General features: G+C 43.3%; 4 protein-coding genes and 1 pseudogene across 14 annotated transcripts; 2 read left to right on the top strand and 3 right to left on the bottom strand.

Annotated features, from left to right (window-relative positions):
* The first annotated feature begins 2,685 nt into the window (after positions 1-2,685).
* On the top strand, positions 2,686-17,224 carry Clk3 (CDC like kinase 3). Of its 6 annotated transcripts, none has more exons than XM_046427978.2 (14): positions 2,718-2,800; positions 2,943-3,443; positions 6,327-6,478; positions 7,156-7,372; positions 9,477-9,573; positions 9,851-9,917; positions 12,286-12,402; positions 13,130-13,296; positions 14,627-14,721; positions 14,811-14,940; positions 15,175-15,257; positions 15,779-15,858; positions 16,101-16,191; positions 16,815-17,224. In XM_046427978.2, exons 2-14 carry the CDS (start codon positions 3,429-3,431, stop codon positions 16,989-16,991), a joined length of 1,488 nt encoding a protein of 495 aa, XP_046283934.1. In that variant the 5' UTR covers positions 2,718-2,800; positions 2,943-3,428; the 3' UTR covers positions 16,992-17,224. The 6 variants fall into 6 exon arrangements, with proteins under 6 accessions (XP_046283938.1, XP_046283934.1, XP_046283935.1 ...); XM_046427979.2 differs by having other exon boundaries at positions 2,724-2,800; positions 2,943-3,112; XM_046427982.2 differs by lacking the exon at positions 2,943-3,443 and having other exon boundaries at positions 2,686-2,800.
* A 364-nt stretch (positions 17,225-17,588) lies between these two features.
* Positions 17,589-67,183, bottom strand: Edc3 (enhancer of mRNA decapping 3). Of its 4 annotated transcripts, XM_058573811.1 has the most exons (8): positions 67,026-67,120; positions 56,923-57,000; positions 55,778-55,959; positions 54,680-54,999; positions 39,886-40,221; positions 23,989-24,142; positions 22,128-22,345; positions 17,589-19,847 (listed from the first exon to the last, which is right to left on the bottom strand). In XM_058573811.1, the coding sequence occupies exons 3-8, from the start codon at positions 55,939-55,941 to the stop codon at positions 19,513-19,515; spliced, it is 1,527 nt and encodes a 508-aa protein (XP_058429794.1). In that variant the 5' UTR covers positions 55,942-55,959; positions 56,923-57,000; positions 67,026-67,120; the 3' UTR covers positions 17,589-19,512. The 4 variants fall into 4 exon arrangements, with proteins under 4 accessions (XP_058429794.1, XP_046283933.1, XP_046283930.1 ...); XM_046427977.1 differs by lacking the exons at positions 56,923-57,000; positions 67,026-67,120 and adding an exon at positions 67,160-67,183; XM_046427974.2 differs by lacking the exon at positions 56,923-57,000 and having other exon boundaries at positions 67,026-67,156.
* Positions 67,184-81,165: 13,982 nt separating this feature from the next.
* Positions 81,166-82,248, bottom strand: LOC124081689 (ADP-ribosylation factor-like protein 3; annotated as a pseudogene).
* Positions 82,249-84,135: 1,887 nt separating this feature from the next.
* On the bottom strand, positions 84,136-90,202 carry LOC124081691 (cytochrome P450 1A1). 2 transcript variants are annotated; one of them, XM_046427970.2, is made up of 7 exons: positions 90,049-90,202; positions 86,567-87,429; positions 85,945-86,071; positions 85,771-85,860; positions 85,554-85,677; positions 85,327-85,413; positions 84,136-85,162 (listed from the first exon to the last, which is right to left on the bottom strand). In XM_046427970.2, exons 2-7 carry the CDS (start codon positions 87,398-87,400, stop codon positions 84,853-84,855), a joined length of 1,572 nt encoding a protein of 523 aa, XP_046283926.1. In that variant the 5' UTR covers positions 87,401-87,429; positions 90,049-90,202; the 3' UTR covers positions 84,136-84,852. The 2 variants fall into 2 exon arrangements, with proteins under 2 accessions (XP_046283926.1, XP_046283927.1); XM_046427971.2 differs by having other exon boundaries at positions 86,567-87,426; positions 90,049-90,179.
* Positions 90,203-102,463: 12,261 nt separating this feature from the next.
* On the top strand, positions 102,464-108,595 carry LOC124081692 (cytochrome P450 1A2). 2 transcript variants are annotated; one of them, XM_046427973.2, is made up of 7 exons: positions 102,464-102,607; positions 103,413-104,252; positions 104,884-105,004; positions 105,439-105,528; positions 105,810-105,933; positions 106,720-106,806; positions 107,961-108,595. In XM_046427973.2, the coding sequence occupies exons 2-7, from the start codon at positions 103,422-103,424 to the stop codon at positions 108,253-108,255; spliced, it is 1,548 nt and encodes a 515-aa protein (XP_046283929.1). In that variant the 5' UTR covers positions 102,464-102,607; positions 103,413-103,421; the 3' UTR covers positions 108,256-108,595. The 2 variants fall into 2 exon arrangements, with proteins under 2 accessions (XP_046283929.1, XP_046283928.1); XM_046427972.2 differs by having other exon boundaries at positions 102,466-102,607; positions 103,410-104,252.
* The last annotated feature ends 4,655 nt before the right edge of the window (positions 108,596-113,250 follow it).

Here is a 113,250-nt window from a genome sequence, read left to right as displayed (position 1 = left end):
TCTGAGCAGGGGGGACCCTGGTCACCTCTGACATCCCTGCATCAATCCCAGACTTGTCACACCTCCCATTCCCACTTGGGGCCCAGATTCCTGCAGCCCTTCTTGATCTAGTTGTCTCCCTATGTGTCACCACCTCCCAAGACCTCAATGAAGGCTGGCACCTGGTCTCACCTCCCACACCCTGGCACAGCACCTACAACTCCATCCTACCTAGGTATTCCTTCCCAGGTAGCGGTGAGGAGCTTTCCATGGCAGCCTGTGCCCTGACTCAATCTGAGCTGAGCTTCACTTAGTTTCAGAGGGGCTCACAGTGGGTAGAACTGGGGGGTGGGTATTGGCCATATTTTGGGGGCATGTTGAGCCAAGACAGGGTGGCACCCCATGCTGTAAGAGAACAGGGAGGAGCCTGACTTCCTTTTCAGGATTCCAGGAGGGCTTTCCAGGGAGTGACCTTGGGGCTGAGACTCAAAGGAGAATCAGCTGTGCTCAGGGAAGGCAGAGACGAATGTGGCAGACAAGAAGAGCACCAGTACAGCAGGACTAGGGTTCAGAGTCCAGGAACCTGGGGATAAAAGGGAGACCAAGAGGTGCAAGAGGAGCTGTGGGATTTGCATGAAAACAGGGCAGGAGCATCTCTCTGGTGCCTTGGATCCCGCTGCAGACTTCAACCACGCAGAAAGGACTTGATGACCACAGGGCTGGAGACTGGAGAAAGCATGGGTTGGAGGGGCAGGAGTTGTGGAGCAGCTTCCTCTGGGGGTGGCCCCAACCTGGAGCTCCCCTCTCAGCAAGGAGCACTGGAGGGGTGGAGGAGTAGGACTGGAGTAGTTACCAAAAATTCACATGGGGTTGTCACTCTGAAAGGTGTGAGTTCTTTTAGGAAGAAATAAACAAGGAATGAAACTCTACTGGTAAACTCTCAAGCAGGAAGACCTCCAGACTGCAATGTTCCAGGGTGGAATGGGGCTGGGAGATGACTCCTGTCCCACCTCAGGGAAAGAGTGCTTCTTTGTTGCTGGGAGGCAGGGACTCCTGGATTCCACAAGGTAGGAGGGCTGGTGAGAAGACTGCCTAACTCACCCCATCAGAGCCTGGCGCCTGGGGCAGGGTGAGGGACAGAATCCTCTCTGAAGACTTCTGTCCTAGCGCAGATGCAGATATGGTTTGGTGTCCTGCAGCCATGGAAACTGCAAGCAACACTGAGCGGTGTGGGAAGAGTCTTCCCGCCTCTTCTGATGGGAAGCAATACTGCTGTTGTGGCCCAGGCCTCTAGATCCCTGAGGGGCGGGATCTAGAGGCCGGCACAGTTGGGCTCTGGGTTACCGAAGTACACACTGAAGTGACTCCTAAATGTCTATATTGTGAGGGTCGGGAGTGGCGGTGGTTGGGTACATTTGATTGGAAGGGTACTCGGGGGGGTCGGTCTTGATGCTGCACTCAGCTTTTAATTTCTGTTGTTTACTTCAGGTGGGCGTGGTGCAGCATGGCGGAGGTTTTTACCCAAGGGGTTATCACTCAAGTAATAATCCTCCAAACCCCAACTTCGGGAAGAGTAAGAAGCTGCGACTGCGGCTCCGGAGGATGGGTATACTGCCACAGAGCCTACGGGGCCGCTCATCCCCAGTCCTCAGTGGAAAGGGAACCGGCGGACCCGCGCCCTGGCGGTGCTGGGGAAACCCCAGCTGTACCCGTGGAGCCGGCCCGAGGAGGGGCGGGGCCTGGAGGTACACTACACCTGGGCACTCCACTCCGAGCCTGCGGTCTGGCGCCCCTGGCCCCCGCCCGCCCGCTTGGCTGAGCGACGCCGGGGGCGGGGACGCCACTGCGGGAGCGGGCGGGGCGCGCACGCTCACAAAGTGAGGTTTCCCAAAAGACCCCAACCTGTTTTCGCCTCTGGAAATGTGCCTAGTACTCCCCTTGGCCCTGATCTAGCGCGGGCCAGCAGGTGGACGGGGTTTAGTTGGCCCCACACTCAAGGCCACTGTCAAAGGGGGTCTTCGAGTTACTCGTTGAAGAAGCGGCAGGGCATGGGGCTTGGGTTCCGCGGGAGTTTAAGTAAGAATCAGTGCTCATGGCAGTAAGACGCCCCAATGGAGTTCAAACAAAAGGGGGACGTCCTCTTCCCCAGACCACTGCCCCGCCAAGGGACCCCGCCGTCTTGGCTCGCTCATGGGTGTCCTCCCAGAATCTGCTCTGCAAGCACGAGCGATCTTGGGCGTGCCGCCACGGCTTTCAAAAAACCCGCACAAACCGAGAGAATGTGGTTTGATTCTTTCACTTAAGCGGAGTCGCGTCCCACTTCTCGGAGCCCCGACGCAAGAGCCTCTGTCGTGTGCTCTCCAGGTCGCAGGGAAACAATGCCAGTCCTCTCCGCGCGCAGGCGGACACGGCGGGGCAGCGACAGCGGAGAGGGCAGAGCCTGGTAGTCGACCGGGCTCCACCTTTTGGCTCCAAGCGTCCTGTCAGCCGGGGACGCGCACCTATCCGGCTTTTAGGGACTACGTGCGTCGAGACACGGCGTGGAGGGCCGGGCCGCTGCCCGGAATGTCCCTTCGGCCCTCCCGGAACTAGTCTTCACAGCTGCAGCACCGGCCGGAGCCGAGGAGGCTGGTCCCCCAGAGCCTCCGAGTTGGGTGCTAGAGCGGCCAGGCCTCTGGGCCAGGTCGAGCCCGGGACGACTACGGCTGCGTCACGCGGGATTGGGGGGGCGGGGCCGCCACGGGCGGAGGCCGGAGCCGGAAGCGGAAGAGGCGCTCGGAGCGGGCAGTGGGGCCTAGCCGCAGCCCGAGCCAGGGAGACGGTGAGTGTGGGCCGGGGCCCGCGGCGGCGGCGGCGGCGGCGGCTGGGGTGCGTCGGCTGGGCGGGCAGGCTGGTGTGGGTACCCGTGCTATCGGTTCAGTCTCGGTCTACACCGTTTCTTTCTCCTCATCGGCTCACCTCAGGCCGCGGCCCCGACCTCTCACCCCTGACCTGCCGCTTCTCTCCCGGAGGGCGGCCACTGCAGACCCCAACTTCTGGATCCCGCGGTGTTGGAGGCGGAGCCCAAGCGGCCTCTGAGGCCCCTGCGAGGATCCGGTTTCTGCCCTACGTCTGCCCGCCGGATGAGTTCGGGGTCCGACCTAGAATAGCCTGAAAGGGCTTCGGGACCGCTTCCCTACTCCCGACTCGAGGCTTAGTCCGCAGGCTCTTCTTCCCCGCGCCGCCTGGAGTTTGATTCTAGCCCAGGCTGGCCGCCTCAGCCCGCCGGGTCTTCCTTCCGTACCACTAGTGGCGGTTACCGGGGACCGGGCGAAGGAAGGGATGTGATCGAGGGCCTCGGGTCCCATCGTGTTTTGTTGTTATGATGGAGCCGCTTCAGCCCAGGAAGCAGGCCAGGCCAACTTGACTGTACAAATGCCCAGGCTACTCCTCGGTCCGGCCGGGAGTCTATGCTCCAGTTCCGGGTGCGGGTGCCCTGATGTGGAGCCGGGGTGGGAATTGCTTGAGCCAGGCCCCTGTCAAGGCGGAGTTGGCGGCCTTCCAGCTTCCCTCCTCCGTGCCCTTGAAAAGGAGGAGCGTTTCACCCGGCGGCGGCCGTGGCTTCCGAGGTGGCAGGTTTGAGGTTGCAGTGGTGGGGCAGTGCCAGCCAAAAATAACCATGGGGCACTGGGGTGGCGTGAATCCGGGAGGGCAGCCGCTGACCTGGCTGGCTGTTCTTGTCAGCCCAGTTCTTTGGCCAGGAAAAGCAAAGGAGAAGCCGACTAGGCCTGTGCTCAGAGAAAAGCTGGCATCCTTGTCTTGGTTTCCTTCTCATTGCTTTTTCATTGTGCAGAGCCTCCCGATGCACAGTTGTGTCCCTTAGCTTCTTGAAACTACCTGCTTGCTGAGGTCTCAGACAATCAGTGACAGTTGGTGAGAAAAGGGATCTGCTAAAGCCCTGGCTGAGAGGATGAGGAGAAGCACCTGGTGTTTCTGTATTTCACCTGCCTCCAATGTTATAGGAGAGATTGTCTTCTCTATTATTGCTTTATGTGTGGTACTTTATGGCTCTCATACTTGCAATTCCTTTGCCAGGCTGGTAGGTGTTGTCTTATTTTCCAGGCATAAAAGTGTGTTATCTTTATTTTCCCAGGCCTAAAGTGACTTGTCTAAGGTCACAAGGCCAGTAAGTAAGTGGCAGCACTGGGATTTAGTCAGGGTTTTCTGCCAGAGGTCTCTTCTCTCAGATCCCTTGAAGAAGAGGCTTATAAAATGTCCTTAAGACATTTAATAGGGCTGGGGCTGTAGCTCAGTGGCAAAGCACTTGCCTAGCATGTGTGAGGCATTGGGTTCGATCCTCAGCACCACATAAAAATTAACAAATAAAATAAAAGCATTCTGTCCATCTACAATACAAAAAAAAAATTTTTAAAAAAAAGACATTTAATAGCACTGAAGGGTTATATGGAACCTTTTTAGTGTTAATGAAAAGTGCCTTTAGTACCTCTTGTGGGCCCAAGGTATTTGACTTATAAGAAAGACTTATTTAAGAGATTACTGTTTCTTTGTTGTAAGAGGAAGCTAAAGATCAGGTAGTTTTAACAACTTACCCAAAGGCAAACAGCTGGCAGTGGCATTGTCACAATTCAGACTGACATCTGACTCCCCCTCTACGACTTTCCATTCATGTAAACATGTGTGGACATAAGAAACTTTTAGGTCCTGGAATGAAGGGATGTGGATTAGACCATATCCACATCCAGATTTGGTGCTTTGTCTGCTCAGTGAGGTTGGACAGGATTACACTTGCCTTGTGGGAAGGAGTGTGCCCTGACCAGTGGAGCGTCTTCTGGGTTAATTAGTGGAGTGAAATAAGGCTTTCAGTCCATAGCTTGGGCACCTGACCCAGGGTAATTGCAGAAAAACAGTGAGACATTAGTCAGATCATCATCAGAACAACAAATATAAGTTCTGTCACTGAGTTTACATAGTGTTTATCTCCAAGGATTGCTAGAGACCAGGCTTTCAGGTGTGTTGAAGGGGGTGTTGCTACTGGGGAGATTGAGGGCATTGCCTTTCTTAGGACCATGGAAAAGCTTCCAGGGGCAGTGGCAGGTATGCCACATCATCCTGCTTATCCTCGGGGAACTGTTTCATCCTGATAGACTGCACTGGAGAGATGTGGTAGCCTTGGTGGATTTGTCCAAAATGTGCTTGGTTGGGCAAGCCCAGGACTGCCCAGGATGGGAGACTGGCTATGGCCAAGTAGATGCTTGGAAAGAGGCTGTCCAAATTTCTTGCCTAGCCGTCCTGTGGAAGTAACGTCAGAAGCTGGGATGCAGGTGGAACAGGGAGCTGGCCTCACATATCCACCTTTCTCAGCTGATGGCTGATCCAGCTTGACAGTTTCCTTTGGTGGATATAAGTTGCCACTGGACAGGAATATTGAGGTGGGGCCCAGCCTATCTGTGTAGACAGGCTTGCCAGCCAGCTAGTCCTTTAGCTACTCCTGAGATGGGCATAGAAGAGGTTGCTGGAGCAGGCAAGATAGAAGAGGGGATGGTACCTGTATTGTTAGGGAAACATAAGGCACCTTGGCATGGCACTGCAGGTGGTCTGGGGGTGGTAAATGGACCCCAGGCAAGCAACTTAGGCATTCTGGGATCCTGACATCCTGCTGGTGCTGAGACCTAGTGTGGGCCAAAAAGGGTTGAACAGGTCCACGTCCACATCCACATCCACTTGGCTAGACCCTCGTATAAGCTAGGGAGTGCCGGTGAGCCACTGTGTGCCTCTTTTTCCAAGGGCTTGTTTTCTCATTTCTGCTGTGGCTCCTGGTGCTGACTTGTTTTACTGCCTTGAATGAGTCCAGTTTAGGGCCTCAGCCAGGTAACTTTGAGCCTCTCAAACCAGGCTTTGGCTCTTTGCTCTGTGTGTTGGCTCTATGCCAGCTGCCCTTTGGCCTCAGGCTTTCCAAAGCATTCAAGTCATGGAACCTCACAGGCAGAAGGGAATTGAGTACAGGAGTCTCCCTTTTTTCCCCCTACCTTGGCATCCCTGTGATAGTGCTCACCATCTTTACCCTGTATTCCCACCTTGGCCCACCCATTTCCCTGAGTGCTTGGGCCTCAGGCCATGCCAGGGAGGCAGCTGTTTATTTGTTCACTGGCAGAGAAGGGAGTTACCCATTGTCTGCTGTTTGGCCAGTGTGACCTCAGAGTTCTTCTTCACTTCATAAACCCCTGGGAGGGGCTGCCCCCAAACATAACAATGGGCCTCTTCTTCAGGAGCATCTGGTGTGCCCCACGCCACCCTGTGGCTGGAGGCAGCAGGCTGTGTGTTGAGCAGGGCTCTTTCTCACTGCCTAGATGCATCACTGTAAGCGATACCGCTCCCCTGAGCCAGACCCGTACCTGAGCTACCGCTGGAAGAGGAGGCGGTCTTACAGTCGGGAACATGAAGGGAGACTACGTTACCCAGCCCGAAGGGAACCTCCACCCCGAAGATCTCGATCCAGAAGGTGAGTGGGAGCTGGGTAGGAAAGAGGGACTCCTTTTACCTGGGCAAGGAAGATTGTCTGGAGGCTTTGGCAGCCCCAGTCTCTCCGAGATGACTCTACTTCTGCCCAGCTCTCCTTCCCCCCATCCCTGCCCTAACCCCTCTGGGCTCCTTGTCTAATCTCAACCGGCATTTTCTGGCCTTAAGTAGCAGCCTTCCTTGCCACCCTTTCTTTGTCCTGGAGTGTCTCTTTCTCTTCTCCCTGTACATTCTTCATTTTCTAAGCCAGTGTCTCCCCTGCCAACCTCCTGAGCCTTCCTCATTGGGAATTAGGAACATAGTCTCAGTCTAGGAAAGATTGGTCCCTGATCCTGTCTCAGGCCCCAGACCAAAATTATAGTCATAGCAAGCTATAGGTAACTTCAGAGTGTTTTGCCCTCCACATGTTCACCTTCCCCTGTCCTCTGCCTTCTGTGGCACTGGAGGGATGCTGTCATTAGCCATGGTTCTGGGGGGTGAGCTTGGTATTTTCACACCTTCCCCTCCCCTGCTCACTTACCCTCAGTCTGTATGCCTCTCCAACAAGCTTTCCCTGAAAGCTCTTTTTAGGGACCCACAGGTCTCTTACCTGCTAACAGGGACCTGGCTAGTGGGAGCAAGCGCCACACTTGACTGGTATCCCCATCCCCCTCTTGTCAGCCACGACCGCCTGCCCTACCAGAGGAGATACCGGGAGCGCCGAGACAGCGATACATACCGGTGTGAAGAGCGGAGCCCATCCTTTGGGGAGGACTGCTATGGATCTTCACGTTCTCGCCATCGTCGGCGGTCTCGGGACAGGGGGCCATACCGGACCCGAAAGCATGCCCATCACTGCCACAAACGCCGCACCAGGTCTTGTAGCAGCGCCTCCTCGGTGAGTGGTGGCCAGAGTGTGCTGGCTGGGGCCAAAGGCCTCATCTCTTTTTAGCCTCTCTCAGGCTGGCTGGTCTGGGTGAGTACTGCCAGCCCTGCGCGCTGCTGTGCGTGCATGTGTGTGTGTATGTGTTGTCTGGTCCAGGTGCAGGGCTGAGTAGGGACCTTGGCCCTCTGTCTTCTGGCCCATTGCCAGGGGCAGCTATAGGGCTTTGGCTCCAGCTCTGGCTGGTCCCAGCCTGTCTGTGTCTACACACTACTCCAGACCTAGGCCACATGGTGCAAGTGGCCAGGGACACTTCTCAGGGACCCCAGTAGGTTGTCAATATGTGACCTTGGGCTACATGACCTGGTCCTTCCTACCAGAGATCACCCTCGATGTAGCTGAGTGCTCTGACATGTGGACTGCACCCACCTCTGCAGTCTGATTTCCACACTCCTCCCCAGAGGCCCTGAGGCCACAGTGCCCCCATGGAGAGGATGTCAATCAGCTCTGACTTTTTTCTTTCTTATGTGCTACTGGGACTTGAACCCAGGGCCTCACACACGCTGTACAAGTGCTCTACCACTGAACTACATCTCCATCCCACCCATCCACCTTTTTTTGTTTTTTTTTGGTATGGTAATTACTGTGTTGCCTAGGCTGGTCTTTGAACTCCTGAGCTCAAGCCATCCTCCCGCCTCAGCTGTGACTACAGGTGTGCGTCACCATATATGGTCAGACAGCTCAGATTGGGAGCTTCCCTTTTGACTTCAGCCAGGCCCTCTTCAGCCTCACTTCTTTGCAGGAGGAACAGTCACAGGAGGGACAGCTGTCTGTATGATGGGACTTTGGAAGAAATGGCAAAGAGGTCCACAGCCCAGGCAGCTCAAGGCCTTACCCTGTTGCAGGCCAAATACTAAGAACAGGGCTGGCCAGTGTTCTGATGTGGAGGGTGGTACAGATCTCGGCTGAGACCAGGAGCCCATACTCCACTCAGTCCCCTGGGAAGAAAGCCAGTGTTTGTTCTGAGGTTATGTGCTGTTTTCTCTTCTCCACATCCCTCTTCCCTGCCTCCCTTCTGCCGTCCATAAGGCTCCTGAGGATCAGTGGAGGGGCCAGGCATCTTCTCTGCCCAGCTCTCTCTGTGACTTCTTTGAGCGGCCATGGGTTGATGGTTGACTCTCTGCGTGCAAATCCGTCGTGGCCATGTGGCCTCTGTACAGTGCCACATGCTGCCACAGAATGGCAGTGCAAGTCTGTGGCTCTGCTTCTTCTCTTTTGGTGCCCTCTGTGGTTGTAAGGCTTGGGATGGGCCTGGCCTCTGAGCAGCACAGGTGCCAAGGCCAGGGCAGGAGCTGACTTGGGGCCTGTGTAGGCCAATCGTTGTAGGAGGACTGGAGGTCAGCCATCCCAGAAGATCCCAGGTTCCTTTCCTGCTTGAGACTGGTGGCAGGAGGACTGCTAATGGAAGGCTGTCTCTGGTAGTGTGGTTACTTCTGGCCAAGGGTGCCGTCTGGGGGCAGGTAGCAGCTTGGCTCTGTGTGGCAGCTGTCAGGCATGTGCAAAGAAGGCTGTGTGGGTGAAGGAGGCAGGCAAGGACAGGCTGGACATTCTGCAGCTGAAGCCAGGGTAGCCCTCCGACCAGTCCAGTTGGTCAGACCCAGGCTGGGCCAGCTGCCTTCTTGTGCTGTTTCTCACTGTGTCTTTAGCTCTGGCTAAAGGCACCATGGGAGGGCCAGGGAGGGGGAAGACTCTGAAGAAGAGGGAGTCAGGGCTGAGGCTGTCCTTAGGGCCCGGCCCCTTGGCGGCAGAGGCTGGACATCTTTCTGAGCGTTTGTGGCGCTCCTCTTATAGATAATGTCCGAGTTTCTTTACATACCTGTAGCTGTTTTTACTTTTCTGTTTTTGAAGTCAGTTTGTGTCTTGACGTGTCCCTTGCAATATCCCTATCGTTATATATGCTGTGTGCCTTATGAAATGCTGGGATCTGGAAAATCCAACCAACCAACCCACCGGCTCCTCACCGTCTCCACCTCTGCCTTTGACTGACACTTCAATCTGTCAATCGGAACCGCCTACCATGCGATTGGTCGGATGGCGTTTCGGGGGGCGGTGCATGCAGAGAAGCCAACAGAGCAGTAAGCGCAGCAGCCGGAGTGTGGAAGATGACAAGGAGGGCCACCTGGTGTGCCGGATCGGCGATTGGCTCCAAGAGCGATGTACAGCCACCTTTCGTAAAACTTTACCTCTCTACTTTCTACCCCCCTTGTTAGACGAGACCTCTCCTGCCTGGAGGGGCCTCTAGTGCGCGTGGCGCCTTAGTGGGGCCACAGTAATTGCCTGAATGACACAGACACTAGACAACTTCCGTTTTTAAGAGAGTAGCAGTGAGAAAGAAACCTCTTTTGTTTTTGAGAATTTGAATGCTGTGAACTTGCAGGAGCCGCCGACCTCCTGCCCTTCGGACTCTCATGCCCCACTTCTTTTCTCTTGTAGATGAGATCGTGGGGAACCTAGGTGAAGGTACCTTTGGCAAGGTGGTGGAGTGCTTGGACCATGCCAGGTGAGTGAGCTGGGGCAGCACAGCTGGCTCCAGATGTCATCCTAGGAAGAGTTAGCTTGAGGCTCTCAGGAGTGATGGCTCTCAGAGTTTTGAGAAAACTCTTTGGTGGGATTCTGATCTGTACATGTTGGAGTTTTGCTGACCTCCTGAAATAAGGGAGAAATCTTGAGGTTCAGCAGGCATGTGATGTCCCTGCCCAAGAACTGCTCGATAAATGGCGTTGCCCCAGTTCTTCAGGGCTATGATGGTAGATATCAGAGCAGAGCTGAGGTTCTGGCTCCTCTGAGGCCTGGAGCTGCTTCCTGTGAACTCATTCAGGTTCTTGACCTGTCAGGGGTTTGGGAATATTGCTAAGTCCAGCCCAGAATTGACAGCCACCTACCCTAGTCTGTTTGAAAGGCTGTGCAAATCCTGGTTGAGAGAAATAAGACTCTGGACTTTTACCAAGCAGGTCACTGCCTTTCCCAGTGTGGCTAGAGTCTCATAGAGTCCCTGCTGAGTGTCAAGGAGAGTGGGATGGGTATACTTATATATATTGTGCTGCTGGGAGCACTCTGCTCCCTCCCAGGCCTAAGAGTGTAACACCTTTGTCCTCTACCATTCCTCAAGACTAGAGGAGTAGTTTCCTGTGTAGCTCTGGGTTGGGGAGGCTACCCCCTGGAAACCAGTTGCCTCCCTGCCTTACTAGGTCTCTGAACAGTAACCTTAGCCATGAACTGCTGGTGCCTCATTTGAACTATGAGCCATGTCAGTCACTCTTTTAAAGAATGCTGCACAGGGTTGCATATCTCAGCTATTAAGGCAGATCTGGGAACCCTGTGCTTCCACATTAAAAGGGTTGCTCAGCTGCGTACAATGGTGCATGCCTGTAATCCCAGCAGCTTGGGAGGCTGAGGCGGGAGGATCGTGAATTCAGAGAAAGCCTCAGCAACAATGAGGCACTAAGCAATTCAGTGAGACCCTGTCTCTACATAAAATACAAAATTAGGCTGGGGATGTTGCTCAGTGGTCAAGTGCCCCTGAGTTCAATCCCTGGTACACCACCCCACCCTGCCCCGAAAAAAAGGGCTGCTCAGTGCTGGGGTGTAGCTTAGTGTTTGAGCACTTGACTAGCTTGTGCGAGGTCTAGCACTGAAAATAAAAGAGGACTGCTTACAAAGGATAGTTAGACCCAGGAAGCAGCCATTTCTATGGGCATGAGGTAAAGCAGTGATATGACTGAGAGGAAACTTCCTTTTTCTCCCAGTTCCCATTTAAACATGCATGAATCCAGTGTGACCCAAGAGGTTAGGGTGGGGATCAGTGAGTGTAAGGATAGGACAGATTCAAGAATTGTGACACATAAGGGCAGCTGAGCTCTCTGGGCTGGAAAATGAGCCTGAGGGAAAATGAGCCTCTGAAGTCGTTAAGGAGAAGACATAGGACCCAGAGATCCTTCAGGGGACCTTAAAGGGAGGCAAGCCTGGCAAAGTGATTTTGTGGACGCTCAATGAGAGGAAAGCCTCATCCTCAGAGCCAGTAGGCCTGGTGGGGGCTTCTCTAAAAGCCTTATACTCCCTTTGTTCAGGATTGAAGTGCCATGGCAGGATCTTGTGCTGGGAGGCTGGGGTAGTTGCCTTTGTTCTGAGGTCCTGAAGGTCTGAGGAGAACAAAGTAGGGTATTCTCTAAAAGGTGCCTTTGCCTTTGGGCCTGTGGACCTATCTATACCTAGGCACCAGGAAGTCAAGAACATTGATGGAGGCCTCAGAAGATACCCTTGTGGGTCAGGGCCAATTCATTGTCAAGTCACCACTGGGCATCTGAACATTAGCTGTCCTTGACAGGTCCTCAGGAGGTTTTCTTCTCTCTTCACATCTGCAAATAGCATACTGAGGTGGGCAGAGCAAGGATTGTTTAGATCCTTCTTGGACACCTAATAAGAGTTCCTGGTACTCTTCAGTTATTGGTAAATGCTGTGGCTAATAGGCAGGCAGGGAGGAGGGCCTGGGAAGGTATGTACCCTGGCCTCCTGGAACCCTTGCCCCCAGAGGCTCTTTGGCTTGTAGATGTGCTTAGGTCAAGAGGTATAGTAGGGAGGGCTCTGAGTGGGACAGCCTGGCCTGCAGCTTATTTCACTGGCTGGGCTCTGAGAACCTAAAAGCCTGAGATCAGCATGGAGCCTGATAGATCTAACTCAGATGTTAGGCAAAGTTGCTATTAGGTGACAGATCTGGTAATGCATCGTGCAGGCTGGGCCTCAAGTGTCTATTCTCTTCAGGCAAGCTATTCATGGAGCCTGTTTGTTGGGAGTTGCTAGGTTAGGGTGGAGGGTGAAAGAGGGGCTGGGCAGCCACTGATGAGAACTTATGCTTCCTTCCTGTGTGCCAGAGGGAAGTCTCAGGTTGCCTTGAAGATCATCCGCAACGTGGGCAAGTACCGGGAGGCTGCCCGGCTAGAAATCAATGTTCTCAAGAAAATCAAGGAGAAGGACAAAGAGAACAAGTTGTGAGTGTCTGCAGTATTTGGGAGGGAAGCCTTCAGGGGACAGAGTTTGCTCCAGCCCCAACTGCTTGGGGTTTCACTGTGTCTTGTCACCTCTTTGGCACTGTGCCTTCTCAGCACACTCCAGAGTGAGTCTTACCTAAACAGCTGTTGGACTTTAGTCCAGGCTTCACACCAGCCAGCTTTGTGTTCTGAGGCAAGCCCCAGCCTTGCATTTGTGAATTGGAGACTTTGCTGGTTGCAAAACTGGGGACCTCACATAGTAGGAGACCTCCAGAGGAGAGCCTTCCTTTAGCAGATAGACACTCACTGAGCACATATGTCCTCCCCCCCTAGCATGGTGCCTAGCCAAGCTTGGACAGAGGGCCAAGTCCACACAGGCCCTCAGGAAGCTCAGTAGCAAGGGGGTGTCCTTTGGTATATGGTAGGCTGCCACTACTCCACCTCACCCTCAGCAACTCTGAGGCAGGGCTTCTCTCATCCTGTAAGTGAATGAGCTCAGACCAGAGCCCTGGCCCTCTGTGCAGCAGGAAGTTCAGTCTTGCCCAGAGTTCATCTGGGTGATGGATGGCCAGTGGGGAGATGTGCTCTGGCTCTGCTCTCTTCACATGTATCTGCATTGTGGTGTACAACCCAGTGGCCTACGAGTGGGTGGGGGCTGTCTTCATCTGAGGAGCAGTGAGGCAGCCCCCAGCACAGAGCCTGAGCCCCACCCATCCTTCTCCCCCAGCCTGTGCGTCTTGATGTCTGACTGGTTCAACTTCCACGGTCACATGTGCATCGCCTTTGAGCTCCTGGGCAAGAACACCTTTGAGTTCCTGAAGGAGAATAATTTCCAGCCTTACCCCTTACCACATGTCCGACACATGGCCTACCAGCTCTGCCACGCCCTTAGATGTAAGTGTCCACCCTCAGATGGAGCGTGGGATGGCTACACTCCTGCAGCAAAGTCACCTGGTTATTCTTGACTGCCCCCATTCACTCCAGAGCATTGCTAATCATTGTGTTGGGCCTAAGAGACCCCCAGGGGCCCTAGAGAAAGGTCTTCTATCTTTAGGTAGGAACCTTAGTGTTAGGGTGGAAAGGCTAGTCTCTCCCCCTCCTCCAGGGACCTCTTGGGCTAGGCTCTGCCCCCAGGTGCTCAGGAAGAAAACAGGGAAGGGCTGCTTTAGATTTGGCCCAGGAGCCAATCCTGCCACCCATGTTCATGCATAGGAGAAAAGGTAGAAACTAGACCTGATAGACTCCTCTACCTCTGTCTAACCATCTGCCTGCCAGCTTTGAAGAACATATTTGGTGGTGCAAGTGTTCAGCACCATCAGATTTGTGACAGTTATAGTAGAACATAAAGGACTCTTACATAAAGCAATAAGATATAGATCGAGGGGGCTGGGGATGTGGCTCAAGCGGTAGCGCGCTCGCCTGGCATGCGTGCGGCCCGGGTTCGATCCTCAGCACCACATACAAAAAAAAAAACAAAGATGTTGTGTCCGCCGAAAACTAGAAAATAAATACTGAAAAATTAAAAAAAAAAAAAAAAAAAAAGATATAGATCGAGGATGTGTGGGGTCTGGATGGGTAGCAGGAAGAGGGACAATCAAGCACAAGGGGAACAGCTCAGCAGAGGCCTAGTGCAGCATGCTTGAGACTCACTCCAGTGGAGAGAGGGCTTATATTGGGAAATGGTGGGTCACAGAGTTGTGAGGGTCTTATATGCCAGATGTGATTGAGTGTGAAGCCACTGTTGGTGGGCTGAAGGCAAAAGGCTTCCCTGCTTAGGGCTGGCTTCATGTGTGAGTGATCCTGTGGTCAGTTACACTTCAGTTTTGAGCAAGGGGCCTGTGTTTTCATTTCACAACAGACCCTGCAAATTACACAGGGAGTGTTGGGGAGGGGAAGCCACCTGAGGCTGTTTGCTGTGACTTTGGTGAAAGACTGGAAAGGAGGCCTGGTCTTTGCAAAGGAGAGGAGGAAGGAGGTTTGGGGGATGGAAAACCTGCCCTTCCCTGTCCTCCTTCTAAAGGCAAACCCTCAGAGTCTCAGGTAGAGCTCTTGAGAGGGATGCCAGTGGGGAGATAAGATCAGGTCCAGCTCTCTGCTGAGGATGGGTATGCACGGCTCTGGCAGTTGCTGGCTTTGGAGGAGTCTAGGCTAGAGCTGGTGGGAGAGCCAGAGGGGAAGACAAGGGTCTCAGGGTTTGCTTCTCCCTCTTCCCCTGCTTCTCTAGTTCTACATGAGAACCAGCTGACCCACACAGACTTGAAGCCAGAGAACATCCTGTTTGTGAATTCTGAGTTTGAAACCCTCTACAATGAGCACAAGGTAAAAGCATTGTTGGGGCATGGGTGTGGCACTCTGGGGCTGGTTTACCACCTGGTAGACTGACCTGGCTGGCCTACCTTGTCTTTCAGAGCTGTGAGGAAAAGTCAGTGAAGAACACCAGCATTCGAGTGGCTGACTTTGGCAGTGCCACCTTTGACCATGAGCATCACACAACCATTGTGGCCACCCGTCACTATCGCCCGCCTGAGGTGATTCTTGGTGAGTCAGCCTTGTTACACCTGGCAGTTAACCCTGGGTGGGCATAGAGGTGGTGGCATGCCTGTTAGTCTGCCACCAGGGTTGGCAGTGTCACAAGACAGGTTGACTTGGCCTTGTAGGAATAGCCTTAGAGTGGGCCTTGTACATTTGGACAAGAGTCCCTTCAGCCAGAGTGGCAGTAACCCATGACCTCTAGGCTAAGTCTCACAGCTTCTTACTCATTTTGGCTTGCAGAGCTGGGCTGGGCACAGCCCTGTGATGTTTGGAGCATCGGCTGCATTCTCTTCGAGTACTACCGGGGCTTCACACTCTTCCAGGTACACTACTTGAGCTGAGTGCTGCAGGGCCCTGGGGTGGGAAGCCCTGAGTGGCTGAGGGGGACAGGTGTCTTCCACCCCCCACCAGTCATGTGAGATCCAGACTGTTCAGAATTGTGGATGCTCATGAAAAGGCAGAGATTGGCACACAGTTGGAACACTCAGGAAAGAGCTTTCTGCTAGGACAGAAGACATGGGTGGGTGGGAGAAGCGAGTTGTAGGCAAGGGGGCACAGCATGAGTGCAGGCTTGAGAATGGATCGGGATTGGGCACCCAAACTGAGGAGAGTGAAAAACCAGAGTGTTGTGTAGTCAAGGCCTAGTGCAGCATGCTGAGACTTACTCCAGTGGACAAGTTCACCTGCAGAGCTGCCTCCACATCAGAGGTTGGGAGGTTCCATTGGTAGATGTGCATTTCCTGGGCAGGGAGACTACTTGCCCATCTCTGCTCACTCTTTGTACTCCCTGAAGGGGCTGAGGCTGGGACTGACCCCTACTTGCTCTGTCCCTGGCCTTCTCTAGACCCATGAAAACCGAGAGCATTTGGTGATGATGGAGAAAATCCTAGGGCCCATCCCATCACACATGATCCACCGTACCAGGTAAGGAGCCCTGGTGGTTCTCTCAGGGCAGTGGAGGGCCTTTTCCTGGCTGTGAGTTAGCAGGGCACTTGAGATATGTACAGTCTTTTTTGGACATTACATGGCCCTCCAACTGAATTGGCACAACTGCAGCCCAGACTTTCCTGCCCTGCTGACCCAGACTGCTTCTACCTTGGGTTCAGCCAGGAGCTGCCATTCCCCATCTCCCACCACTCTTAAATTCCCTCTCCCTTAATTTTTAGAAAGCAGAAATATTTCTACAAAGGGGGCCTGGTTTGGGATGAGAACAGCTCTGATGGCCGGTATGTGAAGGAGAACTGCAAACCTTTGAAGGTCAGTTTCTGGCTTCCCCCAGCTCAACTCATGCCAAGGAGACCCCAGGCACCAAACAGCAGAGACAGAACGGGCAGCTAAAGGCTGCCTCCTCGTTCCGGCTCTGTGGGAGACAGCACCCAAGACTGCTGGGTGTTGGCAGTGAGGCTTCCTGCAAGCTGCCCCAGAGGGGCCCTTAGCCCTCCCCCTTCCCCACAGGGTGGCTATGAATATAATTGGGGAACACCAGAAGAGCCAGATGTCAGAGACCCTGCTGCTTCCTGACCCTCCCTCTCATCTCAATTTTGGGAAGAACTAGGCAGGACTGAGGCAAGGGGGAGGGAAGATGTAAACATGGCCAGGAAGTCTGTCAACTGCATCTGGTGCCTGGACAAGTGAATTTTGCAGAGGTGATTTCTACCCACCTGTCAGGACTTTGCATGTGGGGTAGAGGCACCAACCCAGCAAGACACCCAGTAGCCTAAGTTCTGAGCAAAAACCTTAGAACTTGGGCATGAAAGGCAAGGAGCTGCTGTTGTCTGTCCCAGAGGGCGGAAGTAGAGTCCTCCAAGGAGGCATCCCAGAGGCAAGGGGACTGCTGTGGACCCTGCCGTGACACTGAGGCACCTTGTGTCCTTGAGCAGAGTTATATGCTCCAAGATTCCCTGGAGCATGTGCAGCTGTTTGACCTGATGAGGAGGATGTTAGAATTTGATCCTGCCCAGCGCATCACACTGGCGGAGGCCCTGTTGCATCCCTTCTTTGCTGGCCTAACCCCTGAGGAGCGGTCCTTCCACACCAGCCGCAACCCCAGCAGATGACAGGAGCAGGCCCATGCTCAAGGAGACGGAGAACGGGACTGGGCTGCCAGCCCCTTTTCTCCAGCCTCTTCCACCGGGCCTCGGCCAGAGCCACTCGATGAACAGTGCAATGTGAAGGAAGGCAGGAGCCTGCAGGGGAGGAGACTTGGTGCCCAGCTGCCAGAAAGCACAGATTTGACTCATGCTATTTATATGTTGTAAAGTTATAATAAAGTGTTTCTTACTGTTTGTAATCCCTGGTACCAGTGTGTCCATCTCCAGGCTCCTTGTCTTCTCCCTTCCCCTGACCTTATTAATAAAGTCTTTCTTAGCAGCTCAGCTTGTGGAGAGCTAAGTGTGAACTGGGCCAGGCACAGAGGGGTGAGCCAATGAACAGACTAGACAAAAGGCTGGGCCCAGGAGCAAAGCAGTTCTAGCCCAACATGGGATTGAGGTGGCAGGCAATAAGACCCAGAAGGCTCCTGTACCCCTAATCCCTGTCATTGGTTGGGACAAGCTATACATACCCAAAGACTGGTCTATTGAGGGTATAAGATGATCCAGGTGGGCTCCTAGATTGGGGAAGGCAGCTTGCAGAGCAGTTCATACAGCACAGGACTCGGTCATTCAGCTTTATTGTAGTGCTGGTTTTTGGTTCCCAAAAGCTGCATGAGTGATAGACTTGACCACCTGACTGAGGCTCTTGGGACTGGCCACTGGGCAGGATGCCTCCCAAGAGGGCTGAAGGTAGAGGAATTGCATCCATCTTTAATACCTATGGGGATGTACAGGCTGAGGGCAAGGAGAAGATCTAGTGCCACTTGCAGAAGCAGGGAGAGGTTTGGGCACAAACTCCCAGTGGCCCCTCAACAAGGCCATCACCCCAGAGACAAATTATTGGCATTAACAGTCTTTAGGACCAGAATTTAGCTAATTCTCCACTACACCCAGTCAGGGGGCCTGTATTTCCAGATAACCAGAACCTGTAACTACTGCTAAAATGCCTGTCATACAGACTGCTCCCCAGACTGGCCTTGCTTCTACAGAAAGAGGGTCTCATCTTGGGAGCTTGTCCCTGAGACTGAGCAGAGGGCTCAGGAAGGATACACAGCACAAGGGTCCCAGTCCCTGGCCTCTTCACACCACTGGAGACAACACTGGAGGGTTAATGAGAGGAAAGGAGGGACCAGCCCTCTGCCCTATTTGGAAAGAAAAGTGATAAGCAGCCTGAAAACCTACAACACCAGGGCCTATACTGTGTCCACAATCCTTGGCAAGCCAGCCCATGCACTCTTCAACAAGTGATGCATACAGAACAAAACCAAAGGCTTTAAAGCTTTTTGTAAGGGACCTGGCCAGCTCTCCAGATATGGATCTTGTCCTGCCAGCCTCCAGGGACCAGGCATGTACTGGGGCTTGGTTTCTTAAGATCTGAGTAGTAGGTGCTCCCATGGCCACGCCCCACCACCAGCTCATACAGAACCAGCCTCATTTGAGTATCTGAGATGGGCCACTGGCCCCAAGTCTGTATCTAGAGTAGACGACCTGAAAGGATTCAAAGCCCAGAAGTAAGGGCAAGGGTGGAGTCCAGGCAGGAGAGGGACCCTGCTCTGGGACAACAGCTGCAGAGGACCATTTCAGGAAATGGGCACATGGAAGTACAGGCAAGGAGGCAGCAAGTGGTGGCCTAGGACTGAAGCACCAGGGAGCCTCCTATGGCTCAGCACCAGGCTCCCCCAGGGCTTTCCGAATCCTGGACGTTAAAGCTGCACACTGAGGAGTCAACCCTCAGCTAGGGGGTGGGCACTGCTGGCAAGATGGGCACTATGGTAACATGTGACCTTGTACTGAAGACAACAGAAAACCAGCTTAAAAATCCCAACAGTTAACACCATCCAGATGCATCCCTTTCCCTGCCTCTCAAAATGAAGTGGAAAGACCCAAAGAAAAATCCCAGTGTAAAGTTTGGATCCGCTCAAGAGAAAGGTCAAAATCTGTGGTAGGGCAGAGGGAAGGCCTAAGCTGCCACAGCCCTCAAAACGGATGGAGAGCACAGGCCTACCCTCTGGCAGTCAGCTGCATGCAGCCTGGTCTACATGATTAGAAGGGCTGCTTGGTGGGAGGAAGCAGAGGAGACAGTATGCCATAAGCTATAAAATAAAGCAGGTGTAGGCCCCCTCCAGAACCTGGCCCAACCCCCAAGGCGCTCATGCAGGCCCAAGGGCTGTAAACCTGAAACACAGTCTCAGAGCTGCCTATGTCTGTAAACAAAACCCCACCTGGCACTCAGGGCCAGCTAGGTGCAGAGACACCTGGAGCTGGGGTGCTCAGCCTGACCCCGCCCCACACCCAGTGGGAAAGCCTTCCTTCCCTAGCCACGGGCAAGTGACAGGTCAGGTTTAAGTATGTTCTGTTCTTTTACAGAAGAAACAAAGAAAAACTTAACAATAAGGTCCATGAAGCTTCACATCCTTAAGGCGTTCATCGTCAGGTTTGGTGGCAGGAGCAAGGGACTGCAGAGTCCAGTCTGCCCAGGGCCCCTCTAGGCAGAATGTAGAGGGATGACAAACTTGCAGCCAAAGGGTGAATGGTAGTTGATGCCCACCTCCTGGAAGACTTGCTGGGGAATGCCAATGTCACACAAATAGACACGGCCTGCGTGCTCCCCCAGTGGCAGAGGCAGGCCCAGTGCCAGTGACCATTTGGCATCGATGCCCTGTTCGACTTCATGCACAGGAGGGTCTATGCTGAGTACTGGTGCCCGGTTCTGGTTGGCCCAGGCCACGGCTGCTTTGTACCAGGGCTGATCCCGCAGAAAGGCATTCTCTGGGCAATCCAGGCAGTTGATGACCAGGTCAACAGGGCTAGTGGGCAGATCTGCAGGTGGAAAGAAAACTGTCTGAGTACCTAGAGCACACAGCAGCCAGGTTGTGCTGAGAGCGTTAAGTGGACCCAAGAGGGTCTTGCTTACCAGACATCCATCCAAAAGGCCCCGGGAGTTCCAAAGCCTGGATGGACTGGGTGCCAGAGGCTGAGAGTATGTCATCTGAAGAACCACTTCCCTCATGGGGTTTTGAGGCTGAAGTACTAACCTGACAAGAGTACAGAGCTTCTCAAGGCACAAGGCCCTCACCACCTCTGCCTTGAAGACAGGCCTCTGTACGCCCACTAATCTGGGACATTCTAAGCTCTGGGAAGGTAGTAGAGTCCACTGTGGAGTCAGCCCTCACAGGGAAACCCTGATGGGGTCCAGGAGAAACAGGAGCTGATGACCAGCGAGCAGGTGAGAGCATAAGTGCCTACTCATTCTACTCTGGTTAGCCTGCCTACTATGAAGCCCAAGTTTAAGAATGGGAAGAAATAATCACTGCTCTCCCAGCATTTATAAAGGCACCTCTGCTTGATTGAACAAGGCCCCTGGGACAGTATAAGAACAGGATATCTCAACAAGTACACATATCTTAGACTAGCTTAAGAAGTTAAACCTGAGAACAGCTGAAGACCAAATTCAAAGGTTGTTTCCTGAGTCACATCTCCTACAGTAGCTGGATTATGAAACCTTTTGGGACTCCAGAGAAAAAAACTGTCTGAAGAAGGCATCACGTTGGAGACTTCAACTCACACCAGTCCCCAATCCCAGCTCTCAGCCCACAGTAATGACATTTCTCATGGCTTCCCTCTTATAACACATCAGTATGTGGAGTCCTTGTGGGTCTTGAGACACTAAAGAGTGGTGCCCACAGACTGTTTTAGTCCAGGCTCCACCCTGACTTGCTTCTGCACTCTGGCAAGGCCCTCTCTCTGGATATTTGCTCCAATTTTTCTCCCTCCATTCTCACTTAAACCCTGGTTCAATTAGACTCTGTCCCCACCACTGCACATGAGACTGCTAAATCTAATGGTTAATTCTCAACTTTCCTGTAAACTTAACCTAGAATGGATCATGGACACATCTGACTACGTTCCTTTTCTCACCTGGCGCTTGGATGCCACACTCTCCTGCTCTTCCTTCTCTCTCCCTGGCCATTCCTTCTCGTCTCCTTGGCTAGATTCTTAGCTCCCTGACTCTGAAATAAAGAGCTTACTCCTCTGACCCTCTTTCTACTCTCTTCAGCTAAACACTTGGGACTCAAAGCTAGACCCCTTCTTTTCACTCTAGGTTCATAAACTTCCCACTGAATAACTGACAGTCATCTCAAACAGAGCCTCTGCTCTTCATCCCCACACCCTCTCCTCTACCAAGTCCCACCTCAGTGACAGGCCCTCAGTTACTCAAGCCAAGAACCCAAATCATTCTTAGCTCTCCTCTCATTCCCTACACCCAACGTGTTGACTCTATTTTCAGAACTGATTCAGAAACTAACCACTTCCCACCCTTCTACTGCCACGCTCAGCCACCATCAGCTCTTGCTCCAAGTCTCAACAATAGCATCTCAGCACCCCTATGTACTCTGATCATGAACTCTAAGCACCAGACTGCTCATCTGAAACCTGAGTCCAATTAGACCATTCCTTTGCCAATTCTTTCAGTAACTCTCCAGCCCACCCTGAGTAAAAGCCCAAACCCCTCATTCAGGGTGATCTGTGGAGCCCTTCATGGCTGACCCTGAAATGCGTGTCTCCTACTCCCCATCTAACCTCCCAATATTCCTTTTCCCCCTTCCCTGCTATTTCACTCCATAACACTTACTATCATATGACCTAGTGTGTTAATTATCTGTGCATTTACCTCTCCTAACCAGAATGTGAACTCTATGGAAGAATGGATTAAAAAAAAAATCTGTCCCATATTCCCAGTACCAGGAACAGTGCCTTTTCTGTAAGTATTTGTGAAATGAATACGTTGGTCTCCAGAGTTCTCTGTATGGGTAGTGAGAGAGGGCAAAGGGAGACAGGATAGAAAATAGGCCACCCACCAGGTTTCTTCCCATAGGCAGCTCCAAGACTCCTTACAGGCAGAATACTGTCTTGTATGCATGTGGAACCTTTCTTCAAGTTGCCACTAGGTGGCACCACCAGACCATCAAACTACCAAGGAGGTAGGCGCTCTTCTGCCCCCTCCTCCATTAGAGTGGGTTTGTTTGCTGTGCCTGGAACCCTAGCCCTCACACAGACAAGGTGAGCACTCTACCACTGTTCCCCAGCCCTAGGGCTCACCTTTGAGGCTAGACACTTGCTGACCCTGGGTCTTGCTGAAAAGAGACAGCTCGTTGGTGATGGACTCTAGCATCTTGACAAAATTGGGCAAGAAAAGGATGACCTGCACATCATGGTTGGCTAGGTGCCTTCCGCAACTAATACCCTGAGCCCCCTTCACATGGGGCCCACACAGCAAAGCCACTGTGGGCCTCTGGTGAACATTCTTAGGATTCAACCTGGAACAGAAAAAAAAAAAAGGAGTTAACAATTACTCTTACATCCCAATAACAGACAAAAAGGCACTTGCTGCTATCAGGGCTCTCTCCCCTGCTCACCAAGTACCAGGCTCCAAAGGGGCCAAACGCCGTAGCAGGCCAGGCCTATAGGGTGTTGTTCCCACAGTCCCACACCCTGTCACTTCATTGCTGGGTCTTCCGATCAAGGAGTTCACCCAGATCTCATTGCATACACTACCACTTTCTGACTCAACACTGCTTAATGATTCTTCCCTGTCTGACCTGTCAGGTCCAAGCTCTGCCTGGCAAAGGTCTTTCTATCCCTGTAGCTTCCACTGGCCTTCATTCCTAAAACATTGCTCCACTCAAGCAAGGCTGGTCTCCCTCTCTCCAGCACCTGTAAGGCTCTTTTTCTGCTTATATGCAAACCATGTCCCCTGCCCAGAAAGCCCTTTACTTTTCAAACTCCTACCTACCTTTTGAGTTCTGACTCAAGGTTTACTACTTCTGGGATTACTCTAGCTTGCACTAATTTTTCTCCTTTTCTCAACTCCTAATAAACTCACAGCAAGTACCAATATAGGGTAGTTCTAAATTGTCCTCAATCCACTGCCAATCCAAGTTTTCTTTTCCAAGCTGCCAGTAAGCTAAAAAGGATGATGCCATAGTTATTACTAGTTTTTTAGTACCTACTTCATTGGACACTATGTGGACTGATGGATGCGTAGCACTTAGAAGTGCCAGACGAGTTAAGAAAGTACTTGACTATGTAGACCATGGAGGAAGCAGCTGCCTTAGATAAAGCAGTCACTGTTCAAAGCTGAGATGCCTCTGGTCTCAGAGAAACCATTAGAGTAAGGAGGTGTGGAAGATGGAACTTCCAAAGCCCTGGATCTATGCCCAACTATAGGCAGCATGGCTGGCTCACAAGGCAGGAAGGTGTGATGGACTACAAAGCTATAAGTCCCTGCTTAGGGGCAGAACAATGACAACCATCTCCCGAAGGGAGGAAGATGTTGTCAAACCAAAGAGGAGCTTTATAACCACCTCGCTTTCCAAATAAGTTTTGGGGGAATTGAGCAATGCATTCTACATAGATGCCAAACCACTCATTAACCCCACTCTGTGCATCTGGATGATCAACTTGTTGTTCTTGGTGTTCCTAGTGTTGAGGACATGGTTATCAGTATATGAATACAAGGGCAGGTGGGAAGATGCCACATCTCAAATTGCCCTACCTAGCAGTCAGAGTGGTTCTACAAGTTTTCAGGTATGGAGCTCAAGACTGAGTTGTATTCCCAAACACTGAAAGTGACTGGTGAATGTCAAAGGAGTTTCAAAGCCAGACAGTTGCTGTCATGAAGGAAAGGAAGAATGAGAGAAGAGTGAGGACTTCCAAGAGACAAGTGAGAGGAGGAACAAAGAACCCTGTTGCATCACATTAAAAGAGAACATGCTTTTCCAAAACTGAGGGAAAAGCCATCGTAGGCAGTGGGTTTTTTTCAAGTGACTAGAGAGGCTCACAAGACAGCCTAACTAGCTAACTCTAGCTAACTCTCCTGCACACATGTAAGGCACTGTGGGGGTGACTAGGCAGGCTTTATCACCCCACATTCACCCTTCCCAGTTCTAGAGGTACTTACCTATTAGGTCCTCCAAGAAGGGTAAGCGCCATCTGACTGGCACATACACCTGTCATCTCCAGTCTCCGCTCCAAGGTCAGCCCATGCTTCTCAGCTACAGATAATAGCTTTTTATGCAGTTCATAGGAAACACTTGGGACCACCAGGCCAGAGTCTATGGTTCAATAGGAGTCAAAGAGATAATGGGAAAGTGACTATGGGAAACCAGATCCAAAAGAGGTACACTGTATTCTGAATTCTGCACATGCCAATATTTTAAGACTAATCCTCTGCTGGCTTATCATCTTCCTCTTCCTCTTCTGGGACTGAGGCATACCCTGCAGTCTCCAGAACTTAAGTAGAAAATGATGAACAAACTTGTTTCATATCAAACTCATCTTCCCTTAGGAGTTTAGCTTTAGACCATGAAGGACAAACCCACCATGTGTTTTGGGTACTACCAAAACTCGTTTTAGGTCCTATGTTCTCAGCTATATTGGATTGTAAACTCTTCAAAGTAGGAAAATATGTCTTTTACTTCTTTGGCCCTCACCTCCCCAATTTGTTCCAGCCACACTTATCAACATAGATTGAGTTTTCATCAGGTGCTCAAACATAAAAATGATGGAAGCCTTGTGCTATTTTGGAACTCACCTAACTTTTAAGGTTTAAATTTTCAGCAAATTTATTACCATCTCATTGACCCAGAGTCCTGTATAAAAAACTTGGCCTCTTCATTGGTCATTTCAGAATAAATTTTAAGTTCTCCCAGATATCCAGTCCCATCTACAGAGATTCTGAGCACCACGGTGAGGCTATGGCTGCACATTTTAGCAATAGGAAGCCAAGCACAAAGATTGATCCTATAGCATCCAGGTCTGTATCCTCTTAAGACAGCAGAATGAAAACAATTTAAGGTAATTATAATAATATAAAATGCCTAATATATTAAAGACTATTCTACTAATGCTTTCCTCTACCTGCCTAAGTGCTATTTCTGTTTAGAGCAGAGGCAACAAACAGTGCCATTAGGTTGGAGTGCAGAGTCTCTCCTATCACCTTTCTGAAATGTCACACACTGGTGTCCTAGCTGCCAATGCTGGAGGCAGCAACCTGTCTTTGTGTGTCAACAGCTGATTAAAAGAGCCATTTTTATGACCCACTTCAGACATGCAAAAGTTATCAGAACTCACTAGGAACCCTTGATCACAGTGTGAAAAAGTTGGCTAAATTCTCAAGAGTCTTAAGCCACTAACAATCTCAAACTTGTCAGACAAGTCATGCACCTTACCTACTTCAAACACTCTCTTTATGTACAAACTTACACAAGGTAGAACATTCATCCAAGACACTGCATTCCTCTATCCATTCATCAGAACTTTCTCTGATGAATCTGAATAGGTGAGGGCAGAGTTCTTGGGCTGCTACCCAACAAATCAAGCTCCCTTCTGGGTCTGGCTCCTACTGCTAGGTTGTTCTCTCGCTTCCAACATCTCTGTGGATAAGCAGAGCCATTGCTGCTACCTACCCCACCTTGGCTGGCTAGATGTACAGCTGGACATTGAGCTTCTTACCATCTCCCCACCAGTCTATGTTGGGGTGGGGTGGGTGGAGGCACTGCTGATGAACTGACATATTTTTATAACCTAGACTGCTCACAGTCTGGCAGTAATGGGGTTTAGAACTCCACTATCCCTTACTCTGATTGCTTCTCTGAAAGCAATGTGCAGCACCAATTTCTTATTTTAAACATTTACACACTAGTCCAACTAGTAAAACTGGCTTATCAGAAACAGGCAGAGGGAATAAAATAAACTCCAAAGGAAAGGAACCAAGAACATAGCGTGTAAAATGCAAACAATAACACTGTCAAAGCCTGAACATGTGCCAAGTCTAATTATGTTTGGGTTGGAAGGTGGATCTTTATTGTTTAGGAATCAAGGCAATAAAATCAGTTGAGGTTGCTCTGAATATTAATATGTATTTTACAGCTGTAGATGAAACAATAAAGGGAGCTATAATTACAACCAGTTCGTGACATGCAGAGCACTCCTTAGGATCTGATTAACCTTAGGGCATCAAAGCAAATGACTCAAGCACAAGCAGGTCAGTCGAGGAAAGAAGATTCTCCCTGCACAAACCCATTCCACAGCATGGCTACCTCCTGAGGCCACAGATCCAGCAGCCTAGTCCAATATTGCATGTGCCTGACTCTTGCCATGTGTTCACTTCTATTCTGCTCATTACAGTACCACTGAGGCCTTTCCCTCCCCATGGATATGTGAGCACATTCTCATACCTTCCATGGCACCTCTCCTCCCTCAGACACCTTGTTGCACCATATCCAAGCTCTTTCTTCCCAACTTCCCCAGCCTTTCTGCTGTGTAACAGACTCCCACAACCAATTGCTCTCTCAGATCTAACTCAATTCTCATCTGGACATGGCCCTCTAGTTGGAAAGGCTGTGTGAGTCCCAAGTCTCAACAACAAGAAAGAGCAGAACTCATTAATGAGCATGGAAGTTCTCTAGATCTGTGAATTCTAATTCCATTCTGCAGTAGTCACAAAATGGGGCAGTGATATCACACACTTTTGGGATACAAAACCACTGGCAAATTGGTGCCATAAAGACAGCCCAGCAACATAAAGGCAGTTCCTGGAGCTTTACATTATAGCTACCATAAAATACAATTTGTTGTCAAATGTATCTCATAAAGAAGGATTCACCGTAAAGACTCTATAGTCAACTACTTTTTTGGCCCATAAGACATTCCATAATTTGGCCACATCTTTCACATAACCTTGACCTTGTACCCAACCCCCACCAAACCCCAGACACCTTGGCTGCCTTCTGGTGCCTAAATACTCCAAGTTCCTTTTGGCTTCCCTCCCCTGACACTCTCTTCTTTTCTGATGCTACCCACATAGTGCTGGGTTTTCACTCTTGGCTGAATATCCCTTCATCTCAGCATGTTAACTTATTTCCTTCATTGTATTTAATACATCTGTAAGTAATTTTTTAAAAACTTTTTAATTCACCTTGCTATACTGCAAGCTCCACAGAGGTGGTAACTCAGCCTTGTTCATTGCTGTAACCCTTATTCCTCACTTTGCCCTTAATAGCACAGTGTTTGGAGAACAGTTTTCTAGAAAAAAGTTACAAAAGTATGTTAAATTACTGGAAAAATAGGGAGGGAAACCTGTACAACAGATCTGAGGTCAGCCTCAGGGCATTCCATTCTTCAGTTGGATAAGGACCCAGCTGTAATCAAAGACACTGGAGTGCAAGATGTTTCTGACTCTTACTCCACTCCTTCTCTTTCCCAGTTATAACTGCACCAACTTTCTTATTCATATTGGGCCTCATTCTTCCAGACCAAAGCTCCCCAACTATTCTCAATAAGATAACTTACTAATTATGAGAATGAAAATTATCTTTACAATGAAAAAAATCTGGAGGAATTTTGACAGCTTATCAAGTGATCAAATGTCCCAATGATGAGACAATATGATATGGGGTGATGGTGATGCTTCAGAAACATATACAGAGAGCACCACTCCAATCCTGGACAACATGTTTAACATGAATCAAAACAAAAGGAAACAAAGAATTAAAACTAAAGGATATTCTACAAATCAACTGCTTTAAAAAATACGGCTATAAAAGACATTATTGGGACAATTGGGAAGTATTGCATATAGAGTATTGTAAAAATATTACATAATATTTTTGTGCAGAATGAACAGATAAGGGTACAGAAAAAGTATAGAAGGATCAAACAGAACTAATTTCAGGGGACAGAGGGAATCTATGGGGTAGCATGACAAACTAACAGATTGTGAAAATTTCAAGAAAAATTATGAAGGAAACAGCAAACCTGGAGCCAGAATATAATTCAAGGTTATATCCTTGAATATAACCAAGGATAAAGAGAAATTTTCTGCTTCAAAAGGAATCCACACTGTCTACCATTCAATCAGAAAAAAAAAAAAAAATGGTCTCCTTTCTTTCTTTCTTTTTTTTTTTTTTAGATGGGGATGGTCTTGCTAATTTGCCCAGGCTGGCCTCAAACTTGTAATTTTCCTGTCTCAGTCTCTCAAATAGCTGGGTTTATGGGTATACATCACTGTGTCTGACTCCAGATTTGAATATTTATGAGAAGGAAAAAGAAAAAGTGGCCCAAAATTTCATGATGGACATCTGAAGAACAGTGAGTATGAGGATATAAATGGGAATGCCAAGGAATCAGGGTACTAGCGGGCATGAACAACTCAGCTTTGGTGTGCTGAATTTGAGGAAGATGGTGGATATTTGCAATCAAACTCCTTTCTTACTCTGGCTAGACCCCTGTGGTTCTGAGGACACATATTAGCAAAGTAGCCACATGAGTAGAGATCAATGCAGTTCTGGTATGAACAATCGGGAGGCATCATCAAAAACTCAGGTTGTGGCTGAGGATGTGGCTCAGGAGTAGAGCACCTGCCTAGTATGCATGAGGGCCCTGGATTCAATCACCAGCACCATCAAAAAACAAAAACAGGGACTGAGATTGTGGCTCAGCGGTAGAGCACTCGCCTCGCACATGAAGGACCCTGGGTTCGATGCTCAGCACCACATAAAAATAAATAAATAAAATAAAGGTACAAAAAATTTATAAAAAATAAACAATAATAACAAAAATAAAACTCCATACCCCCACCCTCACCAGGCCCCAAACCCACAAAATACAAAATAACCCGCAGGTTATCAGACTATACTGTGCTAGGCTTCCGATCCTCTAGTTTGCAATTAAAACTCTTAAAATTCTGGCCATAGCTGCTATGAAGTCTTTTCCAGTGGAAATCTGTGAGAAGTACAAGGTTCATTACTGGGGTCATATTCCAGCCAAAACACCTATCTTAACTGTGCAGGCCTTCGTAAGACCTCATGTGATTGCCAATAAACACAAGCAAGCTCTACCATCTGCCTGATTACATAGGCCCAGAAGCTCTGAAGGTTTTTAAGAGAGAAATGGGAGTAATTACTACCTGCATTCCCTGGCACTAGAGGATCTGCTAGAACATGCTGTTCCCCAAATCAATCACAACAGTCTGTTTGCAGAGAGACAATTTCAGAAACTAGGCTCATTAGCTCTGCTAAATGAAAAGTTGTGCCACTTGGTATAGATGTACAAGGTCATTCCTCCAGGCATCCTAGTCCAGAACACCTCTATAATTTATTATCCCCTACTGTCTCCTATTTATAATTGTTCCTCAGAATGCCCTCTGTGCAACACCTGATCTAACCTCTGAACATAGGATGGAGGAATGAGGTAGGGCTGATGGTCATGGGGAGACTCTGCTAGGAAGCTACGTGGATCAGAGTCTGCGGACCCTGATGGTTTGAGGAGGCAATAAGATGACAACTCAACACCACTGCAGCAGCTGCATGATTCTGAGTGAGCAGGAGCCTGGTCAGGAACACAACAGCTGCAGAAGGATGCATTCCTATCCTTAAGGTAAAATTCTTCAGTGGCTACTTCTAAAATCTAAATTTATTTCTTCATGAATTAAATCACTCCCAAACATATGTGCATACGCATGCATGCGTGCATGCACCCACACACTTCCTAACTACCTGTTTTGAGGAGATAAAAACACTGCTGGTCTTAGAAGCATCAGAAGGCTTCTTCAGGGAATCTTAGTGACAAGAAACAGAATAAAGAGGTCAAGGCTCAGAGGCAGAACGGAATGCCAACTGTAGAAGACAACTGCCAGAATGGAAATGTGACTGGTCTCAAAAGCAAGAGACATCCCCATCAAGGCTCAACAACTTGGCTAGCCAAGGTGGGAAGAGTACAACCATAAAGCAGCAGGGATAAACCAACAGTGGCTTCACCAGCTACCTCCCTTTGGAGCACAGACCAAGAGAAATCAATCTAGGTAAGTGCTGCTAGAGCATAAACCAGAGTGCTTCACTCAAAACTCTGTCTGGATTCTTTGCAAACTCTAGTTCAGGTATTGCTGCTCCCTAAATCCCAGCAGACATAGTATTGAGACAGAGAATCATTCTTCAAGCAAAGCTGATGGAACACTGCAGAGATGCAAAGCCTGCACCAACAGTATCCTACTGCTTTCCATCTGCGCTTCTACATACTTGAGGACAGAAGAGGCTACAGAGTGCAGAACAGATGGTGGAGGCTTAATAAAAGTCCACCTCAAAGGAAAAGCTCATGAGTAAAATTTTATTATAACCCAGAAAACAAAGAATTCAAGTGACTATTTTTTCCCCTGGTACTGGGGATTCAACCCACAGGGGGGCATTAACAACTGAACCATACCCCCAGTCCTTTTTTTAAAAATTGTATACTTATTTATTTGTTTTTATGTGGTGCTGAAAATCGAACTCAATGCCTCACAACATGCCAGGCAAGCACTCTACCACTGAGCTACAACCCCAGCTCCCCCAGTCCTTTTTTTCATTTTAGGACTAGGTCTCACTAAGCTGCTGAGGCTAGCTTTGAACTTGTGATCCTCCTGCCTCTGACTCCTGTGTTTCTGGGATCACAGTCGTATGCCACTGCATCTGGCTCAAGGGACTTTTAAGTCACTTCTAATCAAAGGTTTACTGGAACACTTAGCTCCAGCTCCAGCAAAATGGAATAGATAACACAGAACAATACAACCTCATAGAGATGCCATGGAAATTAAGTGAAGTGAGAACATGAAGTGTTTTAGAAAAATGAGCATTACCTGTTATGTTGTTGATTATAATGCTGCTGCTTCTCCTAAACTAGGTCCTTATGCTCCCCATTCTGCTACTGCTAAGAGCTATGTCCACTTTCTTTTGGTGCTGGAGATTGAATCTAGGGGTATATAACCACTGAGCCATACCCCTAGCCAACCAACCTCGATTTGGAAACAGGATATCACTAAGTTGCTTAGGGCCTCCCTAAGTTGGGGAGGCAGACCTCAAACTTGCAATCCTTCTGTCTTAGCCTCCTGAGTTGCTGGAATTACCACTAACGCCTGGCTAAGCCATATCCACTTCTACTACTTCTGTATTTATACATTTGGCTGCCCTATACTCTAAAATCCCTGACTTAGAGACACAGCCATGACTTTCACAGAGTATCCAATGTGTGGCACATGGTTGGTTTCTATGAATGTTGATGGTTTGAAGTAACCTTACAAGACCATTTGCAATTCACATTTGAAATTTGAGGGGTGGTGGTCTTGTTATATTGTTAGTCTAAAATTCACGAGCTCAAGTGATTCTCCCACCTCAGCCTCCTGTGTCATTGGGACTATAGAAGCCACCGCACCCCCTTTGAAGTCAAATATTCATTAACAATTACAAGCTGGGAATTGTGCTACCTGCTTTTCTATAGTCTCATTTACCTGACAAGTAATATCCCACTTATCAATAAGGGAACAGGCTCAGTAATCTCTCTCTGATCTCAAAATTCAAGTCTAACTTTACAGAAACCTCCTCACTGAAGCTCTTAAAACCTACCCCTCACCTCTCTATCCCTCAGTGTAGCAATTTTAATTACTATTTGCTTCCTCTGATCTCGGTCACAAAGCATGGGAGGAGGAGAAAAAAAAAAAACACACACAAGATAATGCAGGTCACTGTCATTCTTCCTTCCTGACTCCCCTTGCTCATTCAACTGTTGCCCACACTCTACCAACTGAGCCATGTTACCAGTCCTTTTTATTTTATTTAGAATCAGGGTCTCATTAAGTTGCTGAGACTGACCTCGAACTTATGATTCTCTTGTCTCAGCAACTCTGAGTCACTGAGATTGCAGGCATGTGCCATCATGCCCAGCTGTTCACCTGTTTTCAATCATCATATTCTATCAAATTCCTTTTTGTCACTTCTCCCACATCTCTGTGTGTGTGTGTGTGTGTGTGTGTGTGTGTGGTTTTTGTTTTTTGGTACTAGGGACTGAACCAAGGATGGTTTACCACTGGCCTCCAGTTTCACCCCTTTTTATTTTGATTTTGAGACAAGTTCTTGCTAAACTGCTGAGGCTGGCCTCAAACTTGTAATCCTCCTGCCTTAGCCTCCGGAGTCACCCGGATTCCAGGCATGTGCCACTCCACCTAGCCCTTTGTGTTCCTTTCTATTCAACAGTTCAAACCCTTGGCATATTAATTGTTTAATGGGCATATAAATGGTCCTGCTCTTGTCTCCTCCTCCCTGTTCTACCCTGAATTCTACTGAGACCAGTATTTCTAAGGGAGATTGGAATCATATAATGTTCCCAATTCAAAATCCTTCAAACATTCCCCATGGTTGTAGAACAAAGATACCACTGGCTCACAAGGCCCCCGTGCTTTGGTGCAAAGCTACTTTTAATGTCTTTTACTCACCCAAATTCTGCTGTGTGACCAGTTTCACATAAGGCCCTTTACTCCCACTATCCACCAGCACCAGCCTAGCCTACCACAAACAACTTCCTCTTTCACTCTAGCTGATGAAATCCTGCCCATGCTCCAAAGCTGCCATTCCCACTCCTTTACTGAAGCATTCCCTGATCCAGCCTCCAGGAGCCCTCCTGCCTCTCAATACCTGGTACACTAATATCCATACCTTCACTGGACTCTGGGCATATAGAGTATCTTTGCATCTCCATCACATTTTAATAAACTGGAGGCAAGGATTGTCTTATGAATGACTTACACATAATAAACACAGCGTTTTGACTGACCCAAATTGTCCTTTAGAATGTTAGGAGTGTTAAGCGAAGATTTGTCTCTGAAGTCTTACCACTCTCCAAAGCAGTGTTCTTTGGGAACATCTCACTACCACAGAGTACTCATATGATCTAGCATTTTATATTTAAACTTAATATTCATCAATAAATAGATGAAAAAAAATGTTCAACATCTCTAGTAATCAGAGAAATGTAAATCAAAACTACTTGAAGATTTCATCTTATGCCAGTCAGATTGGCAGTTATCAAGAATACAGACAACCATAAATGTTGGTGAGGATGTGGGGGGGAAAGGTACACTCACACATTGCTGGTGGGACTGCAAATTGGTGCAACTAATCTGGAAAGCAATATGGAGATTCCTCAGAAAACTTGGAATGGAACCACCATTTGACCCAGCTATCCCACTCCTCGGTCTATACTCAAAGGACTTAAAACCAGCATACTCTAGTGACAGCAGCCATATCAATGTTTGTAGCAGCTCAATTCACAATAGCTAAACTGTGGAAGCAACCTAGATGCCCTTCAATAGATGAATGGATAAAGAAACTGTGGTATATATACACAATAGAATATTACTCAGCATTAGAAGAGAATAAAATCGTGGCATTTGCAGGTAAATGGAGGGAGTTTACTTCATGCTAAACAAAGTTAGCCAATCCCCAAAAATCAAAGGCCAAATATTCTCTCTGATAAGTGGATGCTGGGAGGGGAGAGGCATGGGAAAAATGGAGGAACTTTGATTGGGCAAAGGGGAGTGAGGAGGGTAGGGAGGGTGCATGGGGGCAGGAAAGATGGTGGAATGAGATAGATATCATTACCCTAGGTATATGTGGTGTGACACTAAATTGTGTACAACCACAGAAATGTAGTGCTGCAATTGTGGACAATGAATCAAAATGCATTCTGCTGTCATATATACCTAAATAAAATCAATAAATTAAAAAAAAAAAAAAAAACCTTAGGGGCTGGGGTATAGCTCAGTTGGTAGAGTGCTTTCTTTGCATGCACAAGGCCCTGGGTTTAATATCCAGCATCACCAAAAAAAAAAAAAAAAGGCCTTAATATTCATGTGGGTGTACACACACACACACACACACACACACACACACACAGAATATGTCTCCCAAAATTTCAAATTACAAGCTTGGAGCCAGAAAGATTCTAATCAATTCAGATGAACAATGGACACCATTATTTTGCCAGGTAGGCCCAAGTTAGAAGAATGCCTGACAGTCTGTGATTGTTGGAGACAGCAACCCTGCCAAAGGACATAAAAGGACTTTCCAGGGAAAAAAGATTTGGATGAAACAAAGTGCTAAATTTATTTGCTTCCTGAATGTTTTCTCAATCAAAAGACAGATTATAACATGCCCCCTCCCACACAAAGTTGGCAAAGAGTATTGCCAAAAGGAATATGAGCAATTAGCAAATAATGGCTTGTACACTGTTGACACCACTTAGCATGAAGTCAATATGTAGGATACCAGCAGCAAGCTGTCAGAATCCCAAAACCCAAACCATCACCAAATGGGTAATAAACATGTTGTTCTTTTTTGCTACTCTGGGAATTAGTAGAAAATATTTAGTATTCTAGGACATGAAGGTCAAAAGGCCAGACTGGAGCACTATCCAGGAAACTGCTGATCTTAACTGGACTGTATCTGTGAGACTATTAAAAAGGATGTATGGGCTGGGGATGTGGCTCAAGCGGTAGCAAGCTCGCCTGGCATGCGCAGGATGCTGGGTTCAATCCTCAGCACCACATAAAAATAAAACAGAGATGTTGTGTCCACCGAAAACTAATATATATATATATATATATATATATATATATATATATATATATATATATATATTTAAAAAATTCTCTCTCTCTTTAAAAAAAAAAAGGATGTAGCCTATTTTGCTATTAAACTAGCCTTCTCATACTACATCCTTTCCTCTTTAACTTATCCACATTCAGATGAGAAAAAGAGATGTGATGGGTAAGTTAAGAGCTTTTGCCTCTCTGAGTCTCGTGTCTTCATCTGTAAGATAAGAAAATTACACTAGATAACCAAGTAACACTAATATTTTATGGCACTAAATTGTTCCTTCAAATATTCTAAATATTCTAAATACTTTGCCTTATTCTGATCCTAACACTTAGATAATAATTTCAACTGAAAAAGTGTCCTCAGCTCTGCACTATCTGAATACTGCTTGGTAAAGATGTGCTCGAGGTGAATACACCTTGAAGCTGAAGCAGAGATGAAAGCCAGTCACAAAAGCTACTCAGCAAGATAACTGCTGCTTGCTCTATTTCCAGCAAAACAAAGGGGCTTTTATTTCTACCCCTTATCACTGTTAAGAACAAAAAGATGGCCTGATATAGGATACCAGCAGCAAGCTGTCAGAATCCCAAAACACAAACCATCACTGGATAAGAAGTTGCTGGGCTTCTTGTCCCCTCACTGTTATGCACAATGTAGAATGTCACTGGTCACTACAAACCACAAGATGCCGTACCCAGGTTCTTGGCCTACCACCAGCATTTGTGGTTTATACTGTTTGCTGATGGCAATTTTAGGAAAATAGTTTCTTGAGAGGAGACAACTTGATATCTCTTGTCATTTAAAACAAAATCAAGGGGGCTGGGATGTGGCTCAAGCGGTAGCGCGCTCGCCTGGCATGCGTGCGGCCCGGGTTCGATCCTCAGCACCACATACAAACAAAGATGTTGTGTCCGCCAAGTACTAAAAAATAAATATTAAAAAATAAATAAATAAAATAAAAAAAAATAATAAAAAAAAAATAAAACAAAATCAAGTAAAAATCAAGTTGGGGAGGTGAATGCCAAATAGGAAAGATGTCCACCTCTTCTTTTATCTACTTTAGTTAAGTGTTTTCTCAGGCTCTTTTAAATCTGAGAAACTTTGCTACTTCACGCTGTTATTATCACCCTTTTAGTCATTTGACTCCAAGGCAGAACCATAATCTTCCCCAACTCAGGAATTCCTGCAGTGTAAATAAATTTCAGGATATCACATATTGTATAATCCAACAACATTAGCAGCACCACCCAAGTAGATAAAGAGGGCTACCAGCAGGAGCAGCTTCCTTTACAACTGAGGAACCAGTCAGAGGTGGACAGTTGGTGAACATGGGAATAGTGATTAATGGATAACTAAATGCCTTTGAAAAACAAAACCTTGTAAATTAATTAAGTCTGATTCTGAGCAAGGTCATTTATCTTTATACAGATGGTAAAAATCAAAGGAGTTCAGCAGTCACACTCCCAACTGCCATGTCAGGGAATTTCCTTGGTAAAGAGGTATATGCCTACCATAATCTGCTGGTGACGAACAAATAATTTTCACCTTTTTTTTTTTTTGAGAGAGAGAGAGAGAGAGAATTTTTTAATATTTATTTTTTAGTTTTCAGCGGACACAACATCTTTATTTGTATGTGGTGCTGAGGATCAAACCCAGGTCGCACGCACGCCAGGCGAGCGCGCTACCGCTTGAGCCACATCCCCAGCCCTTTTTACCCTTTCTTAATCTGGCAGTCTGCTTATTTTTCACATTGAAAGCACATGCAACATAAAAACATATTTAAAAAACAGTGCACCTCAATCAAGGGGGGGTTCATCCCAGGGACGCAAGTTGGTTCAACATATGGAAATCAATAAATGTAACACATCATATCAACAGACTTAAAGACAAGAATCATATGATTATCTTAACAGATGCAGAAAAAGCATTTGACAAAATTTGGCATCTATTCATGTTCAAAACACTAGAAAAACTAGGGATAGAAGGAATACACCTCAACATTATAAAAGCTATATATATGCTAAATCCAAGGCCAACATCATTCTAACTGGAGGAAAACTGAAAGCATCTTTCTAAAAATTGGAACAAGACAGGGATGCCATCTTTCATCACTTCTATTCAATTTAGTCCTGGAGACTATAGCCAGAGCAATTAGAAGAAAGAAATTAAAGGGATACAAATAGGAAAATAAGAACTCAAACTATCCTTATTTGCTGACTACAAGATTCTATATTTAAAAGACCTAAAAACTCTACCAGAAAACTGCTAGAACTCATAAATGAGTTCAGCAAAGTAGCAGGATACAAAATTAACACCCATAAATCAATTATGGTCCTACACATCAGTGATGAACCAACTGAGAGAAATTTAGAAAATAACCCATTCACAATAGCCTCAAAGAAAAGAAAATATCTGGGACTCAATCTAACAAAAGAGGTGAAAGACCTCTACAATGAAAACTACAGAACACTAAAGAGAGAAATTGAAGAAGATCTTAGAAGATAGAAAGATCTCTCATGTTCTTGGATAGGCAGACTTAATACCATCAAAATGGCCATACTATCAAAAGCACTATACAGATTTAATGCAATTCTTATTAAGGTTCCGATGACATTCTTCATAGAAATAGAAGAGGCAGTCATGAAATTCATTTGGAAAATCAAGAGGCCTAGAATAACCAAAGCAATCCTTAGCAAGAAAAGTGAAGCAGGAGGCCCCACAATACCAAACCTTAAATTATACTTCAGAGCTATAGTAACAAAAATGGCATGGTATTGGTACCAAAACAGACATGAAGACCAATGGTACAGGATAGAAGACACAGAGCAAAACCCACATAAATACAAACTAGACAAAGGTGCCATAACATGCATTGAAGAAAATGCATGCAACAAATGGTGCTGGGAAAACAGGAAATCCACAAGTAACAAAATGAAATTAGACTCCTATCTCTCATCCTGCACAAAAATCAACTCAAAATGAATCAAGGACCTAGGCATTAGACCAGAGAACTTGTACCTACTAGAAGAAAAAGCCCAAAGCTCCATCATGTCATCTTAGGAACCAAATTCCTCAACGAGACTCCTAAAGCACAAGAAGTAAAATCAAGAATAAATAAAAGGGATGGTATCAAACTATAAAGCTTCTTTACAGCAAAGGAAACAATAAATAATGTGAAGAGAGAGCCTATAAAATGGGAGAATATATTTGCCACTTGCACTTCAGATACAGCATTAATCTCCAGGATATATAAAAAACTCGAAACACAATCAATCAATGAATGTATGAAAAAATGTTCAACATCTCTAGCAATTAAAGAAATGCAGGGGCTGGGATGTGGCTCAAGCGGTAGCGCGCTCGCCTGGCATGCGTGCGGCCCGGGTTCGATCCTCAGCACCACATACAAACAAAGATGTTGTGTCCGCCAAATACTAAAAAATAAATATTAAAAAATTCTCTCTCTCTCTACCTCTATCTCTCTCACTCTCTCTTAAAAAAAAAAAAAAATAAAAATAAAAAAATAAAGAAATGCAAATCAAAACTTTACTGAGGGACAGGGGTTGTGGCTTAGTGGTGGAGCCCTTGCCTGGCATGTGTGAGGCAGTGGGTTCGATTCTTGGCACCGCATATAAATAAATAAATAAATTAAATAAAGGTACATTGACAACTAAAAAATATTAAAAAAAAAAAAAACCTATACTGAGATTCTATCTCACCCAAGTCAGAATGGTAATTATCAAGAATACAAGCAATAATAAATTAATAAATGTTGGCAAGGATAAGGGGGATAAGGTACACTCATACATTGGTGGTGGGACTGCAAATTGGTGCAACCAATCTGGAAAGCAGTATAAAGAGTCCTCAGAAAACTTTGACCCAGTTATCCCTTTTCTCAGCATATATCCAAAGGATTTGAAATCAGTGTAGTATAGTGATGCAGCCACATCAATGTTCATAGCAGCTCAATTCACAACAGCTAGGCTATGGAACCAACTAGGTGCCCTTCAATAATGTGGTACACATACACAATGGAATATAACTCAGCCAAAAAAAGAATATTTGCCAATACTTGGATGGAACTGGAGACTATCATGATAAGTGAAAATAAGCCAATCCCAAAGAACCAAAGGCCAAATATTCTCTCTGATATGTGGATACTGACTCACAATAAGTGGAAGGAAGGGAGGAGTGGAGGTTCACTGGATTGGGAAAGGAGGTAATGGGGGAAAGAAGGAGGATGGGAATGGGAAAGATAGTAAATGAATCAGACATACCTTTCCTATGTTATGAACATATATGAGTACATGACCAGTGTAACTCCACATCAAGTACAACCACAAGTATGGGAAGTTATACTCCATGTATGTATGATACATCAAAATACATTCTACTGTCACATATAACTAAAAAGAACAAATTTTAGAAAAAAGAAAACACATGCAAGCAAGGTCTATATTACCAAATACAAAAGAGCTCTACTGTTGTCTACAAAAAAAGTCATGTGTGCTTTTCCTCCAAATACAACTAAATTGCCTCCACAATTTTCCGTGTTAACAACTATAAGCATTTAAGATTTATATTTCCTACATTCCAAACTTCAAACCAAAATGAAAATATTGTACTTGGTTCCATCTCTACTTCTTAAATGATAATGATTTTCTATTCAGCTCTTAGGATCACTCAACAACGATGGTTTGCAAACCATATTTCAAGAAACTCTGTTAATAACATGGCTTTCAGGAAGGGGTTGGGCCAGAAATGAGGTGACCCACTCCTCCCATAGGTGCTTATACCTGCTTCACAGGCCATAAAGAAAAGGATCTAACAACACATACACACACACACACAAAAAGGAACAAAAAAGACCAGTGAGGTAAAAGACCTAACTATCATCTATAGTGACCTACATTAACTACCAAGGCACTACTTTGTTACACGAAAATTATACTAGCCAAATTCTAGAACAAGGACAAACTAATTTATTGAGAGACTAATTTTAGCCAGTGGTTTCAATTACCCATCTTCAACTGTTTTTTATACCACAAGTAACCAGTAAAACAAAATTGAACTATACAGGCAATCTCAGAGAAGCCAGAGTGACAAAAGATGTGACTATCCAAATCTAGATGTCCCTAAGCTTTGTTAATCATAACTTACTTAACAGCAGATCGGATACAGGATATACATGGACAGACAGAGGAATTCCTGCTTCTCAGTGGTAGGGTGCTGAATTGGCCACAAACCCCAAGTAACAATAATACTAGGCCAATCACCGAGCCCCTTAAGTTACTTCCCAGTATAAGATTCTAACTCAAAAAGCTGTTTTTCTTCTGTTTCAAGCATAATAGAAATCAAAGAACAGTCTGTGGAATGTGACACCTGGTAGTGCAACTCACCTGTGCAGAATTCCTTGCTCACATTGTGGGGTACTGTGATCCGTCGGTAAACAATGGGCTCTGATTCCAGGATGTTCTCGTCATGGCGGTACCGAGTAGGCCTTTCATTTGGGATGCCCCGGGGACGGGTACCACTTCTCCTCTCATAGGTATCAATCTCCTCAAACACAGCTGCCTTGTCAAAAAGGGCCAGGTTCCCTTCAAAATCAAAATCTGTGTCTGGGATCTCCTCAATATCATCCCCGAAGCACTCGTCATCTTTATTCTTCATTTGGCCATTCTTCAAACCACTCTTCTTTGGAGTTGCCTGATTTGGGTGCCTGCTACTAGATGACCCTGGAGAAAATATAGGGACTAAAGTCAGTGTGCTCACAAATTGCTCAGTGGAAATAGAAAATACAGTACATTAGTCATTTGTGGAGAATATGATGGGAATCAAAGGAAAAGGTAAATTATTTCTAAATCATAGTAAGTAGCACAAACTACCACAAATCTCATGTGGAATAACAGATTTCAAATATTACCCACCTGACTAGCTGATGAATACAATAAGCAGTACTATTGAAAGTCTTCACCAGTTCTGTCCTTCTTAAAGAATGACTGACACTTTCACAACTGAGTGTCAGAAAAGTGGGAAGGCAAGAGCAGTAGGTAGCTTCAGTTTGAATGTCTTTCAATCATATAAGAGCATAATACTTCTACAGTAAAAGAAGGTCAAGCCCTCATAACATGAAACTCACAGGGAGATAGTATTCAACTGGCTCTTATTCTGTGCTTTCCCAGGAAGCAACTAAGGCTAGATCCCAATAGGAGGGAATACTTGCTTTAGAAAACAGATTGCAGATCTTGGGCCAGGCATACTCCTACCACTATAAACTGGTATTCTGACTTTTAAGGCTGTCTTTAGACCTTTTCTTTAAATTCTTTCTTCAGCATTTTTTCTCTTCAAGTAAGCAGTTTCTGAACCTTCAAATAATGACAAGGTCCATATTAGGCTGATCCTGTAGAGACCCACCAAGATACACATCAACATCAGAACACCCAACCACCCTCCATTGCTGAGACCCTATTTGGCTACCACACATCAGTCATCAGTCAACTACTAATCTACCAGCCAAGGCAGAAAGTTCCACAAAATTCTCCAAACCACCCATCCCAGAGAATCCTGAATTAAATTTATACTCTTATCCCCACCTGACTACCCTGAAAGGGTGAACTAAGGGACTGCTAAGCACACTGGACCTCTGTCTTAATCTAAATAAATGTAATGTACTTTCTTTTGAGAGACGGAGTTCTTCAATTACTGAAAACCCTTGAGTAGCAATTGGAACGAGAAGGAGCAAACCCCCCTCACAAATTTCATCCCAGCTACACTGCTCTAACTCTCCTCACAGCACTCCCCATCAAAGGACCAAGTGTGAGAAGCCCTATCAATCAGTTACAGTTCTATCATTAAAATGCTATATAATCTATATTCATCATTCAACTTCTTAGGGTCTCAATTTCCTTGTATGTAAAATGTTCACTGTGGTGTCCCCCCAGCAGAATGTTTAGGTAATCAGCAAATATTTGTTTGACAAATTAATCAACATGAGCAAAACCAATTATAATGATTACTCTAAAAGGTATGCACTATTCAAATATACTCATGTTGAAATTTTCCTAATGCCAAATATTGGTATGGAAAAGTTAGATGCTAAAGATACGATTTAAGTTTCCAGAAAAAAAAAAATGACAACCAAGATTATGAAGGGGAGGAAGAGTGGCAGAGATACCACAAACAGTTTTGATTATGAACCACTATAAGAGAAGCCAAAGTTTGGGTTAAGTTCCATTTTCAATGTGTCAAAGTATTTACTGAGAACATGCAGTGTGACAGAGCTAGGGTGTGGTAACAGTATATAACCAAGACATGCTGCTCAACAGCAAAGGAGGAGAAATATGTATGCAAATAGTGACAGGCAATGTGATTCAAGTCATGAAAGAAGTTTATATATAGAGTGCCACAGAAACATAGATGAGAATACATCTATACAGAATATAGATTAGGAGTGGGAGAACAGGTATGAAAATACAGTCAAGATAAGATACCATTAGCAACATGTCAGTAAGGGAAGAACAGTCCAGCTTTCAGGATTATCAATATACTGACTCAATTTTTTTTTTTTTTTTTTTTGTAGTGGGCATTGAACCCAGAGGTGCTTTACCACTGATCTACATCTCCAAGTCCTTTTTATTTTTTTATTTTGAGATAGGGTCTCACTAAGTTGTTTAGGGCTTCACTTAGTTGCTAAGGTTGGCCTTAAACTTGCAATCCTCCTGATTCACAACCTCCTAAATTGCTGGGATGAACCACCACAACCAGCTATTCTGCCTCAGTAGTACATCAAACTACCTATCAGGAAATAGGTGTCTCCCTCTAATGTATGTTCTCATCCCCCGGGGGTATAGAATGATCCACTGGGATACAGAAAGATGCTGAAAATTCTAATATTTTTCTTTTATCTAAAAATAGTAAGAAATTTAACATCATGAATTTAATGTACTGATGAAAACAGGCACCCTTATGAGGTTTCATGCTAGCAAATCACTGAGTACTTGAGATATCTGAGGAAATGCAACATTCCATAACAAAAGTCTATCAAAGTGGATTTACATCAACTTTTTTTTTTTAAATTGTGAGTTATGAGTCAATGATGGGGACACTCCTAGGAAATGTGTTAGGCAATTTCATCATAGTTTGGACATCATAAAGTATACTCATACAAATTAAGACTGCTATGTCACTAAGTAATATAATCTTTTTTTTTTAAGAGAGAGAGAAGGGGGGGGATTTTTTAATATTTATTTTTTAGTTGTCAGTGGACACAACATCTTTGTATGTGGTGCTGAGGATCGAACCCAGGCCGCGCGCATGCCAGGCGAGCACGCTACCGCTTGAGCCACATCCCCAGCCTTAAGTAATATAATCTTATGAGACCACTATTGTGTATGTGGTTTGCTGGTGACCAAAACGCCATTATGTGGCACATGACTATACACACAAAATTTACTATTTTAACCTTTTCTTGTTGTTGGCTGTTTGTTTTTTGTAGTGCTGAAGATTAAACCCAAGGCTTTGCATACATTAGGCAAGTGTTCCACCACTGAGCTACAACCCCAATCCCTTAACCATTTTGAAAGGGTATATACAGTTCAGTGGCATTCAGTATTTCAACACTGTACAACCCTATCAATTTTTAACTAAAGCATAGGAAAATGAATACCTGGCTTAAAAGAATCCACTGAAGAAACTGTAGTAGGGCTAGTGGTACTTGTAGCACTTGCCTAAGCGTGCCTTAAGTCCTAGATTTTATCTCCAATATGAGAGGGGGAAAAAAAAGAAAGAAACTGTGTATCAAAGGTAATAAAAATGCCCATCATATGTGAACAGAAGAACTGTAGAACTAACACTTTTCCTATTCCTCTTTTTTTTTTTTTTGTACCAGGAATTGAACCCACGGGTGTTTAACCACTGAACCACTTCTCCAGCCCTTTTTAAATATTTTATTTAGAGCCAGGGCCTTGCTAAATTGCTGAGGCTGACCTTGAACTCACAATCCTCCTGTCTCAACCTCCCAAGCCACTAGGATTACAGGCATGTGCCACTCTACCTGGCCCCTATTCCTCTTTATAGGTCTTTTTGGGACAGAATGAGGCCCTTAAAAATTAATATAATCAGATCTATAAAGATGCCTTCCCGAATTAAAAAGTATCAGCTGGGGGGCTGGGGATGTGGCTCAAGCGGTAGCACGCTCGCCTGGCATGCGTGCGGCCCGGGTTCGATCCTCAGCACCACATACAAAGATGTTGTGTCCATCAAAAACTAAAAAAAAATAAATATTAAAAAGTATCAGCTGGGTTCAATCCCTAGTCCTTAAAAAAATAATAACTATCAAGCTTATTCCAACTATTGAATTCACACTATCACTAATTAATATAACCCCAAGCTTCTATTCTACACTGAGAGTCGGCAAACTATAGCCTATGGGCCAAATCCAACCCACCACCTGTGTTAAAGTTAAATTAAGGCTATTTTTGTGCCACAAAAGCAAAGTTAAAATATTTGGAACACAGACACTGTGGCCTGTAAAGCCTAAAATATTTGCCATCTCACTCTTTATAGAAAAAAATCTGCTGACCCTGCTCTACATCATGCCTCTCAACAGTATTCTTTCCAGCTACGACTGCCATTAAAAAGCAAATAAAACAAAATTCACTGAACTTTAGACCAATTCTTTGAATGTTTCATTCAAAATGTTAAGTACAGGGGCTGGGGATGTGGCTCAAGCGGTAGCGCCCTCGCCTGGCATGCGTGCCGCCCGGGTTCGATCCTCAGCACCACATATAAAAATGTTGTGTCCGCCGATAACTAAAAAATAAATATTAAAATTCTTTCTCTCTCTCTTTAAAAAAAATATTAAGTATATCACTTATTAATCCACTGTCTTTTAAGTCCACAGTCTGATGTCAGGGATATAACTCAAGAAACTGAATTTCTCATTTGTGAGCTGGTTTCCTATTACATTCCACCACCAGTAGTGGGTACTGGAAGAAACTAAAAGGAAGAAGAAAGAGGGAAAAGAGCAATCACCAGTGTTGCCCTGGCAGTTATTTCCAGTCTCCAGCTTTTATTTCTTGCATGAATAGACAGAACGAGAACTAGCTCACTGCACCCCCTCATAAGTAGGAGCACTAGCTCTATGAAGCCTCTTCTCTGAAATCCAAGGTTCTGATTGCTATTTTCCTTAGTGGCATACCAACATTTGAAAAATCAACAAAAAGTGAGCACAGTGGTGCATGCCTGCACTTCCAGCTACTTGTGACGCTGAGGTTCAAGGAACACCTAAGCTCAAGAGTTTAATTAGCCTAGGTAACACAGAGACACCCAGACTAAAAAAAAAATAAAAATAAAAATAAATAAATAAATAAATAAATAAATTTTTAAAAATCAATGACTCACAGTTAATCACTCTGCCCTATGTCTTAATAAAAAAAATTTTGAATCATTAATATTACTGCAAAAATAGATCCCTTCATATTTATTCCTTTTAAATTTTGTACTTTTCTGTCTAATATCTAATGTATAATATGTAGTTATAATAGAAGTTAATAAATTAGTGAGCCAATCAAGGGTTCATACTAATATTACAGAAATGTCTCGATCCAAAGGAGGAAATTTAATGAAATTATATCAATATTATGAGTCAATATTTAATTTTTATTTTAAGGCACTATTCAGGCCAAAGCATAACTCCTTTGAAGCCGGATACAGTTTATTTGTAAGAAAAAAATGGGAGTGGTCTTTACGAGTCTCTTCATTTCAGCCAATCTCATCTATAATCACACTGATTGCTCACTAAATCCAAAATACCATTTCGTTCATGAGAGTACTCTAATCAGCAATTTTTTAAATTAATTCATTCACTCAAATATTCATTAAACATCTTCTATGTGCTGGGACCTGTGTCAGGTGCTAGAGATTCAATGGTGAATAATACAACCAGAAGCTCAGTCCTAATCTAATCATCATTTCGAATTATCATCCTATCATCATTCCAAATTATTTCTGCATACCTAGTAGTGAAATTACCTATATCTTTCCAACACAGTATTTTCAAAAGGCTCTTGCCATAGGTAAGCAATTTTAGAGTGAAATTTTTTCCCTGTAGAAGATCTTATTGTTGCCTATCCAACATCCAGACCCCCTCTACCATCAAAACAAAATCCCACTTTTTTCCCCCCAGATACTTTTCCTCTCAGATAAGATTAATTTCTAAATCAGTCATGGTGGTACTCATGCAAATAACTGATTTAAGCATGGGCATGTGAAACAATAGGCCAAGAAAACATGATAGAGCAGGAGTTGAAGAAGGTAGTAGTATATTCTGATTAAAAAAACAAAACAAAACAAAAACCTCCTCATTCCCAAACTGCTGAATCAAAGTCTGATAATTTTGCCTCCCAGTTGGAAGGATTTTTTGTTGTTGTTGTTGTTTAGTACTCGGTATTGAATCTAGAGGTGCTCCCAACACAGAGCTTCTTATAAATTTTGATAGGATCTCCTTGGGTTGCCAAGGCTGGCCTTGAACTCCTCCTACATGATCCTCCCGAGTAGCTGGGATTAACAGGCATATGCCTGGCTCCAAAAGGAAAGCTGACAATACGGGAAAATATCTTTGGTTGTTACAATTGATGGTGGTGAAGGTGCTGCTGGCATCTAGTATACAGAGGCCAGGAATGCTGCTTAATATCCTAAAATACACAGGACAGTGGTTCCTGCAACAAAAAATTATATGGCCCCAAATGCCAACAGCACTGAGGTTGAGAAACCCTGCTAAAGATGATAGATTAGAAGAGAAGACCTCTTTTTTCAATTGTGTCTGGATGAGACACCCAAGATCTGCTAAAGCCAGCAATTATCAATTTGAGACAAAACCAATACACAAAGGAGAGCTTGGAGAAATAAGATTAAAGACCTGACTGTACTACGCCTGGAAATGACACCCCTGGACTTAACTGTGATAAAATTTCTTTATTCCCTAAGTCGTTGAGCAGGGTTTTCTATTACTCACACCCAGAACATACTAATATAATCAATCTGGCATTTTAACATTTACCTGAGCTTTTTTTTTTTTTTTTTAGCTTTATTTATTTATTTTTATGTGGTGCTGAGGATCGAACCCAGGGCCTCACATGTGCTACGTGAGTGCTTTACCACTGAGCCACAACCTCAGCCCTTACCTGAGCTTTTTCACAAAATTATTTTAGTTCTTATAATATTTCAAAGTATTAGGAAGCAGAAAAATGTTGTTATTGTCTATAGTCATCTACTAGCTTAAAGGAAGAAAGACACTAAAAACTTCCATTACTTGTCATCCTAGTGAACCTATGTTGTTGACACAATCTTATTAGGCTTTGATATACATGTTATCTGTTTGTTTCTATACACCTGGTTAAAATTGCCAGTCTATAAATGAAGAAACTAAGGGGGAGAGGCTAAGTACTCTATTCCAAATTTACACAGCTAATAAATGTTTCAATTAGGATACGAACTTTATCAGATTCCAAATTCTATACTATTTCCACATATACAGGAGTAGGAAAACCATGTAGCTCAGACAGATCTAAGCAAAGTTAAAAGAACCAGGACAGAGGAACAAGTTTAGAAATTCAGCACACAAGGCAAAAGCAAAACATTCAGTACAGAACATGTAGCTCAGTGGCAGAGTGCTTGCCTGGCATTTGAGGCACCCTGGGTTCAATCCCCAGTACTGCCAAAAAAAAAAAAAGCTTCAGTACAGCACAACTGTAAGATTCAAAGGCAAAGTTTTGCATCCTGCTTTTTTTTTTTTTTGCTTAGGAGCATCTTCTTCCTATCTCATAAAATAATTCTTCAAATCTTATGACTACATAAATTACATATTATACTATATTATTATTGAGTATATAGATCATCCCTACTCATGATCTTTTAAGCTGTTTCTTATTTTTACTGTATTGACTCAACCAAAGTACACCATCTTTGATTACTCCTGCTGGAAAAATCACTCCCACGTGAGTACTCATGACCCAGCACTTACTCTATATATAACTTTCTTTGTTTTGAAATTGATCTGTAATCTTGCTCTAACTCACTAAGGAGTTTATAAACCAACAAAAGGGCAGGAACCATGTCATTCATACCTGTCACCCAACACTATATCTGGTCTACCATTAAGTAAACAAATCTCTACTGAATTTAAGAAATCAAAACATCTATATTAAATAAAATAAACATCAACCAAACAAAAGTTCAGAGTTTAAAAAGAGGTTACAAATTAAATCAAAACAGCTATATCAAACAAATATCAGCCAAACAAACAAAAGTTCAAATCCTAAAGTGAAGTTATAAAAGAAAGGCAACTTGAGATTAACTATGGAGAAAGAGTGAGCCACCAAAAATTATGCCAAGTTTGTTGCGTGACTGAAAAAGACAGCAAGATGAAGTTGTTGACAGTCTGATGCAAGGGCTTCAGAGAAAGAAAGTTCAGTCATGTCCAACATGAACAGATAATAAACTATCCTGAACCATCACAATGACAGATGAAGATAAGCAATTGATCAATGAGGGCAAAGGTAGAATAAAACTTAGAGGGAAAAAGATACAGATATTGCTTAAAAAAAAAAAAAAAAAAGAGAGCCAGTTGTAGGAGAAAACAGAAAAGAACAAAGTCTTCAAAGAGCAAAAAACTGCAGACAGTTCAGACTTCACAAATGACCTTAGCAAAAGGCCAGTTATTTGAGTGTTAAAGTCTATTTAAACAACATTATCAGTTGTTTCTCTTAACCACTAGTCCAGTGTTTAGGGCTAATAAACATTAAACTAATATCAATATTAGTATTCAGAAGTACTCGAAGAGACGAGTACAGTGTGGAAACAACACATTTTGCTCACTTGAAAAAAAATGAGTTTATAAACCAACAAAAGGGCAGGAACCATGTCATTCATACCTGTCACTCAACACTATGTCTGGTCTGCCATTAAGTAAATAAATCTCGACTGAATTTAAGAAATCAAACATCTATATTAAATAAAATAAACAGTATCTACTAAATGGTATCTACTTCATATCATGCCACATGATGCAAAGAAAAGCATAAAAAGGCAAAGAAAACAACCATGGCTGGCTGTAAAGCACTTCTCAGCATGTTGACAAAGTGTCCCACTCTAAAGACCAACAGGATTTATAATGGGTGATGCCTTAAATTGGCCCTAATGATCCTGGGCACTAGGCACTATTTCTGGCTGTGCTGTAGTACTCTACAAATATAACTTGTACTAAACCCGGGGCTGTGAATTTAGAAGGTCTCAGGTTTGTCGTTGTTGTTTTTCTGTGTGTGCTCTTCTGAATGTAGAATTTTCCATTCCTTCGAAATCTATATACTAAGGACCAGCTATGTTTTAAATACTGCCAGAAAAGCAGAGTGAAAACATTTCCAAGAGGATGTATAAGTTAGCAAAGAAAGATAATACAACATAAAATAAGTAAAAATCAAGCTAAAACATTCAGTTGTTTTGTTCTTCCCTTTCTTCATATGTTACTACAAAATTAGGAAGTCCTGGGTGAATAAGCTATTTCAGTATTTAGCTTCCTCAGCCCAAAGTGCCTGGCTTTGTATTAAACAAGGTGGCCTTTGGCCACTGGCAAAGTGAAACACTTCCTTTGGAAAAGATGAACAGTGCTTCCCACACTACCTTTTGATAACAAGGACCAAGCATATGTTAAGACTGGAGGCTGGCCACCTTCCTGTGCCATTTTTCTGCCAGCTTTTGGCAAAGAGACCTTTTGGGCAGGACATCTTGTAACAAACCCATTGTTGTGTAACCCTCAGTGCCACTAATTTATTGGTTTTTGTCACACACACATATTGTAAAGGGAAACTTTGTCCTGTACTTAGCATGCTAAAGGGTACCTGATTGTCAAACTGCAAGTTTTAGTGCCAGACTCAACAGACTTTATGAAAAGATGACTGATAATACCTGGGACTTCTGATTATCTCCAAAATTCCAGGTCCTGCATTTTAGTCTGTTTGATATATGAAGAATCAAGGAGATAAGTCAAGAGGACTTCAGTAGGACCATAAAAACTCAAATTACAGCTTCTGACCTCAGATGGTGGGATGACTGTTACCCTGAACAGACTATTGTAGGCCAACCACACTGCAACAAGATAATATACTACATCTTTCAATTTAAAATGTTTTAATTCCAGTTCTTAAATTCTCTATACCCGGAAGGGGTAAAAGAAAGGGAAATGTAACTATCTCTTCCTATGTGCAAATGAGCTAAAGGCTAAGCTATCTACTTTCATATTCTTCAGGCCTAAGAGCCTTAACTCAGCCATTAAATTTTTATACAACTGCACATAGCCAACGACAATTTCACAAACTGAAATTTCAGAAAGGGTTGCCTTTCATCTGCCATTAATGGTTATCATTTTTAGCTATGAGATGGAATTCGACAAACATGATTTGCATCCACACACAGACCTAAATCCTCAAGCCTTAAGTAGTTTCTATCCACTGATATTCCATCCCTCCATTTTTTTTTGGCGGGGGGGAGTTGTGGGGGTACCAAGGATTAAATTCAGGGGCATTCAACCACTGAGCCACATCCCTAGCCCTATTTTGTATTTTATTAGAGAGAAGGTCTCACTGAGTTGCCTAGTGCCTCGATAAATTGCTGAGGCTGGCTTTGAACTCCCAATCCTCCTGCCTCTGCCTCCTGAGCCTCTGGGATTATATGCGTACATCACTGCACCTGGCCCTCCATCCCTTCATTTCATAAGTATTCTGTTCACAGAAATTGGGTTCATAGAAATTATTCACCCCCACCACCAACCTGAGGAAAGAGATTAAAGTCTGCTTGTGCTAAGTTTCTCATCAGTGAATTCTGCGTGGAATTAGGTAACTAGAACAAATTCCTCAACAACTCAATGCTAACCTTTAAAAAACACTTAAAAAGTCAGAATTGAAGAGATTACATTCCTATAGTTTCATCAAACTACTACTCTCAACATCAATATATACTGAAGAAAATCCTAAGACAGATTTTCTACTCATAGGCTCAAGGAATGGATAAAAAAGGGGTTGGGGTCATAGCTCAGAGGTAGAACAATTGCCTAGCACATGTGAGGCACTAGGTTCAATCCTCAGAACCACATAAAAATAAAAAATTAAGGATTTTTAAAACTTATTTTCTATAACAATAACAAAAAGGAATGGAACTTTATTTTCTACCAGAAACCAATTCTGAGCCACCTCTCATCATTAACGTCCAAGATCAGACATTTTCTGTACTAATCTAGATTCTAATAAAGTTCCCTGAAAGAGAGTAACATTTACTGCCTCATGATCTCCTTACCTTAGTAGGTGCAGTTAATCTAGAAAAAAAGAATTGACTAAACAGCAAAAACAGAATAAGCATCACCTACAGTATGCTCTTCAGAGTGACTCCACTTATTTATGTAACAAAGGGACTTGTTAAAGGTCAAATAAATTACTGTTTTGAAGCTAAATGCATTCTTTCAAGTGAGTTGGTACAAACGTTAGTAATGCAGGGGGGCGGGGGCGGTCAAGCAAAAATTCTTATTATAAATCAGCTATTGCTCTCCTAGGTATTTAATTATACTGAAATGAAATCTATGTCACAAAAACTTGCACACAAATGTTTACAGCAGCTTTATTCACAACCATCAAAAGCCTGAAGCAATCAAGAAGTCCTTCAATATAGTTGGATAAACAAATGTTGACATATCCATACAGTGCAATATTATTCAATAATAAAAACAAATGAGCTATCAAGCCACAAAAGATATGAATGACATTTAAATGCATATTGCTAAGTTTGAAGCCAGTCTGAAAAGGCATATATATATATATATATATATATATATATATATATATATATATAAAATGATTTTAATTATGTGCCACTGTAGAAAACAAAAACTGTAGAGATGTTAAAAAAAGATCAATAGTTGCCAGGGTTAAGTCGGGTGAAAAGACCCAGAGAACTGAATAGGTAAAGCACAGGAGACTGTTCTAGTGTAACTATTCTGTATGATATTTTAATGACAGATACATGACTGTATATTTGTCAAAACCCACAGAACTTCATAGCATACAACCCATAGAACTTCTTCTCATTCTCGAGACTTAATATATGCAAATTTAAGAATTAATTCAGGAGGATGGAGAAATCCCAGGCTGGAAAGCAGAATGTGATAATCTAACTGTATTATGAAAACAGAGAAAAAAAATCAATGAATTGGGTAAGAAACCTAAGTAACTCTATAAATATACAGTCTAAGATGAAAGGCAAAGAGACTCTAAAAAAAACACTGTATTTGACAGTTTCCCACATAGGTAAGAGGTAAAGTTAACAATTCTGATACAGGGTTGAGTACCCTTATTTGAAATGCACAGGAACAGAAGTCTTGGATTTCAGGAATTTTGAAATATCTGAATATACATAATAAAATATCTTGGAGATAGGACCCAATTCTAAACATGAAATTCATTTATGCTTTATATACACCTTACAAACATAGTCTATAGTATTTTCAGTGCTTTTGCATTGTCAGAACGGGTATGCAATTTTCCAATGAGACATCATGTCAGTTGCTCAAGTTTCAGATTCTGGAGTACTTTGGATTTTGGATTTTCATATTAGGGATACTCAATGTGTACCACTATACATATATACTGAAATTGAATAAATGAATGACAGATGGTAGGAGACAAGTTTCTCACTTTTGCAGTGGGAGGTTACAGCAAAAAGAGGTTAGAATGATCAATGTGATAATGGATTAAAGTTGAAGACATAGTATGGACTCACTTAGCACAATATAGTATATATAGTTATAAACAGAAATATTTATATATCATAAATATATATACTAGCTAAACATACATATGTATATGTCCTTGCCATAAGCTATAAGGACAACACTCAGTAGCAGTGAGAACATCTATGCCTAGATATTGGTAGCTAATACCATTCTACATTAAAAGGAGACAGGACTCCTTGTTGACATGACTGATTTCAGGGATAGGACAGGAAATATAAGATAAGCCTTGCTGGGCTGGATGGCACACGCCTGTGATACCAGTGGCTTGGGAGGCTGAGACAGGAGGATCACAAGTTCAAAGCCAGCCTCAGCAACTTAGTGAGGCCCTAAGCAACTCAGCAAGACCCTGTCTCTAAATAAAATTTTAAAAAGGGCTAGGGATGTGATTCAGAGGTTGAGCACCTCTGGGTTCAACCCCCAACACCAAATAAATAAAGTTAAGTCTTAGAAACTATCACAGCCCAGAGAAGTTGTGACTACTAAATGTGAAGTGGTATGCTAGATGGGATTCAGGTATAAGGACATCAGATACAAACTAAGGCAATCTAATAAAATACGAACTTTACTTAATAATAATGTATCAATATTGATTCATTAATTATAACAAATATACCACACTTACTCTAAGATATTAAATAAGTATGCAAGAAAAATAAATGCACAGGGAAAAATTATAAATTGTTAGAATATTTGAACTATTAACAAATCAATATTTTTGGTTAAAATTTTTTTTAAAAAGAGGTTTTTTTTCAGAAGAGGCTAAAATCTATGTGGAATGGGTCATTTCCTATCCAAGCATTCAGAAGAAGTAACAACTGAACTTCAATCATCAATTCAGATAGTTGTTTCCCAGGCACTTAAAGAAGTCACTTTGACAGGAGGATTGCAAGTTTGAGGCCAGCTTAGGTGACTGAGTGAGACCTCTTCTCAAAATTAAAAAAAAGGACTGAAAATGTAGCTCAGTGGTAGAGTGCCCCTAGGTTTAGTCCCCAGCACTGGCTGGGGAAGAAGAGCATACACTGGTGGTGGTAGGGTGGGGGGTTGGGGAGGTGATATGAGATGAAATGAGCTTGAGGGGGAAAAAAAGGAAATGACTAGTATTTACATAGCACACTAAGACCTGGGGACCACAGTTCAGGAGCAATAAAAGCAACAAGAAGCATCTAGAACAACTTCTTACATGTGGGTTCCAGAGAGACCTAGCTCACTTTAAACTATCTTTTAGAAGGTATTGCCAAGGTATGACTCTAGCTTGTAACTTTATATGAATTAGGTAATACTCATTTAAAATTCCTAGTATATCTTGCCACTATTTCTGAGTATAAAACTAATAAGTAATATTTAGAATATTTTGTAATCTAGAAATAATCTTTTTAAAATTTTTTTTTAGCTGTAGTTGGACATAATACCTTTATTTTTATTTATTTATTTTTATGTGGTACTGAGGATCAAAATCAAGGCCTTACACGTTAGGCAAGCGATCCACCACTGAGCCACAACCTCAGGCCCAAGAAATAATCTTTTAAAAGAACATTAATATTCATTTAAGGACCTAGCAGATACAAGTGAATCTGTTATGATTCACTGTTACCACATTACTCTAGTGAATATAATAAAAAGCATAGCAGCTTCTAGGGAATTAACTCTCATTCTAAAATCAACAAATGGCATTCAATAATCCATTATTACCAAACAAAATTGGGAAGCAATATGCACAAGTGCATGTTCTCCTTGATGTTCTAGGAAGGAGAGTAAATACAACAAACCTAAGTCAGAAAATGAAAGATCAGAGAGGTCTACACCAATTCCCACCTCTCCTTTAATTGAGGATCGGAGCCAAGAAACAAGAAGAAAAAGCCACTCAAGAATCCCCTAGAACAGCCCAAGTGCAGGTTCAATTCAGATGTCACTTACCATCATCAGGTGTCATATTTAAAACAACATCACAGTCTAAATGAACTCTGAATAGATCCCTGACTTTCCCTGAAGGAAGGATGGGAGTGGGTAGGAAGCTTGAATGCATCTGTAACAGCTCACTTCCTTGCCCTTGACATTTTGAGGAATCAGACCCAAAATGAGAGACCCATGTTATATATTTATTAAGCTCTATCACATCCTTTTTTAAAAAATATTTATTTTTTAGTTGTAGTTGGATACAATACCTTTATTTTATTTATTTATTTTTATGTGGCGCTGAGGATTGAACCCAGGGCCTCGCACATTCGAGGTGAGTGCTCTACCACTGAGCCATCCTTTTTTTATTAGAGTAATAAAGGACTTATTTAAAAAGCAGCAGTAGATAAGAGCTTACAGTCTTGAAATATTAAGTTAAAAAGAAATAGCAACATGACCCTACTTACAGGAGTTGTGCCGCCGACGGAAACTTTTGGACTGACTCAGGGATTCCATGTGCCTATCCACATAGCTCTTTGAGCACTGCTGCTGCTGGGGAGAAATGGTCACATCTTGGCTCTTCACATCTGTCCTCTTAGGGATGTTCTGAGGGGCACTGCTGGAAGAGACTGGCTTCTTGACCAACTTGCCCATGCCATTGTGATTGATACCTACTTGGCAGCCAATACCAGAGGGACCTAATTCTGTCTGATGAAGGTCTCCAAAATGCTGGTTATCTCCAGGACCTGGTATCTCCAGAATTTTTAATTCTGTTATATCACCTGCCCTGAAATACATAAAAGAGTCCTAGTTTTAAAATTATAATAGTGATAACATGAATGAAAATGAAATCAACAACAAATGGCTACCCCTTACAAGTCTGCATTTTTAGTGTGGATGTAAGCATTAAGAATGGATATAGCCATAGAAAAAGGTTATATGTGAGTATGTGTAGAGAGAGAATTAAGGAACTATTCAGAAAATCAAGGAAGGAACTCTTGCCTGACGGCCTTCAACTTTTTATTTTTATTTATTTTTTTTTTTTGGTACAAGAATGGGAAGTGTTACCAACTGGTGAAAAGATGTACATGAAGACACAATGAACCTGAGACTTGTTGGCAAATAACAGAAAAGGACTTTTCTGAAACTAAGGACTTTAGCTACTGCTTCTGGGGATAAATTATAATACAAATTTACAAAAAGAAACATTTATGTAGGAGAAAAATTAATCAGGACCCTCAACATGAGAAAGCATAAATAATACAAAATTGAGAAAGGAAACCTGAAACCATAAAAGAAAAAAAAAGTTATGCTGAATTTAAATAATATAAAGATTGTGTGCTTGACAGAGATAAGAAACAAGATTCATAAACCCTGAATTATTATCTGAAAGCTAATTACAACACAAAGGCTCTGCTGAGAACAGCAGCTAGACTGTAAGACCTAAGACTGCAAAATCTCACACCTGACAAGACTCTACTCAAAAGCAGTCCCATCCAAAAGAACACTGGCAATCAAGCACCATGCATCACCAGGCTGGATTTGGAAGAAGTCAAGATCCTCACCTGAAGGTGACTTCTGGCACAAGACACTTCACTCCATTGTGGAAAGGCCGGGTGAGAGAAATGGTCTGGCTGACCTGATCCACTGCTGATACTCTTCCCTGATAGACACCCAAGCTATCTCCACAATTGATGGACACAATACTGCCCAGCCAATCCGTAGCCATGTTTTAGATGTGATACCACTGTAAAGAGAAGAAACCATTCAGTACACCCTGAAGAATAGACATTTTCAATTAAATTCAACAATTATTAAGACATATTCTGTCACATCCTTAACTGAGATAATAAAACAAAAAAATTTTCAAAATTTTTCCAGGAATATGCATATTAATAAGCAGTATTAATGTATACAAAGATATAATTGCTTTAAAGTGCATACATTAGATAGTGACCAGATATCAAATCATACAAATTACTTTATTGTTTACATTATGTTTTATAGACTTATATATCATTTAATTATATTCTAACAAATCTTTCATCAAAATGATTTCAAAGAGAATATGTTGTCTGGAAATAATTCTAGTTATAAATTCTGAACTCCAGAAAAACCCAACTGAAGGCACCATAGAACACTACATCTAATAACTACAAAATATACTTTTTTTTTTTTTTTTTTTGGTACCAGGGATTTGAATCCAGGAGTGCTTAACCACTGAGTCACATCCCCGGCCCTTTTTGAGAGAGGGTTTCACAAAGTTGCTGATGCTGGCTTTGAACTTAGGATCCTCCTGCCTCAGCCTCCTGAGTCACTGGGAACATAGGTGTGGACCATTGCGCCTGGCAGAATATATATACTGTCTTATAGTCCACAAGTTCATCAACAAATGGTGGGCCTTCAACAAGTACCAATAAATTTCAAAGGATTGAAACCACAGAGTGTATTCTGTCCACAACAAAATTAAATTTGAAATTCATAATAACAAAATATTTAGAATATGCCCAAATATTTAGAAATTAGGTAAGATGTTCCTAAATAAACTATAAGTCAAGAAAGAAATTAAAAGTTAGAAAATAGTTTGAACACAATGATAACAAAAACACAACATACCAACATTTGTGAAATGTGCTTAAAAGGAGAATTTATAGTTTTAAATGTTTCTTTTAGAAAAGAAAGATTCTGAGCCAGGTGCAATGGCACACACCTGTAATCCCAGAGACTCAGGAGAGGTTGAAGCAGAAGGATCACCAATTGGAGGCCAGTCTCAGCAATTTAGCAAGACCTGTCTCAAAATTAAAAATAAAAAGGACTGGGGATGTTGCTTGGTGATAAAGCACCAGGGTTCAAGCCCTATTACCCCTCCCCCCAAAAAGGAAAGATTTTGAATATTTTCACCATAAAGAAATTACAAATGTTTAAGAAGATAGATATGTTTATCCAAACATTACTTGGTACTCCATATAAATATGTAAAATTATATTTTTTTGTGGTCCTGGGAATTCATGCATGCCAGGCAAATGTTCTACCACCAAGTTATACCCCATCCCTTTTTAAATTTGATTTTGAGATAGGGTCTCGCTAAGTTGCCCAGGCTAGCCTCAAACTTATGAACCTTCTGCCTCAGCCTCCCTAGAAACTAGGATTATAGTCAGACACCACCATGCCTGGTGATATGTATAATTTTTATGCTTTTACATATCAGTTAAAAGTTTTAATTAAAGAAAATAAATTTAAAGTCAATGATCTAAGCTTCCATCTTAAGAAGTTTAGGGGAAAAAAATTACACATCAACCCAAAATTAATAGAAAGGAAATAAAGAAGATTCAGTGAAACAAGAAACAATATTAACTCTTTGAAAGTTATTAACAAAAGTTTTTAATCAAGAAAAAAGGGGCTGGGGATGTGGCTCAAGCGGTAGCGCGCTTGCCTGGCATGCGTGCGGCCCGGGTTCGATCCTCAGCACCACATACAAACAATGATGTTGTGTCCGCCGAAAACTAAAAAAATAAAAATAATTTAAAAAAAAAAGAAAAAAGGTAATATGACCAATATCAGGAATGAACAAAGGTACAGCAAGAAATTTTAAAAGGTACCAATAATTTAACAACTTAGACAAAATGGGATGTTGCTTGGTGATAATGTCTCTGAAAGACATTATGTTATCAAAATTGACACAGAATTAGAACCTTTGGATAGCTCTGTATCTGTTTTAGAAACTGAATTGGCCAAGAGAATATGACAAGCCACAGGCTGAGACAAAGCATTTGAGAAAGAAATATCTGATAAAGAACTGTTATCTAGAGCTGGGGTTATAGCTCAGCAGTAAAGCACTCGCCTAGCATGTGCAAGGCCCTGGGTTCAAGCCTGAGCACCACATTAAAACAAACAAACAAATAAATAAATATCTTGAGTCCAACTACAACTAAAAAATAAAGATTTTTAAAAAAACAACTATGATCTAAAATATACCAAGAACCCAATTTAAAAATGGGCAAAAGTTGGCCATGGTAGAACACAACTGAAATCTTAGTGACTGGGGAGGCTGACATAGGAGGACTGCAAGTTCAAGACCAGCTTCAGCAACTTAGTAGGCCCTAAGCAACTTAGTGAGACCTGTCTCAAAATAAAACATTAAAAAAGGGGTTGGGGTTGTGGCTCAGAGGTAGAGCGCTTGCCTCACACATGTGAGGCACTGGGTTCAATCCTCAGTACCATATAAAAATAAACAAACAAAATAAAGGTATTGTGTCTATCTAGAACTAAAAAAAATTAAAATTAAAAAATAAAACATAAAAAAAAGACAGGGAATGTGGCTCAGTGGTTAAGCACCAGTGGGTTCAATCCCTGGTACCCCCACCTCCCAAAAAAAGGCAAAAGGACTTGTCACCTCATTAAAGATATACAACACGGCAAACAAGCACATGAAGAGACACTTGATATCGTATCATTACAGAAATCAATTTTTAAAAATGAGTCACCAAAATCCAAAAGATTGACACTTTAAATGCTGCCAAGGATATGAAGGAATGAGAACCCTCATTCACCACTAATGAGAATGCAAAATAGCACAACCACCTAAAAAAGTCTGACAGTTTTTTACAAAACAAAATGTATTGGCTGAGCATATAGTGGAGGCTTGGTGGGAGAGGCAGGGGATGTACATAAACTCTGTGCTTTCTGTTCAATTTTGCTCCAAACCTAAAACTGCTCTAAAAAAACTGGATGTTCTAAAAGAAAAACAAACAAAAATGTCTATTTAAAAGAAAGAAACTTATATAAATTCAAATCTTCACATGATGAAAATGCTAAACCTAGATGGCATTACAGGTTAATTTTATCAAACATTTAAGGAAGAAATACTGCCAATCTTACACAAACTTTCAGAAAAGGAGCCTGTATAGTGACATGTACTATTGTTCCAGCAACTTGGGAGGCTGAGACAGGAAAATCACTTGAGCCCAGGAGTTTAAGACCAGCCTGGGCAACACAGTGAGACCCCATTTCAAAAATAAAAACCAAAAAACTTCCAAAAATATAGAGAATGAAATATTTCCCAGCTTGTTCAAGGCCAGTATAACCCTGATGTGAAAACTTCCCCACAAAAGCATTAGAAGAAAAAATAAAAACCCATACCCCACACAAATACAGACAAGATATCCTCAACAAAATATTAACAAATCAAATCCAGCAATAATTATGAATCATTAAATACCATGATTATTTAGATATTTACTCCTGAAATGCAAGGTTGGTTTAATGTTTAAATCATTTAACAGAATGACTTAAGTAAAAATAACTTAAGTAAAAACAGAAAAATTATTCTGATACCAAAACCAAAGAGTACAAAAACTCAAAACCTACAAAATAATACCCCTCATGAGCAGACACAAAATTCCTCATCAAAATACCAGACAACGGAATTCAACAATAAATAAAAAGAATTCTACAGCAAGATCAGGTGGACATTATTTCAAAAATGCAATGTTAGCTCAAAATTAGAAAACTAATGAACATAATCTACTGTATTAACAGGCTAAAGAAGAAAAGTCCTGTGATTGTAGCAGAAAAGTCATGACAAAATTCATCACCCAAGAATTAAAATTTTAAAAAAACTCCCAGAAAAAGGGAATAGAGGAAAATTCCTTCAATTTGATAAATTATCTAAAAAATCCTATAGCTAATATTCTACTTAGTGGTGAAAAACTGGATGCTTTCCCTCTAAGAAGGTTCACTCTCACAACTTTTATTTATCACAGCACTGGAAGATCTTGCAATAATTCAATTTTATTTCAATATACTAGTAATGAACACATGGACACTGAAAGTAAAAACATATTATTTACAATTGCTCAAAAACTGAAATACTAGGAGTAAATCTAGCAAAACATGTACAGGAGATTTGCATGCTGAAAACTATACAACAATGACAAAAAAAAAAAAAAAACCAAAGTGTTATTAAATAAACTGACAGATGTACCACATTAATGGAATGAAAGATTCAACACAGGGATGGGGCTGGGGCTCAGGCTCAGTGGTAACGCACTTGCCTGGCATATGTGCGGCCTGAGTTCGATTCTCAGCACCACATATAAATAAATAAAATAAAGGTCCATCAACAACTAAAAAAAAAAAGATTCAACACATATCCATTTTCCCAAAATTGTTATACAGGATTGATGCAATTCCTACCAAAATCCTAGCACAATTTATTGTAGATATAGACAAGATTATTCTAAAATTTATATGGAAAGGAACAAAAATAAATCGATTTAGTCAAGAAAGTGTAAACAATCATTGCACCTGATTCTAAAACTTGGTTATCAAGATTATATGGCATTTGAGGAGGAAAAGACATATAAATCAATGAAATGGAATAAAGAACCCAGAAACAGATTCACACAAATGTGCCCAACTGAGTTTTGACAAATATAGAAATAATCCAATGGGGCAACAGAGCTTTTACAATACCGGAATGAATGGACACTTATCAATGCAAAAAAGAAAAAAAAGGAATCTCAGCCTAAGTCTCATGTTTTATACAAAAATTTACTCAAAATGGATTAGAGACTTGAATGTAAAACACCAACATCTGAAACTATTAGGAAAAAAAAAAATGTAAGAGAAAACTTCAGAATCCAACGCAACAAGGAACAAAGAGTTCCTCAGACTTGATACCAAAAACTCAATTCACAAAACAAAAAACTAACCAACTGAACTTATTGAAAATTAAAAACTTTTGTTCTGCTAAATATTTGTTATAAAGATAAGACAGGCTAAGAGAAAATGTTTGCAAATCACATATCTGACAAAAACAAAGTACTGGTATCTAGAATACACACAGGACTTCAAAACCAATCTAATTGGGAAACGAGCAAGACATTTCACCAGAAAGGATATACAGATGGCCAATAAGCACATGAAAATGTTCAACATCATTAATTAGGAAAACGCAATTAAAACCATAGTGAGATACTCACTACACTCTTTTCAAAATGGCTAAAATAAAAAATAGTGACAATATTAAATGCTAATAAGTTGTAGAAAAACTGAAGCACTTATAAATTGTAGGGGAGATATTAAGTTTGGTGCAGCCAGTCTGGAAAACAATTGGTCAGTTTATAAGAAATTTAAGCATTATCTAAGAGAAAGAAAAACAAGGGGCTGGGGCTCGACAGTAGCGCACTTGCCTGGCATGTGTGAGGCACTGGGTTCAATTCTCAGCTCCACATATAAACATATAAATAAAATAAGGTCTATCAACAACTTTAAAAAAAGAAAGGAAAAACAAGTTCACACAAAAACCTCTGCAAAAAAAAAAACAAAAAAAAAAAAACTGTGCACAAATGTTTACTCATAATAGCCACAAACTAGAAACAACCCAGATGACATTCAACAAGTTAATAAACAAACTGGTATAGACATACCATGGGAGGTAAAGTAAAAAAGCCAACTTCCAAAGGTTACATTTGTATGATTATGTTTAAATAACAGACTTGAAAAGACTAAGTAATGGAAATGAAGAACAGATTAATGGTTCCAAAGGTTAAGGGAGGCATAGGGTGGAAGGAACAGGACTTCTGCATCTTGACAGTATCAATGAAAGTGTTCTAATAGTGATATTGTACTATGGTTCTGGCAAAATGTTAACAATGGGGGAAACTGAGTAGGGTACACAGAAATTCTTGGCATTATTTCTTAGTACTGCATGGGAATGTAGCTCAGTGACAGAGTGCTACTGGGTTTAGTCTATATGGGAGAATTAACATTCAAGTTCTTCAACCTCTAAATGATAATCCTCTCTCCATTTAAATCTTTTAATTTCTCTGAGCAATCTTTCATAGTTTTCATTATAGAGCTCCTGCAAACTTGTTATTAATTTATTAGTATTTTATGCTTTTAATGCTATTATAAATGGTATTTTAAACTTCATTTTTATTATTATTTGGTACTGGGGACCAAATCCTAGGGTGCTTAATCACTGAGCCACATTCCCAGCCCATGTGGATCCACGGATCAAATATAAGTATTAATCAAAACCCAAGTTAAGGTGTTGGAGGTTTCAGTCAGTGATAGAGTGCATGTCTAGCATGCAGGAGACCCTGAGATCAATACCCAAAACCCATAAATGGGGAATTTATGGGTGGGGAATTACTACCTTTTTGGAGAAATTGAAAAGCTGATTCTAAAATACATATGAAAATACAAAATACTAAGAATAGCCAAAACAAGATGAGAGAAAAATAGAGATGTTTTACACTATCATATTTCAAGATTTTTCTAGAAGGCTAGAAAAACCAAGACACTCCCTTTTCCCTGTTCTCCAAACACAAAGCCCTTCTTAATACTCCTCAAATACATCAGGCTGTTTTCCTCTAGAACTTTGCACCAGGTAGTATTTCCAGAACACTCTTTTCCCAGCTCTATGAATAGCTAGTTCAACCTTGTCTTTCTTTTACCTGCTAAAATGTTACCACCCCAAAGAAATCTTCCCTGGCTACCCAGTCTAACATGGCTATTCATCAGCACTCTCCAAACTTCACCTTCTGTAATTACTTTGAAATGAAATCACCATCTATATTTCCTTGTTTGTTGATATTGTGTGTCACTCCACAAAAATAGGGCAAAGAATATCTGTCTTCTTTAGCCAACAAGACAGCCTGGAATGGAAGAGGAATTCAATAAATAAATATTTACTATTTGGATTGGATTTCTGATTTAAAATATTAAATGAATTATACATAATAAATGTGTCTTAATCACTCAAAAGCTAATTTTAGACATACACTTACAAAAAATGTAGAATCCAAAAGAAGGAAAAAGGGGCAGAGGAAGGAATATAAAGGAGCAATTTTTTTAAAAAAACACTCCTATAATAAAAAGAGTATGTCTTGTCAGAAACACAGAGCATGAAAGAGCCAGCTCTAAGATTAATCAAACTCATAATTGTCTATGATCTAACTAAGCAAGTATCAAAAAACTATATTAACAGGGGCCGGAGTTGTGGCTCAGTGGTAGAGTGTTTGCCAACATAAAATATAAATAAAATAAAGTTATATTAAAAAAAATATGTTAACACAATAGAAAATAAAAGCAAATGAACCACTAGGCTCATCCATATTTTTAACATATTATAGAAAATTTCAAACGTACATAAATGCAGAGAGAACAGCATAATAAGCCTCATATACTCATCACAGGGTTGCAACAATTATCAACACATGAAAGAATTTAAGGGGCTGGGGATGTGGCTCAAGCGGTAGCACACTCGCCTGGCATGTGCGGGGCGCTGGGTTCGATCCTCAGCACCACATAAAAATACAATAAAGATGTTGTGTCCACCGGAAAAACTAAAAAATAAATATTTAAAAAAAAGAATTTAAGAAATCAGGTGAATTTCGAATGCTATGTAACTGCCACAATGATATTGATTTAAAAAAAAAGAAAAGGCACAAACACTTGAGGTTATTTCCTCTTCCTGATCAGCCTTTGCCTATTTAATGTCACAAAAGTACCTATTTTCTTCCCTATTATACTCCATCCCAATGCTTAACTAAGATTGATGTAGAATAACACAATATATATAATACAATATTTAAAAACACCAGAAATTATCCAGATAGGAAAAAGTTTTTACTTCTCCATTCAACATGTATCTTTAATATCTTGATGTTCTACATCCAGGTTTATACTATACTAATAATGAAATTTAAAAAAGAAAAAAAATCTTTTTCTTCTTTTTGGGAACAGAGGATTGAACCAAGGGACACTTTATCACTGAGATACACTCCCAGTCCTTTAGGGCCTCACTATGTTGCTGAGGCTGGCCTCTGAACTTATGAACCTACTGCCTCAGCCTCCCAAGTCACTGAGATTACAAGTGTGCACCACCAGGCCCAACTATAAATCAAATTTTAAATATTCTGAAAATGTGGATGTTAGTTGACAAGTGCAGTTTTTCTATTTAGTTCTATATTAATTGAAACTTTTTAAAAAGTAATTGCTAGAGCTAGGGCTGTAGCTCAGTGGTAGAGCACTTGCCTAGCATGTGTGAGGCACTTGGTTCAATCCTAAGCATCACATGAAAATAAACCAATAGAGCTGGGGATATAGTTCAGTTGGTAGAGTGCTTGCTTCGAATGGGTTCAAGGCCCTGGGTTCTAATCCCCAGCACCATGTAAAAAAAAAAAAAAATCTGCCCTTGGGGTAGACTCAGCAACACATTGAAGGCAATAAATAAAGGGAAAATAAATAAACTAAAGGTCCATCTACAACTACAAAAAATAAAAATTAAAGAAACATACTAAATGTGTAACAATCTGCCCCTTCCTTTTATGGGAAGTTCCTCTGTAAAACACATTAATGCTTTATTCAAAACTCATCAGATATGTTTTTTTCCTATAAAGAAAATTCCTAACAGAAGGGAGACCAGTAGGTTTAGAGAAAGGGTTTTTTTTTGGGGGGGTGATAAGGGGAGAGAATGGAGAGGAACTAAGGAATGAAACTGAGCAAAGTATGTGCATGTATAAACATGCCACAATAAGGTCTGGGGATGTGGCTCAGGCGGTAGCGTGCTCGCCTGGCATGCGTGCGGCCTGGGTTCGATCCTCAGCACCACATACAAACAAAGATGTTATGTCCCCCGAAAACTGAAAAATAAATATAAAAAAAAAAATTCTTTCTCTCTCTCTCTCTCTCTTTAAAAAAAAAAACAAAAACATGCCACAATAAATCCACTGTTCTGTATAATTATTATGCACTAATTAAATTCCTTTTTCTACACAAAACTCTAAACCTAAATTAAATAAGAGTGCCACCAACTGGGTTCAACAGATTAAGACACTAAGGAAGAGCGCTTCATCCATTAAGGGATGAATAATTCTATGTCAAAAGAGTCCATAGCTGAAACCGGAAACATAGGAGCTACAAAGGAACTATCTTTGATGCTTTTTGTTTTCTATGTTTCTGTCAAGTTATGATATATATAGCATGTTTACATGTTTTAAGTGAACAGCTCCATGAATTCTTACACATTAATTCACCCATGTAACCACCATCCAAATACCCCTGAAGGCTCTATTGTACCCCACTAAAGGTAGCCATTATTCTGACATAATGAAAACCCAGTTTGGCCTATTTTTGAATTCCATATAAATGGAAGCATAAAGACTCTCTTTAAAGTATTTGGCTTCCTTTGCACATACCAAAAGTTAATTTTTTTTTTTTGCCTGTGCCATATACTGTAAATAAGCAAATAATCCACTCTAGTGTTGATACAGTAGGGTTATTTCCAGTTCCAAGTTAGTATAAATAATTCATATTCAGATATATGTTTTCATGGTTGGCAAATGTACTCATTTCTTTTCCTTTTTTTAAAATTTATTTTTTCACACAAATGAAGCACAACTTTTCATTTCTCTGGTTATACATGATGTAAAATGTACTCATTTCTGCTGTGCATATTACACAGGAAATCAGAATAGACACAGTATTTGGCTTTACTAGAAATTGCTGGTTTTATTTATTTTTTTTTTTTAATGAAATAGAGGATGTCAGAGGGCATCATTTGTAGAAAGGACAGATAAACTTTCTATTGTTGTGTGTGCACACCAGCAGGGAGTGACAAGGTAAAATACATGAAACATAGGCCAAAAAGTTTGAGAGACTTTTCTAGTCTACAGCCCTAACCCCACAAGGAAGTTCCACCAAAAAAAATTTTGGCAATTAATAACTCATGCTCTTTGCAAATCTTCACATCACACAGAGATAACAAGCCCCTCAAAGTAGCCCACACCTGTCATCCTGGCTAACTGGGAGGCCAAGGAAGAAGGATTACAAGTTTCAGGGCAGCTTGGCAATAGCAAGACCCTCTCTCAAAATAAAGTAAAACAAAAGCCCTAGAAACTGACAAGAATTTTGTACCAAGTACAACTAACATACCATTCATTCACTTGAAAAGAAGGACCAAAGTAAACTTCTTTTCTCATAAGAAAAAAAAAAGATGACATTCATCTGAGGTTTCCAGTTGAAATACAAAACTGCTCAGAAACATTTATATTGTCGGAATTAAGACCCATATGTGACAGATGGCAGAATTAAATAGTTTAGTCTGTGGCTAGGAAGAAGAAACATTCTTGAGTTCCTAGTTCCTCCCCTGTACCCACAGAAGGGGATTAAGACGACTCCAAGCTCCGCCAAGTGGGAGACTGAATATCAACTGGTCAAGCCAACAAGGGCCATTCCTTCCACACACCAAAACACCTGAACCACCCAACAAGTCAATTATTGATAAATAGAATCGACGTCACACAAAGAGTACTGATAATAAGAACGGCAGACTTACAAAGGTCAAGAATGAATCAAGGGAAAGTCAGTGGGGTGCCCTGTCAGGTATCAATTTCTCAGTCACCCTCTCCTCCCACATCCCGTTCACCTCTGTCCTCAAGCTATCAGTCATGGATGTGGTGCTCACGCTCGTGCCTGCCACTTGTCTCACTGTCCAGACAGAAACGGAGGCACGAAGCAGTGAGCGGCGACAGCCACGAACAAGGAGAACCCAGAGCCCAGGCCTCTAGTACCTCACACAATCCCCACACTATTCGGAATCTCTCTGTTCTCGGCCTGCCACTTCTAACCAAAATTCTGGGGCCACCCCTAGTAATGTGGACCGCTGCGAACTCGAAGGGACCCCCTCCCCCCTACCTCGCGCCAGTCTCTATTAAGGTTTACAAGACCGGAAACCCTACAGTCTAAAAGCAAACCCCGCTGGCAACACCGGAAGCCCCCTCCCACGAGCACCCACAAACCGACCGCCTACTCTCGCTCCCAGCTCCGCGCCGTCTGGTCTGGGCCTCCTCCACACACCACACCAAGCCGACCCCGCACCGCGAAAAGACCCACAGAGGGGGCTTCTCCACCCACCCCCACAACCACGATTGCCGTACCGGAAGCGACCCCGCGTCTTCACGCCGCCGTCATGAGGTCACTTCCGGCGCGACTCCCTGGAAAACTGAAGGGCCGGCAATTGAGGCGCGGGGCGCCTGGGAAATTTGAAAGGTTGGGACTACGCGGTGAGGGCAGGCCTTGCGACCCCCCCCCAGAAATGTGCAAAACTTCCCGTTCTACACGCCCCACCTGCTTATATTCCATGGGATCTGGCCTGGAATCGGGGTTCGGCACCCTCACTCCTTGGTGCAGGTTTCGGGGGACCAGCCACCTTGCAAATCTCCACCACAAGCTCCTGCTTGGCGTCCTGTCTGTCCTCCGCCAGCGCCAATCGCGCAGATAAAGTGGAGTACTTTTAGATTGCCGCGTTCACGTGGGACCCTCTCCTTGCTAAATTGCAGCTATGGTTTGCAATGAATAGACCACCTCTCGCCCGAACGGATTAAAGGAAATAAATGTCGACCCAGAGTTGATCTTCAAAGTTTATTAGCTTCAGCCCATTTAAAGCTTATAATAAGTTAGTCGGTGCCTAACTCCCCCCCGCCCCCCAGCGTTCTGTACACGGGCTGATGCGTTTCTCCGCCCCTTGGAATTGTAGGGTGTAGGTAACCTTGATTTTGAAAAAAAGTTTACCCGTTGGGCAGAGACCATACTTGAAGTGTTTCACGTGGGCAGGCATCTTAGAATAGGGTAGTACTGTAGTTCCAGACAAGGCTCTGCTACAAAATCAGGAACTTTTAAAATTCTCTAGGGTTCAGGAGGCTAAGGCAGGAGGATTGCAAGTTAAAAGCCTGCCTCAGCAACTTAGAGGCCCTTAGCAACTTAGTAAGACCCTGTCTCAAAATAAAAAAAAAATGGGCTGGGGATGTGACATGCACAGTGGTTGAATGTACCTGCGTTCAATCCCTGGTACCAAAAATATCCTGAGGAACTGCTTCACCACCCTCCCCATCCCTTGTCCCAAACACATAACAATCACCTTACTATTGAAAGACCCCAGCCCAATAACTTTAGGCCCAGTAATAAATCACCAGGGCTTGCTTCCGCACCTGCACAGACGTCAGATGTATTTTTCAGAAAATCAGTTAAGTGTAAACGATTAAGAAAGGACAGGATGGTTGGGAAAGGAGCCGGCACGGTTGGGCAAACGGGATCATACAATGAAAAAACCATACAATGAATAACAAATGGTTTTTATGTGGTTTTTCCAGGAACCTATAGTGAAAAACAAGTTTACCCTTTAAGTGACCTATATGCTGGATTCAAAAGAGCCAATGAGATACCTGTTACTGTGCTAGGAGGAAAACTGACCACTGTACCCTATAAAAGATCTGTACCCCAAAGCCCGGTGTGCCAGTTCACCGAAGCTCCGGCTGAGGTTTCGCTGAGCACCCGCAGGCGCCTGTGTATCAATAAATCACCTCTTGCTTTTGCAGCCAGTGCCTCCTGCGTCTTTCTTGGACAGGGAATCGGCGGGTCTTTCACTATTACTAGAAATTCCCTAAGTCTGGAAAGGCCGTGGCTGGCTGGCTGGCTTTGTTTTGGTTTGGTTTGGTTTGGTTTGGTTTTCCTCCTTCCAAACTTTAATTTTAGAGCATTTTTAGTTTCAGGGCAAAATTGAGCAGAAAGTACAAAGAATTCCTACGTATCTTCCTTACACAAAAACAATTCCCCATGGACATCCTGTGCCACAGGTAGTATATTTGTTAACAATTGATGAACCTACATTGATAGATAATTGTCACCCAGAGTCCATAGTTTACATTAAGGTTCATAATTGATATTGTACATTCTATGGATTTTGACAAATCTACAGTGACGTTTATCCACCATTGTAGTGTCATACAGAATATTTTCTCTGCCTTAAAAATCCTCCGGGCTTGGGCTGGGTTATAGCTCAGTGGTAGAACGCTTTCCTAGCACATGCGAGGCACTGGGTTCAATCTTCAGCGTCACATAAAAATAAATTAAATAAAGGTACTGTGTCCAACTACAACTAAAAAAAAAAAAGTCTCTGGGCTCTATCTAGTCACCCCTCGCTCCTCAACCTCTAATAACCACTGATCCTTTTACTGTCTCCATAGTTTTGCCTTTTCCAGAATATCATTTAGTTGGAATTGGCCTTTTTCATTTAGTAATATGTATTTAGTATTCCTCTGTGTCTTTTCACGTCTTGATAGTTTATTTTTAGTACTGAATTAATATTCTGTTATCTGGGTGCACAACAATTTATCCACTCGCCTACAACAGGACATTTTGGTTGTTTCTAAGTTTTGGCAATTATGGATAAAACTGCTGTAAACATCCATGTCAGGATTTGGGGTGGACATAGTTTTCATTTCCTTTGTGTGACTACCAAGGAGTGTGACTGCTAGTTCATATGCTGTCAAACTCTTTCAAAGTGAATACACCATTTGGCAGTCCCACTAGCTGTGAAGAAAGGTTTCTCTTGATTCAAATCCTTAACAGCATTTGGTAGTATCAGTGTTTTGGGTTTTGGCCATTATAATAGATAAATTTGCAATTTCCTAATTACACGTTTCTAAACATCTTTTCACATACTTGTATGCCATGTGTATCTTTTTTGGTAAAGTCTGATCAGGTCTTTTGCCCATTTAAAAATGCCCAATTAAAATTGGATTATTTTCTTATTGTTGAGTTTTAAGATTTCTTGTGTTATTTTGAAGACTAGGCCTTTATTAGGTGTGTCTTTTGCAAATATTTTCTCTCAGTCTATGGCTTGTCTTATTCTCCTGACATTGTCTTTCAAAGAAGGATGTTTTTTATTTTACTGAAGTCAGCCTATCAATTATTTATTTCACAGATCATACTGTGTGTTGTACATAAAAAGTCATTATTACCCCATGGTCAATTAGGTTTTTTCCTATGCTATCCTCTAAGAATTTTGCAGTCTTGTATTTTACATTTAGTTAATCCATTCTTTTAAATACCTTTATTTTATTTATTTTTATGTGGTGCTGAGGATCAAACCCAGTGAATCACACATGCTAGGCAAGTGCTCTACCACTGAGCTACAGTCCCAGCTCTTGGTTAATCCATTTTGAGTTAATATTTCTTTACATTACATTATTTCCTTTTTTCAACCTTTATTTTATTTATTTACTTTTATGTGGTGCTGAGGTTTGAACCCATTGCCTCACATGTTCTAGGCAAGCGCTCTACCACTGAGCCACACCCACAGCCCCATTTTGAGTTATTTTTTTTTTTTAAAGAGAGAGAGAGAGAATTTTTTAATATATATTTTTGTTTGTTTGTTTGTTTTCGGCAGACATAACATCTTTATTTGTATGTGGTGCCGAGGATCAAACCCAGGCCACACGCATGCCAGGCGAGCGGGCTACTTGAGCCACATCTCCAGCCCGAGTTAATTTTTTTGAAAGGTAATTATCCAGATGATTTTTTTTTTTTTGCATGTGTAGGTCCATTTGTTTTGGCAATGTTTCTTGAAAAAAAAAGATGTTTGCTCCATTGTATTGCCTTGCTCTTTTTAAAAAATCAGTTAATTATTTATGTGCTGTCTATTCTGTTCAATTGATCTATTTATTCTTTCACTAATACCACACTGTTTTAATTACTATATGTGTAACTCTTGAAGTCAAGTAGTGTCAGTTCTCTAATTTTGATTTTATCCTTCAACATTAAGTTGGCTCTTCTGGGTCTTCGGTCTCTCCATATATATTTTAGAATCAGTTTGTCAATACCCACAAAATAATGTGCTGGGGTTTTGATTGGAATTGACATTGAATCTATAGATCAGATTAGGAAGATCTGACATTTTGACAATATTGAGTTTTTCTATCCAGGAACATGAAATATCTCTCATTGTATTTGTTCTTTGATATCTTTGATTAGAGTTTTGTGGTTTTCCTCATATAGTTTTTTTACATGTTTTGTTAGATTCATACCTAAATATTTTATTTCGGGAGTGCGAAAGTCAATTCAATGCTTTAATTTCAAACTCTACTTGTTCATCACTGATATATAGGAAAGCAAATTAAGTGTGTGTGTTAACCTTGTATCCTATAGCCTTACTGTGTTGGCTTTAAAGATATTGTATCCATCTACAACTAAACAAACAAACAAACTTTGAAACTTGAAATAATTTTTTTTAAAAGTACTTGACAAGAACAATTTAGAAGAGGAAAAGTTTATTTTGGCTCCCAGTTTCAGAGGTTTGGTTGGCTGACTGTATTGCTCTGGGTGGAAGGTGAGGCAGAAGGGCATGGCAAATGAAAGCTGCTCAGCTTGCAACCGCCAGAAAGCAGAAAGAGGGAGCAAGGATCAAGGGTCAAAATATAATCCCAGAAGCCTTGCCCCTAGTAACCTACTTCCTCCAGCCACACCTTACCAGCTATAGTTACCACCCAGTACAGTAGCCTTTTCAAATTATTAATCAAATGGATTAATCCACTGATTAGGTTACATCTCTCATGATCTAATCATTTTGCCTCTGAACATTTCTGCCGAACCATAATACTTACTATAATCACTTATTAATTCCAGAAGACTTTTGTCACTTCTTTCAGATTTTCTATTTAGATGAACATGTTAACTGTAAACAAAGACAATTTGATTTCTCCCTTCTAATCTGTACACTTTTATTTCCTCCCTCTTTGCCAGTCTCTGTCAATCACTAGTCTGCCTTTCGTCTCTATGGATTTGCTGACTCCGGATGTTTCATATAAATACAATGAATCGTACAGTATGTGGCCTTTGTGTCTGGCTTCTTTCACTCAATGTAATATTTTCAAGGCTTATCCGTGTTGTAGTACGTATCAGTACTTCATTCCTTTTTTTTTTTTGTACAAAGTGTGTTAGTTTACTATACTTTTGTTATACATTGGCAACCTCTTTAATATCTAGAGGCTATATATTATAAAATTAAGACTCATTTGTCCAGTATATACACAATATATATATGAAAGCAAAGTTAAATAAAATGCACATTGCAAGGCAATGGGTAAGCTGAAATTGTCCAGCACGCTTAACAAAACCTTTTGCAACTTCCCTCCTGCCTCCCTCAACCCAGTGAACAAGTACAGACAGTGTTCTGTTCAGAGGTGGTTTAACAATTCCAGACACAGTATTTCCCATCAATTTTTAAAAGCTATTTATAAAAAGTTTTATTCTACTACTTCTAAGTTCATCAAGCACTTCTAAATATATAGAAGGACTAGATATTCCACATAAGAACTGTCCACTATGCACACAGATTACCATGGTTGTAATCAGAAGTATCTTCTAATATTTTGTCCTTGAACCTTTCAGTCCTCATTTCCTTTCTCTACTTTCAATCCAGTGAACAAGTAGAAACATATGAATGCTTAGAGCGAATTCACACCCAAAAGTTGTTGATAGAGGAAAGCTTTCCTATGGATTTCAACAGAAAAATGTACAAAATGTGCTAATTTTTCTAACTACTTGGTCATACACTCTTTAACATCTAGAGATTAGATGTTACAAAACCTGGGCTCGTTTGTCCACCTATATACTAGATACACAACAAAACAAAATGCACAAAACATATAGAAAACTCATGTCTGAACATGTTTTACTTTGCTCTGTATGTAGTGTATATAAAGGACAAATGAGTCCTAATCTAGTCCTTTCTAGATGTTAAAGAAGTTGCCAGTATATGACAAAAGTAGAATTAATAAACAAATTGTGTTTATTTTGTGTTAAAATACCTAGGAAAGATTGTCTTCTGAAAATTTCAGCATTATAACCCACTGGGTCAGTGAAGAACCAGAATATTCACATTTTGAAGACATTTTCAAAATAGAACTATTTTTACATGTGTGCAATTTATTCAAGACTATCCTGTACACAGTGAACAAACTGAGTTCTTACTTGAAACTCCTAGTCTGTCTAGATGTTTAGAAGTGTCCATTGTATGTTAAATATAGAGGTAGTAAAATATCACTTTGCTAAAATTCACATAAAAAAATATTGTCTTTTGGTAATGGAACTCTGAAACCACCTCTGTGAGCAGTACAATACTGTCTGTATTTGTTGAGTGATGTAGACGAGGGCAGGAACAATTGCAAAGAGTAATATGGTCATGTGTTCATACTTAGACATGTTCAGACTTCACTCCTTCTTATGACTAAATAACAACCCACTGTATGGATATACCACATTTTGTTTGTCTATTTAGCAGGTGATGAACATTTGGGTTATTTCCATTCTTTTGGCTGTTGCAAATAATACAGTCATAAACATTCCTATATGAGTCTTTGTTTGAACACCTGTTGTCAATTCTTTTGAATTGACCTAGAAGTGAAATTGTTGGCCTTTTTAAAAAAAATAATAATAATCTGGGTGTTAGGGAATTAGGCTACTCATTCTTGAATTGGTCATTTCCCCTAACACTTAGGAAGACAGACAGGATGAGTTCATTAAACTTAACCATTTCTATGTTTCATCTGTATCTCTTCTTTTCCATAACAAAAATTCTGGTTCCCCAGGACAAAAGAGATGATTAAGTAGACTATCTTCATTAATTACCTATTTGTTTAATCCTGAATCATGCCACAGTCTGGCTGGGCACAAAATCACGAGCCACTCAAGCAGGAACAAAGTTTATTTTTTGAAACTGCCACCAATGTCCGGTACCGCCCGGGAAGATTTTTTCCACCCACGCGGCCTCCTCTCACAACCGAAGAGAGCTCCTCCCCCGGAACTCCCTCCTACTGTACTTCCCCAACCAATGGGAACTCTCCAGGAGTCCCGTAGCCGGCCTAGGTGAACAGCAGGAGTCCAATATCCATATGAATGCAAATCTTAACATAATCATATCATCTCAATGGCTAGCTGGCCTCACCTTTCGACCAAAAATGCCATGCATCATATACTTGGCTCTTAGCATCTCCCCCCTTCTGTTTAAGTAACAAGCAATCTGGCTAGGGACCGTGCCTGTTAGGTTTGTCCAATTCAACATATGGTTCTTACCCGTCATCGGAAAACTGACTTTTAGGCGTCAGCCTCCTGTCTTAGGTTGATACCACTGCAATTGGATCATACCCGTCACTGACTACCGGTCCAGCATATAGCCATACTTGTGGATAGGCCTATGTACCAGTGGGGGGGTGAGGTTCTTTGTCTCACCTCTGTTGGCCCCCAAATTTGGCCTTGGTGCCGGTGGGGGGGTGAGGTTCTTTACCTCACCTCTGTTGGCCCTCAAAATTAGACCATCACTAGTAGAAGGGAGGAGGATACAGAAATGTCATGACACCAAGTCAATTAACGGCTCCTAGGAAAAATTGCATCACTGGTGACACATCAGCAAAGATACGCTAGCACTACCATAATTTGCTGCATCAACAAATAGATCACAAAGCATACAAGTGATACATAGTCCAGGCAAGTTCTGTAAGCAGTTCAAAGCAGAGGAATCTATCAATATGTCCATATCCTCTCAAAATAAAGCATACAAGTGATACATAGTCCAGGCAAGTTTTGTAAGCAGTTCAAAGCAGAGGAATCTATCAATATGTCCATATCCTTCCAAAATAAATCGACTCATTGATTGAGCATTACTTGTTGAGTTATAAATCATTGATGTATCAGTTTACACGGTTTGTTGTGATAACTCTCGAAGAAGTTGTAGTTTGGTTTTATCTTTGTCTTCACCGGCACTGGGATGAAAATAGGAATTTTGACAATGATGCTAAAAAAAATATGTAACATTTCAACAGGTACTAAGAAAACAATATTTAGAACAATTTACATTATCCTGAACAGAATTATTAAACATAATGAAAAGGAAAGGTGAAAGTAAACAAACAGATCTGTTAATCTTCTATTTGTTTATATATTAAAACAATCCTCAACAGCTGTCTACCCAAATTAAATTAAACTATTAAAATCACGTGAATAATAAAAAAAAAAAATTTTTGGATCCATGTGCATGAGCGCTCCTCATATGTGATATATGGACATACGCACATACAGACATACAACACAAAACAGAAGTGTGCACACGTAACATATAACACATAAGACAATAGTAAAGGCCTTGTAGCTTTACCTAGGTGAAATCTCCATTGCAGTGTTCAAAAACTCCACAGTCAAAAAATAAAACTGATCAGAAAAAACATTAACCTAGGTCTGTATGAGCTCAAAAATAAAATAGAACTTTATGATGTGGGAAAAAGCAATAATAAAATAGATATTGAAAAAAACATCCTGGTTAATCACTCTCGCAGATGTAAGAATAGCCAAGCTGGAGATCTGGATATCAGCTGTTATGGATTTGAGTCAAATCATCTTCCTTTTGGTCTGTAGAAATTGTTTTAGTTAGTCTCTCTGGAATCCAAATCGGCTGCTGTTCTTCCTGTGGAAAAACACAAACAGAGCCCAGACTCCAGACTATCACTGGGTCAGGACCTTTCCATTGTCCTGTTAGAATATCTTTCCAAAGTACCTTAGGCTTATGTACATTTTTTGGATACAAATGTCTTTCCGCAGCACTAAGCCCTGATGAATCCAAATTTAAAAAGTTTAGAGTAAAAAGTGTTATTTTAAGTTTATCTTTGGGGGATATATACCCCTTTCCAATTCCCTCCTTTTGTTTTAATAAGTACATTTTAATAGTTTGATGAGCTCTTTCAACTATGCCTTGTCCTTGTGGATTGTATGGAATTCCTGTTATGTGAGTAATGCCAAATGATGAGCAAAATTGTTTAAAAGAGGTGGACGTATAACCAGGACCATTATCGGTTTTTAACTGTTTTGGAACACCCACAGTGGCAAAATTTTGTAAGCAATGAGCTATAACATCTTTAGTTTTTTCTCCGGCATGAAGGGAGCCCATCAGAAATCCGGAAGAAGTATCAACTGTAACATGTAAATATTTTAATTTTCCAAATTTTGGCAAGTGTGTGACGTCCATCTGTCAAATATGGTTAGGTATCAGTCCTCTAGGATTGACTCCAAGATTAACTTGTGGTAAAAATGTCACACAATTTTGACATTGTTTTATTATATGTTGGGCTTGTTCTTTAGTTATTTTTAAACGCTTTTGTAAAGTATTAGCATTGACATGGAACCTTTTATGAAAATTTATAGCTTCTTTTATTGTGGAGAAAATATGTATGTCATGTGTCGATTTATCTGCTAACTCATTGCCCAAACTAAGGGCTCCAGGCAATCCTGTATGTGCCCTGATATGTCCTATAAAGAATGGATCTTTTCTGTCCCAGATTAGACTTTGTATAGTAGAAAACAAAGAGAAAACAGTAGAAGAAGGGGAAATCCTACCAGCATCTTCAAGGGATACTATAGCATTAACTACATACTGACTATCAGAAAATAAATTAAATACAGAATCTTTAAACATCATAAAAGCTTGTAATACTGCATTAAGCTCTACCTTTTGAGCTGATTGTTTGGGTACTAAAAATGTAAAAGTTTGATCAGGGGTAACTACTGCTGCTGTACCATTATTTGACCCATCAGTGAATATATTTGGAGCATTTATGATAGGGTTTTTTTTTGTCATCTTCGGAAAAACTACAGGATGTTTAGACCAAAAAGACAACAAAGGATTAGACAGTAAGTGATTATCAAATGAAACATTAGATTTACACATGGTTATTGCCCAAGTATTTAACTCATTAGCTAACTCATCAATTTGATCCATAGTATATGGAGTAATAATTTTATTGGGAGAAATTCCAAACACTCCCTTGGCTGCCTTTATTCCTTTGAGTATTAACTGTCCTACAGCCTCAGGATATCTAGTAAGAATAGTGTCAGGAGAATAAGATAAATGTATCCACAATAATGGACTTTCTTGCCAGAATACTCCTGTAGGAATATTTTTTGTTGGCAGTACAATAAATAATAAAGGCAAACTTATATCAATCCTATCCAAATGCATATTTTCCATATATGTTTCAATGATTTTTAATGCCTTTCTTGCTTCAGGCGTCAACATGCGGGGTGAATTTGGATCTGATGGACCTTTTAGAATATCAAATAAAGGTCCCAACTCTCCTGTTGGTATGCCTAGATAAGGCCTTATCCAATTTATGTCTCCTAATAACTTTTGAAAGTCGTTAAGTGATTTGAGTTGATCTACTCGTATTTGAATTTTGGGTGGACGGACCATGGTTGAGGATAATAAAACCCCTAAATAATTAATTGGAAGATTTAATTGTACTTTATCTACTGCTATCTCTAGATTATAATTTTTTAATAAATTTGTAAGTGTGGCATAACATTCTAGCAATGTGTTTTTAACTTTATGTGCCAATAACACATCATCCATATAGTGAAATATTTGTAGTTCAGGATTTTGATTTCTAAGTGGCTGGATTGCTTTGTTAACATAAATTTGACACATAGTTGGACTATTAGCCATCCCTTCAGGGAGTACTTTCCATTCATATCTCTGATCAGGACCTTCATGATTTAGTGCAGGGATAGTAAATGCAAAATGTGGACTATCCTCGGGATGAATTGGAATTGAAAAAAAACAATCTTTAATATCTATAGCTAAAACATACCAGGTTTTTGGTAAAGCAGACAATTGGGGAATCCCTGATTGAGCAGGTCCCATAATAACCATCTCATTATTAATGGCTCTTAAATCTTGTAATAATCTCCATTTACCAGATTTCTTTTTAATGACAAAAGTGGGAGTATTATGGGGAGATACAGAAGGTTGTATATGTCCCTCCGCTAATTGTTGTTTGACCAGGTCATGGGCTATTTGTACCTTTTCTTTAGTCAGGGGCCACTGAGGAACCCACACTGGTCTTTCTGATTTCCAAGTAATTTTGATTGTCTCAGTGGCCCTTTCTGAAAACCCAATCCATGTCTATTTGTTTTTTGATCTATTTGAATTGGTGCTGTCATACCTTGTTCTTGTTCTCTTAATCTTTCTTCTTTCCTAAAGCCTTGTCTAGCCCTGGTAGTGGGCGCATTAGGATTGATGTTATTTGTTAATGTCAAACCTAATTGATCTAGGACATCTCGTCCCCATAAATTTATAGGAAGATGATCCAATACATAGGGCTGTATAGTTCCTTCACATCCTTCAGGATCCTTCCAATCTAATACCATTGCACTTCTATGGGGATTAGTTGCCACTCCTGGGCCTCGAAGCGTTTGAGTGGCTTGTTGTAATGGCCAATGTTTCGGCCATTCTTGATGAGATATGATGCTAAGGTCTGCACCTGTATCAAGTAGCCCATTAAAGTCATGTCCTTGAATATTTAGTTTTAGTATTGGGCGAGAATCTAGATTTAAAGACAGCGTAGCCCAATCTACACCTGTGGAGCCTAATCCCCTGGAACCTCTTTCTACAGTATGACTGGAAAATTTATCATGTAGGCTGGGTATTATTAATAACTGTGCTATTCTATATCCTGGTGAAATTACTGATATACCTCTTGGAGAACTAGCTATAATTTTTATTTCACCTTCATAATCGGGATCAATTACCCCAGGACTTATCATAAGTCCTTTTAGTGTTGAAGAACTGCTTCCCAATAATAAGCCTACTGTTCCTTGGGGAAGAGGCCCTTTTACTCCTGTGGGAATGATTTGAACTCCCATCTCTGGAGTTAGTACTGTTCTGGCAGAGGCGCAGATGTCCAACCCTGTGCTCCCTCTAGTTTGTCTGATGAGGGATTTAATGGATAATGCGTCCTGGGCACTACCTTGATGGTGTTGCTGGGTTCCTCCACTCTCCCGTATATTTGTGGTTTTGGGCCCCAGAGCATTGGGCCCTCCAGTCCGTTTTTTGGCAATGGAGCCTGATGTCTTTCTCCATGATATCGTGGGTAAACACTTGGTCCTTGTCTGTTTTTTGATAACGGAATACCTTCTATGGTGGTTTGAGAATGGCATTCATTAGCCCAATGTTTCCCTCTACAGCATCGTGGGCATTCTATTCCTTTGATACCTAGCCTTGTTAAACCCTCCTCCTATGGGGCAACTCCTTTTAAAATGTCCTGTTTGATCACAATTATAGCATGTTTTTGGCCTGGCATCTAAAGCCTGTTGTACTGCTGCTAAGACTTGCCCTTGTTCATTAATGTCTCTACATAATTTAATATATGTGTTTAAATCTTCATGTTTCCATGGTCTGATGACCTCTCTGCAGCAACGATTTGCTTGGTCATAAGCCAGTTGTTTTATAAATGGCATTGCCTGTTCTGTATCTCCAAATACTCTAGATGCTGTCTGAATAAGCCTATCTACAAATTCAGCGTAAGGTTCATTAGCTCCTTGTATTACCTTAGATAATTGTCCTCGTAAATCTCCATGCCCCTGTAAAGTTTTCCATGCCTTAATTGCATCTACAGCAATTTGTGCATATACGCCAGGATCATATTCAATTTGTTGTCGTTGACCCTCATAAGGTCCTTTTCCTAATAACATATCTAGATTTCTTTGAGGGTAACCGGCTGCTGCATTTCGCCTAGCTGTTTCCATGCAAAATTCCTCATTGGCAACCTTCCATAACAAATATTGTCCTCCATTTAGCACAGATCGACACATGTTAGCCCAATCTGCTGGCGTCATGTCTAAGTTGGTAATGGATTCGACCATGCTCACAGTGAAGGGTGCTTGTGGCCCGTAGGTTGTTACAGCCTCCTTTAATTGCTTCACTGTTTTGAAATCTAAAGCACGGTGAATTTGTTGCCCTCCTGCCTGCTCAAGTACAGGGCATGCTAATCTTTGGGGTCCTGCCTCAGGATTCCGTCCATCAACTATGGGAGTTGAGGGCCGCTCAGCTGTAGATGGAGCTGTTGGTTGAATTACGCCCTCTGGTGATAGAACGGGGTTAGTAGCAGCCTCCTGTTGTAATTCCCCGCCTGATGGTTGTTTTTCCTCTAAGCTTTCTTTCTTCAAATCTTCCTCTGTCTGACTAGCTTGAGAGACCTTCTCTTTCGCTTGACCTAATATGTTTTCTACCATAGTCTGGACCTCTAACAATTTACTTAACAGTCTTTCGGTTTGTTTTTTACTAGTTTCTAATCTATTATAAAGGTAACGCAACCCAATAAGATAGCATAAAACAAAACCGAAACAGAATGAAACAAAAACTGAACAAAGAATAGTTGTATCAATTTTCTCTTTCTCAGGGCCGAACAACTTCAAACCTTGAGCCAACCATTTTTCCCAGTTTGCCTGAGAAAATTCTAGGGATAGGCAGCTTGAAACAAAAACAAGATAAATCAAAACGAGAACACATTGTTTTTTGAAATGGTCACCCATTTTGTTGCCTTCCCTCAGGGGCGAGCAATTTTACTCACCTCCAAGCTTCAGGCGTTCCCCGTACGGGCCACCAGTTGCCGCAGTCTGGCTGGGCACAAAATCACGAGCCACTCAAGCAGGAACAAAGTTTATTTTTTGAAACTGCCACCAATGTCCGGTACCGCCCGGGAAGATTTTTTTCCACCCACGCGGCCTCCTCTCGGAACCGCAGAGAGCTCCTCCCCCGGAACTCCCTCCTACTGTACTTCCCCAACCAATGGGAACTGAACAGCAGGAGTCCAATATCCATATGAATGCAAATCTTAACATAATCATATCATCTCAATGGCTAGCTGGCCTCACCTTTCGACCAAAAATGGCATGCATCATATACTTGGCTCTTAGCAGAATCACACTACAATCTTTTTTGTAAAGGAAAAATATAATTTCTTTATTTGAAAAATGATACTTAGGGTTTGGGGTTGTGACTCAGTGGTAGAGTGCTTGCCTAGCATGTGTGAGGCACTGTGGTTCAATCCTCAGTACTGCACATAACTAAATGAGTAAAATAAAAGTCCATCAACAACTAAAATTTTTTAAAAATGATACTGAACCTTTGAGGTCAGTTAAATTTACTGCTGTAATGAGGATTCTTTTTAAACTGTGTTGTTCCCTCTCTTAAACAGCTGGAGCTGTACACAGATGGAAAAACATTTGGTCAGTGTTTTTCAGGACCCAATGAAGTCCCCACAGCTCTGCATTTGTCTAGATTTTATTTCTTCTTTGCATTGACATTTTTTCAGACCCAATTTATGCCATTCTGACTCTCTCTCCTGTGCTGAGCAAGACTGGATCATGGATGGTGTGCAGACTCAGTCCTTCCTCAGTTTCAGAGGCAGGGGCCACTATGAGAAAATCCTGCTTATTAGCAAAGATAAGCACTGACATGCAACTCAGCTTTTCTTCCTCTAGTAATTCAGCTAGTTCCTGACCAGTCTCTTCAAATCTTTTTCTGTCTGTACTGTTAATTAAATATATAAGGATATCAGTATTTTCAAAATAAGTCCTCCAGAATGATCTGATTTTCCTCTGTCCACTAGTGTTCCATACATTCAGTTTAAAACCCTGTGATTTGTGATTGTACACTTCTGATGTTAAAACCCTGTGTAGAGGTGATATGGCTGATGTCTTCAGACATAAGCTGCTTCAGCAGAGTAGTCTTGCCAGCATCATCCAAGCCCAGGAGAAGGATTCTCACCTCCTGGTCTGGTGCACTTTTCAACTTGTGCAAAATGAAGAGTAAGCCTATCCTCCCACTGAGTCCCTCTTCCTCCTCCTCCTGTCTCCCTAACTACCACATCACACTATAATATTAAAAGAATAATACTTTTTTTTTTTTGGTACTGAGGATTGAACCCTGAGGGGCTTTATCACTAAGCTAAATCCCCAGCCCTTTTTTTAATTTTTTATTTTGAGACAGGATCTCACTAAGTTGCCTAGGGCCTCACTAAATTGCTGAGGCTGGCCTCAAACTTGCAATCCTCCTGCCTTAGCCTCCAGAGTTGCTGGGATTACAGGCCCACACCACCGTGCCCAACTCAAAAGAGCAGTATTAATATTACCCTTACCAATGTGATTACTGAAAATAGGTTTAATAAATTGTTTTGTGTGTGCTATTTCCATTCCTCCTTCCCCATCTTTTTTAAAGTGAATCTTTTTTTCTACCATTTTAACCTGCATAACCCATTGGTTTTTAGTATATTCATGAGGTACAACCATCACCACTATCTGATTCTAGAATACCTCTATCACCCCCAAAAGAAACCCTGCACCTCTCATTTCCCTTACTTCCCATTCCCTTGCAAACGCTAATCTGCTTTCTATTTCTACAAATTTGCATTTTCTTTTTTTTTTTTTTTTAATATTTTATTTTTTAGTTTTCGGCGGACACGACATCTTTGTTTGTATGTGGTGCTGAGGATCGAACCCGGGCCACACGCATGCCAGGCGAGCGCGCTACCGCTTGAGCCACATCCCCAGCCCCAAATTTGCATTTTCTGATGTTTCATGTAAATAGAATCATTCAACATGTCCCCTTTTTTCTCTAGCTTCTTTCACTTAGCATGTTTTCAAGGTTTATCTATGTTATATGTTATTTTAAAAAAATTGGGGGGTTATCAGGGATTGAATTCAGGGACACTCAACCACTAAGCCACATTCCCACCCTATACTATATTTTAGAGACAGGATCTCACTGAGTTGCTTAGTGCATCACTTTTGCTGAGTCTGGCTTTTACCTTGAAATCCTCCTGTCTCAGCCTCCCAAGCCACTGGGATTACAGGTGTGTGCCACTGCACCTGGCAACATATGTTATTTAAAAAAAAAAAATATATATATATATATATATATATATATATATATATATATATATATATATATATTTAGTTGTAGATGAACACAAGGTATCTTTATTTATTTTTATGTGGTGCTGAGGATCAAACCCAGGGCCTCATGCATATGAGGAAGCTACAGCCCTAGCCCCCAACATATGTTATTTTTTAAGTGAAAAAAAAAATCAAATCAATATAAGGGTGATGGGTACCAAAAGCTCATCTCCACACACAAAGAGTTTGCTCCTGCTGATTTCAATTTGTTCCTTATGGTGACCTGAAACCTTTGGTGAGTGGGAGCCATGTACATATGCCAGACAGCGTGAATGGCAACTGCTACCCAATGTTCAGGAGGCAGGATGGGCTGGGATAGGGCTGGGAGAAGGTCAAATCCCAAGATGTGTCTCCCCTTAGCCTCTTAGTCAGAATGGCTCCTGGTGATGTGGGTCTAATTTCCACCTCTACAGGATACTGCAACTCTGCTCTTCCAAATGGATGGGGATTTTCAGCATTGAAATGTGGGCTAATGAGAACACCACAGTCAAAGACCTTGTTCTCCACCTGATTAGCTTTGGGGTATATTATGTCTGCAGAATCACAGCATGAATACAGGGGAGCAAGTTACAATCTCTGAGCTGAGAGCCCTTCTAGTGTGATTGCTTCCTGTCCTTCATGAAAGGCTTAGCTGAGATATCCCCAAGACTTGGGAAGTCTCTCAGCATCCCCTTTCCCAGCCAGCCCCACCAAAAAATAACATATTGCCACCAGAGCTCTGGACCCTCCCCTCCTATGTGCATGTCAGGTAGAGCTCTGATCACCATAAATTGAGTCAGTCTCCTCAACCAGTCTGGGAGACTCTTGAAAGCAGAGATGGTTGTTTTAGTTTTCTTTTTTTTTCCCCCCTTCGGTACTGGGGGTTGCAACCAGGTACGCTTTACCACTGAGTCACATCCCCAGCCCTTTTTATTTTTTATTTTGAGAGAGGGTCTCAATAAATTGCTGAGGCTGGTCTCGAATTTGCAGTCCTCCTGCCTCAGCCTCCCAGAATAGCTGGGATTACAGGCCTTTGCCACAGTGCCCTGGCCAGAGACTGCTTTATTCATCTTGTACTACCAGTGTCTGCTTCAGAGAGAACTCTCCATCAAAGTGTGATAAGTTAGAGAAGGAGGAAGTCAGTGAAATGACAGTCTTGTCCCCTACACAGGCTGCCTGAGAGCAGTGACTTCACCTGTCCACTGCCAGCTTCCCTTCGTCCCCCCAATAGGAAAACCTAGCACAAGACTGGGTGGGAGGTGACATGCACCGGACTGATGGCTTCATCCAAACTCAGAAAAACACTCATCCATGGGACTTGTGGGTAACATTTTTTATTCAGTTCAATTAAATATTTCCTGCACATTTCTGGATGCTTGGGTTAGAATTTTATCTATTGCAATAAATAAATTGTTCTTAAGCTCTTATATATGACAAATGCACACATGTAAATACAATGTAAGCTAGAATAAAAAGGTCATTGTATACAAACTTTTTTGTTTAAAGTTGTAGATGGACACAATACCTTCATTAATTTTTATGTGGTGCTGAGGATCAAACCCAGTGCCTCATACATGCCAGGAAGGTGCTCTACCACTAAGTCACAACCCTAGCCCCAACATTTTGTTTTTTTAGTTGTAGTTGGACACAATACCTTTATTTTATTTCTTTATTCGTATGTGGTCTGAGGATTGAACCCAGGGCCTCACATGTGCTAGGCAAGTGCTCTACCACTGAGCTACAACCCCAGCCCCTGTATACAAACGTTTTTAAAATAATATTTTATTCTGACATAGAGAAAGGAGACAAGGAGAAGGTGATTGAAACATCACTCCTCTCTCTAGTCCTGGTCCTAGTGTCAAGACAGTCCACATAGTTTCTCTGCTTTCTGCTCCTCTTAGACACAAGTATTGGCCCTTCCTGAACAGAAACCGGAGTCTGACAAACTAGAGACCCTGTTTGCTCCTGTCTGGAGATAAGGCAGACAAAGGCGACTGTCCCCAGGCATGGTATCTCAGACCCCTGCAGTCAGAGTCTAGACCTCAGGGCTCTCAGGTCCACAAGAGCGCACCTGTGCCTGAAAGTGCTCACAGCGGGGATGCTTTACTGTCAGCCCATAGATGGGGGTCATGTCCACCTTCATGCCCGGTGACACACTGAATTCCAGCTGCTGCATAAGAACGGCCATGAAGAGAAAGATCTCTAAGCGGGCAATGGTCTCTCCGATGCATTTGCGCTTGCCCAAGCCAAAGAGAATGACCTTCTCACTCAGTGTCTTGTCCACAGTGCCACTAGAAGTGATAAACCGTTCAGGCCGGAACACAGATGGGTCACCCCACAGCTTCCTGTAACCAGACAGAGGCAGCTGAGGTGGCATCTCAGGAAGTATCAAGTAGGTTGAGCCCCAAAGGACAGGGAATGGGCAAGTGGCCCATAAATAGGAAGATCCGAAGCTCAGGACAGGGTGGGCCCAGCCCACCCTGGAGTTTGGCCATCCCTCTCAACTTACTGGTCATGGTTGATCTGCCACTGGTTCACAAAGACACAACGCCCCTTGGGGATATAAAAGCCATTCAGATTTGTGTCTCTTGTAGTGCTGGGGAAGGAGGAAGTTCAGTCAGGCTCAGGGTCTCATGGGAATCCCCCTGTCTCCCATGCCATATCCCTTCCTCCTGATTGGGTGTAGAAACTAGAATAAGGCCAGAATCAGATGACAACTGGCCTATGAGGCTTCACCTGTGGGGAATGGTGAAGGGGATGAAGGAGGAATGTCGGAAGAGCTCCAGGATAAAGGCCTCCATATAGGGCAGCTGGAGTCTGTCAGAGAGCCGGGGCCGCCGTTCCCTGCCAATCACTGTGTCTGCAAAACACAAAGGTCTGGATGTACTAAGGGGCTTCCCAGACCTTGACAGTGTCCCCTGCCTGGAGCCTCTTCAACTGAGTCACCACCTACCTAGTTCCTCCTGGATCTTTCTCTGAATCCTAGGGTTTGTCACCAGGTACATTAAGCCCCAGGAGATGGCAGTTGTGACCGTGTCAAACCCTGGAGAGGGTAGAATAGAGAAGTTAGGCAGGTGGCAGATCAGGGTACATGGACATAGCAATAGCACAAAGGGGTAATTCTTACCAGCTCCAAAGATGTCCAAAACGATATTAATGATCTTCTCATCTGACAGTTGAATATTGGCATTCTCATCCAGCCTCCTGTCCTGACAGTGCTCAATCAGGCTGTCTGTGATGTCCCGGATGTGACCCTGGGTAGGAAGGACACACAGGAGAGCAAGATTCTAGGACCAGACTTACTATTGCTATCTCTAGCACCTTTGTTCAAAGGTGACACTCCCTACAGCTGCTATCCCCACTTCTCTCTGCCTCTCCAAGGCCCTTTCCTACTTTAGAATACTGGTAGCCCCAACCCAAGGGACCCCTGATGCAGAGTCTGGTACTGTCATCATCTGCATGTGCTTTTTAAATTTCTTCTATTGTGAGGCCAGGAGACTAACTCTTCCTGATTCCTGCAGCAACTGGCCCAGCATCCTGAATGGGGTGGCTATTCAGTGGCTCTTGCTCTCTGATGGAAGCATAGAAGGGCTAATCAAGAAAAGTTCTATTTTCCTGCCAAAGAAGGAGTCCATTCCACTAACAGATTCTAATCCCTAGGATGAAGCCTCCCTGAGAACCTGCCAAACCCCATGCTGTTCCTCTTATCTCTGCTTCCCATCACCTACTTGCCTCTCTCTAGGCTTTACCTTCTCAAATTTTCTGTAGTGCTCCTTGATCAGCTTCCCAATGAAGTGTTCAAACTTCTTATTCAGGTCCTTGAAGCCATCCAGGGTAGGGTTGGGCAGGTAGCGGAGGATAGGGATGAAGTCAGCTGGGTATCCAGAGGCAGCCACCTCCCCAAACTCATTATTCAGGTTGACTAGATCAAGCAGCTCTTGGTTGTTATGGTCATAGCGCTGGCCAAAGCAAATGGCGCAGATGACATTGGCAACTGACACCACCACATATCTGTAGGGGTCAAAGTGCCCAACATCTGCCATCAGCTCCTGGAACTTGCTGATTAAGCACTCAACCTCCTTGCTCACGTGCTCCTCCAAGTAGCAGGAGGATGCAGAAGTGGGGTCCGAGGCTATGGAGAAACTCTTCAAGGCACTCTGGGCCAGGCGCTTGCGGGCAGCCCACACTGGTCCAGAGTCTGGGCTGAAGGTCATGCTCTGGCCATTAGTAACAAAAGTGAAGGTATAGAAGTCTGGCCGGCCCTTGAAGTCATCACCCTTCCTCACTAGCGCCTGCTGGATGGTGTCCAGGCCACTCAGCACCACCACAGGTGTGGTCCCAATGCGGATCTGCAGCACGTCCCCATACTTCTGGCTGAGCTTTGCCAGAGCCACGTGAGGGTTCTTCCCTAGGGTCAGCATGTGCCCTATCAATGGCCAGCCCCAGGGCCCTGGTGGACTCTTTAGGCCTTTGGGGACCCGAGGCCTTGAGGCTCTTACCACCCAGAATACCAGGCAGAAGATGGCAGCAGCCAGGAGCAGCTCTGCGGCTGAGATAGAGAGCGGGAGTCCACCAGAAAGCATGATCTGTGGAGGGATCTTCCAGGTGGCTGCTGATAGGAAAGGAAAAAAAAAATCAAGCCATCAGATGGAGGATGGGAGAAGCCAATATCCTAAAATGTCAATATGCTGGTCAAAGAAAGGAAAAAACTTCTCAGTCAGAACTGCTCACTGGGCACGAAGAAGAGAAGGGAGTTGGCAGAAATTGTTAAGTGTACCAAGAATTTCAGTAATTTGTCCTTCAGTCTTGGCCATAAGCTACAAGGGAGACTGCAGTGAGACAAAGAGAGGTTAAGTAATTTGTTCAACGTCACACAGGAAGTGTTAGATATAGACTCCCCACCTGCTTTCAGAACACTTTCTTGGTACTGGGCATGGAACTCAGGCCCTTGCACATGCTAGGCAAGCACTCTACCACTGAGCTACACCCCCAGTCTATTTTAAGTTTTATTTTGAAATAGATAGGCTAACCTTGAATTTGCCATCTTCCTGCCTCAGCCTTCCAAGAAGCTGTGATTATAACTCTCACAACACCTTCTATTAACTGCTGTACCAATTTAAAACAGCATCTTCTAATATTTCTCTGTGGTTTTCATATAGTACCAGTACTATCATTTGCTTCCCATTAATTCTCCCCACAAACAATATTCAAATAAACATATAACAATATGGGTCACCTCAAGACCCTTTGTGTCCTTACACCTGGGAAAACCATGCTCTCTCAGGAATTAGGGATCATCTGCTCCTTTGGCTTCATTTCACATTTGGGGAAATTGACCTATAGAGGGGACACTGACTTGCCCATCATCACCCAGAAATCAGTAAGAGTCAGGACTCAGAACTCTCAGGGAAAGCTTCCTGGAGTATCCACCTGCTGTCACAGGAACCTCCTTTGAAGATCAATGAGAGAATGAGAGAATGTCCCCCAGAACCCTGTTCTCTACTGCTCAGGACCTAAGGAATCCTGCCAAATTCTGGGGCATAGTAGGGAGGGGACAGGAGACAGAAAGGCTACTGCCCAAGCCACACTGTTTTCAGTTCCAGCTCTCTGAGTTCAATTGCTCCACAGTTTAAAAGTAGTTGAAAAACAGTCAGATTGAGTCCCCAGTAACAGAAATCCAGAACAGATTTTTGTTGCACTCAATTCTTAATGAATAGGTTGTCTAGGCCACACACACACACACACACACACACACACACACACACACACACCTTTGCAAGTCACCAAAAGGACAAAGAATAAATGGACAGTTCCCACCAGGTCAGGGCTGTAAGAAAACTGCAAATTGGAGTAAGGGAAATCAGGAATGGATCTGAATTTAACAGAAGCTGAGAAAAGACCTTCTAGGCTTGTCCTAGAAAGAATGTACAAATTTACAAACCACTCTCTCCCAAGCATCAGGCTTTGCCTGTGGCATTTGCTAGAGAACTAGACTAGAGGTCAAGAGAGCCAGTGTCTAGTCCAAATGGCCTTGGATTGGTTGTTTTACCTTTCTGGGTTCCAATTACATAACCTGCAAAAGAGGGTAAGACAATATTTCCCAATTCAGAGTGCCCAGCTGCTTTCTAGGAAAGAGAAGACCCCTATCTGCCCTGGGTAACCTCACAGTCTTGCCTGCAAGGTTTCCTTAAAAGAGAACCACACAAGACAAGATGTAGGCTCCTCCCTCAAGCACTACAGCTGCCTCAGGGGTGGGGAGGCTTCCTGGAGGAGCTGAATCCCCAAAGACTATAGATCCCTGATTCCCTTAGTGAAATGGGGATATTGCCAGCCTTGGTGTGCCATGGTATGCCCTTCCACACAATAAATGCCCCAAGGACCTCCAGACTTTGAAAAATAGTAAAAGGCCAAGGGGGATATGACTGGTGAGTTTTCAGGGACTGGTATTTCTAGCTCCTTGCATCAAACTGATGGTCTCACAACAAAGGACAAAAGGAGACAGTTGACAGAGTAGAAAAGGCTCCTGGACTCCTGGTCAGATTAACCTCCCCACCCCCTACCGGGGATTGAACCTAGGGGCACTCTGTCACTGAGCTATATCTCTAGCCCTAAGTTTTCCAGGCTGAGCTTGGACTTGCAATCCTCCTGCTTTGGTCTCCTGAGTAAGTGTGCTTCTGTGTGCCTGGCTTGTGATCAGCCCCTCTTGACCGGGCCAGGGCATCTCAGCTCTGATAAGCCACCCTTGGAGGGTAGAGGCCATCAGGGCTAGCAGAGTACAGCAAGTAAGAACCCATCCCATGCCCTCATTCACCCCTACCCACCCAGGGAGAAGGTCTACCCCCAACGTCACACACTCTGAGGGAGGGATTACACATACTCCCAGCTTCCCTCAGCTGTGTGTCCTCTTCCAGGATCCCAGATAGCCCCAGAGTTGTCAGGGAGTCAATGGAGATGGTGAGGAAGCATAGTTCCTGGAATCCTGAAAGGAGGGTGTCTATATCTAAAGATTTGTTGCTAACCATGGGACCCTGGGCAAGTTCTTTTCTTCTCTGGCCTCAGTTTCCCCACTAAGGGACCAGACTATCTAGTCACTACAGTTGCTCTTAGCCTCCTTTTTTGGTGGTGCTAGACTAGCTGCCACCTAGAAAGACTTGGAGTCACCAATTTTTTTTTTTTTTTTTTTTTTTTTAGTGGGAGGGAAGGAGCAAGACAGAAGCTGCCCATCACTCACCTGCTGCTGCCTCCGAGGAGGTGCTGAGCTAAGTACAGTGGTCTGTGGGGCAGAGACCCCAAAGAGGTTCAGGGAAGGCTCCAGGGAACTGCCACCTTCAAGTTGAGGGTGCAGACACCACTACCTTTATAGGAGGCTGTGCGTGCGGCCACGCCTCCTTCTCTGAAGCTCCGGGACGGGACAGAGGGAGGGGCAGGGAGGGGGATGGTGGCTTCAGGAAGGAGAAGTGGGTAGGGGTATAGATGAGAACCCACTACGGGAACCTCATCTAGGTACTGGCACGGAAGAGGGTGAGGACTGGGGACACTTGAGACCCCCCACTTTCATGGACAGCCCCAGAACCCAGCCAAGGGAGGGGTTTGATGGAGAAGTCCCAGAAAACCTGAAGAGAGGGTATGGGGGCTCCATCCTGGAGCACCTGTACTCATCTCCATCATTTTTACGCCCACCAGAACACAGGGTGGACAAGTGCTTTTCTACCCACTATAAGCCAATGGGTGGCAGGCAGACAGGGGCAGGGTCGCTGGATGGTGACCACCTTCCCCGGGGCTAGTGAGTCCCAGCTTGCATGAGAAGCTCAGCGACCCTAGCCCCAAGGTCACCGGGCCCAAAAGGCCACAAGCGCCCTGTTCTCCCAGAGCCTGGACAGCCAGTAGAAGTTCGCGCTCCTTGATGGAGGGGCGGGAATACATGGTACGGCTGAGCGCTAACGGCTCGCTGCCACCTCCTAGGGGCACCTTAGGGTGCAACGCAGGGACACCTCCACCCGGGACCCACCCGCCCTCTAGCTTCCCTCTTGATTCCCAGGACTGCTACAGCTTTGATTGGCGATACAGAGAAACTAGGCGGCGAGTGGGGCTTCGTGCGGGTGGCCGACCAGAGGGTTAGGAGTCCCGGGGCGAGGGTGGGAGTCCAGGAACCAGGAGGGGGCGCCTGGCGCGCAGCTTCCCAAGCTAGCTCGCGTGCGCCTGCTACATCCCTCCAGGGGGCAGAGGTCGGGCCGCCCATCCCGGCCCCACCTGGCCCGGGGCGCGGTGCCCTGGAGTTGCGTGAGAAGAGCCCGGAGGTTTGCACAGCCACCCAGACGCCCAACTCTCCGGCTTGGCGCGGGTCTCAGCACAGTCACGCGAGGCGGGGGAGGGGTATCGGGGGCGTGGCTCTTAAAGTGCCAGTCTCTGCAGGGTGTAGGGCTGGGGGATGGAGGTAGAGAGAAGAAAGCGTCGCGAGTGCGCGATTGGATGGAGCGGTACCGCGGTGCAAAGGGCCAGGGTTTGCGTGCGGAGTAGGCTTCTGCATGCCAGGAAGGTCTACATGTGTCCACATTTTTGGTCCACGCCTGCGGCAGAACACGCAGTCCCTGTGCTGCCCTGCACGCCTGGCTTTCTGCCTTGGAGGAAGGGTCAGGACCCCTACGGAGCTCTCTTCATGTGATATATCCAGGGAGAAAAGTTTTATTCGCGTGTCTAGCTGAGCCTGTCCCCAATTAACATCACTGTCCCTCTCTGACTAGCTCCGGAACTCAGCACTGTCATGTATCCTGTAACCCAGGCCAGAAAACAGCCTCATTAGCCCCTTCACGTCCCACTCCAGTCAGATACCACCACATGCAATGCGCAAATATTTACCAAGCGCCATGTGCCTGGCACTATTCTGAGCCGGTGATTGATATAGAGGTGAACAAAAGTGATGAAGCTCCAGCTCTGATGGGCCTTACATTCTGATGGGGGAAACAGCTAATAGACGAGCAAATGCAGAGAATAGCAGCAGGTGAAAAGTGCTATAGGGAAAAATAAATGAGCATAGAAGGGGTAAAAATGACAAAAAGATGTGCAATTCCACATAGGGTGGTTGGCAAACGACTCGCTGAGATGACACTGAACAGAAGCAGAAGTTTGCAATCAAGAATCTAGGTGCGGGGCTGGGGATGTGGCTCAAGCGGTAGCGCGCTCGCCTGGCATGCGTGCGGCCCGGGTTCGATCCCCAGCACCACATACAAAACAAAGATGTTGTGTCTGCCGAAAAACTAAAAAATAAATATTAAAAATTCTCTCTCTCTCTCTCTCTCTCTCTCTCTCTCTCTCTCTCTCTCTCTCTCTCTCCTCTCTCTTTAAAAAAAAAAAAAAAAAAAAGAATCTAGGTGCGGGCTGGGGATGTGGCTCAAGCAGTAGCGTGCTCGCCTGGCATGCGTGCAGCCTGGGTTCGATCCTCAGCACCACATACTAACAAAGATGTTGTGTCCGGCGAAAACTAAAAAATAAATATTAAAAAAAAAGTTCTTTCTTAAAAAAAAAAAAAAAAAAAAAAAAAGAATCTAGGTGCACAGGTATCTGGACGAAGAGTGCACCAGCAAAAGGAACAGAAATATGATATGTCAAGAGCTATGTAATGTTTTGAACAACTAATAATAAAAATAAATAAATAAATGATAAAAAAGAAGAAGGAGACAGAAAAAAAAGAAGAAGAAGAAGCCTTGCACATTTGCTTCTAGAGAGGGGTGGCAATACCAGAGACCAACGGAAATGTGTGGGGGTCGTGGGAATTCTCTTGCCATCTAGTTCCCTGAGGGGAAGGAATGAGATGCCAGGGGGGACCCTGACACCTGTGCAGGGAGCACACCATTAAGAAACATGAGACTTCCTCAATGTGAGATGGAAATTTTACTGGGGTCTGAGCTGAGCAATCACTCTGGCTCCTGTGCCCAGAATATGCTAAAGAGGCAAGGACACTTCTCCATTTTGAAGACTGTTCAGCTCCACTGCCACACCCTCATCTAGACCTTCATCATTACCCCTAAAGTACTTAGCCTTCAAACTGGGTTCCCATTAACCTTTTGATCTTTCCAAATCTTTTTTCCCCAAGGAGCCCTTTTCAGAAATGCAAAACCTCTTGGGGCTGGGGCTGGGGCTCAGTGGTAGAGCTCTTGCCTAGCAAGTGTGAGGCACTGGGTTTTATCCTCAGCATTACATAAAAATAAATAAATAGAATAAAGACATTGTGTCCATCTACAACTAAAAAATATTTTTTAAAAATGCAAAACCTCTTTCTGTCACCACCCCTTTAAAACAGATTTACTCCTAAGTCCCCCCTACTCTGAGCCTCAGATAAAACATCACTTCTTCCAAAATGCCTTCCTGAATTTTCTCCACAGCAGATTAGATTTCTCCTGGTCTCCAGTTCTAATACCTTTCTCCAAAATAATTCTCAGTATATTTGACATATACTATGAACCAGACCCAAGCTTGCTACTTCTTTTTGGTTTTACAGAAAATCAACCTGTGGGAAATTGATTTGATGTGCCAAGTTCAGGTAAGGCATGAATGTCTGGTAAAGGAATTGGACACAGCAGTATTATAGATGGTGTACACCGCAAGAGTGACGTGGAACCCAAAGTGCTAATGCTATCATGGTGGTACTAATGCTCTAATGGTGGTGCTTGGGCAACAGAATAGGCAGGAAATAAGGGAGCTGGGCTATTTCAGAATTCTTCTAGTAATTCCACTCCATACATCCTGACTCCACCTGAGAAGAAGTCTGGCCTTCTGTTTTAGTTGGAACTAGAGCTATAGAGAGTAGAATGAGCCCATGTGGAAGCCATGGAAAAGAAGTGAGAAGCAAAGCAGTCCCAGACTTCCAAGCCTGTTCTGCAGCCTACAAACCTTTCCCTCAATTTCCCTGAGTCTCCACCAAAGCCCCAGCTTGAGAGACTCATGGCAGCCCACTCAGCAGGGCCTAAAGACTATCTAGTGCTGGGGCTCCTGGCCAGGGACCCAGGAAATCCTTGTTCTTGGTGCTTTGCGTTACTCATGTTCTCTTGACTCCAAACAAATTCATTAACAAAGTTAACAAAGCCAATTCCTTCTCAGGTGGAGACCCTAATGTCAGGAAGGAAAAAGTCCAGTGACATGTGGCAAATCAACTAAGAACTCTGATTTCTTGCTTCCAGGCCAAGGCACTTCCTGCTGTGATTTTCTGTCCAAGGTTAGAAGCAAAACCATAGGGGGCCAAAGAGGATAAGATCAGGGCCTGGGCCAGGGCTTCCATTTCCCCAGACCCTGGAACAGGAGGAGTCAGGTGCCCAGGGGTTGCAGGAGGCCTTGCACTTTGCTTTAGGCAGCCCTGTCTGAACTAATAGCCACAAAGTCAGGAGGGAGCCCTTACTGAGCCCTGGACAGAAAAGAAGGTTGAGTGGCAGGAGGTTTGAGGACCTTGGCCTGGAGCTGAACACCCAATCCTGGGTCAAAGTTTGCATGCCTTTGCGTGAGAAGGTTTTTGGCTAGAATTCCCTGCTGATTGATACCAGGAACTTAGGGGAAGGGGGCAGTGAGGAGGAGAGAGGACTCTCTGGGCTGGAGGAATACAGACAGCTGAGGGTCTTAGCCTAGCAAATCTATTGTGCCTAGAGTCTTCAGTTGGCACTGCTGAGGTCTATGTGGCAGGGGGATGGGAGACAGACAAGACCCATAACAAAGTCCTACCCTATGGTGGAAACAGGAGCCACACCCCACACAGAGCCTGTGCTAAGCGTGGAGATGCTATGGAAGCCAAGAAGGCTGGGAGAGTGGCAGAGGCATTTAAGGGACCTGGAGAGGGAGGAGCTGGAGAAGAGTCTCAGAGTGCAATGAACGTGCTTGCACCTGGTAAGGCACGGGCAGCATGCATGGCATGAAGAGAAGCATGGGAGACCAGACAGGGAGTATTGTTTTGGGAAGAGTGGAGTTTGGGTGGATGCCCAGAGCTGGGACTGTCTCCCAGTATATCCTCACCCCACTCAGTGACCCTCTACCACAGCTGAGATCTGAGCCCTGAGTACCTTCCCCTCCTCTCCTTCCTGTTCCCAGGGAGCCATAGAGATTTAAGTTGCAGGTCTGGGGGTCAAATGAGGCAACCCTTGGCTCCTTGACTCTTGGCTGCTATAGTTAAGGTGACAACACTCACGTGGGACAGTCTTGGTCTGAGCCTGTTGTCTTGGCATAATTATTAAAAGTGCCCTCTTTCATTCTGAAAAGATATCTGATAATAAGTTATATGATTACCCCAGTGATAATCGGCATCTGAGGGGTTTGTGGGACCCAGCATCCATTCTCCCTTCTTCTGGTAATACCAAGTCATTTGTCCTTAGGTGAACATTCAAACCATTATTCTCAGTCATTAGGTTTTGTACAGCTGATCCCAAGACAATGAGAATTCTGTGTTTTAAAGAAGTCACTGGAAAAAGGAGGTTCTCCTGCCAGAAGTGGCTATGCTGGTTGGAAAATAAGTCTGAAGTCTGGAGTTTTCAGTGGGAATTTTTAAATAAAATCACTGAGGAGAGGGAGAAAGGAAAAGTCTGGAGGATACTATGCACCTAGATCCAGTTATTCCTGAAACCATTGAAATTTACCACTGAACGTTCCTGTTATATGAACTAAATCACCATCACTTCTCCTGTCTCCTCCTATCCCTTTTTTCCCCTTCTTTCTCCTTTTCTTCCTTTCCTCCTTTTCCAGTTCTAGTATGAGTTGGGTTTTGAGAATGTGCAACTACAAGAATCATAACCCAAACCTGCCACCCTCGGAGTTGTACCCAGCAGAGCTCTCTGGTGGCTGAATCTTGGCATGTGCATGCCCCTAGAAGACCTACCCAGGCTGGACAGAGTCCTAAGAAGTTACTCCTGTCTAACAGCAGTGTCCCCACACTCACTTTAGCCTCAGTCACTCCCTGGGTTCCTCTGGATGGTGAAATTCCAAATGTGCCTTCTGTCACAGTGGCCCCTGATTTTGTTCTTTCCTCTGCCCCATATTCATAGCTGTTCTTTCTCTACACTGACACTGGGCAAATTACTTAGCATCTCTAGACCTCCTTTGATCAACTGGAAAATGAGGCTATAGCAGTACCCATCTTATAGGCTTCTGTGAAGCTAAAACAGATGGGCCATGTTAACTATGCAGCACAGAGTTTGGGGCATAGTAATTGCTCAATAAACTTTGAGTGTTATTACTTGCAATTCCTGTAAGACCAGTGCAGGAAATGCACTATGAAGAGTTTTTACAAGCTCTTGTGCAGGTTCACACTCTTGCTTTTTTAAAAATATTTTTTAGTGTTGGCAGACCTTTATTTTATTCATTTATTTATATGCGGTGCTGAGAATTGAACCCAGTGCTTCACACATGTGAGGCAAGCACTCTACCACTGAGCCACAACCCCAGCCCCCACACACTCTTGCTTTTGAACACTAATTGACTCAACAGATCTCTAAGTGCCAGTCCCAGTGCTAGAGACTAGAAATACAGAGAAGCAGAGATTGCCTTGAGCTCTGTATTAGTCAGCTTTCCATCACTTTTTACAAATACCCGAGTTAATCAACTTAAAAGGATAAAGGGTTTATTTGGGTTCACAGTTTTAGAGGTTTCAGTCCATGAGCAGTTGGCCTTGTTGCTTTGGGTCGTGGGGCCATATCATGGCAGGAAACATGTGGCAGAGCAAAATGGAGCACCTCATGGCAGGAAAGTGACAAGAAAAGAGAAAGAGGAAGGGACCAGGGTTCCACAATCCCCTTCAAGGGCATGTCCCAGTGACTCAAAGACCTCCAACTAGCACTCCATTTCTATTTTATTTTTGTATTGGGGATTGAACCCAAGGATGCTTAACCACTGAGCCAATCCCAGCCCTATTTTGTATTTTATTTAGAGACAGGGTCTCACTGAGTTGCTTAGGCCCTTGTTGCTGAGGCTGGCTTTGAACTCGCAAACCTCCTGCCTCAGCCTCCTGAGCTGCTGGGATTACAGGTGTGCACTACCATGCCCAGACCCTCATTTCTTAAAGTTTTTACCACCTCCCAGTAGCATCAAGCTGGGGACCAAGCCTCTAATGCAATGGCCTTTGGAGGACACTCATAGCAACCTCCAAGGAATTCACGGTCCGGAGAGGAGACTGTGACGGGCACTGCTGAGGAGGGCGGTATGGCAGCTGTGGGAACTCAGAGGAGAGGTGGGGACCTGGCCATTGTGGTGACAGCTGAGTAGGGTTTAAAGTGAAGAGCAGGAGTTGGCAGGAAAGCAGGATGGGGAGTGAGTTTCAACAAAGGGCTGAGCTTATGGAGAAGGACAAGAGGGATTGAGTGAGGGCAATATGGCGGCCAGCAGAGCCAGAAGGGTGAGCAGGGTCTTTGGGTGCTAAGGCAGGGTCTGGTTTTCCTCCTGAAACCACCAGGAACATTAAAAAACCTTAAAAAGGAAAGTAGTCAACATGTTCTCCAGAGTTACTTAAATGAAGAAAGAATTAAAATATCCAGTGGCTGAGGATGAAACACACCAGGAACTCTCCTCCACAGCCAGTGGGAGTATACGTTGGTTTATGTACTTTGCAAAATTGCTTGGTAGAATCCACCAAAGTTGGAGATTCTTCTACCTTATGACCCAGCAGTGCCAGTCCTAGGTCTCCACGCAGCAGACATGCATTCATGTGTGCAAGGATGCTCATGGCAGAAGGGCTCTTCATAGTCCACCACAGACAGCAACCCAATGCCCAGCAATGGTCAAAGGGATGAATGAATGGTGGACTATTACATATCATGATGGAATACCACACAGCCATGAGAATGAACTACAACTGCAGTCAATGCTGCAGATGAGTGGCAGAAAAAAAATGTTAAAAAGAGAAACTACTGGGCTGTGACTGTGGCTCAGTGGTAGAACACTTGCTTGGCATGTATGAGGCACTGGGTCTGAGCCTCAGCACCACATAAAAATAAAATGAAGGTATTGTGTCCACCTACAACTAAAATTATTTTTAAAATAAAATAATAATCAAAATTTTAAAAAAAACAGAAACTACATGCAAGGCCTCTGAATTACACATATTAAGTTAAAATGGTTAAAATGGGCCAGGACCCATGGCACATGCCTGTAATCCCAGCAACTTGGGAGGCTGAGACAGGAGGATCACAAGTTCAAAGCCAGCCTCAGCAACAGTGAGGTGCCAAGCAACTTAGTAAAACTCTGTCTCTAAATAAAATAGGGCTGGGGAAGTGCCTCAGTGGTTGAGTGCCCCTGAGTTCAATCCCCAGTATCCAAAACAAAAGCAAACAAACAAAAAAAAGGATTATTTATTACTGATAATGTTGACCTTGATCAGCTGATGAAAGTGTTGGGTTTCTCCACTGTGAAGTTATCCCTTTCTCCCTCTTTCCACACTGTTATGTTTGGAAGGAAGTTACTATGGTCAGCCCACACTTTAAAAATCGGCAATTGGGCTGGAGTTGTGGCTCAGTTTTAGAGTGCTCGCCTAGCATGAGCGAGGAACTTGGTTTGATCCTCAGCGCCACATAAAAATAAATAAATAAAATAAAGGTATTGTGTCCAACTACAACTAAAAAATAAATAATTTAAAGAAATGGGCAATTATCTCTATAAGTATTAGGACATTTGTCTATGAGAGACTTTTTTCCTTTTTCTTTTTGTAATGTTTTCTTCAACATTAAAAACATTGTTAATAACATGAAAAGAAACAATAGAGAAAAGGGAATTTATCATGTATAGCTCAATGAATTTTTACAACTTGACAAAACTGTGTATCAACAGTGCCCTGGGCTGGGGATGTGGCTCAAGCGGGTAGTGCATTCGCCTGGTATGCGTGGGGCACTGGGTTCGATCCTCAGTACCACATAAAAATAAAACAAAAATGTTGTGTCCACTGAAAACTAAAAAATAAATATTAAAAAATTCTCTCTTCATCTCTCTCTCTCTTTAAAAAACAAACAAACAACAACAACAACAAAAAAAAAAACAAAAACAAAAAAACAGTGCCCTGGAAGCCCCCTGTGTTCCCTCTCTGAATAATCATGGTACCAACTTCTCTTCCTCCTCCTTTTCCTCCTCCTCTTCCCCACCTCTTTTTTTTTTTATGGTACTGGTGATTGAACCCAAGGGCACTTCTTTATATTCCCATTTCTTTTTATTTATTTTTTTATTTTTGAGACAGAGCCTTGCTAAGTTGCCCAGGCTGGCCTCAAACTTGGGATCCTCCAGCCTCAGCCTCCTGAATGGCTATGATTACATGCTGTACCACCACAGCCAGCCCATTTTAAACTTCTTTTTTTTTTTTGTACCAGGGATTGAACCCAGGGAATTTTAACCACCGAGTCACATCTCCAGCCCTTTTTAATATTTTATTTAGAGACAGGACCTCACTGAGTTGCTTAGCACCTTGCTAAGTTGCTAAGGCTGGCTTTGTTTTACTTTATTTTTGTTTTTTGCAGTACTGGGGATTGAACCGAGAGCTACATCCCTGACCATTTTTATTTTTTATTTTGAGATAGAATCTTGCCAAGTTGTCTACACTGGCCTCAAACCTGCAATCCTCCTGCATCCGTTGCTGTAATTACAGGCGTGTGCTACCTTGTCTATCAGTAAATAATGTTGATGGTGTGGCCTTGAGATGGTATGAAGAAAATGGCACATTACCCCTGGGGTCTTCCTGCTACTCACCCATAACCTCAGGCTTACCAGGAGAGAAACATCCAACTCTAACAGTGGAACATTCTACACATTACCTGACCAGGACTCCTGAAAACATCAGTCATCAAGAATGATGACAGAATAAGAAATTGTCACTACCAAGAATTGTCCAAAGAGACCTACCTAATGGGTAACTTTCATGTGGCATCCTAGACAGATCCTGGAACAGAAAAGGGACATAAGGGGCTGGGGTTGTGGCTCAGCGGTAGAGTGTTCCCTTAGCATGTGCAAGGCCCTGGGTTTAATCCTCAGCACCACATAAAAATAAATAAATAAGGGCTGGGGTTGTGGCTCAGTGGTAGAGCACTTGCCTTCTGTGCATGCGGCAATGGGTTCAATCCTCAGCACCACATAAATAAATAAAATAAAGGTATTGTGTCCAACTACAACTAAAAAATAAATATTAAAAAAAAGAAATAGGACATTAAATGAACTAAGGCTATCTAAATAAACTGTGGACTTTAGTTAATTAATGAGAGAAAGAGTCAATTTTTTATGAAACTTTACCTAACTTTACTGAGTGAGCCAAATCTGGGGGAGACACCGACAGAAAACAGCTTTTCTCATCCATGCTTTTCAAACCTGCTCTGTTGTTTCTCAGAGTCCCCATCCTTGCCCCTTGACATCTTCACTGTGATTTCATGACTTTCTCATTTTCAGGAATAAAGAGCCCAAATTAATTTAAATCACAATTTATTTCTCATATTCAATATAAGACTTTGTCCCAATCCTCCTCTTAGACATGACTGAAACCTGAGTCTATAAAGTCTCCTTTTATACAATGAACACTTCTGTTATCGTCACCTTGGTTCACTGAGAGCTGACATTTCTCATTTGTACTTCTGATCAATAGATAGATAGATAGATAGATAGATAGATTTTTTTTTTTTTGAGACAGGGTCTCACTATGTGGCCCAGGCTATTCCTGAACTCTTCGGCTCAAGTGATCCCTGTGCCTCAGTCTCCTGAGTAGCTGTGATTACAGACATATGCCAACCTAGCCAGCTGAAATCTACATTTGGGGGAGAGGGTCCCAGGGATTGAACTCAGGGGCACTCAACCACTGAGCCATATCTCCAGCCCTATTTGGTATTTTATTTAGAGACAGTATCTCACTGAGTTGCTTAGCACCTTGCTTTTGCTGAGGCTGGCTTTGAACTTGTGATCCTCCTGCCTCCGCCTCTTGAGCCACTAGGATTACAGGTATGCACTACTGCGCCTGGCTAAAATCTACATTTTTAACAGAACCATCTAAAAGGAGGTCACAGGCATCATGAAACTTCTCCTTTAAATAACAATGCATTAGTCTCCTAAGAAAAGGATAAGTGCTGGGATTGTAGCTCAGTGGTGGAGTGCTTACCTCACATGTATGAGGCACTGGGTCCAATCCTCAGCACCACATAAAAACAAATAAAGAAACAAAATAAAGTTACTGTGTTCATCTACAACTAAAAATGTTTTTAAAAAAAGAATAAGGATAAAATCCCATATAATCATGATACTGTGTTTATATCTAAGAAAATTAATATTCACTCCAGAATATCATTTAATCTGCAGTTTATATTCACATGCCCTCAGTTTTCTCAAAAATGTCTTTCATGCCTTTAAATACTTTATTGTTGTTAGATCCAGGATCCAATCAAGTCCACGTATTGCATTTGGTTCTTATGTCTCTTTAGTCTCTTGGTTCTAGAACAGGCCTGTTTTAGTCAGTTTTTGTGTTGCTATGATGAAAATACCTGACAAGAACAACCTGGAGGAGGAAAAGTTTATTTGGAGCTCACAGTTTTACAGGTCTCAGTCCATAGATGGCTAACTGCATTGCTCTGGGCCCAGGATGAGGCAGGACACCATGGGGGAAGGGCCCAGCAGAGGAGAACTGCTCAGCTCATATCAGAGTCAGGAAGCAGGGGCAAGGGGCAGGGGGCAGATGAACCCTTCCAGGGCATGCCCCCAGTGATCCATCTCCTCTAGCCATGCCCCACCTACCTATTGTACCACCCAGTCCATTCAAAGTAGATGGACTGATTAGGTCACAGCTCTCACAATCTAACCATTTTACCTCTGAATATTCCTGCATTAACAGGAGCTTTTGGGGGGTACTTCATATTCAAACCATAACAAGGCCCTAGTCCTTTTTATTGTTTTCTCCCATAATGATGTTGATCATTTTGTGGACTGAACACAGTGGTAATCCACTACTTAACTACACTTCCCAAGCCCTTTAAAATTTTTTTCTTTTGTTTGTTTTATTATTGTGAGGCAGAGTCTTGCTAAGTTTCCCAGGCTGGCCTAAAACTTGAGATCCTCCTGCCTCAGCCTCCCAAGTCACTGGGATTACGGGCATGCCCCACCATGCCCAGCTGACGTTAACAATTTTGAAGAGTCCAAGCCAGTTGCCATAAGGAATAGCCTAAAGCATAGATTTTTTTTTTCATTAGTTCTTTAATCTCTTCCCAATTCTTACACAGAAGGGAGGAGGGTGAGGGAGGCTTTCTTTAGAATGCAGAATTTTTATCCTTTCTTATTTTTGGATTAGAGAAATGAACTGAGATTTGGGGACAACTGGAACATACCCATCCCTTGTCTGATTTCACAGTTGTTAGAAGGGACTATGGAGCATTCTTCTGAGAGAAACAGTGAACTTAATGGGCCCCTGCTTGGCCTGAACTGTGTGTCCAACAGGGCCCTACCTCATGGGCACCATGGGAAAGAGTCTTGACTACCCACAGACCTAATTTTCTCCACCACCCTCCTTGTGCATGAAATAAATGAGCCTCCTACCCTGTACCTGGAGAAGAGCTAGTCATTTATCCTCAGGGACTCAGAAACCCTTCAGGCCTATTGCCAAAACACTATCCTTGACCCTGAGTAGTAGGTGGAGCTGAGGGATCATGACCCAAAGCCAAGGGTTGATCTTCCAACTTTGTTTAGTGATTCAACTTGGATATCAGATGACCAGGACAGCAGCCGGACCAATCTGATAGAAGGTGATATTTATAAAAGGCCCTCTCATCTGGTGCTAGAAACACAACTCTGCTGATCCCAAGCACCTGCCTTTACAGGTACCTTTCTGTACCCATACTATCTATTCTGGGAACTAGTAGAAATGGAGAGATGGGGTACCCTGGGTAGGTATAGGAGCCTGAGTTCTAGTCCTTTCTGCTCAGTTCTGGACCTCTTCTCTATTTTTAAATGAGGACTTTCAACTAGGCCGTCTCCAAGGGTCCTCACTTGGAGTAGAGAGAAGGGGAAGAAGTCTACTCCTGGCACAAGGGTAGTCCTGGCCCTAGCTGTAGCCCACCTCAGCCTCCAAGACCATGAGGGAATAGGTACTCAGCCTTGGAAGAGGCATCCTTCTTGATACAAAGAATGCCATCGGGGTAGGGCCATCAATCCTGGGGCCTTGGCATCCTCAGTGTTGCTGGGGCTCCATGTTCCCTGGCATGCAGAGGGTATCAGCAGGAAGCCTGCACTGACTGGAACCCTTTGGCACAATGTCCAACATACACCCTGTGCCAGGGCCTGCCAGGGGGCTGTCCTTGGCTTTCCTGTTTTAGAGTGGTCACTTTCCTCCACAATTCTTAGCCTCAGAATTGGAAACTAGGGGAATGGGGTAGAGAGAGCCAAGCCTGGGAATTCAGATGCTCAGTTGGAAATCCTGCCCTGCCTTTACAGCCCTCAGATTCCGTGATGTGTGAAGAGTGAGCCCCCGGGGAATAGGACCTATGATAGATGTATCTTAGTCTTTCTGGTGTCCAGCTGAGACCCAAGCATAAAACATGTATTAGTGCTTATTGAAGGATGAATGACTGAATGAATGACTTCACCTCCCTCCTCAGCCTAGCTCTCCTTCCTTTTTCCCAGCAGTCAGCAGAGATGGTGTTATCCCAATCTCTTTCCGTCTCAGCCACAGAGCTGCTCCTGGCTGCTGCCATCTTCTGCCTGGTATTCTGGGTGGTAAGAGCCTCAAGGCCTCGGGTCCCCAAAGGCCTAAAGAGTCCACCAGGGCCCTGGGGCTGGCCCCTGATAGGGCACATGCTGACCCTGGGGAAGAACCCTCACCTGGCACTGACAAAGCTCAGCCAGAAGTATGGGGACGTGCTGCAGATCCGCATTGGGACCATGCCTGTGGTGGTGCTGAGTGGCCTGGACACCATCCGGCAGGCCCTAGTGAAGCAGGGTGATGACTTCAAGGGCCGGCCAGACTTCTACACCTTCACCCTTGTTACTGATGGCCAGAGCATGATCTTCAATACAGACTCTGGACCAGTGTGGGCTGTCCGCAAACGCCTGGCCCAGGATGCCCTGAAGAGTTTCTCCATAGCCTCAGACCCCACTTCTGTGTCCTCCTGCTACTTGGAGGAGCACGTGAGCAAGGAGGCTGAGTGCCTAATTGGCAGGTTCCAGAAGCTGATGGCAGACTCTGGGCACTTTGACCCCTACAACGAGGTGGTTTTGTCAGTGGCCAAAGTCATTGGTGCCATGTGCTTTGGGAAGCACTTCCCTCAGAGCAGTGAGGAGATGCTCCATATTGTGAAGAACACCCATGAATTTGTGGAGACTGCCTCCTCTAGGAATCCTGTGGACTTTTTACCCATTCTTCGCTACCTGCCCAACCCTGCCCTGGAAAGGTTCAAGAACTACAATAAGAGGTTCCTGCAGTTCCTGCAGAAAACAGTCCAGGAGCACTATCAGGACTTTGACAAGGTGAGTATGGGATGCAGGTGGTGACGAGGCACCTGCAGGACCAGGGTGTGGCCCCTCCTACCCTGCTCCAAGATGTCTGTTCAGTTAATGTGCCGCTAAGGACAAGGAAGGTTCTGGGACTCCCTGGAGAAGCTGAGTGATATAGAGCCATCTCCTCCTCCTTTCTGGGCCTCACTTTCCTCATCTTTTAAATCTTCCCTTCAGCTGCTCAAAGCCCCAGACAGAAAAGGCCTTTGAATGGGGTCCTGGCAGAACTGTGTAATGTGGGGGGCCATTATTATGCATGAGAAGGCTTTTGGTCTGTAGGAACCTGAAACCAACAGAGGCTAATCCTCAGTTTCATGTCATTTTTTCTTCCTTGTGTTCACACCAACCTCTTCCTCCTTTGAAACTGGATCCCTAGGATCTAGTAACCAGATGGGGTGATTGGAAGAAAGGTTCAAAGTGGCATGAAATGACATTTTAAGCCAAATCAGGGCTGCTACCAGCTCCTGCCCTGAGCCCCAGCCCACTGCTTGGAGGCCAGGGGGACTGCCAAACCCCTAGGACACCTCTTGGTGTGTGTGGCAGGGAAGGCCCAGCGTTTGGCCCTGGAAATGTCAAGGGTGCCTTTAATCTTGTGCCCCCTCAGAACAGTGTCCAGGACATTGTAGGCGCCCTGTTCAAGCACAGCGAGAAGGCCTCTAGAGCCAATGGTGGTCTCATCCCCCAGGAGAAAATTGTCAACCTTGTCAATGACATCTTTGGAGCCGGTAAGACCCCTGCCCCTCCATCCATCAGAGCCCTCTGTCCACCCATACTCTTGCCCAGCCACTAACCTGCCAAACACATTTCCACTGTTACAGGATACAGAGACCTGGCTAAGATCAGGGTTTGAGCTTAATCTGTGACGCCAACTCCCAGTGGAAACTCAATCAGGTCCCTCTCCTCTTCTGGGCCTCTGCTTCTCCATCTGAACAATAAAAATTCTCTGACCTGTAAATATAAGCCCCTGTAATTCTAGCAGCTAATTATGAAGTCTGTGTCTCAAATTTATTTGAAGAGACTCAGCCCCTGCCCTCAGGAAACTCATGAGCTGTGGCCAGAGAAAACAAAGCTTGCTGCCTTCATGGTGGATGCTTGGTCCACGGTGGTCTCCTTGTTCTTGTCTTCCTTCCTCCTTCTCACCTCACTCTGTGCTTCCCAGGATTTGACACTGTGACAACAGCCATCTCCTGGAGCCTTATGTACCTTGTGACAAAGCCTGAGATACAGAAGAAGATCCAGAAGGAGTTAGGTACATTGTGTCCCCCAATCCTCTAACTGGGAGAAACCTTGGGATCCCATGTCATTTGTTCAATTTACAAATAACTGTTTTGTGCCTACTATATGCAATCCTGGGCATATAGTGAGGCCCACTAGTGCCTGGAAGACATTGGGGGAAGGGGATTTGTGAGATCTCAGACATTTGAATAGACATAGCCCCCACATGGAGGGACACGTAGTATAATGGAGGACACCGATGCAAAGAGCAGTCAGAGCAGCCCCTAAGCTCTGTCCATCCTGTATGTTCTGCAGATACCGTGATTGGCACGGAGCGGCAGCCCAGGCTCTCTGACAGACCCCAATTGCCCTACATGGAGGCCTTCATCCTGGAGCTCTTCCGACACACTTCCTTTATACCCTTCACCATCCCTCATTGGTAAAGCTGCCTACTCTGCCCTCCCCAAGTCGCTGCCATGTTCCCTCCTCCCAGCTTCTCATTCCCTGGCTCTGGCTGTGGCCTGGCTCTTCTTCCTGGCCAGGACCCCAGCCTCCAGTCTGTCTTCACCCAGTCTAATCTTGATCCAACCATGCAGCTCGCAAAAGAAAATCACCTTTTTTGACCTCAGCTATCACTCACCTCCACTCATATATCCTTCCTGCAAGTGCCCACTCCTCCAGCCTGGTCATCTTCACCGACCCTCACAAACATGATCCAGCCAGCTTCCAATTTTGCTTATGCTGGGCTTTTTCTTATGCTTCTGCCTGGAAGGATTTCTACACATTTCTCAGACTCCCAGAATCCTATCTTTGCCCAAGGTCAATCCTGACCTGGGCTTCCCCTTTCCCAGAACCTGTTTTGACACATCCTGGCACAGCTGTATCCTCTGATGTCTTCTAGGACTTACAGTCCTTGACCCTAAGAGTTAGTGAACATTTACTTCTGCCCACATGTTGATCTAGTTATTCATGGAGTAAGAGGCTTGAAATACCCCAGAGCTGGCCCAGACCACCTGCTTCTTGGCTCCATAGTTCAGTGAACATGTGTTGAAGTTGGAGAACAGAAGCCAAGGAAATGGAAGGATATTTCCCCTTGTCCCTGACTCTCACACTCCCTCCCAGAATGGAGTATGAAGACTGCAGTGAGCAGATTGGGGTGGGGTGGATGAAAGAGCAAGACATCTTTCCAAACCCTGAGCCTAACAGATCCTTCTTCCCTCCTCAGCACAACGAGGGACACAGCACTAAATGGCTTCCACATTCCCAAGGATCGCTGTGTCTTTATAAACCAGTGGCAGGTCAACCACGACCCGTAAGTACACATCCCTTATGGAAAAACGTGTACAAGTTCAGCAATCAGGAAGGCTGTTTTTCCTGGTTAAATAAGGAGCCTCAATTGCTATATAGCTATATATATAATTATTCTTTCTTTCTTTAGTGTTGTAGTACTGGGGATTAAACAAAGGGTCATGCTACCATTGAGCTACATCTGTAGCGCTGCCTCCTCCTTTTTGATACAGTCTCACTAAGTTGCTGAGTCTAGTCTGGAACTTACAACCCTCCTGCCTCAGCCTTCCCAGTCCCTGGGATTATAGGCATGCACAGGGGCACTCAGCTGCTTTATAGCCTATTTTATGTGACAAAACATAGATCCCTGTTTTCCAAACTTCAGTGCACATACAAATGGACCCAGAAGCTTGTTGCAGATTATGCCCTATCCTCCAGGACCTACTTTGGTAGATAGGAGAAGGTGCCTCAGGGGATTCTAATGGGAATGCCCCAGACATCACTTTAGTCTACTGGGAAGGGGACCAAAGAATTTAACATCTGGTGATATGCTCTTGAATACAAAGGTGCTATTGATATTTGTGCTATCAATAATTACTCCAAAATAATAAGCATAAAACAGGACATACTGTTGATTCTTCTTGCTAATGGCATATCTATAGTAGGATGGAGATGGACCCATTTTTCTTCTTTTAATTTCTTTTAGAGAAAGCATATTTTTTAAAAACAACAGATTATTGTTAAAAAGCACTATCTTTAAGGCTGCTCATTTCAGAGAATTTTGTAAAAAGAAATAAACATCAAAGTTCAGTTTGATCACTTTCTCACTAAGTTTTCATTGCTTTCAAACTATTCTAACATTTGTGTTCTCAACAGAAGTCTATTCAAAAGTCTCCCCCAAGCCAGATGCAGTGGCACACACCTGTAATCCCAGAAATTCAGGAGGCTGAGGCAGGATGATCACAAGTTCAAAGCCAGCCTCAGCAACTTAGTGAGGCCCTAAGCAACTTAGTGAGACCTTGTCTCTAAATAAAATATGAAAAAGGGTTGGGGATGCGGCTCAGTGTTTGAGCACTCCTGGATTCAATCCTCAGAACCAAAACAAAAAAGTCTCCCCTAAGACTTTTCTCCCAGGGCCTCTCTAGCCCAGAAATCCCATCTCCTCTGTCACTCTTGCAGGGAGCTGTGGGAGGATCCCTTTGAGTTCCAGCCTGAGCGATTCCTCACTGCCAACAACAGGGCCATCAACAAGACCGTGAGTGAGAAGATGATGCTCTTTGGCCTGGGCAAGCGCAGGTGCATTGGGGAGATTCCAGCCAAGTGGGAGATCTTCCTCTTCCTGGCCTTCCTACTGCAGCAGCTGGAGTTCAGTGTGCCACCAGGCGTGAAGGTGGACCTGACCCCCATCTACGGGCTAACCATGAAGCATGCCCGCTGTGATCAAATCCAGGCACGGTTACGCTTCTCCAAGTGAAGAAAGCACCATCATGCCAAGGTGGGGGAGGGGGTGCTCATGGGTCCTTAGCCCTTGTTTCTTTTCTTTTTAAGAAAAAAAGAAAAACAGCTTTACTAAGATATAATTCTTATACTATATAATTCACCTCCTTCCATGTCTTTATAGAATTGCACAACCATCACCACCACTGATTTTAGAACATTGTATTACCCACAAAAAGCCTCATACTCCTTAGCATTTAGTGACTGCTCCTCCATCATGCCTCTCCTGCCCCACTAGCCACGGGAAATCACTAGTCTACTTTCTGTCTCTGTAGATTTGTCTACTCTGGACACTTCAGATAAATGGAATGATACAATATGTGGTCTGTGACTGGTTTCTTTGACTTAACATAATTCATACAAGTACTACCCATGTCAAACATATATCAACAAGTCCCATTTTCTGAGTCCTGACACCAGGCCTGGGTCTATTTCCTCAGTCATTGATGGACATTCTTCCTTCCATTTTTGTGTGACACAAGTCTTTGAACACTTGAAGGGAAAAGGAAGGAAGAGATTCAGCCCTGAACTGGGATTCCTCATATCCCACTCTCAAGAGGTAAAACATGTGACTTCTTACGAGGCCTTAATTTATCCATCTACAACCCAAGGAGAATAAGCTCCCAGAAGTGCTTGGTTTACCTGCAAAAAAGCCCAGGTCTCATCAAAGGACACTATCAAGAGATTGAAAAGACAATTCACAGAATGGAAGAAAATGTTTGCAAAACATATTAAACTGGACACAGTGGCACACACCTGTAATCCTAGAAAGTTGGGAGGCCAAGGTAGGAGGATCATGAGTTCAAGGCCAGCCTCAGCAACTTACTGAGAACCTATCTCAAAAAAAAAAAAAAGAGGGGTAGGGGGTTGCTGAGGATGTGACTCAGTTGTACAGCACAGTGGATTCAATCCCCAGTACCAAAATAAAACAAAACAAAACAAAATATATTGATAAGGAATTAATGCCCAGAATATATAAAGAACACCTACAACTCAACCACAAAGAAACAAAAAAATCCAATTCAAAAATGGACAAAAGACTTGAAAAGTCAGTTCTCTAAAAAAGATATACAAACATCCGATACACACAAGAAAAGATGTCTGACATCATTAGTCACTTTGGAAATGCAAGTCAAAACCACAGTGAGACACCACTTCATGTCCCCCAGGATAGTTACAATTTTTAAAAATGGAAAATAAGAAATGTTGGCAAGTATGTGGAGAAAGTGTAACCCTGGTGCATTGCTAGTGGGAATATAAAATGGTGCAGCCACTGTGAAGAAAAAGTTAAACATAGAAAAATCATATGATTCAACAATTCAACTGCTAAGCATATATCCTAAAGAATTGAAAAAAGGTATTGTTGTTGTTGTTGTTTTGGTACCAGGGATTGAACCCAAGGGCACTTTACCACTGAGCACTGAACCACATCCCTAGCCCTTTCTTATATTTTATGTAGAGATAGGGTTGCTGAGTTGCTTAGGGCCTCACTAAGATGCTGAGAGACTGGCTTTGAACTCACCATCCTCCTGCCTCAGCCTCCTAAGCTGCCGGTATTACAGATGTGTGCCACTGTGGCTGGCGAAAACAGATGTTTAAGCAAAACCTTGTACATGAATATTCATAGCAGCATTATTTGCAGTAGCCAAAGGGTGAAAACAGCCTGCTGTCCAACAACACATGAATGGGTAAACAAAACATGGTAAACACACACATGGAAACACTATTTAACCACTGGAAGGAATGAAGTTCTAGTACAGGCACAACATGGATAAATCTCAACCACACTGGAAGAAAGCCAGACACAAAAGGGAAAATATTGCCTGATTTCACTTATATGAAGGAAATGGAATAGTTAAACTCCTAGAGAGAGGACAGGAGAGGTTAACTGGAGATAAGAGGAGGAAAGAATGGGGATATTGTTTAAGGAGCGCAAGAGTTTCTGTTTGGGATAACGAAAAGTTCTGGAAGTAGATGGTGGTGATGGTTGCACAACTTCGTGGATGTACTTAATTAACACCACCTAATTGTAAGCCTAAAATGGTAAATTGCACATATATTTTACCACAGTCTGTTTTAAAAAGGGAAGTATCAGTGCTAGGCATGGTGGCACATGTAATCCCGGGATTTGGGAGACAGAGACAGGAGGATCACAAGTTCAAAGCCAGCCTCAGCTAAGCAAGGCGCTAAGCAATTCAGTGAGACCCTGTCTCTAAATAATATGCAAAATAGGGCTGGGGATGTGGCTCAGTGTCAAGTGCCCCTGAGTTCGATCCCCAGTACATTCTCCTCAAAAAGGCAAGTAACACAGTAAAATAGTATGTTTGATAAAAAGAGATGAGCTGTCAAAGCCACAGAATGACATGGAAGAACTTTTGATGTATATTGCTAAGTCAAAGAACCCAAACTGAAGAGGATCCATGCTGTCTGGTTCCAACTCTGTGACACTCTAGAAAAGGCAAAACTATGGAAGCAGTAAAAATACCAGTGGTTTCCAGGAGTTTGGGATAAGAGATGAATGACTAGGAGGAGCACAGAGGATGTTTAGAGCAGAGGCTGTTTAACCTGAGACACAGATTATCACATGTGTCAGAACCCATAGAACATTCAACACTAAGAGTGACTATGGACTTTAGTTAATAACAATGTATCCACAAATTGCAAATAATCATAAAATATCAGGGAAACAGGGAGCAGAGGAGCAGGTATCTGAAAAATCTCTGTACTTTCTACTCATTTTTCTATAATCTAAAACTCCTAAAAATATTTTTAAAAGCAAGTAATACAACAAAATGTTGCCAAAACATATTTAAAAAGGCTCAGGCCTCCCCTCTTCTCCTCACTGTCCCTGATGGTGTCCCATGCTCATGTCCACAGTGCCAGACAGAGCCCCTGCCTCCCCTCTAGCTCCCTAATTTCACCTGCAAAGTAAAAGCAGAGAGTTGGATTAGTTGCTCTCCTAAGAGCCCAAGAATTGAAGTGCATAATGAGTTTGCTTTTTCCTTTTCAAGATGCAAAGGCTGTAGTGTTCTATGTGATCAAGGTCTTTCCCTCTGAAAAACAGAGACAGGAAGGCAGAGCTTGCAGATGGGGCAAGTTGAACCCCTTCCCACCACACACACTTGATCTGATCCTCAGTCCCCTTAATGCCCCTTACTTTCTGAGGACACAGCTTTGCGTTTGAAGGAGTCAAATGACTACAGAGGGATTCCAGGATACTCTAGGATTCAAGTGTGGGAAATAGAGGAAGGAAATGATGGTGGAATCTTCTGGAAGAGTCCAAGAAATAAGTAGAAAGGATACTGAAAGAATAGCTGTGCCCACCCATCCATCATGACCCCCAGCTTTCTGCCCCTTGGGCAGCAGAGAGGATCTCTATCAAGTGAAGCCTACTTTCTTACTGTATTAGAGATGCGTTCTGTAGAAAAAAAGGAGCCATTAATAGCTCAGATTGAAAATTTAGTAAGAAGGCAGTTCAAACAGTGCAGGTCTTAGGTGCTGTTGACATAGGAGTGGGTTTACAGGGCTTTGACCATGCTGATACCTGTCCAGATTGCCCTGTTGACATCATCACACCCCTGCCTGGGGGCTACAGTACCAGGAGGAAATTTTTCTGCTCAGAGACTGCCGTCTGAGTAGGGAGATGCAACCCAGCCCTGGGAATCCCAAGAGAAATGGACTGCTTGTCTGAGGGAGGAGACATGGCCTGGCCCAGGGAGCTCCAGTCTAAGCAGACATGGCTCCCTCCTTCAGAGCCCCTAGACTGGTGGAAGGGTCCCTGGTGCATCCTGGTGGCACATATAAGGACCCCTCAACAAGCAACAACATTACCATACTTTATCAATCCAAGACCCAGGTCCCTGGGGAGTTTTAGGACAGGCCTGAGATGGCCCAGTGGTCATTCAATGATCACTACCTCATCTGGCTCCTGGTGAACTGGGTTGGCCTGGGCTTCTCACGCACATCTGGCCAATCTTTAACTGGCTGCCCTAGGGCTCCCCTCTGACTAGAGCCAAGGTAGGAGGAACTGGACACAGAGACTTTGCTCCCTTGCTTACCACTGCTGTCCCCATAGCAGGCTGCAAGCAGACTGGGCCAGTTCTGTCCTGCCCCTTCCACCATCTCAGGCTATTCTCAATCCACCCAGGAGATGGGCACTGCTATACCCACTCTGGAGATAAAGGACTCCAGGTTCAAAGGGCACAAGCTGGAATTGGTGGGGGAGGGATTCAGGACTGTACTCTGCTCTATTCCACATCCAGAGTTTTCCTGCTTGTGTCTCACTGCCTGCCCCCAAGCCAGGACAGTCTGCATAGAACAACACAGCTTGGAAATGAAACAGGATCAGCTGACCAGGTGGCATGCCTCTGGCACTCAGCCAGAGGACTAGGAAACATAAGTTCAGGTGTGGATGACACTGGGCAAGACCCTCCCTGTCACCGGACTCAGACCCCCCTCTTCAGCCACCTCTGAATCTGAAGATGGGGTACCAACATTGACCCCTGTTTTGCCAATCTCATTTAACCCATTAAGTCCCAAGGTTTTCTTTTCTTCCTTTCTTTCTTTCTCTCTCTCTCTCTCTCTCTTTTTTTTTTTTTTTTTTTTGGTGGTACTGGGGATTGAACCCAGGGCCTTGCACATGCAAAGCAAGCTCTCTACCAACTGAGCTATATCCCCAGCCACAAGTCCCAGGTTTTTAATTCTGAGAATATTTCAATGAAATTAACACAGGTACACTAAAATAGGTTGGAAATCATAATCTAGAGTTTATATACCCTTTTGATATTGTTTCAAATATATATAATTGTATGTGATACATATAAAGAATATTTTTTTCCAAACGTTCTAATCATCCACCTGTTTTCTCAAAATAATAGAATTCTAATAACATAATATTTGTTTCAAATTGACCCTAAGTGGTATATTTTTTTTAATATTTATTTTTTAGTTTTCGGTGGACACAACATCATTA

The sequence above is a fragment of the Marmota monax genome, unplaced genomic scaffold (assembly GCF_021218885.2).
Source record: "Marmota monax isolate L192 unplaced genomic scaffold, Marmota_monax_Labrador192_F-V1.1 WCK01_AAM20220418_F8-fsc00111, whole genome shotgun sequence".
Lineage (NCBI taxonomy): Eukaryota > Metazoa > Chordata > Mammalia > Rodentia > Sciuridae > Marmota > Marmota monax.
This window is presented reverse-complemented; position numbering and strand designations above follow the sequence as displayed.

Coding starts and splice junctions, on each gene's coding strand:
- Clk3 (XM_046427978.2), top strand. Junction 13,297..14,626: donor GCTCTGCCACGCCCTTAGAT/GTAAGTGTCCAC, acceptor CTGCTTCTCTAG/TTCTACATGAGAACCAGCTG. Junction 15,859..16,100: donor CACATGATCCACCGTACCAG/GTAAGGAGCCCT, acceptor CTTAATTTTTAG/AAAGCAGAAATATTTCTACA.
- Edc3 (XM_046427977.1), bottom strand. CDS start 55,941: ATGGCTACGGATTGGCTGGGCAGTATTGTGTCCATCAATTGTGGAGAT. Junction 22,346..23,988: donor CTTCTTGGAGGACCTAATAG/GTAAGTACCTCT, acceptor TTTCTGTTCCAG/GTTGAATCCTAAGAATGTTC. Junction 19,848..22,127: donor GCAAGTGTCTAGCCTCAAAG/GTGAGCCCTAGG, acceptor TTCCACCTGCAG/ATCTGCCCACTAGCCCTGTT.
- LOC124081691 (XM_046427970.2), bottom strand. CDS start 87,400: ATGCTTTCTGGTGGACTCCCGCTCTCTATCTCAGCCGCAGAGCTGCTC. Junction 85,678..85,770: donor AAAGATCCAGGAGGAACTAG/GTAGGTGGTGAC, acceptor TGTGTTTTGCAG/ACACAGTGATTGGCAGGGAA. Junction 85,163..85,326: donor TGGCAGATCAACCATGACCA/GTAAGTTGAGAG, acceptor GTCTGGTTACAG/GAAGCTGTGGGGTGACCCAT.
- LOC124081692 (XM_046427973.2), top strand. CDS start 103,422: ATGGTGTTATCCCAATCTCTTTCCGTCTCAGCCACAGAGCTGCTCCTG. Junction 105,005..105,438: donor CAATGACATCTTTGGAGCCG/GTAAGACCCCTG, acceptor TGTGCTTCCCAG/GATTTGACACTGTGACAACA. Junction 105,934..106,719: donor CCCTTCACCATCCCTCATTG/GTAAAGCTGCCT, acceptor TTCCCTCCTCAG/CACAACGAGGGACACAGCAC.